Source organism: Cygnus atratus, chromosome 14, assembly GCF_013377495.2.
Source record: "Cygnus atratus isolate AKBS03 ecotype Queensland, Australia chromosome 14, CAtr_DNAZoo_HiC_assembly, whole genome shotgun sequence".
NCBI classification, from domain to species: Eukaryota; Metazoa; Chordata; class Aves; order Anseriformes; family Anatidae; genus Cygnus; species Cygnus atratus.
Genome location: NC_066375.1, coordinates 13,990,338 through 14,112,233, shown reverse-complemented (window position 1 = coordinate 14,112,233; position 121,896 = coordinate 13,990,338). Strand labels below are relative to the sequence as shown.

Below are 121,896 nucleotides of genomic sequence, written 5' to 3'. Positions count from 1 at the left end.
CCGTACCCACTGTAACAGCACAAGTCTCCATGCCCCTCACTGTTCTTAGCACAAGCCCAGCATCTGGCTTAATGTCTTTGCCCCGATGCAGTTACTTTTTTTCCTGACATGAACATATTTTCCAAAGAGCTGATTGTGGTCCCTAACCTGCAGTGTCCTCGTATGTGTCCACTGGAGTAACAGAGCTGGTGCGCAGCACACAGTGCTTACAGAGCTTCCACAGGAGCTGAGACCAGGTTCAAAATGAAGAAGTGCAAAACTCCTCTTTTTTGACTTGACATCCATCAAGGTGTTATGTCTGTACAAGGGTGCAAGTCTCCCACCCTCACTCACATAGCAAGCCACACTATTTATTCCTCTACCTTGTTTTCATACACAAGTCAATTTTACTATTATTGTATTTGAGTCAGCCTGTGGCAATCCACCTGACAAAACCTCAGCAATCTGCTTTAATGTTAACAGGATTGTAGGGGGATGTATCCTGGTAAACCCAGGGCTCAAGGAACCTCATCTTTGGAAAACTAATTGAGTTTTGCACTAAAATATGAGACTTCACTCTAGAAAATAAGCTAAACATATTGTAGAACTCCATTTACTCTTTTTGAAAGAGGGGGTGAGCTCTGTGGGGGAGCAAGGTGAATGGTGCATTTTGGTGGGTTAGATTCACTTTGCCACTGTATCACTTGTCTCATTTTGGTAATAGAATTAAATTTCCTACTTTATGAATGTGAATACAGATGTTATGGATGTGAATTACACATTTCAAATTAACGGAGGGGCTTGTGCTCTGAGGCTGTATGTTCAGAGTTTGAGGGGAGGGTGCTCAGGTAAGGTGTATTTATCTTTATTAGCTTTAAACCATCTAGTTTGCAGCACCGAGGCCTCTCCACTGTCCGGATCAGCCCCTGTGCGATGACCGCCAGAGCCCCCCCAGCGCCTCCTCCATTTTGAGGCCGCCCCACGGCCACGCTCCCGACCCCCCCCGGCACCGTTAGGCCGGGGGTCGGGAGTGCGCACGCGCGGTATCGCCCGGCGGGGGCGTGGCCGCGGCGCGGCTCTCGCGAGATCTCGCGAGCTATATCTGGGAGGGGGGCGGGCGCGCGGCTTCCTTTAGTGCGCGTCCGCCCGTCGCGCCACACGCATTGCTCCGCTGCGCTCCCCCCGCCTGCAGGCCGACAAGATGGAGGACAGCGCCATGGACATGGAGAGCATGGGCCCGCTGCGCCCCCAAACCTTCCTCTTCGGTAACGGCTGCCCGCCGGGATCCGGCCCCCCGCCGCCGGGCTCCTCCGCTCGTCCGGGCCGCGCGGGGCCTGGCGCAGGCCGCGGCCTGGGGGCGCCTCAGTGGGGGGAGGGAGAGTGAGGGAGGGGGGAGCTGGGAGGGGAGGGGGGGGGACTGAGGGGAGGGAGGGGGCGCGTGGCGCTGTTCCCGCCACTCGCGCGCGCTCGCCGCCGCCGCGCGCGCCCCACGTGGCGGGCACGTGGCGGCTTTGTTCCGCGCCCGGCCCGGCCGCGCGTGGGGAGCACGTGGGGGGGGGAGCACGGCTCTGCGCTGCTCTGCCCCGGGGGGGATCGCTGCTGCCACGGGGCGCTCCCGGGGTCGGGTCGGTGCTCGGCACCAGGCCGCGGCCTTCCCCGCCGCACGTGGTGGGGCTGGGGGGGGCGGTTCGTGGAGAGGGGGAGCCTTGGAGCGGCGGGATGCGGGGTAATGGGCGGCGGGTACCTGCCCGTGAATAGCATACCGTGCTCATGTCACACCGTGCTCATTGCTCGGTGGTTTCTTCACAGGTTGCGAGCTTAAAGCAGATAAGGAGTACAAGTTCAAAGTAGATGATGAAGAAAACGAGCATCAGCTGTCTTTGAGAACGGCAAGTACTATATGTTTTTTAAGCTGAAGTACTGGTGGGTGTTCTTGTGAGAAATGCGTTTAATGTGTAAATTCGTTCCCTTTTGTGATAAGCGTAGCAAAAACGTCCACTGATATTGTATGCTGTATAGTAAGTGATATAAGGCTGAAAAAGCTTAAAAATTAATTCACAGCAGGTTAGTAAGCCTTTGCTGAAAACTGTTAAAGGCTGGAGTATACACACTGACAAATCTAAGGTAATAGTTCAGATGCTGCAGGAGCATAAGGGGAGAATTATTTTAATCATAGATGGACATCCTTCAGTAGACTATGGAAACTATTTTGTAAAGCTTTTCTGTACATTTCCCAGATAAAACTCCAGTGCTTTTTTTCCTTTCTGCAAACAGCAAATAATGTGTCCTTAAATCTTTTACTGCCCCAGCAAGCAAGACACAGCATGTCAAGGCCTTTGCCCTAGGCTGAGCATGTTTTGTTACGGTTAGCGTAAGCACAAGGTGCCACAACTTCACAGGCAAGGAGTTTGAGTTGTAGTGTTTCTGTGCTTTCTCATTTATTCTCGCACAAAGATATAGCCTGATGGCAGAAGAGCTTTAGAATTGGGAATTGCTTCCTGTGGGAGACTTGGGTGCTAGCCTTGTCCAAGGCACAACTTAAAACAATGCTTACAATGCTTTCATTTACACATTAGTCTTGTAAATTACATGTCTTCAGTCCTTGCATTTTATGAAAATTGCAGCCTTGACAATGACTAATTTGTACTTAATTGGTAACCTTTTATTTTGAGGGAAGGATGATTAGTAAAGTATAGGCAGGGCAAGTTCATGTGGCAATTCTCACACCTGAAGGTTCCTAATGCAGATTAAGTGTGTCAGTGTGAGTGACAGTTAATTGTAGAGTGACAGTTAATTGTATGGCTTTATCCACAGATTCTGATTTGGGAAGTTATCGATAGCATCTCCTGATTGAGTGTACATCCTTCACTGAGGATGAACCAGATTGAATGTTTATCAGTACTTAGTTTTTAGGGTTGTCTGGAAAGAAGTCTCCTTCAAAAACCTGTCTTTTAAAGATGAGATTGTCCGCAGGAGTTACGGGGGTTGAAATAAGAAGCAACGAAGTGGAAATATCTTAGGAAGTTTGGAAGCTCTAAGAAGCATCTGACAACAAAAAATACCATGGCAAGCAGAGTAAGGAGTTACTGGGAGATGAAACATGAAGCTAGTGAGCCCTGTGCCTGTGATCTGTGCACATGATAACAGACTAGGTGAACAAGGGCTGACACATGTCATGCAAGGGGTGTAGGTAGGAGATGCAGAAAAGTGAGGAGAAAAAAAGAGTAAAAGTGAAAGGGGAAGCGGGACTGATGATGCAAGTAGAGGTAGAAAGTGGTATGGGGACAGATTTACATGTCTGCTCTTATTAATGAAAGCTGAGATAAAGCAGGGTGGTCACCACTTCATTGCCTACTTACTGCAGTTGTGTGTCTCTCCAGTGCAGAAGGCAAAGCCCAAGAAAAGCTACTTGCCGGCCACTCAGTAAGCAAACAGGTGCCACAGTATTACTTGAGCTGTGCAAATGACAAGGGTAACTGGGGTTGGGGGCAAGTTCTTAAATGAAACTCGTGTCACGGTGGGTAAAGCCACCAGCGGAGTGATTCGTTTTGGTACTAACGCATTTGAGAGATGACATCAGAGCACCAATTTCCCCTATTCAAATTTACAGTAACAAAACTTGCTAGGATTAGTGACTTCTGTGTCTTATTTCTCAGTCTTCAGTCTGATAAGCCTTCTCTGGATCGTGATAACTTGACTAAAACACAGCTCTTAGAGAATGGGAACTTGAGTGTGCCCCTGTCAGCCTGAAGTGTTTACACCCACATCTTCCATGGGGGGGTGGGAAGCTTTCTTTTCATTCCCATTGGAAAAGGGCACAGAGAGAGCCTTGTTAACTTGTCTCAGGAATAATGGTAATACTTGAGAGAATTCTTGGTTTTCAGAGCTCTTGCATGTAGTGCTCAGAGGTTGAGAAAACGGGAAGTTTAGGTCTGTCCCATGTCTGTCATTTGTTTGCCTCCCTTCAGCTATGATTTTGGGTCTTCAGAACGTGCCATTGTTGTAGTTGGTGTAAGGAATAGAGGAACTTGAGTTTTGAAATATGCTGGGACAGCAGCTCTGTCCTTGATGAATGAATACAGAAGGCTCCTGCCTAAAAAATACCATTGAGCTCAGCAGCTATATAAAACTTACCTCCTCCTCAGAGTTGAAGTGCATAGTGTAAGTGATGCGGTGAAAGATTTGGCAGATGAAACATGGCAGGAAAAAGGTAAGGTTTGAGGCTGTGATACTCTGGGAGTGAAAGTAATTGATTCTGTTTCTCTAGTCATGTATTTGTGCTTCTTCCTCTGTACCAGCTCCAGTGCTAGCTGGACTTAGCGCTGACCCCCCAGAAAGCTTTACTGTGTTTTCATCAAAGCAATTGTCTGCAATCACATGCTGTAAGCACCAGTGTTACGGGGAAAGAGGTTACTGGCTGGGGGAGGAGTGCAACTCAGTCATTAGCATTCAGAATCACAGACATCAGTCTTGAGTCACAGAATAGTGAATGTACTCTAAGAGTCTTTGAGTATTTGAGATTCTCAGTATGTGTACTGTTCTTTGCTTCGCAGGTTACTTTAGGGGCTGGAGCCAAAGACGAATTACATGTTGTAGAAGCAGAAGCATTGGACTATGAAGGCAACCCTATTAAAGTAGTACTGGCGTCTCTGAAAATGTCTGTGCAGCCTACAGTAAGTAAATGAGCAAGGAAACATTTGTTACAAATTGGGTCTCAGGTGAGAAGGACAAGTTAGTAAAGGTTTAGGTTGTCTGGATTGTAATGATCTGCAAGTGATGTAGTGAGGCATAGTCAGTGGGTTCAGAGAAGTGTCACCTTTGGCACGTGCCATGAATACAAGCTAAATTGGATATGTATCTTTTTGCACCTAGCAGACTTGTTCTAGTCACCTGGAGATGATAGACTTCGGTTCAAATTACGCATTTTTAAAGAAGCTATGTTAATTGCGCGTGTCATCTCCGTGTATACAAATGTATGTATTTGCAAGTGGGTGCATCTCTAGTCCATGTTGCTTTCTTGGAGCCTGGGATGAGAAAATCTACTTTTTCCTTCAGATCAGAAATTCTTATAAGATTGTAAAGATGATCGCTACCTTCTGTGGAATTAAAAGCACCTTCCTTTGATTCTTGCCATCTGGAATGTAATTTGAATCGGGGTTGTTGATGTTGTGCAAGTGGAACTGCACAATGCTGGGGGCAGGTGTGATGGTTGATCTTAAAATTATCATTACTGCAATGATGTACAGAAACATGGATTGGTCTGGTTTTGAAAAGCGTGATTTAATTATGATATGCCATGACTATTGTAAATCCAACCCTGTTGTGGCACTTAGACTCGAAACACTTCTGGAATATTCTGCCAGTTTGAAACTTGTAATTGCTGTATTACCATTGGAATCTCCAGATGTTGGTGCTGTTGGTTTTGTTTGAATGGATTGCCTGTTACACACACCTCACCTTCCATAGTTAATGCTTTTTTTGTTTACCTAGGTTTCACTAGGCGGCTTTGAGATCACGCCACCAGTCACCTTGAGGTTGAAATGTGGTTCCGGGCCTGTTTATGTCAGCGGTCAACATCTTGTAGGTATGTATTGTTCTGGTTGCTAATCTTCAAAACTAACGTTCATTAATTTGCAAAACAAAGGCTTTTTACATGTTCCTGAAGTCAACATGCATGTTACAGCTGGTCAGCGTGCTATGTTGTAGCAGTGTCATGTGCATAAAGCATTGCTGTTGGAAGGTTTCCATGCTTGAGCCTGAATTGCATTGGGGCAGAGCCCTGGGACCTTACTGTCAGCACCACCAGAACTTCAGAGGTGTATCTGGTATCTCGAGCAATGCATTGACTTGTCTTCAGAAGCCTGAAGTAACTGAGGGCAAAAGAGTTGAGAGAAATACTTCTGTATACTTTCTTGCCTCCTTTTTGTATGGATAAGGGGAGTTTGTCAGCCTCTCAATTTGGGTTCTAATTGCTCCCCTTAAAAATGGGCGCTGCTGTTCCCCATATGGGAGCTTTCTCCTTTCCTTAGAGTTCGAGAAGGCTCTTTGTGAATTATTTCTGTGTTTTTTTTTTTTTTCAGTAAAGAATAAACCAAGCCTTTTCCTTTATAGAACTGTCTTGAAACTGATCTTTCTAGAAATTCTTAAATATGTCCTGGATATGGAGAAGTACTTGCTCTTACCTTCCTATGGCTTTTTTTGAGATGAGTGTTGCAGCATATGGGTATCTTTTATCCATTCTTGGATTTTGGTGTAGTAGTATCTGCACCCAGTCAGCTGGAAAAGCTTCTGGCCTTAGTTCTTAGTGCTGATAGGAAGCTTGCTCAATTGTATCCAGCATCCCAAGAAGGCCTTACTTAGTTGTGGGTGATAATCTGTTTTACTAGTGATCTTGTTTTCCCTATTGTTAAATGAGGTGGGTATTTTACATGTTGCCATCGTTTTATCAGCATTAGAGGAAGAACCAGAATCAGAGGATGAGGAGGAAGATACAAAAATTGTGAATGCCTCAACAAAGAGACCAGCAAGTGGAGGAGGAGCTAAAACACCACAGGTATACTTCTAATTTGTTGGTCTGCAAAATTTTCTTTTGGTTTGGTATTTATTCTGCCTAGGAGTGAGTGGTTAGATTATTTGCAGTGATTTACTTAATAGATGGTCTGACATTTCTGGGGGGTGCGGTTATTTTGCACTTAGATCTTGAAAAGTATTAAGTTACAGGATGTATTAGCTGCAGATTGTTTTCAAAGCTTTGCTGAATAGGCTAATATGAAGGCTACTTCTGTAGAAACTTTGACCACTGAAGTAACTCGATATGTGCAGATTTTGGAATAAACGCCAGTGTGCTGCAAGAGTTTGAGCTTCTGTTGAAACACTGTAATGTAAATCCTTAAAATCCTTTTTTTTTTTTTTTTTTTAAGAAAAAAGCAAAACTATCAGAAGATGATGAAGATGATGATGAAGATGATGATGAGGAGGATGAGTACGTATTTTTGTTTTGATCACGTATTTTGAAATACAGGGATAACTTCAAGAATGAGTTGAGTGACATAACTAGATGTTAAGTGAGGAAGCTACTTCTTGGTCTTAGCTACCAAAAATGAGCTCAAATTTATCTCCACAATGTAACCTGAATCAGTATTATTCAAATATGTAATAATGGGTTTGGAAACTTTGTTTCCTGTAGCTCAGTAACTTCGAGTAAATTCAGAATTTCTTTAGTACTACTGCAAAGCCCTAAGATTCACACATTGAGTACTAAAACAAAGGGACTACCTTTAAATACTTGAACAGTACAAAGATTATTTGGCCTAACACCTTGTCATGTGTTAAAACAAGTTATGATGAGTGACTGCTTTCTAATTCTAGTGATGAGGACGACTTGGATGATGATGAGGAAGAGATCAAAACACCAATGAAGAAAGTAAGTGGCATGTTTGTGTGTATCTATTGAATGTAGACATAGTGACCCCTCTTTATGTGCTAATGCCAGATGGACAGTTCATCTGGACAGGAGGGACAAGTACTCACACCTTTTTAATAGGTGTTAATTAACTCTCATGAATTTGATGTGAATAGGCATCTGTTTTCTTACTTTGTTACAGAGGGGTGGCTGGGTGCTTCTTAACTGTCCACGTATACCCACATGCAATAGTCAGGCTGTTGTGGTTTTGTGTATAAAATCCTGTTGATACATGTGGATTGTGCTCTGCCATTTTAGTTAGTCCTGCATGCTGTGAGAAAGGTCTTGGTGACTTTTTCTCAGTTAAAAAAAGTTCTGAACTGTGTGAGCCTATAGGAAAAGACTTGCTTCAGGCAGCCCAGTGCTTGAATGTGAAATTACATCAGCCCTTGAGTGCCATCTGGTGGTAAAACAAAGTAAGACAATTTCGCAGTTGTAGAGATGAAAGATGGTAATTTTTTTTTAAGACTTACAATTGCATATTGACATTCTTGGAAACAAACATTTAATGTTTTATTTCACTAAATGCTTCTTTCTCCTGATGAATTTCTTTAGGTAATAGTGCAGGGTAGCTTAAGTTCTGGTGAAGATTGTGTTTGACTGCAAGTTTCCGGCTATAGAATCAAGTCTAGCGTGACTGAAGGAAATGGTCCCTTGATTGTATAGGAATACAAGAATCCCATTCTTAAATCCGTGTATGGCATTGCCTTTGCACATCCTGGACAAGATTTCTGTATAACATACCAGAGAAGAGCTAATGATTGTGTTACAAATAACAAGTAGTGCTGGTCAGATCTTAGGCTTGCAGTGACATCTAGAATTTATTTTATAAAAGAAAAAAAAAAAGGACTCAAGCCTTGCACCATCTCTGCCCAAAAAACTCTATGGTCTTACACACCCCCTTAGATAATTATATAAATGTGTGGAAAATAAACTCCCACATAGTTGTATGGCATCATAACAAAATTGCCTTGACTATGTTCTGTATTGTGTTGGGCCAGCGGTTTGTCACTTGAGTTTCTGTTGCATAAGCTATTTATGCTCAAATAGGAGGCACTGATCATACTGCGCGGGAAACAAGGGTGCCTTTTTGCTTGAGGTTAAATAGTATGTGTTTGTCATAGAGTCTTTAGTATTATGTTAACGAGCATAACAGCAGTTTCTCATGACAAATAAGCTCGAATGCTTTCTTTTCAGCCTGTCCGTGAGCCTTCGGGAAAAAATATGCAGAAAGCAAAGCAAAATGGAAAAGACTCTAAGCCGTCCACACCAGCATCCAAAACAAAAGTGAGTGAAGGCAAATGAGTCAAATGCTTGTTCTACTGTGGAAGCTAGTTTCCTTGCTTACCAGAAACAAAATGTACTAATCCTAAGTTTTTGAACGAGTAGGAACCATGCTGTTGCTTCGTTGCATTGTGTTGCCTTGTGAAACTGTTCAGTAAAACTGCCTATACAACTACAACAGCTGATACTTGTAATCAGCTGTGCTGTCCCTCATGAATGTTAGCAATCCAATTGTTTAAATGGCTAGTGTATATTTTTTTGGGTACCTGCTTCTACAAGAGTGTTGGTCCAATGCTCAACTGCAGTACAACAGGAGACCCTTGCTATTAAGGAGTCTCACTTTTGGTTCTAGTTTGCTGCCTACCTTGTCCCAGCAGTGCTGCTTTTGTGGCTTAATAATACCTTAGGTTCAGAAACTGATCTGTGTAAGAGCTGAAAGTTTTCTTCGGTTCTGTAGTTGTCAAGCTTCCTTATGCAGCTTTTCCTTGCTGTGTGTACTCGAATAAGTTTACAGGGAAGGTCAGTACAGAAATTAGTATGGGATGGACAGCAGCATAGCACCTGGAAAGCACTGTGGCTATGTACCTTTTTTAAAGTATGAATTGAATCTGGCAGCAGTTGCGGAGCAAACTTGAAATCACTGAATGTTTGGCCTGTTTTCAGTTTCATTTGTGTTGGGAGAAACAGCTGTGTTGATGTGTGCCCAGAAGCATAAAATGATAACTGCGGTTAAATTCCTAACTTAGCATTCTTTACATTTTCTTTGAAGAATGTTTTGGAAACACAACTTTTTCTGTGACTTGTTGAAAACGATCTGAAATGTCTGTGATAGCTAGTTCTTGTATTAAAAACAAAGATTTTTGTTTTCAGAAAAATTGATTTTGTGTACTAAGCAGCTTAATCAGCAGTTTTCTAACAATACCTTTCAGACTCCAGATTCCAAGAAGGATAAATCTCTAACTCCAAAAACACCAAAAGTCCCTCTGTCATTAGAGGAGATTAAAGCAAAAATGCAAGCCTCCATAGACAAGGTGAGTTTTCTAAAACTTCAGGTTTCATCAGCTTTATTTATAATACTTGTGCAGCAGAAGAATGTTGTTAAGAAATGTTTGCATGTCACTGCTTGCAATCTTGTTAGCAGAGTATATTGATGTTGAAGCTCAGAAATGAAAACTCACTTTGGACAGAGACGAGCATTGGTACTCACAAGGAAAGGAACAAATAACAAATTGTTGTTCTACCAATAGGTGAAGTTAGTGAAGTGTCCTAGTTTGTGGTGATGGGGGGGGTGACATGACTGAACTGTGCAGCCTGTAAGGCTTTGTAACTTCCAGAAGGGGGAGATAGGTGCTTGTGATTAAAAGAACTGCATTTTAGTAGAAGTGCTCTGTCTGTAGGTTGGCTGGGTAAAAGTGTAGAGGGTAATAGCAATTCTTTCCTCATTAGTCAAATTTGGACATGTGTGCTGTCTAGGTGTGCAGTACAGTACAAACAAAGTTTTACTGCAGAATATGTGGTAGTGGGGATCTGGCATGTACACTGTGCTACTGTTGTGTTTTTTCTTCATTGACTCAGAATTGCAGAAAGAGCACGTGACTGATCCAAACTCTTTGTTGGAAATTTATTTTTGGACAAAGCTAAAGCCTGCGCTGATGTCAGTGCTACAAAGAGTGCTACAAAGAGTTCTGGTTTTAGTTTGGTCTGAGAAGAACTGTTTTTTCCTTATGCAGGCATTCAAGTCATCTAAAGAATTAGAATCACAGAATGGTTTTGGTTGTAAGGTACCCTAAAGATCAGCCAGTTCCAACCTCCCTGCCACGGGCAGGGACATCTTCATCCAACCTGGCCTGGGGCATCCACAGCTTTTCTGGGCAACCTTGTTCCAGTGCCTCATCACCCTCTGAGCGTAAAGAGTTTCTTCCTAATAGCTCATCTAAATCTACATTCTTGGTTAAAGCCATTACATCTTGTCCTGTCACTACACTCCTTGACAAAGAGTTGCTCCCCAGCTTTCCTGTAGCCCCTTTAGGCACTGGAATGCTGCTGTAAGGTCTCCCTGGAGCCTTCTCTTCTCCCAGCCAAACAGCTCCAGCTCTCTCAGCCCGTCTTCAGAGGAGAGGTGCTTCAGCCCTCTGATGATCATGGAAGCATTAGGTTTATCTTGGGTTTAGATTCTTAAAGCTTTAAGGCAGTTTTGTCCTGCAAATGTGAAATACAGCAAAAAGGGTTTAGGTGTATATAGTAGGTGCAGAGTGATATATGGTGACACTGATGTATGACACTTAAGCAACGACTGATATATGGCACTTAATTGGGATAGAAGTGCCTATCCCTAAATTGTGAACCTGATGGTGATGGATGGTATCATTCTGCCAGGTCAAGCTAACCTCTTGGATCAGATGGGCGTTAGGGTGGTTTTCGTGCATGACTCACGGAGGAGCAATGATCAGTGTTTCTGCAGTGTAGGCAGAAGGGGCTTAGCTATTCACGGTAGGCAGAGATGTCCCTTTGGAAGGAAGGATACGCACCGGTTAACTGGCAGGTAGCTGTAGGTTACACTTCTCATTGCTGAGAAGTTTTTACTGGGAAGTGCTGTGTAGGCACAAATACCGTAGAAGCAATAGCAGGCAGCTTTAAGGCTTTCCAAGATGCTGTTAGTTTGCCTTAGTAAGGCAAAAGGTTTGTGTGGCTTTTTGCTGTAACAGCCAGCAAGTTAACAGCTTCAAAAATAGCTTTTATTAATTTAATTCAGGGGGGTTCGCTCCAGTAAGTAGATGTCAGCAAGCTAATAGAAAAGTGTCAGTACTTGGTAGGTAAGACTTTGTCCAAATACAAGCTTTTTGTTTGTAGTATCTCATTTTCACATAATCTTAGAGTAGCTTTGTATCCCTCGAACATAAAATTGCCATCTTCTGCAACCTGCTAAGTGTACTGTCATAGTTAGTTAGATACTTGAACTGATGTACCTGAAGAATTGCTCATGGGGCATGTGAGAAGATAATTATACTGTGCTGTATCTTCCCTGGAGATGGGAGGTGTGAGGATGAACCTAGATCGTGAGTTACTCAATCTGTTTTGTATGTTTGAGTACATACAAAGACAGTTTCAGAGGTGAAAAGAAAATGTCTCAGTTCATTAAATTCTTAGAACTGTTGTATCAGAATGAGACTTAAGGGGTTTGGTGGAGGGAATGTAGGTGGGAGACGACTTAAATTTTTGCTTGGGAGAAGAGCTAAAGCAGATACGTGTTGCAAGTTGCACCCTGCAGTAGGAATCCTTAAATGTGGAATTAGTTCTAGTTGATCTGAAAAGCACAGGAATGTTGACTACAACCTACTTGCTGTTGTGTTTTGGAGCGTGAGCAACGATGCTTGTACGGGCATTTCAGTGTGTAGGCACACGCTGCTTTGAGAAATACCTGGGTACCGTAGAAAAGCAAACTTCTAAAAAATGGTTTGATTGGTTTTGGATGTTGCAAGTTGAGTTTGGTAAAATTCCACTTGTATTGCAAAGGATTTAAGCTTTGTCGGAGTTGTTTGTTGGAATGATGAAATGGCCTGCATACGCTAAAGTTTATTTTTTTCAAAATAGGGTTCTTCCCTTCCTAAGCTGGAACCCAAATTCGCCAACTATGTTAAGAATTGTTTCAGGACGGAGGACCAGAAGGTAACTAAATTTATTGAAACTTGATAAAATCCAAAAACTTTTATAACCTGACTTTTCCACTTCTTAATCTTTACAAGCTTTGGACTGTTTCAAAGGGTTACAAACCACGAACAATACTTCAAATTAAATAAATGGGAACGGTTTTAAGGGTTTAGTTGGCTAAGATGAGAAAGCTAATATTTTATTACATTTTTCCAGCTTTTATATGGTTGGTAAATTATCTCTTGCTTACTAAACCCACAGAATTTTCCTTTTGGCACCATATTGGCTAAGGAAATGAGCTGTGGTTTTCCTTGCTGCTGAAGTTGGCCACCTAGGCCAGTCTGCTGTTCAGCCTTTTGTTGGGGAGGGTGTCTGGGAGGGGGAACTGTTTTGCAATTGATCTTATGGCTTTCTTGCTGCGTTTTCTCCCAAAGTCAACTGAACTCTTGTAAGAGGGCAAGCCAAAAGGTGGTATCAGGAAGCAAGTTTCTGAATTAGTTATTACTCAACATGTACTAGGTTAAAATGTGTCTTAGATTTCCCTATCAAAATTCCTGTAAGTTAAGACTTTCTTCCAGTGACAGAATTCCTTATGCTTTCCTGCTTCCTTCAGTGGTTCAGAGTAAACTTGTCTGATAGACAAATTGATAGGTTCTCGAAAGAATGTTTGAAAGCAGTTAGCCTCAGCTACTGGAGTTGGTCTGACATTAGCCAGGGTAGGCAGAGTTCAGCCAATATTTGCCTAGCTGGTCCACACCCATCCTCTTACCTTCACTGAATTCTTACTATTGCAACTGAGTGAATAACAGTCTTTTAGCAGAAGGAGCTAGTGTGTTGCTTTCAACTTAATTTTCTCTGAAAGAAATGCATTTTTTTTGTAATTTAATGTTAGTATTTTATAGAGTAAGTGGAGATAGTAAACTTGAAAATAATAAAAATAGATTTCAATTACTAACTTTTTTGTGTACGCTTCCAGGTCATTCAAGCTCTCTGGCAGTGGAGACAGACTCTGTAAGAAAAGAAAACAGTTTAAACAGTTCATTAAAATCTGCAGTCTTACTTCTGTAACCATTATTTGGCTGTCCTTTTTACAAATGCTGAAAGAGCTTTCCCTACAGTGTCTGATAAATGTCATCCAGATTACCTTGCCAAGAATGTGTTGTCCAAAATGCCTGTTTAGTTTTTAAAGATGGGACTCCACCCTCAGCTTCGTTTTAAGTATGTATGGAATGTTTTGATAAGGCATGGTGGTGGTGGTGGTCAGACAAATGGAAATGGTGGAAAGACTAAATGTACGTGGAAAAAAAATAAAATTTAGTATTTTAATAAAGTACTATCGTTTCTTTTTTATGGGTTGGGGTAGTCTGCATACTCAGTGCGGAAGATAACAGGGTTTTAAAGTTCTTGTAGGAACTACGAAGTATTTTAGCTACTTCTCTTTAGCAAGTACGCATCAGTCAACTTTGTCATCAGTGTTGTCAACTTCAAAAACAACTATTCCAATTGCATGAGTTTTACAGCTACTGAGCATTCGGCTTGGTGAGAAGACTAGGTGGTAAGCAGGACTTCATTCTTGTCTGGAAGTGACCACTAATTATATAATTGCATAAAACAGCCCTTCCTGCATCTCAGTTTCTGACCTGCTTCATTGCTCTTTGGTTTATGGTTTTTCTCTAACAACTAAATTTGTAGGGCTTGTGATTCCTCTTGTAAAATGTAATGCTTTTGATTTGGGAATTGCTGGCAGTGCTGTTCCTCTGAGGGGCTACAGTCTCTGAGGTTGTCTCACTTAATGACTGGGGTAAGGGTTTTGTGGAGGAGAAAGCTTCAGTGCTGAAGGGTGTGCCTAGAGAACTCACACTGAGGTAGATCAGTGACCAGTGGATAAATTCCTGGGAATGGGGAGGGCTAATCTCCAGTCTTTGAAGACTGCAAATCCCAAAAGCTCAGATGGGCAGGTAGGCTGCGTCAGTTACCCACTCAGATCATTTTCAGAGGTACTCCAGATAATGGCTGTCCAGCTTAATCCTTCAGTTTAAGTGGGGCAATTTCTGTACAACTTCTAACATTGGCCTTTGGGGGAAAATAATTCTCAGAGTAAACATCATGATGAAACTTTCTAAGCAGGAAACGTCCTTTAAAGTAGTTGAGATTGCAAAATAGAGCCTTACTAGGTATTTTTGGTTTTGATCCTGAGGATACTATGAGGTTGATTTAAAATTATTTGTTGGGCGTTCTTACTGTCAATACAAAGTAGAAATGCCAAGGTATAAAGGTACTTCTGCGTGAAGGGAGGAAGGAAAGCGTGGATGATATGCCTGGCATTGTGAACTTGTCCTCAAAGCTTGTGTCTAAGTGCTGTATTGCTTCAGGTGCTTGAATGCTTTATTTGTGTAGTAACTGCAGTAATGGTATGAAGATCTAAACGATACTTAATAAACACTTAAACAGTTGTAACTATTAAGCTTGATTTAATCCTTGCTATGTGTGAGAATTAATGCAACTTCTTATTTTTCGCAGCAGGAATCTTAAATTTGAGAACTGAAAGGCATTAAAGCAGGTCTTAGCAGGTTGAGGATTTTTTCTGCCTGAAGGACTTGAACAGTTGGGGTCCTACAGAGGTTGCCTTTGTACCACATGGTTGAAACAAAATGTTGGGTTGTGCTAGCTGGGCATGGGATCTGTTACAGGGTGTTCAAGTTGTTCTAGAAGCAGAATATATTGTTTAATTTGTAAAATTGTCCATGAAAACATTTAGTTTACTATTACAAAAACTCATTTCTATAGTGGAGATTCTGGGTGCAATGGAAGCAGATGCAACTGTCTGGAAGCAAAAGCTTCCTTTGGGAAAAATGAAGCCAAGCACTGTGCATGGTAGGGAAGCTAAACCACAGTGCAAGCCTAGTGTCAAAGATGCATTTAAGCTTGACTATAATTGCAGCATGTGAAATGGCAGAGCATGAGCATTTGAAATGCCTCTTTCGGTGGGGTTATGTCAATAGATGATGTCATGTGCACAAGTGAGCGCAAATTTCCCTAGTGAAATAGAGCTAATGGCACAGACAGGCTCATTTAAGCAAAATTGCCCTCAATTTTGGCTGAAACATATGAAAATTGTACAGTAATTTTAGCAAGAGGTTATCCAGCCAATAAAATATTCTGAATATTAAATGTTTAAGAAAAGCCAGGGTGTTTTCTGCCTGCAGGTCACTGACCAAAGCAGGACAGTGGGGTGCAGCCATGTTTGGCATGAGGATTGTAGGGGGAGGATGGAGCCTATACGGGAAGTTCTAGTGGGAAAATGTGTTCTTAAAGTATGTAAAGCCACATCTTTGTCAGGCTGCCATTATGCATCATGAGGCATCTACATCGTGGCATGAAAATGATAACTTTAATTAGCTCCAGCTAGTTGGCTTACTCTGTTTTCTGTCAATTTACGGTCTTGCAGCTCCAGCTGCGAGGAGCGGTTGGTGGCTCTCTGCTGCCTGCTCCCCGCCTGGCTCTGTGCTGTGTGGCACTGCCCCAGCCCTCCCAGGGCCAGGCTCTGCCTGCTCCTGCCAGTCACGTCTCCAAATGCTTTGGTCCTGTTGGGACTGGCTGGGTGATGACTGTTGTGGGCTTCCTGGGCTGTGCAGCTGTGTCCTCCAGGTAGGATTTCACAGGCAGCTGCCAGTTCTTTCAATTAAAGTTCTTTTGACTGGAGCCTAAAAGGTTGAATTAAAAAATCCGTTTAAGCTTAGATTTGAAGAGAAGATACCAAATAGAAGATGGGTTGCAGAAGTATTTTAAGTATTGTTCTTGACTTTCTGCAGAGTGTTTCCCTTGAACATGTTAATGGCATGATTGCAATAAAACTGGAATGTTTCGACAGAAATAGTTGCATCCAATGCTGGAGACTACAAAAGCCCGTATGGCTCTGGTCCTTGAGGATGGCTTATTTGAGAGCACAGAGGTAGAGAAAGAGTAAAGAGCGGTGATGCAAGCACAGGCGTTCTCATGTGCCATGGCAAAGCAAGGTGCCTTGCCTTTACTGTGGGGTCAATGCTTCTTCAGGTGGCTGTTCCTCAGCCTCTGCTGCATGGTGTTGGCTGCGGCCTCAGCTGCTCCTGATACATGGTTCATCTCCAGGTCTCCTGCCTTGAGTCTGGACATCTCATTTCTGAGGAGGTGATGGAGGGTCCTGCAGTGAAACAGCCTTTCTCAGCTTCAGGAGGTCTTGGTCTGGCTTTGTTCTTGTGCTCAGGAAAAGTGCTTGTGGCTTCCTTAACTCTGCCTTGGGGCTCTGTTTGCTGCTCCCGTATGATTAGGACATCTCGGAGCCTAAGACAAGCGTGGGCCTCGGCTGCTTCACCTGTGCTCAGCAGTGCTTGGAGCCTTTGGAGAAGCACAGCCCCAGCATGGCTGGCAGGAGGGTGGAAGGGAGCGTGTGTGGGCTGAGGTAATGGAAAGCAGGGCCAGGATGGGTGGTGGTTCTGGGCTCCTTGCCACCCAGACAGTCCCTCGAGGCTAAGTTCATGCTGGAACATGCTCTGTCCTCCCCTCCTCTAGTAATGTTACCAAGTGCCCCAGGCCATGTCCTGTCTCCTTCCAACGTGCCATTACTGACTTGCAGCCAACCTCTCCCAACTTCTTCCCTCGTTCCCTGTGGAACAAGCTGATCCCTATTCCTCTTGCTGCTTCCCCAAAGGGGAATTAAAGGCTGTATCCTGCTTGTGAAACGTCGTAGACAAAGCGCTAAACGATTTTGGTGGTTTGGAGCTGAGCATCTGATGGAGTGCCTTTATTCCCTGTCCTGGTCTAATGGGCAGTGGGTCCTGGCAAGCGACACCACGTGCAACTGGTTGTGTTGAGTGAGGTTTGGAGGCTTTGTGATCTGGTATTTATTAAGGGTTGCTTTGTCTGAGCACTGACTTCTCCATCTGATTGAAAGGGCAGAGCAGAGCCTGCGTGGCCAGGCACAGGAGACCAGGGGGTGCTGAGGTGCCTGCGAGCGCTGATCTTGTCCTTCCTTCCTCAGACAGCAGAGGGAATCCCCCAGCCCCTCTCGACTTGCTGCTTGCTTTTTACCTACACTTAGGCTTTTGGAAGCAATTTGGTGTGTTGTGTTGGATCAGCTCTTCAGTGGCTGGCTGTTGGTTGTCTGTTATGCAAGTGGCTCTTTTAAGAGGGGATTTGAAGCTGTGCTTTATTTGGACCAAATAAGTCAATCAAAAATATATTGTGTGTTAATTAAGATGTTATAAAAGTGCAACGTGGAGACCACTTGACTCTTCTAATTGCATGCATGCGCTGTGGTCAGCTGTTTTGGGATGACTTTTGTGCTGCTGTTTACTTCAGAAACTTCTCCCCTTGCACCACATCTATCAGCTCTCCCGAACCCAGCCAGAAGGGCCTTTGTGGGAAAAGGATCCCAGGAGAAAACAAAGAATCAGAAAGGGTCATGAGTCAAAAAAGAGCAAATGGGGTTGAGGGTCAAAATGAGAGCAGGAAGAGCAGAGACCCTGCAGGGGATGGTCACCATCTGATGGTGCCTGCGGCTTGCAGAGGTGTCCTGGCAGGCAGCGTCGTGCTGCCTGTGGGCTTGTTAAGCCGAGGGAATGGGGATGGTGAACTTGTTGTTTTCCCATGAGTGTCCTCGCTGAGAGGCTTCCACTGACACAAGCCATTACTGAGGGCAGTAACACGGCATGGGGTCACCAGGACAAAGGAAACTGAGCCTTGTGATCCCAAGACTGCAGAACGACACCGAGGCTGGAGGATTTTGGCTTTTTTAGGGTCTCAGACTAAGGTGAGATGCCTCTGCTTGTTTCCTCTAGCTTTGTGGCTCGGAACAGTCCCTGCCAACTCATTCCCACTTACAGCACTGTTTTCCTGGTCCCTCTTGCTCTCACAGTATTTAGACAACATTTGAACACTGATGTGAACCCCGTGCCCCTGCATGAATCCATTCTGGGCTGCATGGCTGTAGCTTGGAGTGTCCCTGAGAGGGTGAAGAGCTGCAGAGGTAAATGGGTCCAGCCCTGCCCTGCTGCTAGACAGTGGGACTTCCAGGGGGTCTTTTTGCAGAGCTGTGGTGGATTTTCCAGGGAAGGGTCACATTTGTGTGTATTTTGTGGAAACAGCAAGACGACCCATCCATCTGTTATATTTCAAGTTCTGGCTCTGAAGCCAGGTGCTCTTCAGTAGAAATGTACTTTTTTCAGCCTCATTTTTTGAAAGAACTGAGGTCTTTTGACTTTTTTGAAAGGTACCTGATGCAGGTACATGAAAAGGAAAAAAATCGTCCTGCCCAACTTTGTTTTGCAAAGCTAAGAAAAGGCGCTAGCAGGATGTGCCGAGTGGCCTCTGCTTGGTCTTCGGTGGCAGTCTGAGGGCGCAGTTACCTGTGTAAGTCTTCCTCCTGCTGTGTTAGGGGGGACGCATAAAGCCCGAAGAGCATCTCCTAGCGAGCAGCCTGCCTTACGTATCGGATTCCAGCAGGAGCATACCCAGGGCTGTCCCTGCAGCCGTGCGCAGGAGCACAACGCACCTTCACTGCTGGTGCTTGCTGCCACGCTGAATCCTGCACAGGTACGTCTGCTTCTGACTTCTTACAGGTCTGATGCTTTCTGGTAGAAGGTCAGGACAAGCAGCTGAGGCTGCTACTAACACAAACACCTTGGAGATACAAGAGGGATGCTGAACCAAAAGCCCTCGCCCAGGGCTGCACGTTGCTCCGAATCACATCAGCCCCAAACTGCCCCGGGGTGGCACACGTCAGCCGCGGGGCCACACGTGGTCGTGCAGCCTCCATGTGAGGTCCTGCCTGTGGGACAGTCCCTGGGGCAGCGCGTGGGAGCCTGTGGTGGTGGCGTGGGCAGGGACCTGTCCTCCCAGGGAGAAAGGCTCCACAGGCTGGGCTTGAGGTGGGGACTTGCTGGAGACAGCTTAATTCAGGAGACTTCAGTTAAAGAGGTTTATGTTTAAGAGCTGTTGAGCTGAAAAGCTCCGAGTTAAGGAAATATTAAGTTTTGAAGCTTAACAGCTTGCAACTTTTTTTTTTAGGGAAAAATGAAACCGTGGAGGAATATAAATCCAAGGAGCCAAGCTCTAGGATTTAATGCAGTGCGAAGGCTGGAATTTCCCACTGGTTTGTGTAGGGTCCTCTGCAGAGGTTTGTCTGTTCTTCCTCCCTCCAGAAGCACTTGAGCAGCTGCCGCGTGCTCTCCCAGGGGACCTGTGATGCTTGTGGGTGGTGGGACCAGAGAAAGCCCAAGGTAAAGCAGTGATGCCATTGCCTCCGTTCCCAAGAAGCCCAGGAAGCTCCTGGGAGCAGCCTTGCTCTCCCAGGGCCGGCAGCGCTGGGTGGGCTGGGGGGTCCTGGCCAGCTCCCTCCTCGTGGGACTCGGTGCTGTCCCAGCTGGTTGTCCCTCCCATTCGTATTGCTAAATGAAAGCTGCCGAGGTTGATATTCCATTATTTGCAATGATTTGTTCTTCTATGATTCCGTTGTACATTATTCCACTGTTCCCTGGCTGCCCAGGGACTTCAGGGCATTCTTCACAGCTCTCTGCTCAGTGCTGCTCAATGGATTTGTTTTCTTCACCCAGGCTCCAGGCAGAGACCTTCCTCTCTCTCCAGCTGGGCTTCCCAGCAGCTATGATATGGTCAACACTTTCCCTTGCTTCGGGGGGTCACGGCACACCTGAGATCGGTGGTGCCAGTCGTTGGGTCCCTTGATGGAGACAGAAGGCTGGGACTGCAGGGGCTTTGCAGCCCTGCTGGGGAAGCAATGGGACTCGTGCTGTGGGCTGTGTCCCAGGCTAAACCCTCTCCCAGCTCTGGTTTCCTGCAGGGCTCAGTGTCCCCATTAATGAGTTTATGTTAGAAATTACAGCCTTGCTTGTTAACCTTTTCTGTGGCCTAGATATTCAAATCTACATGTCCAAAAATTGCAGTGTGGCTCTGTGCTTCCAGGCTCCACCCCGGAGCGTGCGGCCAAAGCTGCATCCTGCCTTTGCTCATCGCTGTGACTGAATGTCGTGGTGCTGAGGCTTAGCTCTGTCCTCCTGGGCATCAATTCGTGTTTTCTTTTGTGTGCTCTTCTGTCAAATGAGAGTGGTTGTAAAGTATCCACCCCTAGCATGGCCCATCTGTGGGGCAGAAGAGTTCCCAAAATCTGTTATCTTGGGCTGAAGTTGTTTCTTTGTGTGCATGCTGGGTATGGACGGAATATGCACCGGATCCCTTCCAAAAGTTGGCTGGCCTTTTTCAGAGAGGTTAAAATGTAAAAGTCCTCCGTAAATTGATTTTCAGTAAGAGTCGCTCATGGATGTAACCCAAGGGCACCGATTCAGAATCTGATGGGGCAAAACCACCGTAGGTACACTGGCGGGGCTGAGCTGCATTGCTGAACTTTTTGCAAAACGTGAGCCTGGGGTTTTCTTTGTGCCTTTAAACCCTGGCTGCAAGGGAGGAAGAGCCCTGGCAGCACAGGGTGCCAGGATCCTGCACTGCCCTTCTTGTCCCAGTTCTCAGTTCCAGACACAAGGGCATCCTGCAGGTGGGAAGGTTTCCAACTCCCTTAAGTGTGCAGCCTTGTTGAAGGTGTTGTGCCCCATGAAGCTCCCACTGGCTCACTGACATGAGCAGGGAAGGGGACGCCCTGACAGCCTGGCCGGCGTGCCACTGAGTGAGGAGTGGTGAACGTCCAGCTCTCTGTAACCGCTGTGCCAGCCTTCGCACCTGAGTTGTGCTGCACAACAAGAAAAAATTGTGATCACATAGGGAGTATTTTCAGGATGACCCCCCCCCCCCAAACCCAGCATGTCCTCTTTAAAAGCCACCAGCACTATGTCCAGTGGGGATCCAGCAGCGCGAGGTGCCGGCTCCACAGCTTGTGAGTGGTGCTCAGGTGGCTTCCTGGTGTCACCACAGCCCTCGTGGGTGACAGGTCCCAGCCTGGGCTGGCTCAGGAGATGCTCTTCTCGGTGAGGTGCTACTGGCATCAAAGGTGGTGCATCCCCACCGCGTGGTCTGGAGATTGGCGTGGATTTGGGGTGTTGAGCTTGGTTACATGTCCTGAGCACTCCCCAAACCCTCTGCCAGCAGCTGAAGGGCCAACCAAGAGCTGGTGTCACGCTGTTGACGCTGAGCTGATGCTGCAGGAATGACGATGGGCCAGTGGGTCCATCTTAGGTCAATAGGTCGTAGGACCCAAAGTCTGGGGCCGTGTCCCTGAGCCAGATGTGCTCTGATGGGGTGGGATAAGCGCTCACGGCTGAGTTAGGGACTTTGCGCCTTCACAGTGGGTCGCTAGTGGTGGTGCTCCAAACCTGGCAAGTCCCCTCAGCTGCTCCCTAGAGAGGCTGGGAAGGGAGAGCAGCTTTGGTGTGCCTCACGTTAGCCATTTGGGGTTTTTTGGTCTAGGAGAAGGAGTGAATTTAGCAGTTGCCAGCACTTTGCTCAGCAAGAGTCCTGTGGAGCTGTGGGTGGTGCTGGCCAGGTCTCAGCAGCCGGGGGAGCTTTTGGGGTCCTGCTTCAGAGAGGTGCAGGGCAGCAGGGAGGGTTGCCCTCCGCAGTGGGGGTTCGCAGGTGCCAGGCGTTGTCCTCCTGATTGCACCCCCATGGCGAGCTGCTGGTGGGCACAGGGAGCAGCTAAAGTGCTGGCGGTGGCGAGGGGCAGGTTGTGTGGGGGACTGCAGCTGGGAAAAGGTGACGGGGGAATCCTGGTGTCTGCGCTGTTGCTGCTTGGGGGCTTCTGTCCTCATGGGTGGAGGAAAACATGGTGCTTTCAATGGGTCCTATGGCTTCAGGGATAACTTGGAGTGTTGGAAGTGGGAAAGGTGGCGAGGGCTGTTGGTGGAGCAGGGGAAGTCTGGTTCCATCCAAGGATGGAATTGGAGGCAGCCTGTGGCACGTTGGCCACCTGCAGGGAGCTGGTGGCCATGTCTGCAGCTTCTCCTGGGGGCTCCAGGCTCTGCTGGGCAGGGCTGTGCCGGCTTCCCACGGCCAGCCCCTGCCGCCGGTTGTGTTCCCTACATGGGGTGTGTGGTGGCTCTGCGTTTCTGATGGGTGTTACAGCTCGGCACTTGTGCCTACGGTAGAGTCAAAGGGGAGATTACGTCCTGAGGATGCCCAAAGCAACACATCAGGGCCTGACTCATGTCCTGAGGCTGGTCTGGGGAGAGTTCAGATTAATTTTCCGATTGCTCTGAGGTTTGGTGTGTGGGAAAGCTGGGGTGGAGCAGTCAAAGCTCAGGTTTGAAGGGTATGGGGGCTGTGAGAGGGTCTGAGCAAAAGAGAAGTAGGGATAATTAGGAATATATTGAATACTTTCCTGACTAAGCTAAGAGCTTTGAATTTGCGAGGGTTTTGACAAACTTAATGCTTTCTGTTACTCCTGGGCCTGAAACTATGAGCTGAAAACCACCGAGTTGTTGTCCAAAGGGTCCCTGCTGACGAGCTCCAGGGATGAGGAGGCCGCTTGGTTCGTGGCAGAAAACCGGGGGGCAGCGTGGGGTGCCCTGATCGGGGGGGGAGCAGAAGGGGGGTGCTCCTGCGCGCCGCTATCCGAGGGTTTGAAAAGCCCGCAGTTATGAGCTATGGTTATGTTCTCACTTAATAAGGTGTTAACTGATGCTAGGCTCTCTTCTGAGAGTTTCAACACGCGTGGAGGTAACGGCTCCTGGCATTTTGTCTGCCCGAAAGGAGCTCTCGGAGCCGCCTGGGCACTCACCGCGCGCTCTCAACGTGGGAACATTTTTTTTTTTTTTTTCCCTCGATGGGGAAAAAAACAAAAGGAAAAGAAAGAGAAAGGGGACCCGGGGGGCTGAGGGGGGGGGGCGGCGGGGCTCCTTTGCGCGGCTGCGGTGCTGCCGTGCGGCCGCTGGAGGGCAGGCGAGCCGTGCCGGAGCGAGCCGGGCAGCGCGGCCGCGGGCAGGGCGCTCCGCGGGGACACCCCCGGCGGATGCTCGGGGGGCCGGGGGGAGCCGGGGGGGGGGGATGCCCCTGCCCGGTGTGGGTGGTGATGGGGGGTCCGGGGGCTGCCGCCCCCCCCGGGGCTCGCCGAGGGCGCGCCGCGCTCCCGGCCGCGCCGAGGTAAGACCCCCCCCGGACCCCCCAAACCGGTGCGCAGCGGGCTGCCACCCCCCACCCCTTTATTTAATTTTTTTCGGGGTTTTCCTCGCGGCTTGGGCTCTGCCCGCTCCGTCGGGCCCCGCTCCCTTTTTCCTTTCTTTTATTTTTTTTTCCTAATTTTTTTTAATACTTTTCACGCTTTCCCAGCCCTCCCAGCCGGGCTGTGCCCCCCCCCCCAAACCCCCCCCCCAAGCCCCCCCCTTTATTTTTCACCGCAGCGGCTGTGCCGAGCGCTCCTCGCGGGGCTCCCAGGCCGGGCACCGCCTCCGCACCCCGCTCCGCACCATGCCCGGGGAGGGGGCGCGGAGCCGCGGGGAGGCTTCATCCGGCTCGGGGCGGGGGGGTGGGGGGGGGGAGCGGCGGGGGGGCACGGGCTGATGATCGGAAGTTCCTGACAATAAGCACCTTCATCCCCCCCAAAGGCGGAGAGAGAGAGGGAGAGGAGGAGGAGAGACAGGGGGAGAGGAGAGCTGATGCCTAAGCGAGTCACTCGGCGGAGGCAAGGCGGGCGGTACCACAACTTCCCGGCGGCGCGGAGCGGTGCGGAGCGGAGCGGAGCCTGCCGGCCGGATCGCTCCCATGTCAGGGCGGCGGTGGGGGTCTGCACTCCGCTAGCGGCAAGCCACCGACCTCCCCCTCTCCTCGCCCAGCGATGTATTCACTGCTCTCCGCCTGCACTTGCCTGTAAGGATTACGGCATCTTTTTTTTTTTTTTTTTCTCTCCTCGTTTTTTTTTTTTTTAATATATAAAATTTTTATTTTTTTTTTATTGCTTTTCTTTTTCAAACTTTCATTTTGGAGGCTCCGGTTGCGTTTTCCTCGCGATCAGGTGGGAATGGGGAGCCGAGCCTTTTCATGCGCAGAGCATCGAGCTGCGCCGTTTAAAAAAAAAAAAATCGCAAAGAAAAACAAAGCAAAAAAAAATAATCCGACTTTAACCATTTTACCGCATCATTTGATCTTTTGTTGCTTTTTTTTCTCCTCTCCAGATGTTTACATTTCCTGCTGCTGTGCTTTCAGGTACAGGTACGTGCCCTTTCTGTCCTCTTTCGCTTTTGGTTGTAAAAAAGAAACAAAGGCGGCGTGCTGACCTCGGAGTGCCAGGCAGTTTTGGCTAGGGCTTTCACTTTTCTTCCCCCTTTAGTTTTTATAGCCGCATTAAAACGATCCCCACGCCAGATGCTGGAGTGGCACTTGCCCTGGGAGCTGAGCCGCTTTCCAGTGGCCACTCGGTGCCTCGGCGGGCTGGGGCGCAGCCGGGCGCCGGTAGCCTGCGTTAGCGGGATCCTCTGGAGTGCATTAGCCTGGCTAATGATGTGAGAGGCAGTGTTGGACTCTCCTCCTCGCACAACGTTGATTGATGCACTTGCCTTGGAATAGCAGGCGCTCTCCTGCTCGCCCTATTTTCTTTTTTTTTTTTTTTTTTTTTTTCCTTCATAGGGAACTTACTCCCAAAAACTGATACTTTGAAAAACACGACTTTCCCTAGCCAGGAGAAGGAGGCTGCGCGCTCCCTCCCCATTATTCAGGAGAACGCAATCCAAGTCCGATCCCGCTTTTGATCCTGCCTCGGCAGGAACGCAGCCGCTGGAGGAGCACCCGTGGGATGGGGACGGGTGGTTGCTGCCCCCAGACAGCACTGGGGCTCCCCAGGGTGCTGCTTCGAGCCGGGCATCCCGGGGGACACCCACCTGTGGGGTGGGCAGGGCAGGTGCCGTGTCCCCGTCACCTCCCAGCCGGTGTCCCTTGGGCTGGGGGCTGCTCGTGCCACCCCTGGCCCTGCACTGAGTTTTGGCTAGGGTTGCACCTGCTCGTCCTCCCGTAGTGAGGCAGGGTCTGGACAAAGCGTGATCATGGGTTTGGGAAGGGGCTCCATCCCCCTGGCCAAGCCTAAACCCAACCAGCCCCTTCCCTGCTCCCTTCCTCTAAAAAAAAAAAAAATCAGATTATTTTTTTCCCCCTCATTCCCCCTGAAAATTGTGGCTTGAACATAAAACCAGCGGAGCAGCCTCCTCATCGGGAGGGGTTCCACAGCTGTAAATTACCCTGTGGTTGGGAGGCGTTCGTTGCGTTGCTCCAGTGCATTTTTTTGTTGTTGTTTCTTTTTTTTTCTTCTTTTTTTTTTTTTTCCAAACCCGAGGAATAACAGGCTGCGCAGGGCTCGCAGCGATGGCACCCTTTGCAGCAGGGAGACATTTTTTGCGATTGTGTGGTAACTGAAGTTAATCAGCCCTCCAGCCCCCTCCCTCTCCCCTTCCCTTTGGTGCTTTTAGTGAATCAGGAAAAGTTTGGCTCGCTGCCTGGAAAGCACTTGCTAAAATCTGATCTCTTACTTCAGCAGCCTTAAAACTTGGGAAGTTATTGGCATTTATACAGTTGGAGCTTGCAGGCTTCCAAAGCAATAAAATAATATAAAAAAAAAAAAGTCAGTCCGCGCTCTCGTGCTATTAGAACCATACTTTCTCGATATTTTTTTTTCTTTTTAGTGCTGATTTTGCAGCATTTTGCGGGATTTGCCGCTCGGCTTCGCCCCGGCCGGGCGCTGCGGGGCTGGGGGGCGGTGGGTCCCGGCGGGTACCGCGGCGCGAGGTGAGCTCTTACGGCGCTGAGCGTGGGGAGCCAAAACACGAGATTAGTCATACTCAAGGGCCTTCGAGTGAGTGTTTACAGTATTAATGGTAGATGAAAAGATGTGAACGCTGTAAGTTTTTATTGCCCATTCTGTTACACTTTCTTTCTGGATTTATTCACGGGATTACATGTTTTGAGCCTGAATGGGAGCGAGGGATTATAGGATTTCTTTTATAATGATCAGTTTGGGTAGGAGTTAGCCTTTGGTGAACTGGAGCAAATTAATGCATCGCTTAGGTTTAATATTTATTTAGGCTGGAGGAAGTTGTTTGGTTTTGCTTAAAGGGCTCTGCGTTGTGTTGGGGAGGTTTAGGAGCGGATTATATTCTCAGGGTGGATGGATATATTCGAAGGCCGGCTCTCGCCTCCCCTCATTGCCACGAGCAGCAGGTCGTCCTGCCTGCTGGCTCTGGCACTGCGCTCCTGGGCTGCTGAGCATCGCCCGGTGGCTCTGCACCGGAAGGTGACAGGACCCAGGGCAGCGCCGGGGGTTTTGTGCCTGCAGTTCCTCGTGCAGGAGGATTTGTGCAAGGTGGCATCGCTGCTCGCCTGTGGGCTGGAAGCATTCCCGAAGGCACCAAGGCCCCTGCCTGACCCGTGCTGGTGTTTCTTTGTGGGGAAGCACCTGTGGGTGGGTCGTGGGGTGAGAGGGCATGGGGGGGCTTTGGGAGCAGGGTTTGGACTTGTTGGAGGAGCTGGGCTCCTCTGGGGCATCGCCGCTGGGTATCAGAGGGGATCCCAGCTCCGGGCACAGCAGCGAGCATCCCTGTGCTGCGTCCCCTCCAGGCAGGGCTGTGAGGAGCATGGCTCCTTCTCCATCCCTGACCCGTGTAAGCAGTGTCCCCATCTCTCTCATTTCCTTCTTTCGCATCTTGGGCAGTTCCCCTGCTGCCTGGGGATGCTGCAGTCCTGAAAGCTGCTCTAGGCAGGAGGGACAGTGGGTGTCCTTGGGGACACTGGAGAGATCAGCTGATTCATGCAGCTTTCTCTCAGGGATGACCCCATGCAGGTCACTGACTGCTGGCACGTACCCTTGGCGTTCTCCAGTTGAGTTCTTCTGCTGCTGTCTCACGCTTTCAGGTGTGATTTGTTCTCCCCGCACCCATCTCTCTGCGCATCCTGGTGCAGTTTTGGGTTTGGTTTTGGGGTCAGCACGGGCAAGGAGCCCCAGATGCACCCTGTGCCTCTGAGCACCTTGGGGACATGTTACTGTCCACGTGGCTGACGGGTCACCACGTTGTGCTGGCTCTGGCAGCCCCGAGGACGATGGCATTGGGACCGTGTCACCTTTGGGAGCTCCTCACCTTGAACGAGGCTGGCTGAGCCACAGGGGGCCAGGGCTGGGAGCTGCCAGCTCTCCTGGCCCCGCGCTGCCTCCAGCGCAGCAGCAGCAGCAGCAGTGCCAGCACGGGCTGCCCAGCCATGCCGCTCCCCTGCCCCGGTAAACCTTGGCGTGCTCTTCTACACGACGTGCATCTGTCTTAGATTATGGAGAGGTCCCCGATAGGGCCAAATCCTTTGCTTTTACGGCTCTTGTAGGTTAAGATCCAGCTTTGGAATCTGATCCAGAAGCAAACAGGAGGTCAGAGGAGTGCACAAGGCAGCACCGTGCTATTTTCACATCTGCTGTTGTTGTGTAAGAGGAAGGCTGCTGCGTGCTATGCCAATAGTAACTTATGTTTCTCCTAAGCTCCTGTGCAGCTACAGACAGTTATTGTTTGGGGCTTTGTAAAGTGAGACATGGAGAAGCGTTGCTTCCACACGTTCAGCGAGCCAGATCCTGCGGTCTGGCCGGGCTGTGCGCAGCACATGTCAGAGGCATGAGTCTGCTGAGCGGCAGCGACGGGGCCGATTCTCCCCCGGCTCCGTGCCGGTCCCTGGGGGCCGCCAGTGCCACCAGAACAAAGCAGGCATGGGGACAGGCTCCAGGGGCTGGGGAGAGGTGAGGTGCCATGGTTGTCATCTCCGCTCAGCTGGGACCGTGAGCATCACCAGCGACTTCAGCACCGAGCTGTCCTGCTGTGCTGCGTTACCCCATGAGCTCCTCCACGGGGGTGCTGACAGGTAGGTTTAGTGGTGCTGGTGTGAAGGACAAAATGTGCTAACAGTGGTCTTGGAAAGGCTGAGAAGGGGCTGAGCTCGAGCAGGAAAATCTTCTTTTGAGTTTTCTGATCACAGCAACTCTCAATTATTAGGCAGCGAGAGCTCAGGAGGAACTGCACGAGCAAAACCTGCTGGAGCTGGAAGCGGAGGAGCTCGGTGGTGGGGAGTGAATGGCCCCAGCAGGGGATGGAGCTGATGGTGCCGTGTGCGTGGCTCCATGCTCGGGGCTGGGTGCTTGGGGTGGACAAAACACCCACTCACATGGCTCCGTGGCTGTCCCGCAGCTAGCCTGCAGCCCGAGCAGGCAGGGGCTGACTGCATACTGAATCGCAGGTTCCTGTTTTAAATCCCTTGCTCTCAAGGAAACGACCATGCTTGCTTGCCACGAGTGATTTTTTTTATTTCATTATTTTTCCTGCTGACTCACCGCTCTGCTCTAGGAAACGCGGCATCCTGAACCTGCCCCTCGTGCCCTGCTTCTGTCTCGGTCTTTGGAGATGCTTGGGCTCTGGAGAAATGGGAGGCAGCATGGAGCAGGCAGAGACAAGCGTGCACACTTCAGTATTTTGGGGCTTGCTGTTTTCTTTGTGTGTTGTGGCAATGTGGCAAAGCAGAGCTGCTGCTCAGATGCTTCCATCTCCAAACATATATTGCAGCTCGCATTGAGCTTTCAAAGCTCTGGAGATGTGCAGGGTGGTTCAAGGAAACGAGGAAGGGCTTGGCGATTGTTGAGGTGAGCGTGCAGGAAAGAATAGTATTGGGGGGGGGGGAGGGGGTGTCCAATTTCCCTGTCCACGACAGCTGGACACACTGTGGGGTTTGTATTTGATCTGTATTTTACCTTCTATATCGCAGCTGGCATGAGCAAGACTGGATGGAGGTGAACGATGCTGGGGTTTGGAGGGATGCTTGCTTAAAGACTACTTGTTATCTGCTTGTGCAGCAGCTTGGCTATAAGGTAGCAAATAAGGAAAGAAAAGAGTGGAAGGGGAAGGGCTGATGCTTCCCAAGCCCTGTGGGTGCATTTTTGGATGCGGGGATGCTGCTGAAGGCAGGGGTGGCAGCCGAGGGTCTGTCAGAGCTCAGGTGCGATCACCAGCATCGCCAGGACTCAACAGCATCAGCAGCGACCCGGGATGTTTTATTTTGACGTAGGCCGATAATGCCAGGTTGGCCCCTGGCTTTCTGTAGGCTGCGATGTGAACACAGCTGAGCAAGCGGCTATCTCGCTCCATGAAGGAGTCTGAACTTGAGAGAAAGGCTCCCCTGGGGTTAAAAGTCCTTCTTCTGGATCCATGACCTACTTCCCGGACCCTCAGATCATTTTTATGGGTCTCTTCCTTTCCTCAGAAGCTGGGAAAACCCCTACTGCGTGCTCTCCTCTCCTCCCTACCAGCGATATCTTCCTGTGCTTCGACTTCTCCCAGATTTGGACGCTTTTGATATCAGTTTTGATAAGAGTGGGTGAAAAAATGTTTTCAGGGAACTGCAATATTTTGGAAAGAGCTGTGTGCCTTCTTGTGGTGCCTGTGTGCAGGCGTGTGAGGGCAGACGCCAGCCTGGCTCCATCGAGGCCCTTTATGCATTGCTTGTAGTGGAGGACGTGGCTTCCGTGGGCATCCTGACTGCTGCTTGTCACAGGAGGCAGGGAGCGATGAGGCTCATGGCAGCGGTTCAGCTCCCTCAGGGAGCCACCGACCAGCCACCGGGACCAGCAGGGTTTTCCCGTGGGTGTCTGAGTCCCCTGCCCCTTTTTGTGGTGGTGGTGGGGCTGGGTTTTGGCCCTCCCCTGGCTTTCTGTGGCTTGGTCCCGCAGGTGGGAGCGGGCATTGCGCAGAGCCGCGCATTTCCCTGCCCACCTGGGGTGTCTCGCCTGCTCGCAGCATCTCTCAGGACACCCACTGAGGATTAGGCATCCAGAGAAGTAGCTGCAGGGGAAATAAGAAGAAAAAAAAAAAAAAAAAAAAAAAAAAAAACATAGGAAAGACCGTCTGAGTCTGCCAAAGTATTTTCTTATTGGCATTCAGCAGCCTCGCCATAGCATGAAGAGAGAAAGAAAGGAGAACAGAGAGAGGAAGGAGGAGGCTTAGCCTGTCATGGTCTGCGTGCTTTCTTTTGTGAGAGCTCCTCGCAGCTCCGGTGTCTGCGGTGGGTGGGAGCGGATGTGCCGATCCCCCCCGGGGGGACTGCGGGGCTGGGCCCCCGCTCCTGCCAGCTCCCATGGAGGGCAGCTTCCCCATGGCCTCCTCCCTGCCTCTCCTGCCCGGGGCCGACAGCTGGATTTCGAGCTAAAACACGCGGCAGTGCTTCCCCCTTAGCAGAGGCACGTCCTCCCAGGTGGGCATCGTTACGCCCTGCTCGCTGCACACAGTTGTGTTCCCATGAGCACGCCTGGCTCCTTCTGTGGCCTGTTGGAGAAGGGTTCACGTGGTGAAATAAGAAATGCATTGCTCTGCTCCAACGCCTTGGCCTGCTTCCTTACGGTATCCTCTGTAGATAGGTGCTGTTTGCTTGCCTGGTTCGCAGCTGTAAGTGGTGCTCGCCCCGTCCAGGGCGATGCTGGCAGAGGTGAGCTTTGCTCTGGAGCTAGTGGGGAGGAAAGGGGCAGATCTGAGGGTGCTGGCTGACCGCAGCCCACCCGGGGGTGCTTAAAATGGGATGGAAAGTGCTCAGCGGGGAGGGCAGTGCCGGGCGGGAGGGTGCAGTGGGTCCTGCTGCTGTGCTGCCCGGGAATTAAAGGAAATGAGGCAGAGCCCAGCCCTGGGGCTCGCACCACCAAGATTAAAGGTGAGGAAGTGCTTTCCTGGGCTGGGCTAATTGGGGCAGATTTGGCTGGCCCTGGGCATCCTAAAAGCCTGCAGGAGAGCTCCGGACGCAGGGACAAAATGAGGCAGGTGGAAGCATGGCTCGTTTTCCAGCAGCTTTGGCTGAATGTGCAGTTTGGAGGGGCTGTATTCAGCAAACAGCAGGGGGACGGCACCAAAGGGGAGCGAAGTGGGACGCGGTGTGCCCCATGAGCCTCCTGGTAACATTTTATACCACAGGTCACATTGAGATTGATCACTAGATCTTGGTGAATTTCCCAGGGCGCTGCATGTTGCATCTGTACAAATACCAGAGCGCAGCAATTAATTAATAGTGGATTGCTCGCCCTGCAAGGTATTTCCAGCACTGCTTCTTCCTACCAGCTCCTCTTTTTCCTCCTGTGTATTTCTCAGCCTCCTGTCTTTCCTGCTAAAATACCATCTTTGGCATCATTTGCAAGGACAGCTTGTTAAAAAGCTGGTGTATCTTTTGCAATATCCTGAGTTACCCTCTTGCAGCAAAGCAGAATTAACACAACTGCAGGAGGCAATGGTGAGCCCATCGAATAAAGAGGTTTGCAGCGTGTGCCCTGGGCATGGCTGGTGGGATGTGTTTCCCCAAACCCTGGGATTACAAATTAGAAAATAGGGTGGGAGTCCATGTTGGTAGAAGGGTTTTTTGCTAATTCTCTGTTGCTATTAATCCATTTGAAGAGTCTCTGGTTGCTGATGAGAATTTGCTCAGACGGTGAGGAATGGCGTCTTGGTTTGGTTCCTCCCTGCCACCTACACCTGGCACTGAAGTGCTGTGATTTTGTTCCCTCAGAATGGGACTGACCGCGTTTCTGAGCTGAGAACCCCTCCTTCCATGCACGCCTTGGGCAATATGTTAACCAAGCCTCTCTTTGGGCTTGTCCTGTTGAATTATCTCAGTGACAGAGATGATGCTGAACAGACGCTAATACTGTCTGGATTCAAACCATAAGCAGAATGTTACCCAGTTGTATGAAAGTACCAACCCATAGCTGGTGGGGTGTGCACTCGGTTTCCAGCCACGATTTACAACTGTAAAATGAAAGCTGATTTTCACCCTGTAAGCTGCCAGGCCTTAAGATTACAATACTGCACGAGCAGCATCAGCCCCTAACTGTGACACCGCACTGTAAGGCTGCACGGCGTGGTTCTGTATTGATTATCTGTAAAATAAATTATGATGTATGTAGTGCAGGTTTCTGACCCCGTGGTCGTGACCTTACAGCGATTGGTGAGACTTCCGACCAGCTGAGATCAGAACGGCAAGCGGCCCCCCAGCAATCAATATGAAAACCAGTGGGGCTGGTTGGGGGGGGTCTTTTCCAGGAATACTGTGCTGCATATGCGTGATGCTGTTATCCAGGCGATTCTTTTGCAAACTTTGTCTCGAATTCCATGGGAAGCCCTGTCGGATTTTCCTGCTGCAAGACAAGCTGGCATAACTGCAGGGAAAGACAATAGCATCAGCAAAGCTGATGGGCTTGGGGCTGGGCAGGGAGGTGTGGGGCTGTTGGGGGGATTTGTGTGGGGTCGTCCTCGCTCCTGATCCCGCAGTGTGAGCATCGCGGTGATGCCTCTGCTGCTGCATCCCTGTGATCTGCAGGGGAAGCAAATAGATGGGAATAGTCTGCCAGAGAGGCAGGGGAGTTTCTTTCTGGCTGTTTATATTGAAAGAGTAGATAATATGAATTTAATTGCCCTTTGAATTTAGCAAACAAGAAAATGAAATTTACTTGTGTGGTTCTTGTTTCTATTTGGGAGCCTGATTTCCCCGGTGTGTGCTGTAGCGGTGCGTGCCAAGAGGCTGAGTAACATCGGGTCAAGCAGCAGGTTTTTCTAACAAAACCTGCACTAGCTCTGGCTGAGCTCACAGAGCTGTGACCTTAGCTGGGTGGCAGCCCAGGAAGGGGGGAATCTATAGGCATTCCCAGCCCAAATGGGGGGCTGTTGGTGCTTTTTCATTGCCACTGCCCACGTGCCGGTGCCTGCAGGGCTCCCACCCATCCCGCAGGTCCCCTTGCAGAAGGATGCTCAGTGAGCACAGGGATGGAGACATCTGGGATGAGGCACAGGGCTTTATGGCATCCTGGTGACACAGGCACAAATGCTGGGGTTCCAGAGGAAGGAACCACGGGGGAACCTCAGGCTTCATGGCAGAAGGTCCCTTTCTGGAGGCTGGTGGCGGATGCAGCGAAGCGTGTTGGGTCTCCTTGGTATAGGCAGGCTGTGCGGGGCTGCAGCAGCCCAAACTTTTGGTGCCTAATGATTATAATACCTCTTCCCCCCCCCTCCCACCCCCATTTAAAATGTTTCAAAAAGGATTTATATTCGGAAACTGTTGAGAATTGTTCCCTGAAAACAGGAAACCTGCAATGCAAGGTTGATTAGAAACAAACAACACTTTTCCCGGCTCACCAAAGCAGAAAGGTAAGAAATTGTGTTTGTCCGGCATTTGCAGTGTCAAGATTTCCATGCAGGAGCACAGCTAATAGAGATCAGTACAAATCTTGTATTAGAAAACAAACCATGCTTTCATTTCTGGCCCCAGGCTCACATGTTTGTTATATCTGATCTCGAAGGCAGATTGACAGTTTGGTTTGGATTAAATTCAACACATGGTTTGTACTGTATGTTTGATAAGGCTCAATATTAATCTGATTTTTTTAATGCCATCTTTAGTATATTAGCAGCAGAATTGTCCATCCTAGGAATATTTTTGCAGTGTAACCGTTGAGGAATTCATTTCTGGAGGGAAGATGAAATTACTGATTTTAAAAACTCTCGAGGTCCTACATAAAGTTGAAACTCATTAACTCCGCTAAGCTTGACATGACCTGGTTAGGTTTCCAGCTATTTTATTAACTGATAGAGAGAGTTTCCTTTAAATATATTTGGAAAGGCAGCAGAGGGGGTGGCTGGCTCGTTGGGAGACATCAGAGCAGGTTTCTGTACTTTTCCCCCCATGCCAAGCACCAGCTCGTTGCTGTGGTTAGCTGGGAATGGAGATCCTTCCCATTGGCACCTGTAGGCTTGCGAGCTCAGGTTCTTTCTACTGCAACGCCTTTTAAGCCCAAGTCATTCGTCATTGCTCAGCTCGCTAGAGAGAAAGCGGGGGAAGGAAACATCCAAGATTTGGGAATGAGGAGGGCTGAACAAGAAGAGACAAAAGGCAGGGGAGGAATTGCTTGTGGCCTTTGAAATCCGCGGTCAGCTGCTGTTGGTCTGGGAAGGTGGCTGCGAAGCTCTGCGCTCACCCTCGCTGCAGGAAGCAGGAGCCCGCTGCAGCTAGTCCTGGGGCGAGCTCAGTCCCGCAGCTCGTGCTTGCAGTGGGGATGGAGGTTGGCCTTGTCTGCATTCGTTTCAGCGAGTCGTGCCCAGCGAGGAGCTAAGGCCAGCCCCCATGGGTGCCCTCATTTGGCAGCGGGGTGCTGTGTGCTGCCCGCAGCCGTTGGCACTGGTGAGCCCGAGGTCCCCAGCCTGATGCAGAGCGTGTCGGGCTCGTGTCCGCACAATCAGTGTGGCCCCTTCCTTCCCTGGCAGCCGAATGGTTTATTGATTTCTTTGGCCCGCTCGCCCCCACCTATTCAGAAATAATGACCCTTCCACCCCAACTCTAAATCATCCCAGCCTGGCTCACCCGTAAGCCCTCTAATCTTTTTGGGTTGTTGTTGGTATTTATGCTTGTGGAGGTTTATGATCTGTCGGTGCTGGCTGCTGAAATGCTTTATTTATCCATACTCTGGGCCACACAGGGAGCGTCCTTATTCTGGTATCATGTTCAGGATGCTGTAGTTAAGGTTTGTGTCAGCACTTCCATGCACAAACCTTGTTATTCAGGGGTTTTGCAACTCTGTGGAAAAGAAAACCAGCAACCTGGCAGAGGGAACGAAGGCTCAAAGGCGCAGATGAAAACCCAACAACCCACTGCCCATTTAGGGATTATTAGATGGGCAACCTCTTTCCTCGAGGAAAATAGCCAAAAACATCCTCCTCCTTTGGTTGGATTTTTTAAAAAGAAAACCCTCTTTTGTGTGCTTGTATTTGTGTCAGATGGGGAAAACACAGCGAGGTGAGGCGCAGACTGGAATCCTCCCTAGATACTTAAAAATAAACATCCAGCCCATTCAGAACAAAACCAGCCCACTCTGAACAAGTCGTCTGAGCGCTGCTGAAGGTGGAGCATTTGGAAGACCACATGTCAGCTGTGTGTGCCTTGTCTCATTTGTCTCATCCAAGGACTGGGTTCAGCAGGCAGAGTTGTAGAGATGCAGTACTCAGGGCTGCCTAGCTAGGTATCAGCCTGAAAAAATGAAAAAATAGGAAGAAAAAAGCCTCTCCACTTTCAATGGAGCTTCCCTTTGCAGCCTCTTGGATTCCTAAGACACGGTTTACATCCCACCTCCGCACGGTGCCGTCCAGGAGCAGGATGTGGGGCAGTTAGCCAGGTTCCCATCTGATCTGCATGGGGCTGGTGGCCACAGAGGACGTGGCGTGGCTGCTGCTGCGTGCCTTCACCCGGCCGCATCCTGCCCCCTGCTCCCAACAGTAGGCGACATGCTGCGTAAGCCTGATTTATTGCCACGTTAGCGCAGGAGCTGGTGGGCTTATAAATTACTTGGAGATCTCTTGATAACAGAGGGAGCGTGGTATAAACAGGGGAGATAATAGAGCTTGAAAATAACTTTTGGGGAAAGCAAACTTTCTGTGCTGTTAGCAGATATGTGGTGCTGGCTGTGCTGGAGGAAGAGTGCAGAGTAGCCCAGGCAGGGTATTTTTTATTGCTCTCTCTTTATGGCTGATGGGTTTTGCAGGCAGAGCAGAGTTGATAACTCCGAGTAAAAAATGCCTGCATAGCCCGTTATCCCAAGGCAGCAGGCTCGGGTTTGCGTCGGGGGTGATTTGTTTAAGCAGACTTGCAAGCAGGAGCAGGCAGCGATAAATACCCTCGGGCTTCATCAGAAAGGAGACGCTGTGGCAGCAGGGCTTTAAAGCGAAGCCGGGAGCACCAAATACATGCTCGGTGCTGCTGTTAGCAGGTACTGAGCTGTAGCAGGTACTGAGCTGGTGTGATGGGCAGCACTAAGGTAGTGCTGCAGAGCCACTTGTCTCACCTCTGGGACAGTGCCGGCAGGTTTTCGGTGTGCTTTGAGATGGCATGGCCCTGGAGAAATGCTCTTAAATGGAAAAGGCGCTTGTTAGTGAAAATCAATTAAACTCCTTAAATAGAACTGGGTCTTCCCAGGTAAGTAGATTTGAAGAGATTTATTTAAAAGTAGTAACACATCTTCAAATGGAAACTGGATCTGTCCATCTCCTGCTTCAGCAGGGTTCCTGCAGGGATGTCTTTGAGGTTCAGAAAGCTCCGCTGTGCAGCACAGTTCATGGAATTGCTTTGTTTGCCTTGCGAAACCTTACAGCAAGATCAAGGCAAAATATCTCCCATACAAAGACGATGGAAACTTTGCGTCTTATGTTTCAAATAAGTGAATTACTGATCAAAATCATCTCTGGAAAGCCCTGTTCCAGAAATAACTTGCAAGATTTTTGTAGATAAAGATATTTCTCATGTACGCGGGCAGAGGATTATGCGGGACAGACCCTAACATTGCAGGTGCTTGGTCACGGTAATGTGGGGAAAGGAAAAGGAAACTCGTTGGCAAGGTGTGTGGCTGAAATGGGTGCTCAGCTCCATGGCTGTGACTTCATAAATTGCAATTTATTTTTAGGCGAATTGCTGGCCTGCTCCAATTTTCACCCTGACTGTTCTTCCTTCAGTGTTGTCACCACAGGACCTTGCTTTATCCAAGTCCCTGGTGGTTGCATAGAGCTCCAGGGGCTGGTTCCCACAGTGCTGTGCAGGGTCAGCCTGAAGAGGCTGCACCCAGGCTGGGCATCCCCGTTGGGCATTGACTTGTGTCTGAAAGAGATCAGCCCAGAGAGACAGGGCTTCTCTCCCTCAATAACTAGCATCAGCAGGCTGGTATTCAGGAAACACACTGGAGCTGCTGTGCATTACCAGTTTCCAGTGATGCTTTGGTAGTTTCCATAAAATGGATTTGATCCTTGCCTCAAACCTGCAGACACCTCCATTCAGAGCGGAGACAGCAGGAGTGGAGGTGATCCTCAGCTGCAGGCACCTGTAGGTCCCAAATAATAGAAAACAGAAACTTGAAATGTAGGGAGGGAAGGAGACAAGTTATGCGAAGGCTTTGGCATCTGAAACAGCTAATGTCAGCCAGTCCAAAAAGTAGGCATGAAAAAATAAAAACCGCATGCAGGCTGGCAGAGAGGAAGGTAAGGCAGAAGGGAGGTATCAGCAGCACAAATATTAATTAGCTTCCCAGTGAAATGGCTCCTGCAATTCCAGAAAATCTCCTGATTGGCCTCCAGGTACTGTTAGATGAATTAACCCTCCTGTCCTTGCCCACAGCCGTTTTCTTACATCCCAGCGCTGTGTAGATGCTGCCGAATCATGGGGTGACACCTGAGCAGGTCCCTTTCCACTTGGCACCTGTCCCATGTCAGGTCACTGTTATCTTGCCAGAATAAGCAGGAGTGGGACTGGCTGCAGCTTCGTAAAAGGTTTCCAGAGGAAATGCGATAGAGGAAAAGTGGCACAGGATAATTCGATAGGGTCTCCAGTATCCTCACTGCTGAATCAGCGGAGAAATGGGAGCTGTGTGCTTTTGGAGAAGCCACCTTTCACGTGAGATAGGTGCTGGTGGCTAACAGCTGTCTCCTTGGGCAGTAGCTCCCATCTCTGTTTCCTTTGTAAATTCAGTAGAAAAAGGAGTTCTGGAAATGCTGCCCTAAACTCGTGTGCGCTGTCGGCAGTTGCCATGCTTTACCCTAGAGGGAGTTGCTTTTCTGCAGTGGGAGCAGGGACCTGTGTGTTCCTTGGACGATGTCAAGGGACTGGGATGAAAGGAGCTACCTGGGTAAACACCAGATCCCTGCTGCTGTGCTGCCACTGCAAATATTTATTTCTTTTCTGGGGAGATCGGTCTCTGGTGATCGTCTGTCTCCTCCTGACAGTGGTGTTTTAGTGAGCATCACTTGGATTTCCCATGTCTTGGGCTTTTGCTGCTGTTTTCGTGGAGGTCCCAGCGGGGCTGGCATTGAGCAGAAGAGCCAGAGATGTTACTTCGGACCCGACGGGCTTGTGCTTTAAAGCGTCACCGTAACTCCTGCGGGGGGATGACTGCCTTTTTCCAGGGTGATCTGACATGTTTCAGGGTAGTGTGTTTGGAGTTTCTTCTCTTTACTGCTGCAGAACAGCAGGCCACACAGGTTCACGGCTGGAGCATGTGCCCCAGAAAGACGTGCCCGCTGATGGAGGGAAGGAGAGAAAAGGTCAGGACTGTTTCGAATTCGGCATTTTTTTCAGGCTACATGGGTATCATTTGAAGAGACGAACAAATTGCTTTAACGTATTTTTAGTGGGGCGTGTGCGTAGCTTTTGTCCCAGAGCACCCTGCAGGGAGGACTGCCCTGGTTTCCACCTCAGCCTGCTGGTGTGGCCAGCCCGGGCTCCTCCGCTGCTGTGTGCCAAAAAGGGCGCAGCAGCTGCTCGAGCCAGGCACGTATTTGGGGCCATGCGGCCAGCAGCACCCTGGGATGGGCAGCAGGGCAGGGGCAGCCCTATTGTTGTTGTTTTTGCCTTTTGTAGAGATGCCCGCACGTTTTGCAAAGGCACTCCCTGTTGTTTGGGGGCAGTTGTTTGCTGCTTCTGGGTCTGCTTCAAAATCGCCTCCTTCGTGGCTCCTGGTGCAGGCGATGTGTGCTTGGGCTCAGGGGTTTCTGTGCTGCTGCCGTGCTGGGGACCAGGTTTGCTTTTTGAGTGTGTTTTGAGCTGCAGAGACTTTGCATTTTATTCTCCAGGTTTTGTTTTTTGAATGCATGTTTCAACTGTTCAGAAGTGCTAAGAGACAACTACTTGCAGCAGTCTGAATTGCTGGATAGTTTTCATTCCTGCATATCAGGGCAGTTTATTTCAGCTTGAGTATTTTCTCCCTAATGAAAAGAATTTTTTTGTTGTTGTTAAGTTAGCAAAGGCAGTTGTAGTATGGCAAGCTCCCCGAATCCAACTGCTGGCATTGCGGATCCAGGATTTCAGAGGTTGACTGAGGCTGTTTTGCAAAGCCTTGTTACTGTTTTCTTTGCAGCAGTATCCATGCCATGAGGGAGGGCTGCTCTGGTGATGGCAGGGGGACACAAGCATGAATCTACTTCCAAAAAATACATCCTGGTGCTAGCAGCAAGGAGCAGTGGCAGTAGCACAGAGCCATGGGTCACTCGTGGCTCCTGCAGAGCCTGAAGCATGTTGCCACTGATCAGCCAGGAGCTTCAGCTTGCTGAAGTGACAGTGCTTCTGTTGTCTCCCATGGCTAAGGTGACAGTGCCACACTTTGTCTTGCTCACAAGTCCCATGGGACCCACTTGCAGTGATGTCCATGGCGCTCTGAAAGCCAATGCAGTTGGTCTGAGCTGGGAATGCAGAGTGTGTGGTGAATTAATGAATACCGAAACTTCCTCCTGAGTAGAGAGTGCACCCTGTGGAAGGCACGGTGGGAAGGTGGGAAATAGTTTTGGGTTTTGTTTTGCCCTCATTGAACTTGCAGGTGTCGGAAATAACTGTGGTGAAGCTGCAACAATGGGAGCTTAGCTATTCCCCAGCAAAACCATCTGGGGAATAATTAAAGCAGGAGATTTCAGTGCTAAAGGGGAGTACTTTGGAAAGCTCAGGCTTGTGAAAGCAGTGATTTTTGCAGATCAGTACTGTTGGGAAACCTGTTGTAATGTAACGCGGCCTCTAGAGCCGATCCTGTCTTCTCTCCAAGGGCTGCATGGCACAGGCTGGGTTTAATCTGCATTGTGGGAAGCATCCAGAGCAATGTAAGTGCAGTGAGGTCATGGTCCTGGTGACATTTAAGGGCTTCAGCTGGCACCAGAGTTTGGGTTGCCATGATCACACCCTCTCCAGAATGGAGAACTAGAGTCACTTAACAAATTCGTATTTCAGGCTTCCACCTGCAATGTGGTGAATCTATTTTTTTTCGTAGAGAACCTAATTGCTATGAACGATGCTCTGAGCTGCAGAGCTGAGCCCCTGCAGATCCACCTGGGTGCACGGAGTCCTGCAGTGACTCAGAGCTAGCCCTTGCCTGTGACATCTCGGGGAGAGGCGATGCCAGAGGGAGGGCAACGCAGGAGGACTTGGTTTTAACGTCCCTCGCTGAGATCTTCCTTGTGCTCCGTTTTCATGAAGCAGCCCGGCTGCCACGAGCTTGTGCAGAGTCAGGTCGGACCTGTCGCCGCTGACCTTCCAGCAGGGAAGGCTCCCTCGCAAATGCTGGGCAGCAGCTGCTGGAAGGCAACTTTCTGCCAGTAACAGTGGAAGTCAGGAGGACCACCCAGTTCTGATAAGGGCAATTTAGAAAGGAAGGAGAAGATTGTGAAAAGAGGGGCAAAGGGGCACAAAGGAAGGGGGGGGGGGAGAGAACAAAATGAAGATCAAGACCGCTGTTAAAAACACTGCCTGCGAGGGAGGTCTTGATCGTGCCTTTTCTAATCTAGAGCCAGCAAGGATTGTATTAACAGCTTCAACGCCATGGAACAAATTAATCCCTGATGTAATTGAAATCGGTGAGGTCTCACAATAGGTGAGTTTGACCCAGTGGGATAGAAATAGAACAAGTATTGGAATGAAGTAGTGAAATGAAGTCACACTGTTAAGACACTGGTATTTCATTCCTAGAAACAAAGGCCAGACAAATGCAGAGAATACACGGCTCTGCTGGGCATGGTTGAAAGCTGCTCAATAATATCAAGCTTTGAAGGGATATTTCTGTGCAGGGAGGAAGTATATAGGAGAGATATAACAAGCATTAGAAAGAAAGACAAAGAAAGAAAGGAAGAAAGAAAAAGCCCTGCTTGCTCATTGACTGATTGATAGCTGTAGTAAAATTAAGACCAGTCCTGAATTTGAAGAAGAAGAAAAAATTACAACTGGAGAAAAATAAAAAGTTAAGGTCTGAATTGTGTTTCCAGAGAATCTAGTTATGGTAAAAGGCAGTGTCCTGCGGATAGCCATGTGATTGAGATATATGGGAATGGGTTGCTTTGGTTAACGGAGGTAATGGGAACTGGTCCCATGGGGAAGGAGGTTCCTTATGGTCCTGGTAGCTCAGCAAGCAGGAAGCTCAGTCTTGGTCCCTACAGCACTGCCACGCTGTGGCACAATGCAGGCTACTGTGGAGGGAAGGGTGGATGCTGGAGGGGTGGGCTTGCCCTTGCGTATGGTTGAGCTGCTGCTCTTGGTAATTGTATTAATAATGTCACTCGCGTTGTGGGCAGTGACCTGGTTTTGAATTGGTGAGAACAGGCAGGTGGAGGATGCTGCTGGTGGTGCCTGTCTGACGGAACTGCACTGCAGCATAACTTGGATGCTGAGCTTTGCTCTGGTGGCAGCGCTGGCTGGAGAGGCCTGGTCCTGCAAGCCTTCCCAACCCTTCCCTTTCCTGGTTTTACACAGTGTGGCTGTTCCTTTACATCATTAATCAAAGCTGAAACCCTGTTCTTCCCCAGACTGAACCATTTCCCTGGGTGGAACAAGTTTAAAATATCACCATCTAGCAAATGGTGCGTTTTCACAGTCCTGGCTGAGATTCAGCCCATCATCAAAAGGAGAAGCTTGGTTTTCTCGAAGGCATCATCATCTTTCTCTAGAAAGCAGCCAAGTACTCAGTGATAGGCCATAAAACATTTGCTTCCTCAGGCCCTCTCAGGTTCCATTTTTTTGGCACTTCCTCGTGGTTTTGTGCTGCACTCAGCAATATTGCCATCCGTCATCGGGTCGATGGGCACTTTGCTTGCAGATGGGCAGAGGACACCGAGGCGGGGCAGCTGGGCGGTTTGGCTGAGCCATGCTGTCTCCCCTAGGAGCTGTGTGGCTTGGAGGGATGAAGGCCCGAGGAGATTTAACATACAGCCTCTCCCAGTGTGGCAGGCAGCTCTCTGGAGACAGCGAGGCTAAAACTGCAGAGCAGCTTTTGGACCCATGTATGTGGCACCATGTCGGGCCGTGCGTCCTCCCTTCCAGGCCCCAGCCATTCTCCTCATTGTAGCCAGGGCCTGGGAGAGGGGGGCAGGAATAGAAAGGTGGAGGGGACCCATGCATATGGCAGGTGGCTGCCACAAACCACTGACACGATGCAGCTGTGAAAAGGGCCAGGGTAGGCCAGGCGTGTGCAGTGGAGAGGGCCTGTGACCGCGCTGGATGGTGGCGAGAGCGCGGTGCTGAGCACCAGGCCCTGCTGCGGGTGGGAACTGCTCTGGGGCGGGGGCTGGCGTGGGGTGTGGGCCTGGGGCGGTCGGCGAGGAGAGCGGGCGAACACGGCCGTACTTGGCTTTCTTCCTTTCCCAGCATGGCGAAATGAAGGCTGGGAGGAGAGCGGAGAAAGGGAGCAGCCTGAATGCATCACAAGGAGAAGCGCAAGGGGGAAAAGTGTTGTTCAAGCTCAAGGACGCTGTTGGTACAAGAATAAATAGACGTAAACTGGACGTAAGTACACAAGTTAGAGAATTATGACATAGAGCATTAGGAAAGTCTGTTTCTGAAATAGCCTTATAACGAAACAACCCCCCCCCCCCCCCCCCCCCCCCCAAATGGTTTATAACTCAATTTGTGAATGGGCTATGCAGTGGTGTGGCTCTTGTGAATTAAGATCGTTTGGCATTTGGGTTTTAAATAGGACATTCATGTTTTCACCAAAGAACAACAACCCCCCCACAAAAAACACCACCACAAAAAAAAAAAAAAAGTCAGATACTTTGTAAGCATCATGGGTCTTTTGTGGAGTTTGGGAGTCTTGTGTCTGTGTTGTTCGAACAACCAATTCCTTGATGCACCACGTTGCCCTTTCTTAGTGGGCATCCTGTAGGGTACATGGGCATCGTTCAAGGTGACATCTGCCAAGACTGAGAGTGACTTAGCTTTTTGCAGATTTATTTTTCAAGGAAAAGTTACTGTTCTGTGAATAGCAGAAAGAAGTCACTTTGTAAAACAACAATGAAACAAAAGTCTAAATTATTGTGTTATTGTGAAAGGTTTACATAACATTTGTGCAATCCTGGCAGTGTTGTGTCATAGCCTCTCTCCTGTTGGATGCACAGAGATTTGCTCTGAAGTGCCCTCTCCCTTTGCTTAGGTTTCCTGCATGGGGCACTTTGTTAGATTAATTTCCAAATGTGCTTCAAAGCACAAAGAAGTGGGTACGTCAAAGCAGTCCACATCCACTTATGTCTTGCTTCAAACCGGGCTGTATAATGTGAATGTAACAACATCCTGGCTGTGGATTGACTTTGCAGTTAAGAAGAAGAAAAAGCAGCAAATAAGGAGTGCATTATGTTTCGCTGTGTGTCAAAGAATGACTGTCGTGGTGAGCTAGCAAATCTCGTTGTAATTGGCATAGAGGAATTTTGCCAAAGTCATGGAAGCAAAGCGGTTTATTACTTGCCTTTGCAGACTTGAGAGAGATCTGTCTTGGATATCCTCTTGTTGACCTTATTAAGTTAACTTGCATGTGTTTAGAAGGTCACGGAGAAAATCATTAATATTAGGTTGATTTGATGGCTGAAAGGTAATAAGTATTTCCTGCTTATCAGATTGGGTTTTGAAAGGACTTTGAGTTGCTTGATTTGTTTATCTTTTGAAATCAGTAAGGCCCTCCGTGAGAGGGATTTTGTATTTCTAGTTCAGTTTGGGGAATGACATATGGTTTGCTCTCTGATGAGGCTTGGAGACTCTGTACGATAGAAAGCAAAAAATCAGGAAATTCTGAAGTCCAGCTCCCAGCTAATTTGGCCATGCTGTGGGCCTTGGACTTCTAACGCTGTAACGCTTTATGACATGAACAATAACATATTAACATTCCCTTTTACCGGAAAGCTAAAAATAGAAAATGAGGAGTGTGCAGAGGTTGGTTGAATGGAAAGCCAAATCCTGTAAACATGGTTTGGCACTGTAAGGATTTCATTGACCTTAGCGGGGCTTTGATTGCTTGCAGTTCAAAACAACGTGGTGGTGTTTTCAGAATTGTGGCATGAGCTTGTATAGGACTAACGTCACGGTGCTGCTGTCAGAGGCTTTTGTGATTCTTGACTGTTTCTTGGATTACTTAATGCTGAAACCCTAGGCAGCATCAGCAAAATTGTCTTTCCCTGCCCTCCATCTGGGATTTAACAAATATGATAGTCATTCTTTAAGCTGATGGATCGTTGTAAAGTTATTTAAAATGAAATCCAGTCATTGTTTGAAAGCCATTCCACAAAAAAAGCACTGAAAATTTCCCACTGTATTCTGTCAGAAGACAGATTAGATGTTACTTCTAGTTTCTGTGACTGTTTGAGTTGGAGTTAAGACTAAACGGACCTACCTTGAATGCTTGGGTAAGTAAAACAGAAGAAGCAAAGAGAAGGGAGAGCTGCTTATTTTCAGAAGTGCACGTGTTTCTGGTGAGGCATTTTAGATGCATCAGTTGCTTGAGGTGATGCTTTTTTTTTGAAAGGACTGTTATTTATTCCCTTGCATAAACTTCTATTTTGTCAACTGTATTTCTGGTATGCTGTTGTAGCTGTGTATTATTGCTGAAAAATGTAATGATAAATAAATGGATGTAGAACTGTTTGGAAAGGAAGAATACAAATGAAAATGAATGTGATGCTGTTAGATTTTGCAGACTATAAGCAGCAGGCAGAGAACTAGATGGAGCTAAATGACACCTGCTATTCAGAGATGCTGAAGTTGTCCTTCATAGGCAGTGAAGGTCCATACCAGTTGAATAGATTTGCAGAATAGACCACAATACAATGCCAAATAGCAACAAAATGCTGGAGGAGACAGTAATGTAAGAAATCCTTTTCTGTTCCAAGAGAATGTAAGTCATGTTCCTGGTCTGGAGCTAGAAGATGCAATCAGCTGTTGATTTTGGGGACCTCTTGTGCTGAAGTTTGGATCTGTAGGTTTGCTACTGCAGGCAGTAAGGGTATTTCAGCAGTTCTGATCTGGTGTTGCAAATTTACTTTCCTGCTGGCATGTAACACTGCTGGGTGTCCCCAGACAGCTCACATGCAGGTGCTTGGCCCAGGGCCTCATCTATGGTTTGTTGAAGCGAACGGAAAAGCAATGGTAATTTCCAGGGAGTTGGGTTATATGCTTTTTGCAGGATCTGCAGTTACAAGGTGGTTAGTGTGGATGATCAGATTAAAAGGCAAAAGCGGTCATTTTGTGTATAATGTTTTCTATGCAGTAATAACACGTTAATGGTTTTTAAAAAAAGATTTCATTTTGCATTGGTGAATACAACTTAAAGCCCTAAAGTTTTAAAGTGTGGCTAGGACTTGAAGACGTTATTTGTTTTTGTGTGGTTGTGATTGTTACAAAAAATATATTTGGGGGTGAATGGACTTGGTTTTAGGTGACTTTCTTGAGTGAGTGCTGGCGATCAGTTACTGAAGGAGGCATATGTTACTAATTTTTTTTGAGATTTATGAAGGAGAGCCACTCTTATGGTATATATAAATGGACCTTCTTATCTCAGTAAAGTTAGCTGCTTGAGGGAGTATGCTCTTTAGGGCAGGGATACTGTGAAAATGGATTGCAGCAATGATCAAATAGGTTTTATCTCATGAAATCAACACTGCATGAAATTTTATTTTAGAATATTGATACTCTTTGCTGTGGGCCAGATGCAGCCCAGGCTGGCACAGCTAATTCACTTTGGCTATGCTCCAGCAGAGCATCCTGTTTCAACAAAGTGATTAAGCATGTGCTTATCTTTAAGCACACAGCTAAATCCCAGTGATTCACTGCTTCTCTGCGTCAGGGCTTCTTGGCCAGGGGGACAGGTCAGCCACAAGGAGAGAACTTGCATCTTCACCTTCCTTTTTCAGGATTTCTTCCCCTGCCTTAGAGCTAGGCCTGTTACTAGAGAGGCAGAGTGATGCAGGCCTGGGCGGCCCTGCTGGTGGGCCTGGTGTCCCCAGCTGATCCCTGCCAGGCCAGCTGGCCCTGCTTCAGGCCACTGCTGTACTTGGATGAGCTGCTGGGTGCTGGAGTTAAGCTGCATGGCCAGCCAGGCCTTCAGTCGGGGGGAGCCCTGTTCTGGGGAGAAAGAGTTAAGAAGTGCTGTATTATCTGGTCATTGTGCTGTACCATGCAGGAAAGTTGTGACAAACGTGTTTGGAGCTGTTTGCAGCACAAGGTAGCTCCACGGATGGCCCAGAGGCCACGTGTGCACTTTGGCTATAGGCTGGGGCCTTCATGGTGCAAGTGCTTGAGCTCCAGGTGAATGCAGCTCATCTCTTCTAGTGAGAAACCTCTTAAGAAGGTTGCTTTGGCAAGTTAAAATCTCTTTCACTGAAAGACATTGTGTTAAATGTGGGGACTTGGTCGGACTGGTGACATGGGTACAGTCAGGGAGGATCAGGACCTTTGAGGCTGGTCCTAGGCCTTGTCTTGAGCAGGCCCCAGGGCTTCATCCTCGTGAATTTGTGGGAAAGGGCTTAGGGACGAAAGCTGTTAGGTATGGATGGGGAGACCAGACACAGCAAAGAAAAAGTGTGGGGATGCTGGTCCACCCCGAAGGTGTTTCAGTGCAAAGAGACAATTAAAACATGTTTTGGAAAATAGATCGCCTTTTCTATTTGAAGTTTCCAAGAAAGCAAAACAACCTTCCCTTCCCCCTACTTCAAATCCCACCTGTTTTGTTTTTTCCTAGAAAAAATGTGAAATTCATTAACATGTGGTGAAAGCAATGTAGCGACGTCATCTTGATTTAAAATCTGTTTTAAATCTTAGAATGGCGAAGCCAGAATCTTAACTGCAAATAGCCTTGCTTTTGTGGGTACAAGGCAGACTGTCGACATTATTTGAACATCTCTATTTTTAGTAGGTCAGCATCCTGTGTAACAATATTATTTGAAAAGAAAGCAAGAAGAAATGTAGGAAGAAAAAAAATAAATTAATATTATTCATGTTAGAAGCCAAATCCTGCTTGCTTTACTCAGAGGTAGCTCTGGTGACTCTAGAGAGGAAAGTGAGCAGAGCTTGGCTCAAGCAAAGGCTGAGAGCTCTGCTAGCCTCATGCCATGTCCTCTTGGCAGGTGCAAGGGCTAGGTGTGCTCTTGCTTCTTGTGCTGTTTTCTGGGAGTGGGAAATGTTGCTACTATTAATTGCGTGATTCTTGCCCATCACTTCTGTCATCCTGCTGAATGTCTGTTTAGACACAGCATCACCTTGAATCTTCTCTCTTCAGCCTATGTGTCCAGCTCCTGCAGTCTCCTTTTGACTTCTGACAGTAAAATAAGAGAGTTAAATAGGTTTCTCTCCTAGGACTTGGGATTCAAATAGCATAATCCCAGCATTTAATAAGGGTAGCAAAGGCAATCCTGTAACATCCCTGTGAACCTCATTGCTGTTGCCACCGTATTGAATATAATGTTTTTGTTTGGGTTGCTTAGTGAAGGTCTGGTGCTAAGCAGCACTGCCAGCCTGAAGTTTTCCTCCTGCTGCTGATCTGTGTGTCTACTTGCTAATTGGAAAAGCTAAAAAGTTCTTTTGAGGTTTTGACTTTTAGGGAGTATTTGACTATTTGGCTCCGAAGTACTTGCTGGTATGAGATGACAGATGTAGGAGGCTTAAGAGGGACTATTTTCTGTGCTTTGACCACTTGCTCATATGTGTTTTAGCCCAGAATGGACCTGTACAAGGATTTATTGACCCCTTTTCATTTGCATCGCCAGCTCCATCCACCCACTAATATGTCGGAACATTGTTGCTTCCAGGCTAGAAGGACAAGCATGCTATAGCTGGAATGTGTTAGGAGTAGAAGTAGTAAGTCCTGCTAGGAACAAGTGTCATTCCTTTGCTAGGAACAAGTGTCATTCCTCTGCCAGCCCCAAACCTAGGTAACATTAAATTGCCGTGTGATTCTTACTTCTTGTGGATTTCATCTCTTACGTGCAAGTGGTACATAGCATTAGAACTCATCAACAATGAGTAAGCTTTGAACATTATTTGTCATGGTCAAATTAAAAATTGTCTGTTGTATGGTAGTGTTCTTGTGTGCTTCTCAATAATATTTTGCTGCTTTTGGATTCTGAATGATTTATTATACTGTGAAGGGAGTCTGTCACCAAAATATTGTCTGTTTGTTGGATTTGTATGGGCAGCATGGTCACAGTGGTGCAAAAGCTCTCAGGGCAGATCGTGGAGTGATTTCTGGTCTTTTGTATTGTTTGGGTGTGAAGTGCTTTTGGGTGTGTGCTGCTGAACCTCCCAGTCGGGAGGGGCCTTCTTGAGAGCATCTTGGTTGCCTGGTCCCCTGACCCTGGGCAAGCTGGGATGAGTCTAAAGCAAAAGCAGGAATCCTGTGTCAGTGTTTCTTGGGAACCGTAAGTTGAGATTGGAAACAATATCTCCAGAGAAGGGCAGATGTGGCTGAGAAAGTTTCTTGTAATATTTTAAGGCTGTAGTTAACTAAGGTTAATTTAATCTATTGGCCAGAAAAAACACAGGAAGAGGCTCAAGTGCCCAGAACCCCGCTGGTAATGACCTCTCTGCTGGACGTGTCAGTTGTGCTTTTGCTGGTCCAAATGATCTCTCCCTGACTTGGAGTGGACAAAAGATGCAGCAATCGACCTTCAGCAGTGATCAGGCTTCACTAAAGCAAAGTTGGCAACAAACTTATGCTGAAGAGGGCCCACAAACAACTGGCACTTTTATCATACTAGATTTTATGCCTGTGTGTAGCTAGAATCCAGTCTACTAACGTCAGCATAAATAGGTTTTTCCCTTGACTTCTTCCCTGCCATTAATCCACGCAGCTGCTAAAGGTGAAGCACAAATTTTCTGAAATGGAATTGTCAGTCCCCTTTCTCCCATACATGTCTGCGTCACTTGGTAGGGTCTATGCATATGCAAAAGCGAGCCTAATTTATGGTCAGTGTGGCTGACCAGGATTAAATCAAAGCAAGACCGAGCAGAAGTTTTTACTCAGAAAACCCCCCACAGTTTGATTGTAAAAATCCAGGTTTGGTTTACTGTCTAGAGCCAGCTCTGGATAGAATTACATTTTGAGTGCCTGATACCACGGCCTCAACTGTCAAGTGAAGGCCAGCCAAATCTAAGTCGTCTTGCGCCATGTGCCCTTTGGCAGGTTGATGTGTAATCTTTCTATCCAAGATGCTTATTTTGTTTCATAGTTTATTCTGTTCTCTTTCTCCCCCACCCTCCCTCCCACTTTCAGATGTTTGTTGCCGAGGAGAATGTAGATTTTCGGATACATGTGGAGAACCAAACGCGAGCAAGGGACGATGTGAGCAGGAAGCAGCTCCGGCTCTATCAGCTCTACAGCAGGACAAGCGGGAAGCACATCCAAGTGCTGGGCAGGAGGATCAGTGCCAAAGGAGAAGATGGAGATAAATATGGTAAGAATATTTACTGGGATCCCCCAGACTCCAGTTCAAAAGCTTTAATTCACTATGTTGGCCTGAGAACCTCATGGGAGAAAAATGAGAAGAGCAATAAAATGCAGAGGATCACAGGGAAAAACAAAACAAAAACAAACCAGCAAACAAAAAACAACAACATAAAACCTTTTCAGATTAAGAACATGGAATTTGCAGTGCTAGAGCAGGCTGTCAGCTCAGCTCCCAGCTGCGGGCAGTTCCCACAGTACCGTAATGCCCCAGTTTATGAGTGCGTGATGGTACTTGAAGACAAAATTCTTTTTCTGCCTATCAGATGAGCTTACAGTTTGTCCAGTGTAATTCATAAATGATACTGAGGCTGGCGACTTGGAATGTTTTTTCCCAATGAACTCGGGCCCTGGGCTTAGCAACTTGGGAGATGTGGTTATGACCTGGGCTTGAGTTTGGATGAATCCCATTGCATGAATGAAGCATCATCTCATCTTTCTGGGTGTGTGTGTTTGCTTTGAGCTGAAATTAAGCAGACTTTTGAGCTTTGAGTGCTTAAGTTGAATTTTGGGGCATGTAGATCCTGCAGAAATGCAACTAACTTGCACAGGCTAGCAGCGTGTTCAACTATTTTTGTCTTGATTAGCATTATGACAGAATTAGCATTATGACAGAAATGCCTCCAGGAGAGTGTACTATGCAAAAAAAAAAAAAACAACTCTCTAATGCTGGTACATTTGGCGATGGCTTTGGCAGAGGTATTTTGCTCTAGTTGTTTTAGGCCTGAATGACTGTTGTTGGAAGGGTTTCAGGGCTGTTTTGAGAAACGGTCCTTTTTCTCTTACGGACATACAGTCTGTATGTGTCACTGCAGATGTGTTCGTATGTGTTGGCCGGTGTGCACATGTCACGTGAGGTTGACTTCATGTGCAGTGCTGGTGAGGTGGAAATGGGGTACGATGAAGGGCAGGTCAAAATATGGGAATTGTTATTCCCTCAGGGAACTTTGGACAGGATGACATACGGTCCGTGCCTGTCAGCGGGGTAGCTACTGCCACGCCAACATGTGCAGAGCTGTGCCACTGGAGGTGTCAACTAGAAAGTACCTGACTGCTGTGAAATGAGCCCCCAAAGCTGTTCTGCAAACTCACCCAGTCTCAGGAAAAGCCCTGCCATGAGGGATCTTCAACCTTGTCCTTTGTCATTCCAAAATTTTCAGAGAAAACAGGAGTCAAAGTGCCACTTGGCTGCTAATTATTGTGTCATTTTATTACATTCATTCTCTTAAGGTTTGATATGTAAACTAGTTGCTGTGTGCTAGCTGCTAGCTTCCCAGGAAGCGCTCCTGCCCGCAGTGAATGTCAGGTAACATGATGCAGTTTGCTTCTCCATGAAAGAAGGCAGCATTTACAGTGGGGTGCAGCAGGGAAGTGTGCCCGTGAGCAGCTGACAAGTGCTAATTTATGTGTCAAAGCCCATCTTGTCCCCTTCATACATATGCAATCATGTCTGAACAACAAATCCTAGCGCAGGGGAGTGCTCGTGACCAGTGGAGAAGCCGCACAATTGTAGAGCCTTACATTTCCAGTCTGAGGAGCTCCGCGGCGTGCACATTGCTGCTCGCCACCAAATCCTCTCTGCTTCTGGTTGCTGGCATCCTTCTAAAAACCTGATGTGTGCTGACTGACCGCTGAGGCCATTTGCTAACACCCCTGCCTGCTCCCTCCCCCTCTCCTACTAATAAAACTCCTTGATGTGTCAAGCTGCAAAGCCTCCCCATTTCTAGCCATGCTGAAAGGTTATGGAAATCTGTTCATCATCTTGCTTGGCACAGGAACACTTAGAGCATGATAATCGGGGAGACAGTGAGGTGGGGCATGGAGGTCCAGGATGTGACCATGCAGAGCTCCTAGCTGTGATAATGAAGGGGGGAGAGATGTCGGAGTTACTGAAGTGAGAACCATCTGTGTTACAGCCAAAACTGGATACAAAGGCAATGACACAGGATTCATTATGTGCTGGGAACCCCTCCCCCAGAGGCATTATTATGGAGTAACCTTTGATCAAGACCAGAGAGGCTTAAACCAGGTCTGGGGATCTGAACAGTTGCGAACTTTTGATCCAAATCTGTGTTGCTGGTCAGAACAGCCTCTGTAGGAGGACACCTTTCCTCTTAAGCAGCAGATGGCTGTTTTTCCTACTGCCCTTTTTCTCTTCTTTCTTCCGTTCCTGCCTTTAAGTTGGCACAGTGAGTCAGAGCTAGGCTTAGCATTTGGGAGTGCCCAGTTCCCACTCCTTTTCTTGGCTGCGCTGCCCTTGCAGGCGATGCAGTCTCCCACAGCTTTTCCCCTGTCTTACCCCTGTCCCCACGGAAAGGCAAGATCATGGTGGAGGTGATGTGAATTGATGTTGGAAGGATTACAGAGACTGAGTGTCAGCCTAGGGAAGGCTTTGAGAGGACGAGCAGGAGCCAACATCTGAGAAAAAGCAACAGATGTGGGAAAAGGTGCCTGTGGAGGTGGAACGTGAGCTGGCTCCAGCCCTGAGTTCTCCTGCCTACTCCTTCCTGAGCCGCTTTACAAACTCAGGCAGGGCTATCTTGAAACGCCTGTGCTGGGCTCCAGCTCTGCAGTGGTGGGGGACAGTTGTATCTGCTCGGACACAAGCACAGGCAATGCAGAAAGTTGCCAAACTGGAAAGCTGTGAGATGCAAGTGTTACTGGGCACGCTTACAGCTCCAAGTCTCACTGCTGCAGGGTCCAGGCTGTGAGCAGGAGGCTCAGCAGAGGTTAGGGGATGGAGAGTCTCTGTACTGGGGGTAAGATGCTGTTTTCTTGGCTTTTCAAAGTGACGCTGTGTCCTTCCAAGAACTCAGCCCAATTAAGAGAAGGTAATATTAAACAAGGGCAGTGCAGACTCGGACTTAGTGTGGGAAGTACTGCTGAGAGAGCGAGCATGGCTATGGTCCATAGTGCTCATCGTGAACAATAAGCACTAGCCAGGTTTAAGGATGGAGAGCTAATAACATTTTAGCACCTTTCTCCTCCCATACATTCACAACTGGATAAAGAACAGTGTGTCCAAGTGAAGAGATGCCTTTTATTTTTTTGCACATACAGAGCTTCCAAATGGCTGGCGTGTGAGGGTTATTCTGCCTTTGAAGGAGGGAGAGTTGGTTAGTTTTATTGCGAGGTTTTATTGACTTCTGTAAAACTTCTCACCTCTTGGTTGAAGAGAATGCCCAGAAAAGAGGGGAAGTGACAAATCTCAGGCAGTGAATTGCTCGTTTCCAGGCAGCCATCACAAGTACAGCAAAATGACTGAGCAGTCATGGCTCAGCGAGAGAGCATTCTGCAGGGCCAGGACAAGTCCAGCGGGAGGAAGCCCCCCTGAATGTTTTATCTGGGCCCGCATGTCCCATGTGCAAGGAAAAATGCAACTCTGTAATGCATAGTTTTACTGGCATAATAATTCTGGTATGTGATGTTTGGCTTGTGCATTGTTCAGGGCCAAGATCTGGCCCCATGTGTGGAATTATTAAATGGCAAATTAAGTCAGTTAATAGAATTAATTGAGTCGATGTAATCCTTTTAATCAGATGGATTTGATCCCTTCTCAGATGAATTAGAATCCATTAACAGATAAGTCAATTATTGGACTAAATTAAATCTAATAATAATGCCTGCTGCTCACAGCTACACTAATTAATCTAAATACACTTACCTATCTCCCAAGGTTGTTTTCTTTTAAGGCTTAATTGATGTTCCTAAAGTGCTCTGAGATCTTTAGATAACAGACGGATCTATGTGAGCAAAATATTATCTCTTAACAGACTATAAACTAATTAAATGACTGATCTATTTACAGATTGCATTTTTACTTTAATCTCCTCAACCTATTCAGAAGAGTTTGCACTGGCCCAGAAAAACAATATTCCTGTTATAAGCTTATTATTACTTTACAGGTTCCTAAGTGGTCCTTTCATTCAGAAAATGAAAGGGGGAAGGAGAAAAAACAACCATTAAAGTGCTGACAAAAAAAGAAAAGGACCTGGAACCTTTATATTCTACCTCCGATAAATGGTACAGATAGGGAAGAGAGGGATCAGTGACCTGAAACCTTAGATCCTTTCATTTATTTTCATTTCACAAAAGGCAGAAGACATTCTATCCTGTTTGTTCACTGTCTTTGTATCCGGTGCAGTTGGTGAGACAGAGCTCTCTTGGTTGGGTGAAGGCATTTTTTGCCTCATTTGTATTTCACAGCCATGTAATTTTTGTTTTAAAGTGTCTGCTGTTGTCCTGAGGGGCAATGTGAAGTGACAGACGTGAGGGGGATGTGCTCACCCTTTCCTTTGAGTTAACTTTTATTTAGGGCAAATACTTGGCTATCCTTAAGGTGAGGGCACGGTGTACATAGACGGGTTATTAGCTAGTGTGCTACAGGTTATCACCCACTGCTGTTTTGTCCATTGACCTGGTCTATTCCAGTTAAAAATAAATAAATAAAATCTTCTCATTTATGGGAGGCTTTGTCTGAAGATGCCCCACACGAGGGGCACAGCACACAGGTGCGGTCTCTCTCATCCTCGGCATCCCTTTGGCTACTGGCGTTTTTGGCTGCTGGATGGACTGACCCCAAGCCAGTGAGGTGCTCTCAAGGACTCCCTCCGGGTACAGGGGCTTTTAGCTCAGGACTCAACAAAATGCATGGGAAGTCCACGGAGCTGGACAAGGCACGTGTCTGCTAAGTGTCAGCACGTCTGGCATCAGGTGGGCCAAGAAGGGAAGCAAAAGCGTTGTGCGTGCACGATGAACCTTCATGTATCGCAGGTGGCGTACACGTCACTGCACCCTGTACTTTCTTTTTTGGGTGGGCAGGTCTCAAGCTCTGAAGGCTGCCACCAGCATCCTCACGTGTGCAGGGGAAGCACGGAGCTTGGGGAGATGGGTGCCTCCTCCCTGGGGCCACCCCAGGCTGGGTCATGTGCCCTGCAGCTGGCAGTCCCGCCGGCTGTTCTGCTGCAGCTTCCCAGAGATGCCAGTGGACAAGCCCATGGAGAGCGCATTACAGCTGTCTAGACATCAGCCACACTCCATCCTGCCAGAGATTTCATTTGTGGTAGAAGTGGGCTCTGTTCCATGAGGAGGTGTAATATGTGCGGAAAATATTATTATAGCAAAATAGCCTCCTTTAATTGACTCGAAATTTTGCAGGATTCCTTCCTAGGTTTGGGTAATCCTGCGCTCTCCAGAATTAATGAGCTGACATAGCACTTCTTTGGGTTTGGCAGCCTGACAGCTAATTTAGAACTCCCTAAACTCATTTCACTAATGACTCCCATTTGTTCTATCTCAAAGCCTGGAAACAAATGCAAAATACCAGTGCCATTGTCCCATCTTTAGCAAGTCATTCTTTCCCCTCAGTATATCTGGCACCTTAACAGCAAGCTGCCTTGGGAAAACTGATTAACCCTTTCCCTCCCTAGAATAGTTAAAATCAATTTTGATCCCCCTGGGAAGATCAGGAAGGAAAACTAGACTCGTGGCTGGAAGGCACAGAATTAACCTGCAAGGAAGATGGGAGATGTAGCCCAAGTAGTGGCTGAGGCTAGTTAATAGCCGTATTTCCACAAGCTCGGCATTCAGAAACCTGCTTTTCTTACCAGGAGCCAGGTATGTGGAAAAGGGCCTGTCTGGCCCAGTGTAGATGAGCCAGATAGCCTGAATGCACTGTGATTTGCCTTGTAATTTATTCAGCTGAAACATCAGGATGGCTGTTTCCTATTTAAACTACGTATTGCTGCCTCCAGTCTCTTCCCATTACAGTTTTGACATGACAACAAGACAAATAATTTTTTTAAAAGACCTTTTATCTTCTAAACCATTTATTTTCACTTACTTAGCCCGGGGGCAGAGCTGACCTCAGCGTAAGCGATGATCATTCACCATGGCAGCTGTACAGTCATATGGGTCCTGGTGATTGGCCTAAGCCTGAGAAGCCTTCGCTGTCCAGCTGCTGTGTTGTGTCTCGTTTTTTTCCTCTTGCCCAACATCCCCTGATTGCTTTTTTTTTTTTTTTTTTCTCCCCTTAAAATGTCTCCCCTCCTCATCTGGGTGGTGCAGTCAGCCAGTGGCAAAGTTCTCCTTTGAAAGCAGGCGCGGGGATGCGGGGAGCGAGGGGCGGCGGGATGAATTGAAGCGTTGCAGCCGACTCGCGGCTTTGTTGAGCCACGAACAGTGGGGCTGGAGCTGGACCTCCCAGGCTTCCCCGTGCGGCGAGGAGGCTCGGTTGCCGTCACCTTAGAGTTGACTCTGAAAGGTTCAGCAGCCATGCGAATATGTTGTAATCATCTTATACGAACCATCTGTACGTTTCAGATTTTTTTTTCTGCTCTATTCTGTGTCTGTGCCAGAAAGCTCTGCTTAGGCAAGATGAAAAGTTTTTTGGGGAAAAAAATAGAAACCTTTTGCTTTCTGATTTATGACAAGCCTATTTCAAACAATGCACGTTTTTGCTGGTTTCTTAAACTTTCGTTTTTGATAGCTGCTACCCCAAACTCCCACTGTGGCCTGTTTCACACCTGAAGTTCAGCTGCCTCTGTAGTCCCTGTTTGGTGTAAGTACCTGTAGTAGCCCTTACAGCAGAAGCTGCTGTCTGTTTTTCCTCTGACACTAAAGTGGTCTTTAATTTCCCGACTTTTGGGCCTTGAGTTGTCTTAAAGAGCCTTTACTTTCAGGGAAGAAAGAGTCGCCTTTTAGCTCTGTCTGAACTTAAAGCCCCTATAATCACTGTTTGGTGTTTGGAAAACCTAGGCCTGTTTTACAGTAAATATTAGGTGCCCAGAAATAACGAAGAGAAGTAATATAAAGGTCTGCTAATAATTTGTCATTTTTAATTTCTGTGCAGAGTGGAAAGTGAACTACAAAATGAAAAATCTTTATTTTCATGCAAGTCGTAAAAGAGTTTTTGTTAACAGTTTGTGTATATAATTCTATGCTGTGATTTAAGTGTTCCCATTAGAAATGCAGAATAGGAAATAGGATCCCATCTGTGAGCAATTTAAGAGGAAGTGAGACAATGGAGTCGATTGCTGCTTCAGTTTAGATAATCAATACAAATATTATTAGTATAGTGATTTATCTTCCTAGGCACTTTATGAAAATGTGAATGCCAGACCCTGAAGACAGGTCAATATGATATTATCTGTTCCTGCTTTGCTGTGATTACGTTTTTTCCCATGAAGCTTGAGCAGCTGCTTTGCTAAATGCTCTTCTCTGTGATGAAATAACACAAAAACAAAGTTGGGGCTTCCCTTTCTCTGTAGTAGTTCTAAATAGGCACTAGGCATATTCATGTAAAAATTACTTCTATCCAAAATTTATACATGGGGACTGTCATGTTGTTATTGGGAGATAAAGTTCTAGAAGACGTTTGCATAATTTTAAATATTTCTAGGCCATGAGTGATTGTACACAAAAGTGCTAACAGAACTCGTCTTGAGTTGATTTTAGTTGTTTTATTTTAATGTCTGTTATCAAGCACTGTATTGTGGTTTCTGAGGTTTTCCAGTATGTAAGCATCCAGACAATCATGAATTCAAGTTGGTTATTGGGACACAATTAAGAGTACACAGAGAATGGGCTAGTCGCTGCAATGTTTCTGAAGGGCTTTTTAAATTGCTTTTACTTTGCAGGGAGGAGGAAAACCTTGTAAAAAATTAAAATAAATTGACGTCTAGTAATTTTTGGCTTCCCTGTGGATGAGTATGCGTGTTGTCAAGAGGCCGGTGAGATTTGTCCTTTGTAAGAAATGTTTGGGGGAAAGGAATAATGTTGATAACCTTCATGCCTATTTAAAGAGAGGATGGGAAATTGAAAACTTGGAGCGTGAAGAGCACAGTTCTGCTTTTGAAGATAAGATGGTGTGTCACTAGGGTGCAGTTTGCAGACCGATATTCAGCAGCTTGCTTTGCCGGAGACTTAATATCAAAGGTGGGAGCAGTGTTCCTCAGCTGGAGAACCTCCACCACTGCATTCTGACCAGGTTAGGTGGTGGGGTAAAGACCTTTGCTCCTCACCTGGGAGGAAATGGCATGAATTTCATCCTCTGTCTCAACATCCTTGGGTTGTTCCTCCCTCATCTCCAACACGGGAGTTGCAATAAACCCTTGTAGGTTTCCAAAAGATAACAGCATTATGAGTGGAGACATACTAACGAGACAGTAGTAATGGAGAATGTATCAGTAGTCTGGTTAAAACTAATTATTTTGGTATTTTCAGAAGCTGTGAGGACATTGCTGTTTTCAGGTTTGGGTTTCTTCAAGAAAGGTGTTAGGCTTTATAAAAACTAAGGCACTTTAATTGCTCAGATTTTACCTCAACTTTTTAAAAAACCAGATAGGAATTTCCGCAGTCGCGAGGTGGAGCACAGCAAACATTCACGATGCCAGTAACATTGCGTGGCCGTCTGGAAGAGGAGAGAAGAGCCCTGTCCCCTCCGAATCTGCACAGAGCCTCCCTCAGGCTGAGCAGAAAGGTGAAAAGTATCAATCTCTGAAGACGAGAAATTGCTGATGCATGACGCTTGGAAATCTGGAAGAGTCCAAAAAGGGAGCTGAAAATACCCCCCAAAAGTGACTATCTGTGGCTTGAACGAAATAGTGTCCGATCAGCATTCAGAAACCGCTGAATTCAGGCCGTTCCAATACTGGCATTTTCCAGACTGCCTGCCAGTCGGATGCAGAGGAGAACACGTGTAGAGCGTCTGCGGTCTCCTCAGCGCTCGCAAGAAGGGGAAGGCAAGCTGGAAGTAAAGGGAAAGAGAAGGCCCAGTAAAAAAAAAAAATCATAGTTTTTTTCTTACTGTGAGGAAGAGAGGAGTATTGAGGTTGGAGGGAGATGGTTGCGTGGCTGCGCTGTGTGAGCATCTTTCTTAATGAGCCGTGCCAGCAGTAAATAGTGCACGCTTTTGTCCCTAATGAATTTAAAGTATTTTCAGAATGCCCATAAGAGACGATTCAGGCTTTTATGGTGACAAAGAAGCTGAGAGCTTCTAAATGTCTCCTGAGCTTTGTGTCCCTGATGTTGTAGTCGCTTTAGAAACATGCCTATCTTTTGCATATGCTACCTGGAGTGACTGAGTTTGAAGAAGCACTCAGTAGTACTCAAATTTATTTTCCTCTTGTGTCTGAGAACTGAAATGACTGCCTGTAAGGCCTTCTCCTTTGCATTTACAGCTGCTAAAAAGGGTGCCTTTCTAACCAAAGCAGTAAGAGAAAACCCAGCCATCTGCTGTGACCCAGCTTTCTTGTAACAGTAATGAGCTTTGGGCCTTCTCCAAGGAGCAGCTTCCCAGAGATCACAACTGGATGGCAGCTGTGTTGGCTGGAAGGATCTGGCCCCAGGTAGTGTGGTGGAGAGGAGTCCTCATCCTCAGCTGCTTCTGTTCCTCATCAAAGAACTGTGCTCGTGAGACGGAGGAGGAGTGGATGTTGTGCCTGGATGGTGGTGACGCAAGCTGAAACATATTCTGGTTGGTGTTGGAGCATATGGTAGGCAAAATACACTTGGGATCCAGGCTTCTAGCCGGTGTGGCTGGTATGGTTTGGTTTATACCCTTTGTTCTGAAATGCTTTTTCCAAGAATAAGCAGGAGAGGAAACAGACAACCAGATATGAAGAGGGAACTGTAGCAGCAGGAGAAGATCACCCGCAGCCACTGCAAGAGATGAAGACCCTGTGATGTGGAGAAGCAGCAGGAAAGAGCCAAGAATCGGATGGCATATATACACCAGATAAGTCTAAAAAGTGGAAAAGCAATGTCTAAATGGCTTCCAGTGCTTGGCCAGGGATGGTCATGAGGTCTGCACTGTGTCCGTGGCTCCCCCTGTGCGGGATTATGTGGGGGATATCCTTCCCACAGCCCCCCCTGTTTACCACTCTAGGAGATTTTAGGGTTCCTTGTTTGAAATTACATGTGTCAAAGCAGTGGGTGAACTCAGCTGCTGAAAGCTGGTCTTGTCTCATTGGCATCAGTCTTGTTGTCTCTGGTTCCAGAAGCTCGGATCTTGCCTACAGGTAACTTTAGTATAAATCCTAAACAGAATTTCTGCTTGTTGTGTGGAGCTGGAGGGGTCACAGTGTTGGATCTCTTTTATGACTGAGCCCTGAGTTTCTTCTTGCCTGTGGTCATGAAACTCCTCGGACTTCAGCAGAGCCATTCCCAAAGCGACTGTGTGAGACTGAAAGGAGATTAAGTGCCCAGCAGTGCCTCCTGTTCCTCTTGTGTCTTGCACCTTTGTTAAGACCTTGCATTTCAAGCCATTTTAGCCAGTGGGAGGCAAATCAAAGCAGTTAGGTTTTAGCCCGTGACAATAGTACGGTGCTGCGTGGCCAGGCTAGCCCCTTGTCTTTGTGTGACGCTTGATCAGCAGCAATTCTTACCTTTATTTCATTTGCTTCTGCATCTGCATTCTTGACTCTTTTTTTTCAAGTTAAAGTTTTGACTGGTGATTCGTTAGGAGCAAATAGGCAAAAGGATATTGACTTTACACCTACTAATTTGGGGGTGCTAACAAGTAAACATAGTAGCTGTATGGTCACTGGGTAAATTGAGCCACCTGGAAGGATTGGAGGAGGGGAGCTCAAAAGCATAGCAAAGAAACTGCGTTTTAGTTTCCAGACAGTCACCTTGGTAGTTCTTGCAGTTGTAATGAGTTTGGGTGAACATTTGACTGTCACCAGTGCTGAAACCTCTTTTCGGCTTTGCCAGGGTTTTCTAGTGCCGGAACTATTAAACCTGTGTGGGCATAAGATGAAGCTAAGATCCTAATTAGGAGATGCTAAATATGTTTGGTCAGAAATGAGGTGCCCTTTACTTCGGCTGGTGGAACAAAGCCTTCTTCCTTCAGCATATGTGTGCGCAGCATGGTGCATGAGTCAGGATCCGTGTAGCTCTGGGGCTGGCATGCTGTGTATACTGCAGGCGGAAGGGAAGTTACCGAGACATGTAGTAGCTCTAACATACCTAGAATAAGTACTGATAACAGCAAAAATCAGCAGTGTGGGAGCACACCAGACATCAGTCCTCCAGCTTCAGTGTGGACGCACAGAGTGAGTGGGGAGATGCGTGGTAGGGGAGTGGAGAGGAAACTTCAACCTCCAGAGTGAAAAACTGGGGACAGTAGGAGCTGTGTGGCTGGTGGTTTGGAGTGGATGTTAATACCTTCCTGATGCCCAATAAGTAAATGTGAATCAGTGCAGCTCCATGTACGTTGGCTGCAGGCATCGTGGGGGCAGTCATGGGCATGGCCATGGGCAGGTGATTCCTGTTTGGGTCTGTTCTCAGTTTCACTGCTGCTGGGGCCCAGGCCTGTTCGTCTGCAGCCATATCTCTGAAACAATAACCATGCACCCTGAGGTATTCTTAATCCAAGACAAGGATGTCAGCGTTCTCAAGGAGAGCAGACTATTGCAGGGGAGCTGGAGAGCAGCTGAGGAATGGTGAGTCTAATCCTGAGGGTCCTGCTGTGGGCAGAGGGTTGGGCCAGGTGACCTCCAGAGATCCTTTCCAGCTTAAATTATTCTGTGATTTGGTGTCTTTCAACAGTGGTTATCAGAACAGACCTGGTTGATCAAGTTGTCAATGATCAGTTACTTTGAAGACAGTGGTTCTCCATCAGAGGCAGTGGGACCCTTAGGAAGCATCTTGTGGTGGTCTGCCCCTCCCTTTCCACCTTGTGATTTTGAAGAATTTGTAGCCTGTAAAAATTTGAAGCAGGTAAAATTTTTCATACTGCCATGCTAGTGCTTCTGCCCTTTCCCTCAGTTTGACATGATTTGTGTTTGTAAAGACGATACCTTTCTGCACCAAGGGTGTAACCTGTAGTTTGTTACAAGGTGTGCTCTGTGTAGTGGAGGGTCATGCTTTGCACCAGTGCCGTAACCCATACCTGTCATCTTTACTCCTTTCTGGACATTAAACCAGTTTACTGTGTTCTTTGAATGGGGAGGAAATCCCTTGGCGTGAGTCTGTCTCTCCAGATTGCTTCCCAGACTCCAGACTGGAGTCCCCAGTCCTGCTGTATCTGCTCCAGGCTTCCTTTCACCGAGCCCCGCTTTGCTGTTGTGATTTTCAGCCTCAGCCCTTCTCCTCAGTGCCTGACCTGGCTGAAACCAATATCAGTCTCTCAGCAGGAGGAACCTGAGGAAACGCAGCAAATTTCAGCTCCTGGGGCTAAATTGTTGTGCTTTTTAACAGCAAACTGTGTTGAACTAATTGACAACCAGCTTTAAACATACCCTGATCGAGCAAATACATTGATTTATTTTTTCCTCTCTTACCAAGTGTTAAGCAGCTTCCAGCTTGGTTTCCTCCCCAAGAATTGGATAACTCATCCATTGTGTAGTAAAACTGTTTTTACTGATTTCAAGTCCAGGAGTTGGACTTGATGATCCTTATGGGTCCCTTCCAGCTCGGGATGTTCTATGATTCTATGATGGGCAGTTTTGACCTGTATACAATCTTTTCGCTATGTTGAGGGAGGAAAGAGTTTTCTTATACTATACTTGTGTGACTCTTTGACCACCTAAAAACAAAACAAAACAGCCCAACCCAAAACCACACACAACAACAAAAGATGATCCATTTTCTCTGGATGTCTTTGAAAGAAGCTCAGTTTAGAGACAGACTGGAGAGAAAGGCTATTGATTTTGTTTGACCTCCAAACAGACTGCGGTCAGTATATTTTCCCTGTTGGAAGTGGTTCTGGGCTCTGAATTTCAGTGTCAGCGTTTGTATTCTAAAGTGCGCTGGAGCTTTTGCTGCTTCTTCAATAAATAGCAAGCTTTAAGGAGAGGAAAGGTAGATACGTGTTTCCCTCTGGATCTGCCCTTCCTTTCTTTTTCTATCCTGTAAAACTTGGTTGTGCTGCTGATCAAGCATTCACAATTCCTTTTCACCAGACGTCCTGCAGGTTAGTGGCTTAGGCTAGGACTCAAAAGCAACAGTTTTGTGATTCCTATCTTGCTTTTTCGAGTGCTGAGCCAGATCTTTTACCAGCCTGCTACTTTCTTACACGCACTCGCGCCCATTGCCGTACCTGGCATTAGGAGAGAGATGCGGCTTTTTCTGCACTGATGCAGTCTTGGTTTGTCCCTCCAGCAGAGCTTTCCTGGCTTGCACCATCTAGTAGGTCTTGTGCATTTTTTTTTTTTTACCCCTTCCTGTACACAATAACAAACCTTCTAAAAAGTACTATCCCCATCTTATACCTCGAATATCAACTTTTACATAGGAAAGCTTGCTTTTTTTGTACTTGGTCTCCCGCAGTGAAACCAGGTATTCTGTTTGGTGACTGCTGTAGTCCTGGAAATGCAGTGACTGCTCTGTTTGCTGCAGGTTGGGGTAGCTTGTAAATGTTCTTTTAACACAGCTTGTGCCAACTGCTGTGCCCTTTCTCTGGCGATTGCCTATCAAGGAGTGGTTCAAGGGCTGGAAGGACGTGCAGGACGTGTGAAGGCCACAGAGCTTTTGATTGTCAGGTTTCAAATGAACTTCTCGGAGCTCCTTTGAGATGAGCAGTACCAATCAGCATCTCTCCATGCCGAGGTGTTGATTGCATTATCTCCTCATAATTTAACAATAACGCTTTTCACAGCATGTATTTGGTTTGTGTACTTCCTCCTGCTTTGCAGCAAATTCAACACAGCGAGTTAGCTACTTTTGCACATCAAAGGGCAGCCAGACAAACCTGGGAAGATTTAATCAAGTGGTAGGCAGAGGCAGGTGACATTAGATACCAGCTGCTGAGCTCTGCTGGCCCTGGTAGCACATGCTTCATTTCTAGCTCAAATGGGTGGGCATTCCTAGTATCCTCTATAGAAAAATAGTTGGTCTTCAGTGCCACTGCCAGCCCCACGCGTGCTTCTAGCTGTGTTTCAGGTCAGGATGAAAGCTGCTGAAACAGATGCGTGAGAGCCTGCCGTGTAACTGCCTGTAGCATATGTGGTGGGCTGACAATTACGCAGCACCAGTTTCTAACTTAAGCGCTTCATTTCCCGGAGTAATAGTCCACTGCATCCCTAAAAAATAACGTCTGGTGCAATACGTATGTGTGTAGCCTGTGCCAAGTCAGGCTGAGAGTGCAGCCTCTGTTGTGTGTGTAGCTGTGGTGACTCCCCAGGGCAGGACTTCAAGGTTCCCCAGAACTTTTTCTTGCCATCTTCAACCCAACCCCCCGTGTCTGAATATTCAATTACATTAACCCTTTGCAAATGGCTTGGCAGACACCTCTGGGAGGGGTGAGGAAGAGAACTGTAACTGTTAAACCTCTGCACAAACATGAAAGAAAAGAGCCGACAGAGGCAGATTAGGTGAGGGGATTGACTTGCTCCCAGGAAGGAAGCCCCCAGCCCCAGGCAGGGTGTGAGCCTGCCCAAATCTGTGCCTCCTCCCAGTCTTCCCAGAGCCCAGAGTGGCAGGTGACATACCAGGAAAATGTGGTGTTGGAAATGTAGGTAATCCCTGGGAAAGCAGCAGGGAAATATGTCAATGTACTGCGACCGTTTTCATAGGCATTTTCCAGTACATTTTAATGGTGGATTACGAATGTGACAATTTCTTTTTAATGATCTCAATCAACAATGAAGCACACGTAGAAAAAGCTAAGATGTCCTTGTGTTCTAAGTGCCTGTAATCTGTTTCTAAGAGCTGGGTACCAAAATATCCCTTTGATTCTCAGAGGTAATTGTACCTCTTAATTAGCTGGAGAAAAAAAACACAGCCTGAGATCTTGCTATATAAATTATAATTAACCCCTTGGCACTGGAAGTTGAGATTTCCTGCCCCCAAGCACAAATGCAAAACGCATTAGCAGCACTTAACGTCAGGCACTCTCACCCACCGCAGCCGAGGGGTCAGTTCGCTACCCAATAAATACTGCCGCGCTTGGAAGTCCAGTACAAAAATGGCAGGGAAGCCACGGAAACCCGAGGGGAAGCACTAAATACCCCATTTGAGGATGTTTGACCTGCTTTTTTCTGAGAGCTGCAAATGCCACAGCGGGAAGGACAACACAGAAAAACCCGGTGGGGAGATGCGAGCGAGGAGAGGGACGTTTCACGGTGAGCGGTTTTGTTCGCCGACATGGCTGGTTGGTTTGCCGTGAGAATGGCTCTTAGAGCTCCCGGTTCACACACCTCGAGCAAAATAATTGTCTATTGCCAGACACACTTGGCTGTGCCTGTTGTATGCAGAGTGCACCAGCCACGGGCGACTGGCCACCCACTGTTATCATTCACCAGCATCCTGCTTTTTTGTCTCCTCCTTGTTCTTGCCAGTTGGGGATGAATTTTAACTCTTCACACTGGAGGTGGACCTGAAGCAAACCGCTGAGTTGGGAAGCTGGAGGCAGAGGCGAGGGCAAGCACCACAGCTGTTGTGGGGAGGCTGGAGGCTGTACGGAGCCTGCTCACACCTGCAGCGTTTCCCTTCCCTGTCCCTGCCTACCCTGGTCTACAAAGGGTCTCTGCTCATTTCACGCCTTTGCTCTGACCCTCCCTGGTGAAGGGCCAGGCCTGGCGGGTTCCTGGGTTGGGGATTGTCCCCTTTCTCTGCCAGGAGCTTGCACAGAGGCTCCTTCACTCAGAGCAGCTGGTTCCTTTGCTCCTTCTGAGGTTTCAGGTGGAGGAAGTACTCTTCCCCTGTGCATCAACCCTAAGGTGGCTGCAACCCTGCAGGGGGCTACAAAGCTTTCAGACAGGCTGTTGTTTCCCAAGGGCTGTCTCTAGTTGTGTGGCATGGCCTTGGGCCCCCACACGCCTGTGGCTCTGCCCGTGAGGGAAGTCATGGTCCCCAGCAGCTCCTTTTGCAGCAGCAGTGGCCATCTGAGAGCTTGGGGTGGCAGCAGCCATGGGGCAACTTGGCCGCCTTGGCCAGGTTCCTAAGGTGGCTTCGTCTGTCACAGAGGTGAATGGTGGTCCCGCTCCTTTGCCTGGCCTAGAGGCTAAAGATGTGGCCATCAAGGCTGCGTTTAAATATTTCAACTCCACTGTTTGTAAATAACCAAGGGGAAACTTGTTCTGTGTACTCTGTTCTGCTTAAAGATTGTAGGAGATAAGAGGAGAGTAACGAGGTGTCCAGCTAGGGAGAAGTGATGTGCTCATGGACATAGGGTACTGAGGGCTGGGAGGAGGGTTTTTCATTTGCATTTTTCCTTTGTCCCTATGTCTGAAGTTTTTTAAAGTGAATTATATGCTGATTAAAGAGCCCTCCAAGTTAAATAAGCTGTGTTCCTCTGTGCTAGGACAGGTATAGGCTGGACACCTACAGCAGCAGCGTCCCTGCCAGCGTGTCACCCACCATGTTGAGGGACTGTCCCCTGCACAGATCCACAGGGTCACCCCTGTTAGTGCGGGAAGAGGAGAAATGTGGGCAGCTGGGACAAGGGTCTGGAGTAGGACAAGGTCGTGTTCTGTTTGAGCTTGGCTTCTGTGCATTGAGGCTTTTTGCAACACGGTGATATGGGTGATAAATCAAGACAGAAATTGGGCTTTTATTAGAAGATCCTATGGGCATACAGACAAGCAGAGCCTGAAGTATTTGGGAAACTGGAGTATTTGGGGAAAAAAATTGGATGCAAATATGGGACCGAACCTGAGTTTTACGGAAGAAGTGTGTCTCTAGGTAAATTGAAACTGGAATAAGTAACAATAATATGGATTTTTATGCTATCAACACTGATTCTTTAAACACAGAATAACAACAAGTAAGCTGTTAGAGATATTGCCTCTTTGCTGCTCCTGTTCGTAACGCCACAGTAGAGAACTGGCTTACTTCTGTACTCAATTTATTTTTTATATTGAAATTTAACTTGGAATCTCCTTTTCTAAATCTGAACAGTTGGGCTCTGAATACAGAATTGCATTAGAGCTTTTAAAATACATTTATTAAAGTGTAAAACTAATTTTACAGTTCTGACAGGTCCTATTTAAATATCCAATGCCAGATGCCTTTTGTCCCAAGTGACTATAGAAATGCAAAGAAAAAAAAAAACACCAACTTTTGAAACTTTTCATGCAATTTAAAATGAAGTAAAAGGCAGGTAAATAGTCCTACCTATGCTGTCTACCAAAGGCAATAGTTAAGAAAAAAACATGTTTCCAGAAATAGATATGAAACCAAAGGTGCTAAAGGCAGAGTTAATTTGTTATCAGATTTTTATTATTTCTGTTGCTGCTGCTCTGAGAATAGTTGGAAGAACTGTGCTATGTCTGTAGGGAGAGGTCTTTTTTAAGGGATTGATATAGAAAACCCTCCCCCGAGGGACACCTTGGCTGCAGTCAGTTTCAGAGCGTGTGCATCCCTGGAATGGAAGGACCAGGCTCTGTAGCTGATCAGTTCTTGCTCCCCTATTTCAACCTTTACTGGAAAAGTCATGTTGGCATTTGACAATTGTACACTTCGCTTAAGAGTACATTATATTCTGTATGGCAAAAGCGAGTGTCAGCAGCATGAGCATTAAAAAGTCAGTTGTATTTCTTTGAAATTGTGTTTGCATCCATTTGTAACACTGATCCCTGTTTAAAATCTTAAAACATATGGGGAGATTTCCTCTATGCCAGAACATTTTCTTCAGGTAGGTTGTGCTGCTGCCTCTGCTCTTCTGGGTTCCAGAGCCACAAGAATCCCATTGAAAATACCGTAGCATCGTGCAACTTTATTTTCAACATATTTTAACTTGTTGGAAGAAGGGAGAGTTACAATGAGCCCTTTTGAGAAAATGCACAAGCACGCTTATGTTCCTATCTGTAAAATTAATTGTCATAATTTCAACTTTTACTGGACAGCACAGAATAATAAAACCTGCACGGTATACAGAGAATGTAACATTCATTTTTGTGCCAGATGTGGCTGATAACTTAATTCAACTAACACCGCAAATACCTTATGCATTGCTCCTGATTCGACACCAATTTGGAGTATGCACAAATACAACATAAGGACCTGGATGGGGCTAACTTTTGGAGTGTGTGAAACCATCACAGTGTTGGCACAGGGGAGAGATTTATGTGCTTGGGACTCCTCGGTGAGGGGATGTGGTGGTGCTAACATCACACCTACTTCATTGCCGAGGATGAGCAGCCAACCACCAGGCTGCCCAAGATGGATGAGTGCTTCGGGGTGAATACAGTCTGTCCTACGCCTCTGGCCACGAAGAGCAGCTTTGAAGAAGCAAGAGTACATGGGGTTCCCATAGTTGTCATTCTCTGCTTATTGTTATTTTTGTGTACATCAGTATTTTTTTTGGGTTCAGCTGAGACTGGGAACAAGAGATTCAAAATAACTTCAGCAAAGTTTGTTCTTGTGGTAATTCTAACCCTCTGTAGGACGGGGAAGGTTCACGTTATTTCCAGACCCAAGAGACTCCAATACTTTGGATGCGTTTCAGCTGCACACTCAGGGCCAGGTTCTGAGGTCCTTGTCTGTTGGTCTTTACTATGTCAGTAGGAGTTTATTCAAATGAGAATGATCAAAGACATCAGGGTTTGGCCCTTTATTTTTCATTTTAGGTGCTTTTTCAAGCATAACAGAGCTTCTGAACTTTTTGAGGCTCATCCTTCACTAATTCCAGACTTGGAGCCTGGCAGCTTTTCAAGCAGTTTTCCTGCCTCTGTAGAAATACTGTCCACTTGAGCTGTGTTTGGAGACAGCAAGACACCCTGGTGAGATAGAGGAATTTCTGTGCTAACATTTTTAACGTTTCTCTTTCCAGGCCTACGTCTTAGTCATTGCAAGCTCGCAGGTGGTAAAGTTCAGTTCAGAATTTGTTCACTGCCGCTCCCCGCCCAGACATTTTTAAAGCACACAACCTATTGCCTGCAGTTTTACTGAATCTTGTCTAAATAAGCTTATTCACCATAATTAAAGCTACTGCCAAAGTATTTTTAGTGTCTCTTATGGTGAATTATGTATAAAACATCTGCAAGAGGCCAAGTCTTATTCTCCACTGCTTAATCCTGTTTTCTTATATCTACAAATGGGTGCAAATGGCTCTGTGTCAGAATGACAATATTTTACACCCACTTTTCATGTGGGTAAATGATGACGAGACTCTGGGTAGTGCAGCTTTGTGTCAGTATCATGGTACTTATGGTCTTAATGTTGTCCTCATATATATATAATATATTTGTTTTATTTAAGTTGGGTAAAACCTGTAAGACCTACCTGGGTAATTATTCTGGTCTTATGTCAGCTAAACTGTCAAACAATTTTCATACGTATGGACTGGTTAAAGACCTCAAAGTTCAGTGATTATTTTCATTTAGGCTTCTCTCAAGACGAACATTGTTGTTAATAGAGTTAGCTTATAGGGATTGTGTCTGAAAGCTCCTTTAGGAGCCGGAGTGGGCAATCCTGAGAAGAGTACTTCTTTGTTTCAGACTCTTTTTTTTTCCCCTTGGTATTGCCGTTCTGGCAGAAGCAGTACACCTTCTGCAGAGCTGTGAGGCAGGCTCACCTGAGATGATCCCTGAGATGCTCGGGGAACGCTGGCAGCTCCAAGTCATTCCTTGGGCATCTTTGGTTAGCCGCTGCTGAACTGGCAGGGGATTTTTGGGTGGGCATCCCTGAAGGTGCAGCCACTAGCAGTGTGACAGGCTTAAAGAACGGATGCTTCAGCAGTGTGTGAGTGACATTGTAGTACCCAAATGCCTTTAGTAGCTGAGTATCTTGTCCCATGCACCCTGCAGCTTTAACTGCCCGTGGCAGGGTGTTGTGCTCGCACATCTGTATTGGGTTGGGTACATGGGCTGGTGTGGTTGGCACCAGCACAGATATTTCCACATGTCTTGGCCTCCTGTCACGTAGACGTGCCCAGCAAACACCGAGTGGGTAGCTCAGGATCCTGGAAACAGGACAGGACGTCTTTTTGCTGTTAGATTGTTGGTTGCAGATGAGAGTGCCTGGAAGCATTTCCCAGAGACTGAAGCCCTTATCAGCTACTTCAGAGGTAAAAACCTCGGGAAGATGCACCAGTGTGTGCTAGGAAGCGAATTTTAGCTTATTTCTCTGTTGAAGCTGCTGGGATCCTTGGCTTTTCTATCTCATCAAGCCCTTGGGGTGGTTGCAGGCAGCAGAGTGAGGAGACAGCCCTTTGGAGGGCTGGGAGGGGAAAGCTCCTACCTCCTGTGTCCACCCACCCAGGGACAGGACCCTGAGGCCATGCAGCGGTCTTTATCAGCACTCCAGGGACTTCCGAGGTGTGCAAAGTCCTTTGTGTGGAAGTGTGTGCAGGATCAAGTAGCTGCAGTGTAAGTGCCTTTGAGGTCTTTGCTGCATTATAGATTTTCTTCTGATGTCTCCCATGCAAATATTTAACCTGCCTGGTTCCTGAGAGCTGCTAGTGCTGGCGTGTGCTGTTACGGGAGGGACAGGTTGTCTCTGAGCTTTCCTCTGTTCCTATGGAGCCCTCTACCCTGCTCCCCTTCCAGCCCCAAAAGCAGGTGCGCAGGAGTGCTGTGGGGGATAAGAATGGGCTGATGCTCCAAGGGGCTTACGTGCCTGAAGTCCTGTCTTTTCCCCTAACTCCATCAGCTGACTGAATAAGAGGTGGTGGTCGTCCCTTCAAACCTGAGTGCTTAGAGGCATTTAGAAGAAAACACCTGGGGCCTGAACCTTGGAGCGGTTGTTACTCTACCTCCCCGCGACCACCCCTTTTTGTGATCTGACATACGTAGCCTGTGTTCACTCACGACAGACGGGATGAGCTTATGGTACTGGGAGGTGGGTCAGAGCTCTGCCCTCCCGAGCACCAGCCTCACTGATTTCAGTAGTTACTCCTGATTTGCACCTGAGCCATGGAGAAGGGGATCGGGTTGTATGGGCTATAACTATTTAAAATGATGCAATTTGGAGAAATATAAAAGTGAGCAAATAAAAATTATGGATGCAGCATAGATTCCCTCAGTTGTCCTTAGTGTACAGGCTTTGTTAGACTCTACAGACTTTATGTAATTTTGGCATTATTTCTTCTTCTTTATGTCATGAATGTGAAGTGGAGACAGGATCATTCTCTCTGCTGTTGTGGTCATATAAAGGATTCATGTTTTTTGGTAGGGGTAGGCAGCGTTCAAACTAGTTCCAACTATTTTAAGCATGGATGTGCAGAAGAGTTTGCCCTTGGCCAGCTTGGGGTTCTCACTGGAAGGTACAGTCCTACAAGAGAATAAATCTTTGTCTCCTGAACTCTCAGGGGATGAGTTGGATGTGATACATGCTTTGAACTATGGAAAAGCTGTTCTCCATTGCAGGAGCTGTGGCCACAGCATCAGTTCATCTATAATCCTTTCTTTTCATTGACTGGAAATAGTTTCAGATACTGAGAATAGTTTCCCAACTTGTAATTGTGTGAGATTGTAATGACAAAAAAAATGACAAAAGCCTGGGATCTTGGTCCCTCTGAGGTCCTTTTCTCCAGAAAGCCTCCTTTAGCTGGCCTGTTGAAGATGCAGAGTATTGTAGACTGGCCTCAAAGCTTTTAAAAATTGTTAGTTCAGAAAGTGCAAATACAGCATAGGACTACTTGGTTAGATGGGCTCCCGTGCTGACCATCAGCAGACAGACTCCTCCAGCCTGTGGGCTCTGTCTCATCCAGCTTTCCTTGAAGGCAAAACCAGAGTGAGAAAAAGCAAATTGGTCTACTCTGATTATGGCCAGTGCTTCTTCAGAAACATTTGTAATTATCCAGTCCTTCTGCACCTTGCTTGCATATTCCTTTTCACTGTCCTTTTCACCTGATACTAGCTGGCACTTAGGATTCTGTGATACCGTATAAACCTTGTGCTTACTGTGCCCTCTTTCTCTTCTCTTTCCATGTGCTTTTCTGGCTCCCATCCTTGCACTCCCAGAAAATATTTGAAAGATAATTCGGCATATTTTCTGCCACCTTCGCATATCTCCCTGACTTGGTGTTTTTTTAGCTGGAAGATAGCTTTTCAACATATATATGTAATCCTTTTCACCTAGACATTTGAGGAATTCCAGTCTCTTCCAGTGGGAGTTTTCAGGAAGGTTTAGGTTAAATGGGCCAATAAGGCAAAAGCATGTAGCAGAAGATCTTACCCTCTAAAGACATCTTTTTTTTCCCTTTCTTTCTCTGTCTCTCTCTTTTTTTTTTCCTGGAAAATATGTCAGAATATCTAGTTGTCAAAGAATTTAAACAATAATACCTGATCTGAAGGCTAGAGTGCAGGGCTTTTGAAAATAAAGATTGTAATCTCTTCACAGTGTATCCAGGGACAAACAGAGCTCAAAGTAAGGAGTGCAGTGGGGTGAGCAGCATGCTGCCATGGGGACACTGCCCCTGCCTGGTGTGGCTGATTTCCATTGAGAACTCACATAAAGTTCCCTTGTTTTTACAGGGCTGGGATTCACCCCAGCTGATTTTAGCTGTCTGGAAGCTAGATGTGTTTTTCATGGACATTGTCTGGGCTGTTGAGAGAATTTAGGTAGACAGGTAAATCCTCCCTCATTTAGGTGACTGTTTTTAAAAGGAGAATCTAAAGGGTGCCTTAGACTAGAAACCAGCTGGGTTATGAACCCTAGGCCAAGGCCAGACTCATCTCTCTTGCAGGAAAGGAGGACAAGGATCCCTAAAAGTAAGAACATGTTTCCAGTATCTGAAGACTCAGGTTCTCCAGAAGTGGTACCCATGGGTTGCCTCAGCCCATGCTCTGGCAGCCAGGATCACAGCTTCTGCTGAGCCTCCTTCCCTCTGCTCCCTGTTCCTAGACTTTAGGTGCAGGGGCCGACAAGCCTTGTTGGAACAGGGGGTGTGTGGGTGCCTTTACTGGTGTGGGTGCTGCACTGGATGTTTGCCCATCCACTGCTGCTTGGTCCATGCAGTGGCACTCATCCGGGAGGGACTTTGGTGCCGGTGTAACCTCTGCAGCCCGCAGGAAAGGTGAGTCCCATTTCGTTCTAAATTATAACGTTATTTTATTAGATCTTTAAACTTTATTTAAATTCTTTATTTAAAAAGGGGGAGGAAGGTATCATATTTTAATTAGTAGCGGTGTCAAAGGAGACCTAGATTAATTATTTGAAATCACTCCATCCAGATGGTTTTAATTTTCACAGCAGGGAACCGGCATCTTTTTAAGGTGATATTTTTCAAATTAAAATCAGCTTGGATATTACTCATACTGGCTGCAGCGCAAGGGGGTAGGGGAAGCAGACGGTGTACCCCGTGTTTGTTCATTGGAGCGTGGACTTGCACAGGGGGCACCCAGCACTGGAGGTGTGCAGGTCTCTGACCGTCTGGCAGGACAGCAGCCCGAGCAGAGGAATGGAGAGTTTGTCAACATTTGCTTCTACTTTGGCTGGACAAGACCCGTATCTGATATTCAGGGTTATTCTTAGCAGTTCTAGTAGCAGTGCTGAGGCCTGGGGGGACAGGGGTTGCCTTGCAGACATGTTTCCAAGCAGGGGCTAGCAGGAGCTGGGCAGGTGGTACGGGCAAACTTGTAGCGTCCTGTTTTCGCCTGCGTGCAAGCTGTCAAGCCCTGGCTGGACAGCCCTTTGGTGGCCCCGCTTGCATCACTGGGTGGATTTGGCACTGTAGGTCTGCAGGCAGCTCCTCGGAGCTCTGGGTGTTGACGGTGGTTCTTGAGCCAGTCTTTGGCATCTCTTTGCTGGCTCCGTAACTGCCTCTTGCGTTCAGGCTGCTGTTCTCCCACTCTCAGATTGACCATTTAGTGCTCAGGTCCTTCCTCATGTGAGGAGTCAATCTTTCAGTCAGTTCTTTACAGATAAATGGCTATTGCCTGATCCATTTGTGCAGCACCGCATTTGAGCAGGCCCCCTGAGCTTTTTGTAGTGGTGGGCGTTCTCCAAAGGACATACCAGTTGGCTCGGCCTCCCCTGTAGACCTGTCTTTGATCTGTGACATGCTCTGTTATCCTGGCTTTGCTTGCCTTTATATCCTTACTATGGTGGAACATTTCTGGTTCGTGTGGCCCTTCCCCACTTAAGAATGCAGTTGATCGCTGGTTTGGTGCCTCCTTGGCAGGTGGGGAGACGAAGCCTGCAGCCCTTCGCTGTTGCTGGCAAGCTGGTGTCCATCCCAAAACATGTTACATTTCTGAAAGATTTAGAGATAAATGTCCATATTTATGTGTGTTTTCAAGTAATATACTGGTATAAATCAGGCGTTATCCCATTTGCTGTCTGAAAGAAGTTATTCTTTAGATATCCCCTGTGATAAAGGTTTAATATGTCTAAATAAATGTAAACAGCTGGTAACTGGCAAACCTTGAACTTGCATATGCGACTGAGCTGCAAAGGGAAAACTCCATTTAGGGCCCTTGTGAGTTAAAGGTTTGTGATATTTGCTCTGCTGCAGAAGCCAAAAGCTGACTTTACAAGTGGGAAAAATATTAATGTGTTTAAATGAAACAAACTCCTATTTCTATCCCCATGGTAAATCCTTACAGTGAACATATTTGCTCTTAGAGGGTTTTAAAGTTTGAAATATGAATGCCAAAAAGAATGTGACTTTTTGCAGCACAGATCAAACATTCTCCAGAGTTTGGCAAAAACTGTGTTTCTATGGTAAGACTCAGTTCTTACAAACGTGAGAATTTCCAGAGCAGGACCGTGGATTTGCACTTGCTGACACTTACACATTCTTGCATTGTGTTTCTACCATGTCTACTTTCTCCCCTGCATATCGGAGATGGAGCTGAACCAAAATGTCCAGTCTGCATGTTCCTGCCTCTCCAGGGAAATTCTTGGAATCTGAACCTCGAGCATGACTGGAATTCATGTTTAGATCAGAGACAGAATGAAATGCTGAATTTGAACATGTATAGGTTTTAGTGATGATGATAGCATGCTATGCATCTGGGTGACAGCTTGACCCAATTCTGCAAATAAAATTGTGTCAGGGCCTTATAAAGATGCAGCAGAAATCTAGCCCCTGCCATGACTGCTGGAAGTGCTCCAAAGTAGCGTTGTAGCCTTAATAATAGGCATGCAAAGTATTATGAGATTGGCCATATTTCTCCTAGCTAGAGCATGAGTCATGGACTCGGCAGAAGTGGATTGCCACAAAGAAATCAGAGACCTCCTGGGAACATATCTAGATGCTGTGAGGACTTCTGAGCGTGCGTGTTCATCATACAGAACAAGCAGTGCTGAATTTCTCCCCTACTAGCTGCCACAGTGATCTTCAGGAGGTCGCTGTGATGTTTGCGCCGCGAGCGTGTGGCTGGGACGCTTCTGTGAAGCTTTTGAGGGCTGCTGACTGTGGGGAAAGGAATTTGATTCTAGTCGTGCTAGTCTTGTACCTTGCATGAGAATTAAATCCACTTTCTTTACTGAGAACCCTCCTGCAGTGTGCAGGAGAGCATCTAGCGTTGTATTCCTGACGGGATAGCACGGACATATGGAGCGCACATGTGTGCGTGCATGTTCTGTGCTAAACCGGCATTAAATCTGGAGCATCTGCACAGGAGTCAGCGGAGACGTGTCAGACTTGCACCTGTAACAAGTCTGAAGCCCAGCCCATGGATGGTTCTTTGAGCTGTTCCCTTGTAGAGCATCCAAGCAGCGTGGTGTGGTTCAGGGGGAGGCAATGAGACGATATGCTGCTCAGCTTTGCACACTCCGACTTAATGTGACCACGTTGGTAAATGCTTTTTTTTCTTCTTCCTTTACAAGCCCAGCTTCTAGTGGAAACGGACACTTTTGGCAGTCAAGTCCGGATCAAAGGGAAGGAGACAGACTTCTACCTTTGCATGAACAGGAAAGGCAAGCTAGTGGGGAAGGTAAGTGTTTCCAATTAATTCATTTGTAAAGTGACTGTTACATTCAGCAGCCTCCTCAAAGCTGTAATGCTGTGTACGAGCTTTGTCTGTTGGCCTCAAATGAAAAGCAGGAACGTGGCATTTTGAGGCAGTCTGTAACTTCACCAAGCCTCCTCCACATCCATAAAACCAAATCTGCAGCCAGCCACCGTGTTTCTGTGGCAATGATTTGGGTGCATATGGGTTTACATTTCACGGTTGAGTAAAATGACAAAAGATGTCATTTCTGCATGACAGCGTTACAGACATCTCCACGATAACTTCATGACTTGATTCAATTCTGACTTTAGAGTGAAATTGCAAGAAAGAAAACATAGGGATGTGCTAGAAAGGGTAGCAATAGAGTACTCGTTTCAATGGTGAGTCAGGATGTAGGGTGGCAAAGCTAATACTGGAATCCAAACATCTTATTAGGGCTGGGCCTTCTGGTTCTAGCATTACAGGAATATTTTATTACTTTGGATCCCTGCTCGATGGAAGCGTGTGGCAAATTACAGCATATTCACCCATGCAGCTTAACTTCTTTGCTGAAGTCATATTTTTACGTATTAACTTGTTTTTGTAACTTAGGCGGTTTTTCTGTATTGTTGGCGAACCTAGAAGCTTGCTAAGCAGGCAGGAGGTTGTTCAAAGCTAAAATATCACCAAACGCCCCAAAAAGCTCCCTCCCCCTCTGCCCATGCTGTGCACCGCCAGGAATTAAAATCTGGCATCTTTGTGGCTGTGAAAAAGGGAAGCAGAGTTTTGTTTTGAGTCAACAAAGGCAGAGCAGTGAAAGCCACACTCCCAAACAGAAACCAGAAACCAATTGCTCTGATGAAACATTATTTACTTTTGTGGTCCCAAGAGTGACACTTGCGGGACAAGTGCCTTCCCCAGAGGATCCTTCCTGCCACTTTTGTTTTCCTCTCAAGCACTACAGATGCTTCTTTCGAGACTGAGCCCAGATCTCTCAGAGGCAGCCACTAGCTGTGGCACCCTGCCTAGACTGCTGAAGATCCGCTCTTGTGACGCTGGGAGCGTCCAGGATGCTGTTCAAAATCAGTGGGGACTTGGGAATGTGTGGTGCTCCAGGAGAGCTGGACCAAAGCGGGCACTGCTCTCTGCTTCCTGCACCTCTGCGGTGTAATTACCTGCTCTGAATGGGACACCATTGCTTGATCTTGGACAAGAGATTTGTTTTTTGACTGGGCATAGACGTCTTGGGATACACGCTGATGCTTTTGAACATTGCACTGAACGCAAACCCAACCGCTGATTTTTTTACACCTTAGTTTTCTATCCTTTATATGTGATAATAGCATTTTTCCCCTTGTCTTAGAAATGTTGTAAGGATAAATATGTTAATATTTATGAGGTGCTGGTAGCACAGTAATGGAGACCTTAGAAGCATCCAAATTCAATGGGGCTAAAATGAGCATGAAATATTACCATTTTATTTAATGGATTTTACCCCAGTGTGGGTCACTAATGGTACACATTGCCACGCACATTCTTTCCCGGTATGTGCTGAGTGTCCAGAAGCATCCTGGCAAAGTCAGAGGCTGTTTTTCAAAATGTGTAGTATATTTTGGCAACATCAGTCCCTTTATTTGGCCCACTGGGCAAGAAGGCAGGACATTTCTTTAGCTTGTCACCTTTCATGCAGCATAAAGCTTTTGTTTTTCTTGATGTGCTTTTTATAACATTAAGTTGGCAAAGAGCTTGTTATTAAAAAAATAAATAAATAAATCTATTCTTGTAAATATGCCATCTGAGCCTTCCCACCCCAGACTGCTGACAAGTTCATAAACCAGCCGACCTGAGCAGGAGGGGGTACTGAGCATTGCGTTTGGAAGGAAAATGTTCCAGACGCATTGCCCATATTAACAGCTTCTCATGAGCAAAAAAGAAAATAATAGCATGTCTTCTTGATACCAAAGAGTGTGGTTTTAATTAGTATCATAGTTTCAGCTCTTTTTGTGGCAAGAGTTTGAGGGAATGCTTTTTACACTGAATGCTCTAAACAGCTAGTAAACCCCAAGGAAAACATTAGATAAAAGTTACGCCTCAGCTTATACAAATATTTAAGTTCAGTCTGGGGGTGGAGGGGAATGAAACCCATGAACTGATTGTTTCACGGTTGCCCCGGTATGTTCATTTGGCAGCAGAGGAGCCATGGGATGAAATTGGTTCTTTTTCTCTGCTCATTTCCTATTGCCTTACACTGCATAATCCCTAACAATACCAGCGTATGCCATCTGGCTTTGTTCTCCTTCTCAGTCAGCATTTTTGGATCCCCCCCAGTTGAAAACCTGCTTTGAATTTAGTCCTTCTTGTTTCCCATAATCACCTACAATGGGCATTACAAATGGGAGCAGGTTGTTGTTCTCAGCTGGAACTTGTGATGAAGCACTCCAGAAACTGGGCTTGCTCCCCACTTTGGAGCTGGTTACGTTGCAGGCAAACAGATTAATCCACTGGGTTCAGAAGAGCAGACTTTGGCTTTTTTATTTATGTATTGGAAGTTGCACCCATGCCAGGTTTTTTGAGTGTAGGCCATCTGATGGAGCTTTCTCAGGAGCCCAAAGCCTCGTGTTTTCTCACTCATTTGTTACTGCATGCGTATTCACAGCTAATGTTGGCCAAAGGGCTCAGAGGTGGTAGGGGCAGGCTTCTGACAGTATTTATTGTCACAGCTCACACTTCCTGAGGTCACCAACGTTCTCATGTGCTGCTTACGAAAACTGGACGGGTTGTACAAGGAGTGACTTTTCTGTTGAAGGTGGCCTGCACCAGGGGAAAACAAACTGGATAGTGTTTCTTGGTTGGTTCTTAGTGTTATGTTAAGGAAGGGCCAAGAAAGATTTCTTTTTATTTTTTTCTTTTTTTTTTGCATGTGGGTATTTGGTGTCTCTATTTTAGCACATGTAGAAATACTAGCTTCTTTCATATGTAGGAGTTCATAGCAAAAGGCACGAGGTGACTTTTCACTTACAATGCAGGAACTGAATATTTGCAATAACTCAATTTGGGGGGTAGGAAGAGCTGATGGTCACTTTGGAGGGGCTCTGAGCTGCTAACTGTGGTTCTCCCAGTGAGTCCTTTAGTGTTTTTTCTCTCTGCCTCCACTTCTATTATCTCATGCATTGAGATAATGATGTCAATGAAGTGGGGACTTGATGCTTTTCAAAGATAAGTCTTTTAAAGCTCCACAGCAAGGAATGGCAGACCAGGATGTGAGCAGGTGGCTGTTAATTAGCTTGGCCACCTGTAAGTGCTCTTGCTGTGTCTGTTCTTACTGCAAATTTGTGCTATCTAGAGTTGCAGGACGTTGCAGAGATTTCCTTTCCCTGTCTCTGCCCAGTCCTTTCATCAGGAGAGTGTTTGCAAGAGGTCAGTGATCTGTTGGAAGCTTAAAGTGGATCTGTCGGCACCATTACCAGACTACCAAAGCTCTGCCCCTTCATTTAGGCACTGATCTGATTTCCCCACTGCCTCACGTAACACACAGACTTTGAAGATCCATCAGTGTCTTCTGGAAGGTGGCAGAGCAGACCCGGTGTTATTTCAGGGGTCGATACCGCCCTACACCACTTATTCTGAAGGGTGTCTGAGATTGGAGCCACAAGAGGCCCAGATTTGCATCGGGCACAGCTGGTGCCCGTGGCTGGTCCTTGGGACTGGAGCACCTTCTGATCCCCGGGGAGTGTTGCAGGGAATTTCCTGTGGTCCTGCAGCAGTCACCCATTGGATCACACAGTGTGGTCTGAACAAGTGCTGGTATCCATACCAGGAGTATTCTGCTCTCCCAGTTATAAAGGGAGAGGAGGGAACGAACAGGCCTGTTTTTTGGCCTGACCAAGGGCAGAGGAGAAAGGACCTTGGCTTCTCGCAAAGTAGCGAAGGAGGAGTAAAGGCTGCTTCTTGTAGACCATGGCAAGGGAGACATGTTTTTTCAGAGCAGTAGGTAGGAGAAGGGAAGGTAAGTAATGACTGGAAGGAATCCAAATGATTTGAGAAGAATGGGGAAAGGGCTGAGCATGTCTTAGATTTGATCCAGAAATTTCTTCAGAAGATTCTCCAAGCACTCCCACTGATGTTCTTCCATGGTTGGTTCACCTTAGCTGGGTTGTGTATTTTCCGGATCCAACAGCAATATTGTTCCTCACTCTTTGTTGGTTGCATTTTGAGCACAGCTCCATCTCTCAGTGCTTGGAGACGCTTCTTGAATCCTTCCAGGAAGGAGAATCAGGGGGCAGGTGCTGGAGCCATCTCTCCAGGGTGGGATGGGGCTCTCAGTGCAGGAGCTGTCGGGACAACATGGTTACTGTCACTGGTCAGTTGTGTGGTGCTGCTCCATGCAATGCTGCTGTGCTCATGACACTGTGAGCCTGCAGGAGATCCAGTGCCGCTGTAAATGAGGGTGAGCCCTTGTTCTGGGGCAGGACGTGGCTACGGAGAAAACTCCAGAAATGGGGGCAGAGTTAGAAAAGCAATAGAAGGGGGTCTATCCCAAGTATCATCCCCTGCCAGTTTATTTATATTAAGGGAAAGCAGGGAGTGGTTGTGGTTGTGAAAAGCATGAGAAAAGCTGCAGCTCTTTTTCCTAGATGGCTGTGATGACCGAGTGTTTCTGGTTGATGATTTCCTCGACACAACTGCCAGACAGAAAAGCGCACTGCATGTCAAATCTGGAAACAAGTTGTGTCCCCAGAAGCCTCTTCTCATTTATATCAGTTCAGCTCCTTCTAAGAATTGAAGCCAAAGTTTATGGGATGCTATAAAATGGGCAGTTTCCCACTAAAACCACATGCTGACTTGCACCATCTCTGTTTTGGTTTTCTTTCAAAAATCCTCAGTAACCCCATATACAAACATCCTCAGAAAATCATTACAATATTTTCGCGCTATTTGGGAAAAAAATAACAATGAGTTTGCTTTTATTTCCGCTTTCCCTTTGTTTAATTTGAATGGTGGGAAAGAGCTGCTCGTGGCAAGGTAGGAACCCTGCTGGCTGTTTGGGGTGGCTGGAGCGTTGCTTCTGCGCGATGACAGGTAATGTGGGGGCTTTCTGGGGACAAATTTGTTGCTGCTGTGCCTGCCATGCTGAAACCCTCGTGGCATTCACCAAGCACAGATGAGCACCGCAGTGCAGCTCCTCTCGGCCCCGCAGCAAGGCAGTGCCAGGGGATGTGCGGCCGTGCCAGGGTCCGGTTATCAGCTCTGGGGCCGGAGGTGGCACAGCTCTGCCTCTCCTCCCTCCCCTGACCACCACGGCCACGCTGATGCTGCTTACAGCATAGACCTGCCTCAGAAACGTAAGGCTTTCTCTGGTGTGATAACTGCTTTCCAAGCCAGTATATTTCTTAATGTTACCAGAAAGTTGCTAATACCATATGGCAAGGCTCTCTGTATTTTTGCAGGACAACAAACAAATTGTTGCTAGATGCCAGACTGCTCTGGCAGAGCTTTATCACTGATTCCTGCCAGCAGTAGCCTTTAGGGGATAGTAATAATTTGGGGTTGTTTACATTACAGCTTTAAAATAGGGGTTTTCTTGAAGCATGTGTGTGTTTAGTCAGGAAAGTTGGCTAAAAAATCCTCTGACAGCATCAAAGAGTAAAGGCGCTTGTTACGGCCTTTGCATGCAGTCTTGGCCCTTTATAATACCCCTGGCCTTGCAGGAAAAGGAGTGTGTTGGGTTACAAGGGCTCAGGGTTATTCTCTGGGAGCCACCCTTTGTAGGACAGGGGACTTACCTGGCTGGGAGACACCAGGTGGATTCTCCAAAGCCTTATTAGTGTGTTTGGATCCACTTTTTCACCAGTTGACTTTGGTGGACACAAGGTCAAGACTGAGGGTGAGCTTTCTTGAAAAGCCACCTTTGAAACACCAGTGGTGGGAAAACAACTCGTTTCTGTAAAGCCAGGGGTCTGCACGAGCCTGAGAACAAGGACAGTCACGGATGGGCTCAGAGACTGGGGCCATTTGCCTACCTGAGGATGTCCTTCGTGGTGCTGGGTCCTGGGTCTTCCCCGGTCCCTCCCTGTGCCAGAGCTTGTCACAGCTGCCAAGATGGGCTGAGCTGCTCTGGAGGTGTGTGGTGTGGTGGGGGGGCACTCTGCCAGCTGTGATCTTTGTTACTTAGCAGTTTCGTATATCCAGGGGTTAGTAGTTTGGTCCTCTGATCCAGCAGATGAGGTGCTTGCGCTCCCCAGCTTGTATATTTAAAACCGTGCCTAACTGCATCTTGGATTTGGGGCAGGACTCCGAGTTTCACACAGCTTTGATGCTTATCCGGAATTTTTCCCAGAGTCGCACAGTGTTCGGGTTGCTTGAAAAAGGGACTTATAAAACCTAATGATTTCTAGGGCTGAATGCTGAACTGGCAACAAAAACACAAGCAGGAACAGTGGAGTGTCAGGTTTAATAACAGGCGTTTTGCAGATCTCTTTGTGATGTGTTCAATCATAAACTGTTCTGACTTGGCATCTCACTTGCAAACAAAACTTGACATGGCTTTTGCTGGATCTCACTCAGATCTCATTTTGGACTGCAATCTGGTTCTTCATATAGGATGGAATTGGTTCTTTTAAAAAATGAGTCGTTCCCAAGCTTTTATTCCCCTTTGAGTTTTAGTTTTAGTCATCTAAATAAACACCCCAGCAGAACCTGGAGCCAACCAACCTCGAACCCTCTCGTACTTGGAATATGGACCTGATCTAAAACCAACCTCAAGTGCCCAAAAATCCTGACTCAGAGCCTCCAGGACTGCAAAGGTCTTGAAACCATTGAGAAGACAATGCCAGTTTTCCTCCCATTGAGTGATTAGTCTTCTGCATTTGCCTAAGCAGACTTTTTTTTTCTGAGACCAGTGGAGAAAATTTTGATTTTTTTTTTTGTGTTCTGAAAACTTAGAAGCTGAGATTCTCATAAAATTAAAAGCAGAAGTGGAAGCTAAAATCACCCTCCTCTGTTCTCAGCCCCCAGACCATGAAGCTTTTGGTAACACTGCAGCCTTTCACAGCTGTTCCTTTCCTATCACTGGGTGAACTGAAACATCGCCTTCAAACTTTTGTGGATGCTGGAGGTGTTTGCATCTGGTTCGCTTGTTGCAGTTTCACATCTCTGCAGTACTGGAGAGGTGTTGGAGGGGTTGCTGAGGAGGGGCTGCTAGATGTTGTGACAGGGACGTTGTTGTTATACAGTTTCAAGTTATGCGGACACACGATAATTTTGTTGTGTAACTTCTCTGTGGGTTTAACATGCTAAAAGCTGGCCAGACTCCATTACGCACCTTCCCTAATGGGCTGTGGTGATTTTTACCCTCCATTCTGAAGCTGTAGGTGGCATGGGGGTGGAGCATCTCAGCTTGAGGGTTGCTCTGGGTTTGCACACCCAGCGGGCAGGAGCCATGCTGGAACAACTCCTGTCCTTGAGGGCCGCTTGGGGCAGCCTTCAGATGCCGAGCGTTGCCCGGCTTTTCCAGGAATCCCTGCTCTGAATGGCACGACCGTGTAATGATTCCCAACAAGCCATTTATGGCTGAGCCCAGTGAAACTACTTTCCAGTGTTTATTACACTGAGGCTGCCTTGGCACAAAAGCAAATAAGACGTAGGTGCTCAGTGGTTCCTTCAAAGTGGTCAGGGTTTGTGTGAGTTAACTGGACCTTTGCGGCGTTAATGTTTGCTGTTAGCAATGGGCCTTGTCCTGGGTCTGTGTTTTTGGCAATTTGTTTACAGCAGTGTGTTACATAAAAGTTTCTCTGGAGGTGAAAAGGAAAGGGGAAAATGATGCGGGGAATGAATTCTGTGGAAGGAATTTAGATGTTCTGTGGTGGTGTGGGGTGGTAAGCAGCATGTCTGGGTGATGGAGGGAGAGCAGAGGTCATTTTGAAGCTCCATGTATTCAGAAGCAGGAGAGCAGTTTTGTGGATGGTGATGAATATTGAATAGCCATGAAGCTTGGAAAGTTTGCGCAGAGGATGGGGATAGCTAGGAGTTGCTGGAGGTGTTTGAGCTCACTCAGTGCAGGAGACATTGAAGAGATGGAATAAACTTGCTTATATGGAGAAGATGCCTTTATTTCATAAATGGTGAAAAACTGCATCAATTCTTAACAGATTCTGGCCTCAGGGTGTGTTTGTGTATGTATGCTTGGATGCCAAACCTCTGAAGGCTGTTTGAGCTAGAGGGTTGTGGTATTCGTGGCACTGCACGGACAGAGCTTTATGCCACCACATAGGCAACTTACCAATGTCTTCTATTTGCTGCTCAGTTGTCAGAGATTTCAAAGCACTGGCTGCTGAGTGTTCATTTTACCTGCATGGTCTGATGGATTTAGCTCACAGGTTTCATAGACTGAGGTTATTAAGCATATTTAAGCATGTACAATGCTGCTGGGCTTGGATTCCGATCTAGCTGCTCTGCCTGGCAGAGAATTCACATTTTCTGGGTTGGGCATCTAGCATCTTAAAAGAATAATGTGGGTATTAAGGTGTGTGCTAAGTCCTTCTGTGTTACCTTCACTTGATGCAATCTTCTAAGCACCTCAGGTGGATGCTGATCCTCTTAGGCTAACCAAAGACAGGTTTTGCTTTAACCAAACTGTGACATCTGCTGTGCGCCCTGCGAGACAGGGCTTCCTTGGCTGGCAGTGGGAACATCCAAGATGGGACTGGTGCTCGATACATCATTTCACGGGTCAGGCCAGGTGGTCAAGAGGCCATTGTAGTCATGTTGTAGGCATGTGCCAGCATCTCCCATTAACTGAGGCTTCTCAGTAATGCCACACTACTTTAAGTCAGGTGTTTGCTCAAAAAAAAAGCAAAAGGTAGGTCCCTTTTGACAACTACTTGTCCTTTTCTTTTAAAAATGTTTTTTTTCTGGTTTTATGGTAAGGAGTCCCAGTTGTCTGTCTGGTCACCAGAGAGCTGCGTAATAAGTTCACAGATTTCTTGCAATTCCTCTTTAGCAAACCTCATGTTTCCCTTTAGAAAACCTTACGTATTTTATATCTTAAGTACTACCAATTCTGTCTCTCAGACTGGAGTTTTGCAAAGTCAGGGTTCGTGTTGCAGACCAGGCTTGCGAGCTTGACATCTAAAGCTTTTTCTTATCCTGTGCAGAAAGCTGTGTATCCCCTTCAGGACAAAAAATGCCACCTTCCTGAAAGCTATGTGATAATTTAATCCTTTCTGTGTTCAAGGAGCAAGTGTCACCATAAAGCTGCTAGCATCCTGTCCTCTGTGTTTCTTGGTGATTGCAGCTGTGTGTCACATTGGAGTATTTCAGTTCCCTAGGGTTAAACATTAATTAAAATTATTGAGAGGGGGTGATCATCCCTGGTGAGCCCTGGTCATGCCTCACCCTGTTTGGGTGGAGAGGGTGTGCTGCATGCGCCTTGTGCAGACACTTGTATCAAATTGCGTTTAATTGCTTTCCTTAGATCATCTTGTGTCCCACATGCAATTTTTTTGGTCTTGAGAGCCTTTAAGATGGGGGTGATATTTCTTCTAAATGTTACTTTGCAAATACGCTGATGTATTTAACAAGGAACAAAGCAATGTGGTCTTGTCTTTCCTAAGGGGATGCAGTTGAGATGTGCAGTCAGGTGGATCCAGCTGCTCAAGGACTGTTTCTGCTCGACTCTCAAGTGGTTTTTGGATGTGAAGTGAGCACAGAGTCTAATTCTTTAGTGGAGAATAAAAAGCTATGCTCCAACAGCAGCAAAAGACAGTCCATTTGATGTGGCCATTACAATACCATTGTTAAGTCAATGAAAAGAATATCTTGCTTAAGTATGTTTTTGTCCCTGACGTGTTCTTATGCTGTCTTTTGGGTGTTTAAAGAAAGGTATTAGGTTTTCCTAAAGGAGGACAAGTCTTAAAAGCCTTTCATGCGTTGTTTGCAGTTACAGTTTCTTACATTTGGTGTTTACAGTTTGTCATTCACAGGCTGGAGCAAGTCTCAATGGTTTATGGATAGCACTTGATTTGAGTGTGGGTTTCTCTTTTTTCTTAGCAATGTAACTTGATGTGAACAGAACTAATGCCATCCTGCAGATAATCAATGGCCTTTCTTGGTCCTATATTCCACTGATTTAAACTTGCCCCAGGGAAACTGTTGTCACTACCAGAATGTCAGCTGAATAAAATTGTGCTTGTTTGAAATGGTAACTTAGAAAGTACATATGTTTGTTTAATGTGTGTAAATGTAGGATATAGCAGGCCTGCTATGAGGTCAGCAGCTGTTCTGGTCTGGTTTTCTTGCTCCAGTTATTGTCTAGACCTGACGTTTTAATCAAAAGTATTTAAGTTTTCCTGTGGTGGCACAGGTCACCATATAATGAATGGTGGCCTGTGCTGCTTTTACATACCTTGTACAGAAAGTTCAGAACTAGCCTGTGGGTCTCAGAGGAGGCTGCTCTAAAATGAAGCCCAGCAAAGCCCAGCATTGCATATAGCCAAACAGGTGGTGCTTTGTATGGATGGGTAGCAATACCTTCCCAGGTCTTCCTTCAGTTAGCACCTAGGAGCATAAATTCAGCTGGATCAGGTAGGTGCAGGGAATGGTAGATGTCACAGATCTGCTCAGATGTCACGTCTGAAACCTGCCTGTGGTTTCACATCTCCTGAAGCCTAGCTTCCTATTGCAGGAGACCCAAAGTACTCACTTAAATTACATCCTCCTAAGTTTTCATAAAATTCATTTAAAGAGTGATTGACATTTTTCGTCATTAATAGTAAGTACACACAGTTCTCTGAGATGCAGTTAGGAATTTCTATTAACCAAATGTGCATCTTTCCAGATGAAGCCATCCTAATTTGCTCCAATTATGGATATGTGCCTCCCTGCCATGCTGTTAGCAATAAATTTGCCTGTGACAGAAGCAGCAGGTTAGGAGGCATGTCCTGACACAGCCGCAGCCTTGCTGGGTTCACCCCTACAAGTACTTATTTCATCTCCGTATCCTTCTGTTTCTCCTGTGACAAAATGCTCTTCAAGGGTAGTACGAGGGTTGCTCAGCAGATACCAGTTAGAAAAGTGGAGTTTTTGAGTGAAATGTAGAAGGAAAGAAAAACTTTTAAACCCTCTCTTCCTTCCTTGGTTCTTGTATTTTGTGCTGTGCCTGGCAGCTGGGCAGGACAGGGCTCTGCAAAGCCTGCAGGTCCCATCCCTCACGAGCAAGACGGTGCCCATATTTGCGTTTATTTGCCCATATTTGCTTTCGGGAGTGCCCACAGTGTATGGGCAGGTATGGGCAAAACTAGTTTGAACCTGGGCCTACGAATGCAGATGCACCTTCTTTGGAGAATCACCTCTGCGGAGATTTTTGCATTACTTCCCCTGCTTTATGCATGCACTTAGATGTCCTGTGTACGTAATTAACCTCTCCGGTGCTCTGGCAGACACTTTTATTGAACTGCCCATCATGACTCCTAAGTATTTTCCTCAGAGGATTGTGCAGGTTCAGAGGCCAGAGAGCTCGAGGAAACGCGCATGGAGCTGAGTAACTCTTGGCAGTTATAGATGCAGCTTCCCTGATTTACAGCCCAGTCTAGGAGCAAGAATGCATTTGGGTCAAGAGGTGTCTCTGTGGTCAGGAGTCCTTGCCATAAATCCTGGATGCTGCGCATCAGGATGCTTTTGACAGATCTGTCCCGATAATGCCTATAAAGTGCACGAGTGTGGCTGTGCCCAGTTTACCGGCAGCTGGAGCACTGGGATCTGCCGTGCTGCGGGGGGAATTTCTCCTACAGCATTGCCGGAGTTGTGGCTGCCAGCTGCTGCGCCCACCTCGTTTGTCACGCTTTCTGACCTGCGTTTAAAAGGTATACGTGTGAACTGGGAGAGGTGGGAGTGCTAAAAGCTGCTACATTAACATAGCTCCTGCCTTACCTTCCTCCTCTGGGGATTTTCCGAGCCATGTGGGGTGAGTCTGGAGGCTCTGTGCACTGCCCATCTGTTTGACTTTGAGCTGAGCTGGTGCAAAAACACTGAAGTAATATGGTTGCTGAAAATCACACGCCACTATGTACTTGCTGTCTAAACTGCTCTGGGATTTTATACGGGGGTATCAGTGATGCTGGGTGCGCCGGCCTTCAGTCCTCAGCCGAGGATGGCTCAGGAGAGGCTCTTTGAGACTCCCAAGCCGGACATTTCCTGAAAACATAAGACTTCCATGCTGTCACTGCTCTGAAATTTAGAAAACAAAGGGCAGGATTTCTTCTGTATAATGCGGCGTGCGAATATAACAGTGCCAGCATTAGAAGGAAATTCTCTTCAAGCCTTTGAAATAATTGTTGTGCTCCGTGGGGGGACCTCTCACCTGGGGTGGTGTGAGAACCTAGCGCCGTGGGGTAGCGCTGCTTGGGAAACGTCTGTCTGTCTGTCTGCAGAGGGGGAGGGAGGGAGGGATGCAGAAAAGGTCCATTTTCAGGGATTTTCCTTGAAAAAAAAGGTAGGCAAGTATCCCACTTGGAAACCTTTTGCTTGAGCAGCAGCTTTCCCTCCTCCTGGGTCCTGGCTCTGCATGGGGGGCTCGTGTCTCCACGATTTCACTTAGAGCCTGGAGGGGCTGAACTTGCAGGAAGGTGATAATTAGGGGAGTCATCCCTGTCTCTCTTGAAACGTTGAGTGTCACAGTGTCCTGTGCCAAGCCTGCATTCCTGGGTCCTAACAGGCACGTTTCATATGGCTGTTTGTTTGTCATTATTTGCAGCCCATCACCAGTGCTTTCAGTCACCCCAGCCTTACTCCATGAGCTCCTAATTTCGGCATGGTTTGGTGGGGAGGGGAGGGAGGTGTTTTAACATAAGCTTAGCTAACAACAGCTTAACACAGCATTACTCACAGGGCTTAATTTGCGCCCTGATCTCTGCGAACAGAGAAACCTTTCAGTTTTTGGAGGCATCTCTCACTGCTCCGTGTCGTTATCCGAGCCGTTTGTGCAAGCTTATTGTTGCCGTAAAAGCCAAGGAAGTTTGGATTTGCCGGTGCCCACTGAGCCAGATTTGTGAAGCATAAATGAGAAAACCTGCCCTGGCCTCCCTTTCCCATAAAAAGCTGCTCAGGTGGCTTAGTGTTGCGGGCTAATAGGGAGGAGGAGGAGGCGGCTGCTGCACCTGCTAATGCTTTGGCTCAGGCTGGTGGCACAGAGGCTCCCGCGAATTCCCCCTGAGCAGCAAGCTGTTAGTGGCAGTAATGCCTCGCTCAGAGCCGCGCTCCTGCTACAACAACAAAGAGCCCTTTGATCCTTTCCATTTGGAGAACTTAAAACAAGAAAGCAAAACTACAATAAGACCAAGTTGGGTCATAAAAAAGGAGAGCGGGAGAGAAGGAGCACCACAGCGCTCCGGAGTGTAATTGTAGAAGCAGCAAATGCTTTGGCACTTAATTCTGCTTTAGTGTCAGTTCAACATGTTTCACGTTTAATACTGGGGAGGCCATCGCCAAATGCTCTGCACAAACAATCCAGTGCTCCTTGTTGGTAAGTTCGTGGCACTCAGAGAGACCCTGGCTCACATGCAGCTCCCTTAACTCCATGGCCTTCCGCTACATGAGGGATGAAGCTGGCCCGGGGTGTATAAACAGTTCCACGGCAGAGAGATCCCTTTCTGGACTTGGAGAGGCTGCTGCTGCCCAAGCCCTGCTTGATAAAGAAGATTGCAACAGCTCCAGCTCACTGCCGTGCCACTGGGAGCATCCAGAGCTGGTGCCCGGCTGTGAATTCCTGGAGATGCCCCGCTGAAGCCATGGCTGCACGCTGCCCGCATCACTGGGTCTGTCCGTGTTTCACCCTCACGGCTGTGCTCTCTGTCACCTCTTCGCAGGCCTGCCTGGTACTTGAGAGTTTTCTGTGGAGGGTGGATTTTAGGTCAGGCATTTTGTAAGAAGTTTATTTCAAGTCCGGCTAACAGCTCCCGCGCCCTCTCACAGGTGTTAGGGGTGTGTTTAAAAAGGAAAAATTTATTTCTCTGGAAAGAGCTGAGGTCTCAGGAGCTGAGCATTGGTGTTGGTGCAAGACTGAGGCTCAGTCCCGCAGCCCTTTCTGTGAGGCAGCTGTGGGCTGTGTCACAGCCACTGGTCCCGAGGGAGCTGGGGCACAGCACCCGCATGGGGCTGGCAGTCCTGCTGGGTAGGGATGCTTCCTGCAGGGAAGGGATTCTGTACACACACTGCTTTCAGTAAAAAAGGAGGAGAATGGCCTAAGCCATTATGCTGTATTGAGTTTTTCTCTTTAAAACTTCATTTATTCACATAACTGCCTGCAGACTGACCTGTTCCAGGCAGGCAGGTGCCAGCAGGCTGCAGAGGCAAAAGGGACTGAGCGCCGCTGGCTGAGCTAGCCCTGCTCCTCCTGGCTACCCCAGCACCTGCTGGTGGTGGCTGGGAAGGTGTTTCAGTGTTAGTGGATGTGCTGCATCGTGGAGGCGATGCTTTTACACGTGCCACCAAAAGCCAGCACCCCCAGTATGTGCTGGGCTAGCTCGGGGAACAGCCTGAATCCGCTTTCCTTGGCTGGTGCTGTCAGCAGTGCGAAGGTGCCACTACAAGAAATAGATCTATAAATGCTGTGCTGGGGAGGGTGTGTGTGTGTGTGTGTGTGTTTGGCAAAAGCACGTGCTGCTCCAGGAGCAGTGTAGTGCAGGTTGTCTGATCCACGGGGTCATGCTGGTGCCAGGCAGACGCTCCAGTGTGTGCTGGGCACTGGGGAGCTGCACATGGACCCTGTCCTGCACCTGTGGAGAGTAAAAGACAGGAGCAGCCTCAGTGCTGCTGAGGTCTGTGTCCTCCTGGGGCAGGGTCTCAGCTGGGAGCTCTGCAGGTGGATTCCTCTCCCTGCATTTTGTCTGTCTGCATCCCTCATGCCAGCCCTGCTCCGAGGGGCTGCCAGGGCACTGGGGCTGGGTGCAGGTCCTCCCCCACTGTTCAGCAGCTCCTGCCCAGCTCCGAGGCTCTCAAGAAGTCCTGTTTATTTTAAAGAATCAGTTCAAAAGATAAAACTCTGTGTTTTGAAGGATGAGTGCTCTGCAAGGTGCATCCTGACAGCGAAGTATGTATGAAATGCAGCTTGGCAGCATCTCCCTGCTGACGTCGCAGGAGAGGTTGCAGCCCCGTATTGGTGGCAAACAACTGCATCGAGAGCTCTCAGAGAAGGGCAGGCTGTCTTGGCCTGAAAGCCACTCACACGTGGTGAGAGCCATCTCCCTTTTCTCTTCCATCCTTCTCTCCCACGGAGGAGAGAAGGACTGAGGCAGCAGTCTCCATGAGTGTTGGACTGATGTTTTAACAGGGACGTGATTAAATGATTGGCACCCGATAAAAACAAGGTGACAGAAAACATTGAAAACCCTTATAAATTGTTATTTTGCCCTAATAGATTATTGTGGGTCCAGCTCTCCATGGTGTAGGTAACGTGTGTGAGTGATTTATGTTCTATTGGGGATTATAACAGATGCTGTAAAATCATCTTGTAAGTATTTGAAAATCATTTGTCTGTCTCTGACATGTTTTAGCACGTACAGGAATGCTCTGTTTGGGGAAGAGCAAGGTCCTTATCCTGAGTTATCTTGAAGTACTTGTAAATGTTGCTGTAATTTCATGTTATCAAATCATTTAGCTCTTCCTCTTCCAGAACGAAGTTATTTTATCTCGTGTACCTTGTTTACTTCAAATTAGCCCTGAGGTTGGCCTGAAGTTGCACCTTGTTATTCCTACACGTCCTGTCTCCGTCTTAGCCTCTGTCGGCAAATTTGAAGGTATAAGTAAATACTTCTCTGTTATGAATAGAATAACTTCCCCCTCCTACACACACGTTTTCTTTTAATTCCAGTCTTCGTTTTCCATGAGAAACTGACATTGCAGTGCAAGCGGAAACCTCCCAAATTGCATGAAAACGCCTCAATTCTCCTAGCAACAAGGTCAGGGCTCAAAGCCAGGACCTTTCTGCAAGCACGAGGGAAACAGCCGTTCCAATTACCTGCTGCCCCTGCAGTACAAATTTGGTCGGTTCATCAGCACCTGGTTTTGGGTGGATTTGAAAGCCAGCCATGGTATTGTTTAAAAGTTCTCCATTCATTGGTGAAAGGTTTCTAGTGGGCTGAGCCCTGAGAAACCTGGGGCTGGTTTTATGGCCTCACATTGAAACCTGGTGGAACCCTGTGGTGTCAACTGATTTCCCCCTTCCCCACTCATGTGGCTTTGATCAAACCCAGGGCTCAGAGAATGACCCCCCCAGGAACTGAAACCACTGTGCTTCGCCCAGTTCTGCCATTCATTAAAGCATTTGCAAACTTCAGATTGCAGATGATGAAATTAGGACCTTTGTGCCTGGCCCAGGATGGAGTTTGCTGTTGTATGGCAGAGTTGGCTCTGTCCCCGTAGGCGTGCAGACCCCGGGTTAGCTGTTTGATGCCAGAGGAAGTCATCCAGCACCATTTTTCAAACCTTCTGCCTGTTACCGTCCTGTTCTGTTGTTGCAGAACTTGCCGTGATCTCTCCAGCCCTCTTGATGAGATCTACATGTGGTAACGAACCCCCTTAGACAGGATGGTGCACGAATGGTTCTGGGTTAACACCACACGTTGCTGCTCAGACTGTTGATGCTTCTCTCCTGCCCCTGCACACCAGCTCCCCCAGACTGCACCAAGCTGTTGTGGGTGTGCAGGGCTTTTAGGAAGGCTTTCAGGATGCAGCAGCAGCCTGGCCCCACGGAGCTGGCTGTGGGGAAGGGGCTCATTCCCCCAGCATCGTGCCCACAGCAGCCCCGTGAGGAGGGTCCAGGCACTGCTGCTTCTCTGTTCACCCAGGGACAGAAAGGTCTGACACCGGGTTGTTTGTGTGGAGAGGGATGAGTTTAATCGTAAGCATGGGCCTGCAGCACCCAAAGCCCCTTACTTGACTTCAGTGGGGAGTTGGCTTGGACTGCTGCCATGCTGGAAATCTTTCCTTTGGCTTCGCTAAGCATTAGATTAAGTCTTGTAGGATGTTCTGTACTGTGTTTGTCACTGTCCAGAGTCTGTAAAACACACAGGGCTGATACGATATCCAGGGCTGAAGTAAGCCTATATCTACATAATATCTTCTGATGCCTAAAACAAAGCGCTAGTGCAGGAGGCACTCAGTGTGTGATGTGGTCTAGGTGCACACGAGTAAATCAGCAGTTAAAGGACAAAACATCTTTTGGCAGAGGACTGTAGGTGAGAATAATTTCCACTGTGCATTACAACTTAAATGTGCTGTTGGGCAATGCTGGAACCCCCTCCAGTGCTGTGAGTGCTGTGCAGATTGGAGTCCTGAATCCAACCTGAGACTGATATGTTGTCACACTCCAAATCTAGTTCTGGGCCTGGCAGAAAGCCTCCAAGCTGAGGTGAACCCGTCTTGCCAAAATCTCAAACCAGTGAGTGGTTTGAGGTCTGGGAGCTGTCCCATCACGGGCCCGTGGCAGTGACGGGGAGGTGTGTTTGCATTAGGCTGTGTCTGAACAGTCCTGGCACTGTGGGCGTTTTGCTCCCAGGTGGCCGGGGAACAGCACTCACACTCAGGAACATCTGACCTCCAGTGCTGCATTCAGTCCTGGCTCCCTCTGTGAAGAGGAAAACTATTTAGGGGCGTGCTGTGGGGTGGATGTGGTGCTTCAGGACCCCGCTGCCCCGTAGTCCCTAAGCTGTCCCCAAGCTGCGTTGGCATTGGGGCGCAAGAGGCGTGTGGGATGCCGACCCATCCTGAAGGGGCTGCTCCAACATGGGAATCCAAGTGGGGTCGGCTCATCCCAGGAGTCCCATGCGCCGTTTATTTGCCTGCTGTCATGCCTGGGAGGCTGGGGGAGTGTTCAAAGCACTCAGAAGGCTTAGAGCAAGGCTTAAAATAATTTTAGAGGGATTTGGGTAGTTGTGGACACAGCTTATAAGGTATTTTTGAAAATATATCAAATATAGCAGTAGAAGTGGAAGCACTGTTGTTTGGCCCATGTGAAATTATCTTTTTTTTATTTTCCTGATCTTGTATGAGGTTTCCCTGGAACAAGTTCAATTCATCCTCCTTGCTAGTGGAAAACGCAAAGCAAAATGTCTTGCTTTGCTTGCAGTTGAAAGAGCTGGACTGGATAAACTGTTGTCTTTGAAAAATCTCCCCTTGGACAGAAGTGCTTAAAAAAAACCACATAATGGATGATCTTATGTTTTTTAATCATTTCTATTTGAGCTGATGTTTGTTACTGCTCCTATTATCAACGTCAAACCAAAACCAGAGTCCAGATGCGATGATTTTATTTATGCCAAATTGGGTTTTGGTCACTGTGCTTGCATTTGGATAATGATTTTTTTTTTTCCTTTTTCAGCCTGATGGCACCAGCAAGGAGTGTGTCTTCATTGAAAAAGTCCTAGAAAACAACTATACGGCACTGATGTCAGCAAAATATTCAGGCTGGTATGTTGGATTCACCAAAAAAGGGAGGCCACGAAAAGGGCCCAAGACCCGGGAGAACCAGCAAGATGTACATTTTATGAAGAGGTACCCAAAGGGGCAAGTGGAGATACAGAAACCTTTCAAGTACACAACAGTCACCAAGAGGACTAAGAGAATACGACCCACCAACCCCAGTTAAAAATAGACGAAACAGTGTCACAATAATAAACCACAAAAAAAAAACTGCACCAGAGGAATATTTTTACATTAAAAATAAGGAAGAAGCTCTATTTTTGTACATTGTGTTTAAAAAAAATAAAAATAAAAAAAATTAATAAAAGACTAGATGGCAAACGCTGGGGAAAAGCTGTTAGGGATTTATTGTGACTTGAAAAACAAAATGAACTGCTCTATTTAAATTGACTTCTTGTTGTTGATGACACACAGGTGCTTATTTCTCTTTTTGGAAAGGACAACTTTTCAAGCATATCCCCAGAGGAAAAAGTAATTATTAAAAATAAATAAATAAAACCAAAGAAAACCAAAGTTCTTTCCCAAAGTTACTGAGACCCTGCCCTGAAAATTGCCAGTTTTGCAGTAATCTATTTATTGTCTGCTGCAAGCTGGACCGAGACAAGATGGTGTGTGCCGCAGTGACTGAGTTTCCGTGGAGTTCTCGACGCATCGATCTTCTGTAACCTTTCTGACGACATAAGGTGTCACGGCTCCGTGATCCTGCATTATGCTCAGTTCTGGAGAATGCTGCTAAATACATTCAAGTGACTACAAAATGACCTAGTACACCAATGATAAGGGAATATTTTAAAACCAGCTATATTATATATATTATATATATATAAGCTATTTATTTCACCTCTCTGTATATTGCAGTTCCATGAACCAAGTATTACTGCCTCAACAATTAAAAAAATTATTTAAAACACATGTATATATTTTTGCTGTTCATGCTTCTTTCCCTTTGCTGAATAGCGTTGATTTTGTTTGTTGTTTTTTTTTTTTTTTATGAACATTTACCTTTTATGTGAGGACTACACAGTATGTTTGAGATGGTTTCCCCTCTATAAACATCATTGCTAATTCTGTGATTCCTCCTTTTCCTCTATATTGTCTTCTTTCTTCTCCCTCATTTCCAAAAGGGAGAAATCTTATGTGGGGTGATGGGCTGATGTGCTGGAGTTTTTCAAGAGCAAGGCTTAAATTTGATACTTTTCAGTACACCAAATATTTCCTAAAGCTTTGGCCAAGGAGAAGGTAAACTGGAAAATTAGCATATGACTCAATTAACATGTTCTTATGTGTAGCTCGTGTTTCCTTCACAGGAGTTTTTGAGAGGGTCTACTTGTTTCCATGGAGTCAATGTGATTCAGTATTCTTCTATCTTTTAAAACTCTCCCTAGACCTAGCAAAGCCCCAAACAGACCCATTCCCTCCTTGCCCTGTTCCCCCAGCCTCTCGCTGATTTGCTTTCCTCCTCAGTACAGCCAATTTTCCTCGCAAGTGTTTTGCAGAGAATTTGGATGCTGTAAAGCCACGTGTAAACACGAAGTGCTGTTCCGTGTTTGCCAGCAGCGTGTACTGACCCACCTGGTGGGGTGGGTGAGACAATGTTAAACGGAGAGCAGCAAAAAGGTGGAATGGTCGACCTTAAATTATAGCTGAAACGACAACTGAGCCCCAACGAAGCTATAAGGAAAAGCTCGCTTGACTTTCTTCCTGCTGTGTGCTCACGTTGCTGCACTCCCCGATTCCAGCCAGGGCTCCAACTGCTCAGAGCCACTCAGAAAGCTTTTTCTTGTTAATCAGAGGAATGACTCTCCCAAGAACAAGCTTTCTCAAGATAGTTTTGAGAGCTGCAGCCAAATCCTGCAGATCAAAGCCGTTTGGGGAGATGGTGCAGATAAGCATGCAAACTTGAGGATGCTTATCTGAGCAAATCTCCAAACCTCGCAAGCCTGGAGAAAAATGAACAATGCTGAGCGGGGTCACTCCAAGCTGCTCAGAGTCTGGGCAGCCTTACAGGTGATGCCCTACTCTTGTCTGAGTGGGGGAAGTGGCTTGGGCAGCCCATTTTCCAGTGGGAGCCACTCCTGACCCACCTGGGGACCAGCACTGAAGAGGGACCTTGCTGTCTGATGGCACGGTGGTGGATATGGTTGGTGGGGGCTGGAAGGCTTTGCCAGCTTTGCCTTCAGATTGATTCATGTGGGAGAGATTTGGGGAGAGTTCAGAGAAGCTCTGGGGGTGGGCGATGGGGAGCAGCTGTACATTTGCTGTGTGAGTTCCTCCAAGAGGAGAAACCCAGTTGCTTTCCAGAGCAAGAAAGGGTTTATGGATGCCTTTCTTTTCCTTGAAATACAGCCATGGCCCATAGCACTGAGGATCACTGTCAGCGTGACAGGGTTTGTTTGCCATTAGGGAAATCAGAAGGGGTGGAGGCAGTGAGTGATGGAGAAGGGCTGTGCAGAAGGAGTCTCCTGTGAGGCCAAGACCAGCTGGGAGAGATCTGCTCCCTGTCCTGCAATGCCCACAGGAAGGGGTTTGGAGTCTGGCAAGTGCGAACTAGGGGCTGTGCATTGGCAACAGGGGCCTCTGACAGTTGTGGTTTGCAGAAATACTTGGTGGATGGCAGTGAGGTGGGCTCCTCAGGCTGTGAAAAGTCACTGTGGTGAGAAGATGGAGTTGCTCCACTGGGTTAGGTGCCTTCAGAGAGCTCTGTTGGCTGAGGATGGTGTGTGCCGTGTATGTGTGTTTGAACATCCGCTCCTCACGCTTCTTTAAAACAACAACAAAAAGCAGCAGGATAGGTGAGACGATTGCATCACCGGACTGCCTTCAGAGCACCTTCAGGAAGGGCAAATAGGTGCTCGGGGGCAGAGACACTCAAGAAATGAGAAGAAATAGGAGAAATCCATCACATGCCAAGAGCTGGACAGGCTGATGCTGACGGCCACTGGGCACATGGTGGTTCTAGGCCTGGGTCATGCCCCATGGTTAGGCCGGAGGTTGCCAGTGGCCACCAGCAGCCCCGCTCTCTGTAGAGAAGAAGCTTTTCTGCGTTTATTTCTTCCTTTCAGAAATTCTTCAGGCTCCCTGGATATGATCTACGGTTCCCTTTGTAGGCTATTACCTTTCATTTACTTTATAATTGAAAACTGTTAATGAGGATTTAATTACTATTGTGGAAACAACCTCAATAGCAAGGGGTGTAGCGCCAGGCAATTGCTTGAAGCAACTGATGGCATGAATGCGTGTGGAGCTCTGGGTGGGCACATTTTAAACAAATACACTGCTTAATTGAAGTTCATAATAGCAGATTGTAGCTATGGCTTGAGGAATACAGCTAGATTTGTAGCGATGTTTTCATAGCTGGGATCAGATCGTGGCATGCTCTGGGAACGCCGTGGTTGGGTTGGTCATGGAGCTGGGTGCAGGTGCTGCAGGGCCCATGGGCATGCTGGAATGTGAGTCCATCCAAGGGGGGACACTTTGTAGGTCCAGATAAGAGTTTTTTGTCAATACATTGAGTGATTGGCACAAACTGGACTGCTGGCTGGGGAGATCTTCTGTGTGGTGGCTCTCCTGGTGGTTCTCCTGTGCTGGTCCCATGACAGTGATGGGTCAGTGGTCCATGCCCAGCTGGGCTCTGAGGCTGTCCTGAGCAGAGCCCAAGCCCCAGGTGAAGCACTGGAGCTCTGCAAAAATCTGGATCCTGGTCCAGATCTAAACTTTGCACTGGTGTGCTTCCCGTAGCACCTCTTGTCTGAGGGACAATGAGGAGGGAAAGAGTCTGGATAGAAATAGGTGCAGCTGTCATCGGGGCAGATACAACCTAACTAAAGGGTCTCGTGAACTGCTGTCTGTGCTGTGCTAAGATCAGCCCTTCCCTTTTCAACCTCGCCTTCCATGGAGCTCTGGGCAGAGGAGGGTGCAGCAAACCTTCACCACAGTTTTGTCGCACCCTGCCTGGGGCTCAGCACTGGCCAAGAGGCCAAGGAGTGCCCTGGTCCCCATGCAAGGTGCCCAGGTGAGCTCGGCTAACCCAAGCAGAAGCTGGTTTGGTGTTTCCTGCTCAACAACGGTGTATTTTCGTTTTGCCTCTGCCTTGTTGAACAAACGCAGCTGTCTTTGGCTTGGCCCTACCAGGCCGGGCTGTAGAAGATGGTCGATCGATTTGTCTCCCCGAGGAGACTTTGTCCACCAGCAAAGCTCTGACACTGAGTCGGCTCTAGGTGGGATGGGTTGGCTAACACAAAACACATGTGAACTTGGTTGGAAGAGCACGCTGTGTTACCGTACCTAGCTTTGGAAAATAAGGTTGTGTTATGTGAAGAAGCGCATGTGTGTGGAGCAGTGCTTGTTCTTTCTTTAATCTCCAAGGCAGGTACCTGCCTACGAAGGAGGAGGTGTGTGGATGCCAGTGAGGCTGTGAACAGTCCCTGCAAAGCCCTTTGCCTACCCCGGTCCCCCTTGCCCAGCCCTTGGCAGTGGCAGGAAGGGAAGGACGAAGCGTGGGTGACCCTGGGGAAAACCTTTTTTTCTCCCCCATTCCCTCTCAAGGCATTAAACATTGCAATTTTTGTCTGCTCCGAGGGAAAGCAGGTATATTCCTATGCATAATTTCCTGATTTACTGCCAAAGGGTGGAAGTTTACACTTAAGATTCACAACAGCTGTTTAAAGTGCCGCTGTCTCGTGCCAGCCATACCACCTGAATGGCCAAGGGATATATATAAAACTTCAATTATTTTTTGAATGTTTGTTGTTATTCATTTGGAGACGGATGAGAGGAGATTCCTCACAAATGATGTAACCTACGTAGACTCTGTTATTTCCAACGGTGTGAGCTGAAAATTTAGGGAGGAAAAATCAGGTCAAACTGCAACTTTTCTTTTTTAAGTGAGACAAAGTACTGGGTGGAGAGATTTGGGTTTACCAAAAACATTTAATTCAACCTATTTAACAATTTACTTCTTAAGTGTAGATGATTTTAAAGGGAAAAAAAGAAAGAGACAAATCAGAAACTTCACTTTGAAAACAAAAAAAAAAACAATATTTGGTGTTGAAAGAAATTTCCCCTGCTTATTTTTCAGTGGAAACTGATTTCAAAATATCCAAAGAGGTTTGAACCGCCCCCCCCTCTAAAATGCTGTTCCTGTGGCAGTTTGTCTCTTCAGCAAATGCCACCCCACTCCAACCACTGGTGTGCCCTGTGTGATGACACCCAGAGATATTCCTTGGAGCCTGTGGACATCCCCACGTCCCCAGCCCTCCTGGGTTAGCCATGCCTTGCCCGTTCCTGCTGTTCCTCCACCACCACCCCCTTGTCTCCAGGACATGAAACCCAGGTGATGAGGCTTCTCCAGCAGTTGTAACCAGAGGAAAAGAGCTCATAGCATGGTTTACTTTACCCCATGGCATTTTAACCAGCTTCATGTAGGAGGACACAATACTTGTGTGAGGGTATGGATTCAAAAGGCCATGGATCATACCAGGCTGGGAGCCCCATGGCAGAGCACATGGGTGGTGGGGGTCCCGGTGCGACCAAAGGGATGGGGCCAGGGAAGGGCATGGAGACCCCAAGTGCCCCTCTCCTAGCCCAGCATCCCGAACCCGCTCACCCCGGCTGCATTTTCACCTGCTAGAGCAAGGGAAGTCCTTTTGCTGTCAGAGCAGGCAATTCCAAAACTGCATCCTGAGTAAGCTGGAGGACCTGTGGGAATCTTGGGAGAAAGCTGTAATTCGGAGATTTCATCTCAAAACTTTCCAGCTAAGGACTCTTGAGGAACGCAGCTCTATTGGGGTGTTGCTGTCCCTTGTCACCATCAGTAGCCGGGAGAAATCTGCCTTCAGCAGCCTTGGCATGGGAGAAGAAGAAAGGGAGAAGGCAATGGATTTTGGGGCATTTTGTGATGCTTCCCAGCTTGAAGCAAGCCCTGTTCCAGGCTAGCTGGGAGCCGGCTGTCTACTTGGGGGATGTTGTGTGCAAAGACAGGAGGAAGCAGTGTCAGGAACCACGGAGCAAAGCGATGGTGTGAGATAGGCCATGGCCCAGGGCACATAAGTGATTAGTGCATTAGTTTCTGGGAGGTAGCACATGTTACTTTGATCATATGACCGTATTTGCATGAATCAGAATGTAAAAATCTTGGCTGGAGTTTACAAAGGAGCCTAAAGGAATTAGCTGCCTATCTATCCATGTATCTGACACAGGCAAATAGTGAAAACCCTTCCACTCCTTCATGGCACTATTATTTCCCAAGGAGAGTCAGCTACGTGGAGCTTAAATGTTGTTTACAGCGATGGCAGGCTTTAGGGCTGTGATCATCTCTGCTCGGGAGTTTTCAAAAGGATAAAATGAGCCTCGTATTATAAGGGCTGAAAATGATCCTAAATGAATAACACACATGCAGCTTTTGCAGGCACACATTTTTGAGACATTGGAAATGTTGGCACATGCAAACAAACAAAAACACATGTCTCAGGTCTCTGGTTTTCATAGATTTCTGCATGCCATGACATTTCGGGGGGTGGCATTGCCAAGAGCTAATGAACCAGATTCCCCAGCTTGGCTCGCAGAGCTGGCTCGGGGACATGGGGACCATGAGGGGAAGCTTTGGGCTGGGAGGGGAGCATCCAGCAGAGCCCTCGATGGGTGCTGCTGCCTGCGGGGGAGGCAGCAGGAGGGAGGCCATCCTCTTTGCCTCCCTCGTTAGCAAGGTTTGCAGCGAGGAGGCTCTCAGGAGGCACCTGAGACTGGGTCTTACGGGGACGGAGCCTGCTTGCTCCGGTGTGGCTCTGAAACCCCAAAATACTGCCCACGGCTTTAGGCAGAAGGTTTTGGCAAGTTATGGGACCGTGACAGCCGTGACATTGGTGAGTGCCATCAGAGCCAGTGGTGGGGACCTGTCTCCTTGTCCAGGCTACGTCCCTGTGCACCAGCAGTTTCCATCCCATCTGTCCATCTGAACTGCTAGGGAAAGGCAAAATACCATTTCCTCTGGGGTCAGATATTTTGGAGAGGGAAGAAAGCAATTTGCGGCTGTGTTGTCTGCTTGATCAAAAGTGTTACCGGACTCTGCTACACAATGTGCGCTCCTTAAACCAGTCCCAATTAGCCCTTCTTGCTAATGCTGCGTTTCATTCCTGGGAGACTGCACTGGGAGAGCTGTTATGACTTTGTGATTGTGCACATACCTTTATGTGCTTTCATTCTTAATCCCCTTTTTGCAGAAGCCAAAAGGTCTTCCAGCCAAAAAGGAAATCAAAACCTTTTGTTGGCTGCTTCATAAGAATTAAGGGTGGGATGAAGGTTGTAGCAGGATCTTAATTAGCCATTGTAAATAACGAGAGCGGCAGTGCCTGCAACCATATACCACCTTGGGTTGAGATATTGTCAGACCACACAAAGCTAGGTGAATGGGCAGCACAATGGCAGCTAAAATTCACCACCGGCAACCGCGGGGCATGGCACTCCGTGAGGAATAGCTCGAGCTCTGCGCACACCTCCGTGGGCTCCAAATTAATTGCAATCGCTCACACTTTTCTTGAACCATCCTCGACGACTCCAAGGTATTTTTCCTTTTTGCTGTCAGAAAAGTAAAACAAAATATGGGGATGGTTAAAGAGAGGGATGAAAAGTATTCCTGAAAGGCTGCCTGCTCACGTTGGGAATCCCGAGGAGACCCGTGCTGAAGTGCTGGGCTCTGGGCTGGATATCTGATCTCGGAGGGGATGTAGGGGGAATAATAAGTGCTCAGAGGCTGACAATGCAAACGATTAGAGGCCTTGCGAGGGAACGCTTTATGAAGAGGTATTGAAAGGACTGCGCCCGCCTCATTTAGAGACAGGAAAGTAATGAATAGTCTAGACTGCAGGGAAAGTGAATGGGGATTGCCCGCTCACCTGCTCCCAAAACGCAGGCGGGGAAATTCCGTGAAAGGCAGCGGGCTTCAAACCTGGTAAAAGAGATCGGTTCTGGGCTTGAGGAAAATTAACACAGGGGCTGGCGACTGACCACTGGGACTCACTGCGAGGCGGGTGTGGGGCACGGCTTGTGGGACATGGCTCAGGACTGGGTTTTGTCCCTTGGGGCTCGGGCTCTGGGGGCGCACCCGTGCTGGTGATAGCTCTGATCTGGGAAGGGGGACCAGGATGCAAAATTAAGACCTGGTCCTCAGCAATGGAGGACTCGTGTTGTGAGAGACCTGCCTCAGACAAGGAGGGCACTCAGCACCTTATCATTATGGACGGGCGGTTCTCCCCTTCCACATGGTGAAAGCTGTGGTGGCTCATCCCTGCTTTATTCATGCTAAACTGCTCTGCACGAGACACCTCCCGCTGTGCTTTGGAGCCTTTCCCCTTTCTAGCACACAGCCCTGCCATCTCTCACACGCCTGTGCTGGCTGGAGGAGAAGCCAAGGGGCTCCGTGATGCCCTCCTAGGGTCCTTCCTCCCTCCGTTACCATTCCACCCCTACATGAAGATCCAGAGCCATGTTTCCCCAAGGAGCCACGCTGCCTGCAAATACCATTCTGCATTTCCTCGTGGTGGATCCTGAAGTACGTCCCATGAGGTACAGGCCTGCCTGCTCACGTGGCAGCTGTGTGCGCCTGTCCTTGCCTGGTTGGAACCAGAGAGGACAACCGGCTCTGCCTCCATGGAACCGCCTGGCTTCCTCCAGCATAGTCCCACAAAAGCAATTAAGTGCAGATGGCCCTGCTCTGGGGGGTGGAGAAGCAGTGTGGGTGCAGAGCAGGGCTGTGCAGGGATTGCGATGTCCTGGGCGGCCGAACCTCACTGCTGCTGCTGCTGCCAGTTGTCCCCGTAGGTGGTCTGAACCCGGTCCGGAGTGCCCTAATCTCCGATCTGCTGTAGGAGCCAGGTGATTCAGGGCTGGATGTTTGCTTCGTACCTGCACGAGGTGTGACCTGGGACCACATCATGCGCTGGGAAGAAGGCAACACCACCAGAGCCTCGCCCTCCCTGGCCAGCTGCTCCAAGCAAGAGGCTCAGGTGGTGGGACACATGCTTGGGGGTGCTGCTGTCCCACCACCTGCTTGGCCACGGGCCTTGCAGAAGCCCTTCTGTCTCCCTGGAGCATCCACAGCCTCCCCTTGCAAATTTACAGGTGGCTCACGCATGGCGCTGTTTGGTGCAGGAGCCAGGAGGCGGGCATGGTGACGGGGTGCATGCCTTTGCATTACGCGCTTCATCCACCCAAGCCAAGTGGTTCAGGCACCAGGATGGAAACCAAACCCTTTTTTGGCTGCTTCACAGCCAAAGGCAGGGCCGTGCTGGCCTCTGCTTGGCGGCGAGGCAGCACCACAGAGGCTGGGCAGGGAGCGGAGGCTCAGCCCCAGCACCTGGAGCTGCCCCGGGTCCCGGCACACACAGAGCTCCAGGATGGATAACCACAAGGCATCGGAAACAGCACCAATGGGGGAAGAAAAATCGCATCAAAGGGGCAGGCAGGGATGAGCAGAAGCGGTTTGGTCTGGAAGCTTCCAGAGAAGAGGTTGTGGGTGAGAGCAAGAGCGGGGCTCTGGCTGGGCTTGGAGGCTGGAGAGCCAGGGAGGGCTGCGCCCACGCCTCCTGGCACAGACCCTGCTGCAAGCGTCTTGGATCATTATCTGCTTCTGGGGTTTTATTATCAACTTCACATCCGTCCCGCAATTTCTCCTCCACTGTTTGGAGAGGGTGGCTGCTTCCAGACCAGAAGCATTCGCATCTTCCTGGAGGGCAGGGACACCTGCTAAGGAGGCCGAGTCCCTGCACCCACGTGGACTGGGGTAAATTGAGTCAATTATCTCCCTGCATCTCTGTTGAAAGTGGTACTTAATCCTTTCCTCTAAACCTTTTATCTGACATTAAATGGTCATTAGTTTAAAAGAAAAAAGTTAAGCTGACTCTCTTTCCAGCTGGAAAAACCTTCATAATTGCAGTAAAAATGCACCGAGGGCATGTACTGATAACATTGTTTTAGGGAACAAACAAAATCCACCATCAGTTTTGCATTAATTATTTTTCTGGGCAAATGAATTAAACAAACAGGACAGCTGATTTGTTACTTGTGGGCACATTACTGTGTTTACTATTAGACCTTCCTGGAAATTTCCCGAGTTAGAAGAAGCATTTAAATTATAACCAGCTACACGTTCCTAGTGGGAAGCATTCCCAGTCATAAATAATAAAGCAGACTTTAGGCTGATGAGAAGGAATTCAGATCCATCTCCCCGATGTTTCCAGTCCAAACCAGGAACCCACAGCCCTGCTGCTCAGTGCCATGGGGTCCCGCAGAGATGCTCAGGCAGGCACAGGGCATGGGGCTCATCCTCCTGTCCTGTGCCAGGGCTCATTAGCTGATTAAGCCCAAATGGGAGCCCAGCCCACCTCCTGCACTGCAGCAGGGCAGGATGGGTCTGTCTTTGCTCCTTGTGGCCAACGTTGACCTTGAGGAGCTCGGTGCACTGAAAGCTCCCCCAGTCCTGTGCAGGAGGGATGGGCCTGATCCTGCCATGTCCCAAGCACCCTCCGAGCCAAGCTTCAGTTTTCTACCAGGGCTTCTCCATCAGAGCTCTGTCCTGGTGCTCCGATGCTCCTGGCTTCCCTAGCCCTCCGCTCAGGGTGTGAAGGGGACCACTACTACCTGAGGATGTTTTATTAATGAGACAAGTGATGTGGCTGCCCCATTAATGCCAGGGGCTTAAGATAAGTGTTGTTTGCAGCTGTTGGAGCGTTTTGGTTCTGCTGGCACCCAGCTGGTCATTGCAGTGCCCTCGGCTGCTGCCTGCTCTGAATGCGGAGGGTGCAGGGATGTGGCCGGGGAGCTGGCAGGACCATGGGTTGCATTTGTGGGTTGGTGCAGCACTCAGTACAGCAGGGCCTTTGCATGAGAAATGTCAGGGTAAGGGCAGCGTGGGGCAAAGCAGGGACGAAATGCCTTGCAGCAGAAGCCCCTTCTCGGTGCAGCCAGGGCTGCTGCGAGCGGCTCCTGTTTGCATAACGAAGCAGCTTGGTGCTTGCTGTCTGCCCGCCTCATTTATGCTTTTCGACAGTTCCTCGCCCCAATCCAGCCAGACTTGACATTAGCAGATGCCAGATGAATATTTGCACAAATGTTCACCAGCGAGTTTTCGTGCCGCTCCCTCCCTCAAGGTGGCAAGTGTGGGTGCGGCGAGCGCTGCCGTGTTTGCGAACATGTCCCTTTGAACTCCCTGGCAGGGAGGGTGAAAGAGAGGGGAAAAGGTTTTCCAAGCAAGAAAGAAAGAAAGAAAAAAAAAAAAACAACACACCACCATCTGAACAGGTTCCAGCATGTGTTATTTTATTGTTAACCCAGAAACCTGTGGATACTGGAATCTGGGAAAGGAGAGGAAGGATCGAAATGGACTCGGTGAGAGCAGCAACGTTGAGAGAAATAAAGCAAACCTAAAAAACCCCTGATCATGCCTTCGGTGTTGTTGATATGAAAATTAGACACATACAAATTAGCTAGGAAATATCCTGTTTCTTTTGGGGGGTGGGGGCGGAGAAGGTATTAACCTTATAAAGGGAACTCTTGGCCACCCCGGGGAGGGTGTGAAGTAAGTGTTGGGTGATGTGTTGACTTTAATGCGGGAAAGAAGTCTGCTGCTGAGAGCAGCATTAATCCCGCGTCTGCATTTGCTCTGCAGTTGTTAGCATCCTCCCTGGTCTCCCGAATGCCAGCGCCCGATTTAAAGCGGCACATGGAGGATGCTGCTCTGGATGGGGTCGGGGCACAGAGGGGGTTTGTGGCTGGGAAACCCAGATCTGCTCATCCAGCGGTGGGTACTTTGGGTGACCCTATGCCTCGCCTTTGGTCCCCATGGGACCCTTCCCACTGTGGCATCCCTCAGCGAGGAGATGTCTGAGGAAGGAAGAGTTAAGCACATGCTGGCAGAGCTCCCCTGCCTCGCCTCCCCAGCTCATCTAGCAGATGGGGCAGGCACTAATTATCCCCCCAGCCGGTAGCTGTGCAGTGAGGGCGATGCCATGCTGGAGCCGTGCCACGCTGGCCGTGCCATCCTGCTGGGGAGGGTGTGTGGGGTGCCCGGGGGACGTGGTGTGAGGGCCAGGCTGGGCAGGGGACACCTCGGGTCAGGAGTAGGGGCAAGGTGCTGGGGGCCAGGGGGGATCTCCCCTCTCCTCCTAGCCTTGTGTTGGGCTGGAGGGACTGGTCCAGTGCCGCCTTTCCGAGGGATGCTCTGTGTGAGCCTCCCTGGGCATTGCCGCCTCTCCCCCTTGCAGCATCTGGGGTGTCAGTGCTCAGCACCCCGACACTCCGTTGGTATTTGCACATGAAAGATGCGTTAGGAACAAAGCGTTATTGATTATTATCCCCTCTAGTTTCAGAGCAGGCTATAGCATTTTATGTGCACAACACAGTCCATGGGCTTGCTGGAATAAATAACACATGTGAGCTGGTTCATATGCCGAGTCAATAGGGAGCTGTTGGCTTACATGTGATTTCACACATTTTTTCAGCTAGCTCAGCAATCCAAATGCAAAATCCTGCAAACAGGGACATCGTGTTTATTTCTGACAATCCCCGGAGAGGGCTGTATCCGTAAACCAATGAATGGATTACACTCATCCATAGATGATTTTTTTTTCCCATCTGTGACAGATATTATATGGAAAATCTCCATTTAATATGTGATCCAAGAATAATTCAATACAAGTGAGTAATATAAGTTTAAAATATTGTAAATCCCTCTTAACTCTTTCAGGGTAGTGTGTGCTGGAGGAAAGCAGAAGCTTGTGGAAATCATTTGTGAAATGGGGGGGGGGGGTGACGCTTTGCAGTTTGTGTCATCACCCCGAGACCTAACACTCATACAGCTCTTGGGCTTGGGGGGGGTGGGATGGGTCGGCCAGGCTTGGTCCTTCTGAGGGTCAGGAAGAGGGGTCTGAAGTGCAGAGATCACGGGCATGTCTCGGGCAATGCCTTCAACAGCTGCTGGAAAGCTACTCCTCTGCCTGAGTCCTCTGCTGAAGCCTGGATGGAGCACCCAGGGTTTGGGCCAGCAGCTGCACGACTGGGATAATTCATTGCTATGTGGTCACTAGTGCAGAGCAGATGTTCATGGGTGGCAGCATGGGCTGTGCGATGTCTGGGGCTTTGTCCCTTCATTGCAGCACAGCTGACAGCGTGGTGATGCCAAGGCCAGCCTGAGGACCACAAAGGGGTGATGAGGCAGCCGAGCGGCATTGGGCAACACCTACAGAAGCACCTGAGCAGAGAGAGGTGATAGTTCTAGCTAAAGGTTATAAACAGTTTGGTCTTGGGTTCTGTGCACCAGCCCTTGATTTCTGGGCCTTCTGAAAGACAGCTTCTGTAATTCCTGGCCTGGTGTGGGTTGGGTAAAAGAGGCAGTCCAAGAGTAAGAGGCTCCAAACACTCTCCTGAGCTTGCCCCAGAAACAGAGTGTGTCACTGAGACATGAGCTGGGAGATAGAAATGAAGGGAACTGGCTTCTGCTTTCTGCTCTTCTACCCTGGCATCTTAAAAAAAATAATGTAGTACATACCTGCCCCACTCCCCTGTCCATCTCATGCTGGAAGGAGGAGCAGATGGTGTACAACAGTGTCTACACACCTGGTCTCTCCAGCCCAGCCTTTTCTTAGCATGAGGCACTGAAAGAGATGTTGGTAGGTATTCACAGCAAAAATCCAGAACATTGAAACATCTAACCAACAAACTTTGAGAAATTCCACTGTGGAAACATCATCTTGTGTTACATCAGATTAGGTTGATGTTCTTCACCGTGTTCCCTGAGCAGTCCAGTGTGTCCTAGAGCTGTAGCTCCAGGTCCCCTCATCCCCAGGCTTGTTTCAGAGCCCTTCTCATCCAGCTTTGTCCCCTGATGTTCACCGTGGCCCTGCTGCTGCATTGCCCCAGGCTCCATGGAGGTGCCTGGCTGTGGCGCTCCATGATGGCCCAGCCAGATGTGGGATTTCCTGTGGGTCTGGCACGAAAGGAAACACTTTGATTTTCCTGCTGGACAAAGCAGCTCAAAGAGATCTCACTCTGCAGACATTTAGATGTCAGCCAAATCCCATTTTCTAATGGGATTATTTCCTTATTTTCCCCACCCAGCCAGCAGAAATGAGGCACTGACTGACAAAGGCTGCCCCCTCCCCCCCCAAATAGATATAGATGTAGGTGTAGGCATAGGTATAGGTATAGATATATAGGTGTAGTTATAGGTACAGGTATAGGAATAGGAGTAGAATTACAGATCAAGATATCGACACATATGTATACTGATACATGCACGCACATACACATAGATGTGTGTCTCCCTCTCTGCTGCTGCCACCCCAGCACCCCACAGCTTTTGTCCCCGACCTGCGCCCTTGCAGCATCACTGCTCTGAACCCCAGCACGAGCCTGCAGGCAGCAGATGGGTGCAGACAGAGAGCGAGCGCGGGAGGACGATGAGCCAATATTGCTCAGTATGATAGACAGTGGTCTTAGCACACCAGCAGCCTAATTCATTTTTTTGCTGTCAATTTTTTTGGTAGATATGCTGGCAAAGGATGGATTTAAGGAGGAATGTGATGGAGAGCAGGGCTGCTGCTGTTTGCAGAGATGCTCCAGGTGCCAAGGGAGGACTGGAGGATGGCAGTGGGGACCTTTGGCTGCCGTGTGCTCAGCAGACCCTTGCCAATGCCTAACTTGCAATGAGAATGGGTCTCTGGGGCTTCTGGAGTCCAACAGAAACCATGGCGAAAGCCAGGAGGGGGACAGCTTTTGCTGTCACATGTAGGGGATGTACCAGCATTGTGGGGGTGGAGGTCCAGCTGAAATCTATGTGCATTTTACCTGGATTCCTTTGGGATAAAATGGGGATGATGTCTGTGGGGAAAAGCAAGAAGAGAGGGAAAATAGCAAGGTTTCTGTATAATGATGGAATTCACTTAGAGTAGGCTTACTTTAATCTAAAAAGAGCATGGTCAGAGCATCAGAACACTTATGTGTCTATAAATACAGAATACATTGGCATAGTTCAGCATTCAGAAATCAGGATGCAGGAGGATTTGCTCCCGGGACAGCACCCATCCCTTTCTCTTAAGCTTCAGCCCTCAGGACCTTCTAGCTCCCCCTGGCTCTATCCCCTGCTCTTACTCCAGGGAATGGAGCAAGTCAGCAATATTTTTGCAGAGGTGTTCTCCCACCTCTCAAGGCCCAAATCTTTCATTTTGCTTTAAATATTGCTGAAGAATTAATCAATTAACATGTTCATTACTCATTTCTGGTACAGTGCAATCTAGATATCTTAAGTATAATCCATGCTTTTTGTGGGAAGTGGGGTACAAACCTACATTAAGAGCCCTGCAACAGTCATTGCAGCATCGCACATAGTATTTGAGAAAGGAATGCAATTTTGTGTCTTCCTGATAAGCAAAAATTACATCATCACTTCTGCCAGGGAGATTTGTGTAAACCAAGATGCTCGTTTAAGGTTAGAGCCCTGTGAACTCTTGCAAGGCTTGTATCGTGGTTTATAGTGCAGTATAATATTTGTGTGTGTCCTTATACTTTTACCATTCAATCAGTGAGAAAAGAAAGAGGAAATAAGATTTGTTAGCAATAAAGCAGTATACAATAGCTATTAAAATGGGGTAATTACATAATTAGCACGGTAGTGGTAACTGACCCAGCATGAACAACAGTAAAACAGGCCCCTGTTTCCCTTGGTCTGACTCAAGCCGGGACCCTAACAAAACCTCCAAAATGGTTATTTAGTTGAAACACACACGAAAAACTTAAAAGCCGTCGTAAAACTGAGAAGGGAGGCCCAAAAAACCACAGGGAAGCCAAACACTTTCAAAGAAACAATAGTAAATTAGGTGTTAAAGATATAAAAGCCTGTTCCCTAACAATTTAATTAGGTAGCATGTCTGTTACAGACATTATGCTGCTAGTTCTGGAGCCCACGGCAGGGCCTCACAGCTCTCAATTCACACTAGCCCCCAAGAGAGGAGTTTGTTATGAAGGACTGATGTTTTTGCTCTACAGAAAAGTGTGATGGTAATCAAGTGAAAATGGCAGGTAGCACAAGGAATTACTATTTTTCTTCCCTTTTGCAACTTTCCTTGACATATTTTTACAGTAATTAAAAGCCCAGTTTGAAGAATAGCCCTGTTTTTAATTAGCACCTGCTTCGGTTTCATCTGAGCTCATTCCCTCGAAGAAAGACCAAAACAACAGAACTGGCTGCGAATGGGCTTGAGTCGGATCGGCGGCAGAGAAGCCTGCCTGCAGCTCCTGTCCTGGGCACAGGAGCACGCAGCAACCACGCGCGGGGCAGCTGCAAGCACCGCTTTTCTGAGCGCCGCTTAGTTTAATGCCTCCTGCCACCACGGGGCGTCTCTTCTGCTTGGAACTGAGCCTCTTTGTGCCCATCCGACCTCTGTTTGGTGGGCTTTGAGTGCCAAGAGGAAAGCCCTGGTGGCTCTGCCTGGGCTGTGAGTCTTTTAAGATCAAACCTGCAATGTGAAATGGGGCAAGGATGCCTGGGGAGGCCCTGTGTGTTAAGAGGCTGTCATTAATTGACGGGAGAGTTGAGGGGTCTCTCCTCTTCTCCAGGAGTCATGCCATTGCTAGCTACCTGGTTAATCCTCTCTGGGAAGGATGGCTGTTACTGCCCAAGCTATTTTTTCTCTTTGCAGCAAAGGTGACTGCGGTCAGTGTCTGTTACAGAAGGAAATATTGTGGGAAAACGGCCTGACCTCAGAGGCAGGGCACAGAGTTGTACTGAGCGGGGACATTTCCAGGGTTAAGGTTTCCATTGGCGTGTCGCTTGGCAGTTTGTCCTTCCATCACCCCCCCAGTGATATGTATAGCCAGGAGCTGGGAGTCCATCATGAGCAGAGAGATCACTTTCTTGGTGGAATTTTGTTCTGCAATGACGGCTCATCCCTGCTGGAAACAAAGCAAGTGGAGAGGTCCTGATATAACCTCTCTGTCAGTCTGCAGTCTCTGCCTGGTGGTAACCACCTAGTGGTAACTGTGCCATGTGGAGCCATGTGCTACCCTGCAAGTTGCACAATGCTGCCCCGAGTCAGAGCTGCCATGCAGGGCTGCCTCCACCCAGCAGATCCCAGCCCAGCAGCATGCACTCACCCTTGAAACAAGACCAAGCCCACTGGGGAACCAGCCCTGCTCCCTCCAGCAGTGTGGATCCTCTCCTTCAGTGAGAAGTTTGTCCAAGCAGGAGCGTGCAGGTCCACTCCAGCATCGCCAGCTGGAGCAGGAACCAGAGCTTTTCACTTCCAGCGATGCATAGAGATGTGTCCAAAGTTTCCTCCCCAAGCCACCGAGATTCCACTTCTCCTCCCAAAGTAGCTGGCAGCAGCTCCCCTCCCCAGGGTGTGCAGGCTCCTGCATTTCCATGCTTGTGTGCGTTGTTTGCGAAGGGCTTTGGAGTGAAATCTTTCTCACGAGGCATTTTTTTTTTTATTAGTGCTTCATTGTTTTTTCAGGGCTGGAAACATAATCTCAGCCATCCCGATGCTATTTTGGACCTCACACCTCTACTTGACCTAAGAGAACTAAGGACAGCTGCAAAAATACAAACAAACAAATAACTTCGAGCATTGGATATGCTTTAACTGCTAATGAGCTAAGCCTAACAACCCCCCTAGGAGGCACATGTTAATTTATGTTTTCATTAAGTCCAGCCTGCAGCCTCTTGAGCTGTCCATTCAGACAGGATGGGCCCTGGCTGATCTGAGAGACAGAGGTTGCACCATGGCTTTGGCAAGATTTTGCTAGTAAGCGTGGTGCCATGGTGCCATCAGGGCTTCTTTCTAGTATTGAATTTTCCTGCTCCTGAGGGAGAACAAGGGCAGTCAGAAGAGACATCCTAGTCACCATGCACGCAGATGCAGGGAGTGAGGCTGCAAAGGGCTGAAATAATTCATGAAATATTGACTAGCAGCAAGAGGAGGGCATGGATCTGCCTCAATCCGCCCCAGCTTTGCACCGGGGTTTCCACCACCCATCCCTTTGCAGGACTGCCAGCCAGGTGCTCCTTTTGCCAGACCTGCACCCCCTGCCCATCCCACCGCACCCCTTGTCCATCCCACCGCACCATCTGCACTCAGATTCCCCACACCCGGGCACTGAAACAGGAGGAAAAGAAACTGCTCGGGGACTGGACAACACGATTCCCCGCTCTTGCTTTTCGGTGTTACTCGATGTCAGGCAGTTCTGGCATAAACAGCCCGTTCCCCCCTCGCAGCTCTGTTTTCCAGCTCGTTCCCATGAAGCTGCAGCTTTTCGTGACTTCACTCCAGATCTGTCGCCCTGGGACCGGGGAAGTGCCGCCACTCCCTGCCGGGGGCTGGGAGGGAGGGGGCCGGGAGCAACCAGCTCTGTCACCTTGTGATGGAGCCACGGCCCCTGGGGGGGAGAGACGGGGCCTGAGGCCTGCCCATGCTGTGGGCAGGGGCTGCAGGAGCTGTAAGAAGCGCTGAGTATAAGCAGCACCACAAACTAGCCACAGAGCAAAGCTCTGGATGAGGCCGCCCCTCCTCTGGAAGGACTTGAGGCTGAGGCTGTGCTCTGGGCCTCACGTGTGAGAAGCAGGGGAGCAGCCAGGCCATGCAGCAGGCTGCCTCCCGCCCCGATCTGACCTCTTGTTGTCACCACAGGGTGCTGGGCCCGTGGGAGCTCTTTCACTCCCCGTGTACACACAGGGTGTTTTGGTCTGTTGAGGCCATGCTGATGACCAGAGCTTCCCCAGCTCCTTGCCCTGCCTGCAGCAGGCCAGGGGACACCTCTGGGTGTTGGTGCTGGAGCGATGCACAGCAGAGCAGAGCCCACGGGCTTCAAGCGTCTCCTTGGTCAGAGAAGCAAAATGTGTAAAAATAGCAGCTTACTGTTGAGGAAAACTGCTTCCTGTCTGGGCCTTATTTCATCACCCAAGGCCAGAGCCGTGCAGCTGTGAAACCACAGCCTGGATGCGGCTCTCTGCTCCCTGCTGCTGCATGGCCAACGTGCTGCTGGCCGCAGCACCTCAGGGTGACCGCGGGGCCTCAAAGCTCTGTTTGAGGGTAGCTGGCCTCAAATACTTGGGGCTCCACATCAGTCATGTTTGAAATACATGGCTATTATTTGTTTTCTTGCACTGAAATTACCCTAAGAGGCTTCCTCGCTCTGCTAGGAAGTCCCCACCCTGTTTTACTTATGATCTAACCTTGTAGTTCATAACCTTTTGGCTGGGGGTGGGCATCTGTGGGCTGAGTAACTCGGTACCCCACTCTTGTGATGGGACGTGGTCATTCTGTTTGCATGCTGGATTTGACTCCAGTTGGATGACAAGTGGCAAAGGACCCGCAGGAAAGTGGACCAAAAAGCAGCTCTCAGACTGGATAAATTCTTCTTAAGTCTGATCCCAAGGCTGTAGCTTATGTACAGTTGACTGAGTGGGCACAACAGCAAAGGCTGATGGAAGTGGGACAATTTGGTCCAGATAAGCCTGGAACTACCTGATGTTGTAAGTTCTCTTACCAATAGTCGACAAGGTTCTTCAGCTCCTAGGACTACAACACTACCCTTGGTTTGCATTGCAGAGGTGAAATCATTTTATGGGTGAGCTTAGAAACAACCCTATTCTCTAAAACAACTCCAAAGATTTATTTTATTGTATTTTTCTTTTTTTCTAAGACAAACACTCCCTGAGTACTACTGGGCTTCTGAGTCCAGCAGATACTCCTGAGAAGTGTGAAACCTGCAAAGAAAGCAAAGGGGGAAATAGTGGTTGATTTGCCAACATGGTTTTGGATCAGATCTCATCCTGGCAACTGATGCTTCCTCTGTCCTTCTGCAGATGACTTTCATGCAGTGTTGTACCAACCTACATAGCCAAGTACCCTCATCTTCACTATGCTCTCAGGTGATCACTAAATAAACAGGAGGGAGTTGCATCATGTGAAACCACTAAACGCTAGCAAATGCAGTAAGTCCCAGCAGTCCAGAAGGTCGCTTCAGAAAGGAAGGAGCATCCCCGTCCCCAGGAGCATGTCTCTGAAGGAACTGCAGACAGAAGAGGAGAGGCTGGCTGTAGCTCGCTCAGCAGCACTGCGGTGTATGCAGGGCAGTCTCGTGTTTCACCAGCACTCGTAATGTGACTCACCCCAGGAAGGGATCCCTCTGCTTGTGGTGGGACCTGGCATGGGCTCTAGCTCCTCAACCAAAGCCTGTGGGGTGGGGCGGCCGCATGTCCACCATCACGTGGCATTATTACTGCAGTGGCCTGAATTTCGGAGCTTCACATTCCTGTCTCTCTCTTGGTTTTGGTCAAGGTACATTCAGAATTTTTTTTCTTGCCCATCTTAGCAGTAAAATAACTATGCGAATTTGTTCCACTACAATTCCTCTTCCCAGAAGAGCAGTAGATAAATATTTCAAGCTGCATCTGATTTGATTTAAGATCTTATTTCTGTTGCTGAGGTACATTTTCCTTGTGAGGAGGGCAGTCTGCATCAAAGCCATGATGATTCACGGAGTTTTGCAAAGGGACAGTTTGCCAGTTGTGTTCTCCCAGACTGTTGCTAGGCTTGTGAATCAGATCTACCTTATACATTCCCACAGAGCCAAGGATTTCAGCTGGAGCTGCGGCTGGGTGAGGACTGAGTGGTAATGAGAGCTGGTTAGGAGGTGGAATTTCCGCTCCAGGAGAAGCCCTGACACTCCCCAGCTCTTTTTGTTATGAACTGAGATGAAAAAGTGAAATTTGGAAAATTTTCATGAAATGTATATTTAGAAACTACTCGGGGAAAAAAAAAAGTCTTATTTAAATGACGTTGGTTTTGTTTCTACTTTCCTATTGTATAAAAGCGGAAAAACTAAGACACTAGGCAGTACAAAATATAAAATCTGCATAGCATTTATGTTAATATTCAAATATGTGCAGCCATGGAAGCAAAAAGACCATAATGAAATGGAACACGTCAATGCCATTGAAAAGAACCACTGTGGCGGTGATGAAACACCATGTTTTGACATTCTCCTGTTGTAAAATTTCATTGAAATTGACAAACTGCCGAGAAATATTTTGATTTTGAATAGACTGTACTGGATGAGAAATTGCTCTGTTGAAAATTTTTCAGCTGGCTCTATTGCAAACTGAGTAAACAGCTGACGAGCAGGCCATCGTCACTGCTGGAGACAGCGAGACAAACACACGAGGGTCAAATCATGAGCATTTTAGCAGTCACTCATCAAAATACCATTTGACTTGAGCAGGAAGCTGGACTAAATACGAACGACAGTGTTTGGCACTTTGTGGGTGTCCAGATGGCCTAGCATTAGGCACTGGCTTCTAAGGGTGGATACAACCCAAGTTATTATCAAGGCTTCTTGCAACAGCCAGGGGAGAGATTGACAAGTCAGAATGCCTTCATTAGGAGCCAAATTCAGGTCTGCTAAATTGTCCTCTAAATTTCAAGCAGATGAAAGATGCAGAAGGAGGAGGAAGATGGCAAGAAGAGTTGTTCACTGGAATGCATGTACTGGAACGCGCACTTGCGTCTTCTGCTGGAGGGACCTCTGCCAAGGGAGAACATCAGTTCTGGGGAGCTGCTGGTTCAAATTGCCATTTAATCTCTTCAAACTGGCTGTCACGTACACCCATGGCACACAGATCTCAACCGTCTGGTAAGTCTGAAAGTCCACATTGTTCTGTTGTCCGCTTCAGAGAAAGAAAAAAAATGATGAAGTCCACAGTTGCCTCATTTCCAGTAATTCCTTTTAAACTAGTTAAAGTATGTACTTGAAGTGCTAGAAAATAATATCAATTTAACACTTAAAAGGAGCTGTCAGTTAGAAAAATGTGTGCCCTGTTTTTGAAGACGTACTGAAGTGCTGCTTTGTCTATGTGCCGAGCTCAGCGTGGCGCAGCCTGAGGAGCTGCAGTGGCCACATACACTGTAACGCTGACCCAGGCTGCACCAAAACAGTGTGACAGATAATGCAGGATAATGCCTGACACCATGATTTCCTCAACTGTTGTGCATTAGGACTGCTACAGGACAGGAGGATTTGTCTTAGGAGTTTTATAGTTGGAAGAAGTGAGTGATAGGTTTATGGGAGTAAATAAGGCTTCTGGATGCACAAAGAAGGAAGGCTACAACTCTGAAATTATTCGAGCCATATTTGATGTAGAACCCTAATGAGGGGTAATGCTGTGACCTGAAGGAAGGGGTGTATTTGTGCTGAAGCTTTGGGATGCCTCATTTCATTGATGGAACACAACTTGATTCATTGGGACTGGGAGGTGGACATTGCTGCATGCCAGTGTGCAGCCTGGCTGCTGCCTTCAGGACAAGGGACACCTCATGGAGGTCCCTGTGAGGGCTGTATTTGTCTTCTATTATGATTTTGGCATTGACAATGAACAATGGTATTCTAGTTAATGCTAGCTGCCTGCAGATAACCTACATCTCAGGGAGGGAAATCCTACAAAGCCTTGCTCTGTTCTGCAGTAAAGTCCTATTGCTTTGCTTCCCCTGATCTACCCTCTGGAAGCTCTCAATAAATAAGTGTTTTGTCACCTGGTTTACTGCTGTCTGCTCTTTCTTTTTTCCTTTCTATGACAATGTGCTTGGGGCATGTTGGATGGTTGCCTCTTGATGCAAACTGAAGGTTAGAGGTGAGAAGGCAAACCATTTTTGGGCAAAAGGGGAGACTTTTGATGCACAGCAATGTGTTGTAGACCTACAAAATAAGGTGTCTGTGTATGAACATACAAACATATAATTTAACACAGGATATCTTCCCATTTCTGCTGTGACTTCAGCAGCACTCTGTGCCTTCCCCATAAGTTTCTCCAGAGGCAGCAGATCAGCACCGTGAGCTCGTGTTCTGCCAGTGGGAGCTGCTGGACAAGGGACTTTGGCAGAGGGGGCAGCGAGGATGTCTCCACCCTGGGTCCCAAAGATACCTTCATCTCTGTACCCATGCAGTCCCAGCCTGTTGCTGCTCTTTGGCCATCCTGACGGTGTGATGTCGGTGAGGCATTTCACCACAAACTTGTGCAACGTCTTTAGATCCTCCTTGCAGCCCGTGTTGTGAGTTTTGATTTATCGTTTGTTTCAGTTGCACCTGCGTGTCCCAAAGCAGATGGAAAGCTCTGAAGAAGCAGTACTGGCTCCCTGGTCTTGGAGTGAACTCTCCTGAGCTGCTGGGTTTTCTGGAGAAATTAGAACACATTGCAAAAGATGGGCTTGCTGGTTTTGTTAATGTTGCAAAATAGCTAGCTTCAAGAAGCAGCCAAGAGCGGAGCTAGTCCCTTTTCCAGCCACAGGTTCTCTCATGTTGAACCCTTCTCTCACTACTTGGCAGTGCAATGCAAATGTGAGAACTGTGCCTTCTCCTGCCAGGGCTCTCACGTTACGCCTGGTCTCCACCAAGCCATCCAGCCTGGCTTAGCTGAACGTGGAAGTTGCCTCCCTACTGTAGCCAGCTCTGCTTACCCAGGTGTGCCCAGGAGGATGAGGGGCAAGGTGGACATCCAGCACCCTGGTGGCAAACAGGTCCCCATAGCAAACACCGCATCGGTGTCAGGAGATCCTGCAAGCGGCTCAGGCCGGCTGAGTGTCCCAAAGCTGGTTAAAACAACCTGTCCCCTCTTTCTGAAGGGACATAGCTTGGCCCTTCCACAGTTCCAGGTAGAGGAAAAGCACCACTGGCTGCAAGAACTGGGTGAGTAATTTGTAATGAATAATTTATGTCAGTAATGTTGTTTTTTTTCTGGTATGTGAGCTGTCTGTAGGAAATGGCTGGATTTTTCCCAGAGAAACTTATTATTTGGAAACGTTTATTGAATAATCTCTGAAAAAGAAAATCTCGGTCTGCAGCTTATTAGTGAGTTGTTTGTTGTGAGTGTTTGATAGTCCAAATCCAGACTGCCTTGCATGCATGCACACAGCTCACATGGACTTGATTAAAGTCCGTCTAAAGTCAGAGGGAGCCTTTCCGCTGCCACCACTGGGCCCCGGGGTGGCCCGTGCATCGTGTGTCTGATTTGAAGGCTGCAAGCTATTCTCAGGAACAGGTTTCTCCCACACTTGCACCAGCTGTAGTTATCCATCCTGCTTCAATATTGGCTCAGAATCTGACAATTCAGAAAACAAATCCATTTATCAGCTCAGCCGCCAGCATCCTCTGGTACCAAGCACAAGCAAGCTTCAGGCAGCATCCTCATCAATTCAGAATTTAGCAAGAGAGTTTTAGACAGGTTTTGTGAAATCAACTTCTTGGGCAGAAGAGACAGGACAGGCAGGTAGGTACAGGACTATAATTATGCGGAATAAATTGTTTGAAAGCATTTTTCCAATTTCAAAGTACAATCCCCGCTATCTTTCAATTCTCCTACATCAGTTCTGCCCATTCCCAATTTTATTGTACCTGTTGGCTTTCTTGTTGACTCCAAATCCTTGGAAGTGTCGCGCTGCCCCTGGCGCTGTCAGAAGGAACTGAGCACCTGCACATCTGAGAGGACCTGGGCCACAGGTCCCACCCAGGCAGTGAGAGGTACGTGGCACTGGCTGGGAATGCAGCTCCAGGGCCATCCAGCCCCGCGTGTGCCATCACTAGCAAGCTGCAGTAGTGTCCTGCAGTCCCATTTGTGGTCATTTTTGAGACCACCACTACTTTTTTTTCCTGATGGGCTTGCTGTTTTGGGCCTTGGCTGGTTGGGCATGTCAGACTGCTTGCTGCCCACAACCTTGCTGCAGTAACGTTTTGCAGCTCTTGCGCGGAGGCTGTAACTACACATGGGATGCAGCGGACCTTGGCTAACCTGGTCAAGGTTACCCTGAGTCTTACGCACCACATGCTCACCTATGTGGTGAGAACCATGGAGGGGAGATGGTCCCCATGAGCTCATGGGCACTGCATCATTGTTCACTTTCCAGATAGTAAATCATCCTCAGACAAATGGGAGCGGTCATTTCTGAGAGCAGGAATACAGAGATGCTGAGAACCAGCCTTAAGATTGTTTTCATCCAGCCTGACTCCGCCAGGACCCTCAAGTACTGTTTTTGCTGCAATAGAGTTAATTTTCTTCATAGTAACTTGTATGGTGGTCTGTTTTGGATTTGTGACCCAAACAGTGTTGATAACAGACCAGTGTTTTAGCTATTGCTGAGCAGTGCTTGCACAGAGAGGAGGCTGGGGTGCACAAGGAGCTGAGAGGGGACACAGCTGGGCGGGAGGAAGGGAGGATGTTCAGAGTGATGGCATTTGTATTCCCAATCACCATGATGTGTGACAGAACCCAGCTTTCCTGGTAATGTCTGCTGATGGGAGGAGAGGAATGAATTCCTTATTTTGTTTTGCTTGCATGCACAGCTTCTGCTTTACCTATTAAACTGTCTTTATCTTAATTCACGATGTTTTGGAATTTTACCTTTCTGATTCTCACCCACATCCCAGTGGGGAATATTCAGCCCATGTCTATAATGTGGGTCTGAGCATGGAGAACACGTTCCAGCCTTGTCTCCCAGTGGACTGAGGTCCTGCAGCATGCCTTGGAGCTCAAACCCCAACCATCCATGCCGTCTCATTGTCAAGCCCTTCCAAATCCAGGCTTTTGTCTCCTTCCAGGCTTGTCTGCAAGTAGAGAGTGATGTCCTTAAAAAAAGAAAGAGCTGAGAACTTTTTGGTGGAGTTAATGGATGCACATCCAAGGAGGGACTGAAAAACAGAGAGGGAACAAGCCCTGCCTACATAGCTGCGCGGATAGCCGTGGCTCAGCCAGCATGCTCCAGTCACGGAGCACGAGCACTAAGCCATGACAGGAGGCTGGCGCGGGATCATCGCAGATTATTAGTGCCTCTTGCTTTATAAGCAAAGTTCTGGGGGAGGAAATATGTAGTGAAGTGAAACTGGTGATTGTACAGGCACGCCGGCGATTAAGGTTGAAGTGGGTGGGCAGTCTGTGGGGGCTGGTGTGTTAACTCCAGCCAAGGAGAGGCACAGGCTTTCCAATCTCTGCTATCTCAGTTTCAGTGCTGCAGACAACCCATCAGGGTGTCATTAACAAGCAGTTACTTCGTTCTCGTTGCTGCGCTTTAAGGAAATATGTCAAAGGCATTTCTGGTGAGCGAGGGCTCGGTGCGATCAGATTGCTCGAGCCTTCTCACAGCATTCCATTCAGATTATAATACACAATAGTTCAGACCCTGCTGTGTCCCATTACTCAATTATGAAATTGCTTAGAAGTTGGGAGCTTACTGATTGGCTCCGAATGATTTCATACCCATCATATTTCTGCGTGTTTGTGCTCTTGGACTGATTGCTCCATCTAGTTGGTTCAAGCCATTTCACCCTTCGGTTTCATGCACGAGAATGTATTTTATACTTCCCCCTATCACTAAAAAAATACCACTCGGAGTGCTTCGTTCCTTCGAGTCAGGTGGCGGAGGCGCACATTACCTTTGAGGTCAGCTGCTGCGAGTTCAGATCCTGACTCTAATTGTGTAAGAGCTGGGAGCATTGGGAAGGTGTGGTGAGCCAAATTACAGGCACACAGAGCCCAGCTCTTCTGCCTTACCCACCAGCTGGCTGGGACCCTGCTGCACCCTGTGAGTGCACGGAGCTGCAGCCGGGTCTCTTTGTGCAGCCCCTGCCCTCAGACTGATTCCTGAAGCTTTTATCCACTGAGCATCAGGACCGTTTGATCCACTAACCATAATCAGCCTCTAGAAAATTTAAATTTGTTCAGCAATTGTATGAAAGAGGCAAGGAAAAAAGGTATCGATTGCTTGTGCAGATATGACTTGCTTTTGTGTATCAGACCTTTATGCACCCGTCTGCCTTCCTGCCTCTTTTGTTTGGGGTAAACACCTCTTGGTGATGGCAGACTTCATGGAGAGAGGCACGACTGCTTCATGCTTCATGGGGATTTTACACCTGTTTAAACTAAGCCCCATGAAACCTGACTGTATGCGATTCGATTCTTCTGAATAACCCAGTTTGCCAGTATCCTCTGCAAAAGGGGAGGTGAACAAGAATGAAGTCTGTGGGACTCAGCTCATGTATCTTCAGGACGTTCAGTCCCATTCGTATCCACCCATGGAGAACTGAAACAAGGTCCTGTTCTAAATTAAAATAACGTTACATGTTCTAGTTTGGAGAGCCAAAATAAACTCAGTCTTTGAACTTCTCTGAGACTTACTGCAGGTGATCACTTTGGGCACCCATTGCTAATAGCAGTGTCAATTTTCGGGAACATTTTGTACCACCCAAAATAAAAAAAGCTGAGGCTGATGAACTGAGGGCACACGGCATTGCCAGAGCCTATTAGAATGAAACCATTGATGTCTTCTAAGGCGATGCTGAGCTTATCAGCAGTTTCTGTGTAAAAATGTCCTTGGTATGTAATTAAAAGTTCTCTCCCTTATTCATCAATAAAGGAATGTGATTCGGACTCAGAATAAACTGCTTAGGGGGTTGGATGTGTTTAGGAGCCCATGGATATGGCCAAGCAACTGAATGCCATTGACCTTGTGCTCAAGCCCTCCATCCGCTGTTCAAAGGGGAGAGATTTCTTAATAAAAGCCTGTGCTGTGGCAGTCCCTGAAGAGTTTCTCTTGGGCCAAATCCTGAAATCCTCTCTAGGTTAATTCCTCACCGGAAACATTTAGATACTTGCAGAAATCAGAATGAAATGAAGACACTGGCCTGTTTTTTAGGTAGTAATCTCTTTCCCAGAATCAGCATTGAGTATTTTTTTTTCAGCTCAGATCAGACCACCAGCAGGTTTGTTTCACCCTCTAGGTGTTGTCAGGGAATTACTGGAAAGCAGCATGACTTTCTGTACCTTTGATGCTGTTAAAATAATAGCCCCTTTTGCCTATACAGGGATGTAGCTAGAAGGTCTGTGAAAGGTTTTAGCTCATGTTTCCAAGAAGAACCACTGATTTTCTGATGAGTTAAGGCTTTGGCAACAAGAGCAGGATTCTCTCACCTGCCAGCAGATAAGAATCATTGTAAATGTTCACCATTCTGGGCTATGCTATTTAGCCAATTGA

General features: G+C 47.7%; 2 protein-coding genes across 4 annotated transcripts; both read left to right on the top strand.

Annotated features, from left to right (window-relative positions):
* The first annotated feature begins 1,083 nt into the window (after positions 1 to 1,083).
* NPM1 (nucleophosmin 1) lies at positions 1,084 to 13,706 on the top strand. The gene is made up of 11 exons (XM_035562902.2): positions 1,084 to 1,244; positions 1,789 to 1,868; positions 4,533 to 4,652; positions 5,470 to 5,563; positions 6,429 to 6,532; positions 6,900 to 6,961; positions 7,348 to 7,402; positions 8,639 to 8,728; positions 9,655 to 9,756; positions 12,317 to 12,391; positions 13,350 to 13,706. The coding sequence occupies exons 1-11, from the start codon at positions 1,181 to 1,183 to the stop codon at positions 13,386 to 13,388; spliced, it is 885 nt and encodes a 294-aa protein (XP_035418795.1). The 5' UTR covers positions 1,084 to 1,180; the 3' UTR covers positions 13,389 to 13,706.
* A 5,121-nt stretch (positions 13,707 to 18,827) lies between these two features.
* FGF18 (fibroblast growth factor 18) lies at positions 18,828 to 94,097 on the top strand. 3 transcript variants are annotated; one of them, XM_035562903.2, is made up of 7 exons: positions 18,828 to 18,943; positions 19,418 to 19,629; positions 24,481 to 24,517; positions 42,488 to 42,625; positions 49,371 to 49,551; positions 75,264 to 75,370; positions 93,738 to 94,097. In XM_035562903.2, the coding sequence occupies exons 2-7, from the start codon at positions 19,595 to 19,597 to the stop codon at positions 94,002 to 94,004; spliced, it is 765 nt and encodes a 254-aa protein (XP_035418796.1). In that variant the 5' UTR covers positions 18,828 to 18,943; positions 19,418 to 19,594; the 3' UTR covers positions 94,005 to 94,097. The 3 variants fall into 3 exon arrangements, with proteins under 3 accessions (XP_035418796.1, XP_035418797.1, XP_035418798.1); XM_035562904.2 differs by lacking the exons at positions 18,828 to 18,943; positions 19,418 to 19,629 and adding an exon at positions 24,121 to 24,175; XM_035562905.2 differs by lacking the exons at positions 18,828 to 18,943; positions 19,418 to 19,629; positions 42,488 to 42,625 and adding an exon at positions 24,133 to 24,175.
* Positions 94,098 to 121,896: the final 27,799 nt, after the last annotated feature.

Excerpts from the sequence above, each read along its gene's own strand:
- NPM1 (XM_035562902.2), top strand. The coding sequence starts at position 1,181 with ATGGAGGACAGCGCCATGGACATGGAGAGCATGGGCCCGCTGCGCCCC. Across the intron at positions 5,564-6,428 it reads CAGCGGTCAACATCTTGTAG|CATTAGAGGAAGAACCAGAA; the intron begins GTATGTATTGTT and ends TCGTTTTATCAG. Across the intron at positions 12,392-13,349 it reads TCAGGACGGAGGACCAGAAG|GTCATTCAAGCTCTCTGGCA; the intron begins GTAACTAAATTT and ends GTACGCTTCCAG.
- FGF18 (XM_035562903.2), top strand. The coding sequence starts at position 19,595 with ATGCTTGTGGGTGGTGGGACCAGAGAAAGCCCAAG. Across the intron at positions 24,518-42,487 it reads TGCTGTGCTTTCAGGTACAG|CATGGCGAAATGAAGGCTGG; the intron begins GTACGTGCCCTT and ends TTCCTTTCCCAG. Across the intron at positions 75,371-93,737 it reads AAGGCAAGCTAGTGGGGAAG|CCTGATGGCACCAGCAAGGA; the intron begins GTAAGTGTTTCC and ends TTCCTTTTTCAG.